At 36.8% G+C, this 144,179-nt stretch overlaps 3 protein-coding genes and 3 long non-coding RNA genes across 11 annotated transcripts; 3 read left to right on the forward strand and 3 right to left on the reverse strand.

Annotated features, from left to right (window-relative positions):
* The first annotated feature begins 3,520 nt into the window (after positions 1–3,520).
* LOC127831877 (uncharacterized) lies at positions 3,521–22,123 on the forward strand. 3 transcript variants are annotated; one of them, XM_052356951.1, is made up of 3 exons: positions 3,527–4,191; positions 4,252–4,768; positions 8,421–10,834. In XM_052356951.1, the coding sequence occupies exons 1-3, from the start codon at positions 4,008–4,010 to the stop codon at positions 8,980–8,982; spliced, it is 1,263 nt and encodes a 420-aa protein (XP_052212911.1). In that variant the 5' UTR covers positions 3,527–4,007; the 3' UTR covers positions 8,983–10,834. The 3 variants fall into 3 exon arrangements, with proteins under 3 accessions (XP_052212912.1, XP_052212911.1, XP_052212910.1); XM_052356952.1 differs by lacking the exon at positions 8,421–10,834 and adding an exon at positions 21,038–22,123 and having other exon boundaries at positions 3,521–4,768; XM_052356950.1 differs by having other exon boundaries at positions 3,527–4,768.
* A 4,977-nt stretch (positions 22,124–27,100) lies between these two features.
* Positions 27,101–29,583, forward strand: LOC127831809 (uncharacterized). The gene is made up of 4 exons (XR_008026505.1): positions 27,101–27,266; positions 27,783–27,887; positions 28,264–28,403; positions 29,133–29,583. It is a non-coding gene; the product is annotated as an uncharacterized LOC127831809 (long non-coding RNA).
* A 14,755-nt stretch (positions 29,584–44,338) lies between these two features.
* On the reverse strand, positions 44,339–50,808 carry LOC127881113 (uncharacterized). Of its 2 annotated transcripts, none has more exons than XR_008049907.1 (2): positions 47,155–50,808; positions 44,339–46,935 (listed from the first exon to the last, which is right to left on the reverse strand). It is a non-coding gene; the product is annotated as an uncharacterized LOC127881113 (long non-coding RNA). The 2 variants fall into 2 exon arrangements; XR_008049906.1 differs by having other exon boundaries at positions 44,339–46,988.
* On the forward strand, positions 46,941–47,481 carry LOC127881114 (uncharacterized). The gene is made up of 3 exons (XR_008049908.1): positions 46,941–47,030; positions 47,144–47,302; positions 47,356–47,481. It is a non-coding gene; the product is annotated as an uncharacterized LOC127881114 (long non-coding RNA).
* A 1,433-nt stretch (positions 50,809–52,241) lies between the features above and the next one.
* Positions 52,242–106,106, reverse strand: LOC127881115 (uncharacterized). 2 transcript variants are annotated; one of them, XM_052428805.1, is made up of 7 exons: positions 105,776–106,106; positions 88,326–88,370; positions 62,078–62,144; positions 60,051–60,170; positions 55,995–56,205; positions 55,387–55,540; positions 52,242–53,068 (listed from the first exon to the last, which is right to left on the reverse strand). In XM_052428805.1, exons 1-7 carry the CDS (start codon positions 105,959–105,961, stop codon positions 52,964–52,966), a joined length of 888 nt encoding a protein of 295 aa, XP_052284765.1. In that variant the 5' UTR covers positions 105,962–106,106; the 3' UTR covers positions 52,242–52,963. The 2 variants fall into 2 exon arrangements, with proteins under 2 accessions (XP_052284765.1, XP_052284766.1); XM_052428806.1 differs by lacking the exon at positions 60,051–60,170 and having other exon boundaries at positions 105,776–106,103.
* A 10,206-nt stretch (positions 106,107–116,312) lies between these two features.
* On the reverse strand, positions 116,313–143,274 carry LOC127882210 (xaa-Arg dipeptidase-like). Of its 2 annotated transcripts, none has more exons than XM_052430723.1 (8): positions 143,007–143,274; positions 128,988–129,206; positions 128,163–128,369; positions 125,336–125,484; positions 124,263–124,405; positions 122,665–122,819; positions 118,509–118,743; positions 116,313–117,526 (listed from the first exon to the last, which is right to left on the reverse strand). In XM_052430723.1, exons 2-8 carry the CDS (start codon positions 129,156–129,158, stop codon positions 117,378–117,380), a joined length of 1,209 nt encoding a protein of 402 aa, XP_052286683.1. In that variant the 5' UTR covers positions 129,159–129,206; positions 143,007–143,274; the 3' UTR covers positions 116,313–117,377. The 2 variants fall into 2 exon arrangements, with proteins under 2 accessions (XP_052286683.1, XP_052286682.1); XM_052430722.1 differs by having other exon boundaries at positions 143,023–143,271.
* Positions 143,275–144,179: the final 905 nt, after the last annotated feature.

Genomic DNA, 144,179 nt, shown 5'->3' on the forward strand with positions numbered 1-144,179 from the left:
CTTATTTTATAGATTTCACATTAAAAATGTGTTAGTCTCCATTAGCCCTTGAGACGAACGCAATGGCGAACACGAGTGCACCTACTGGCAGAGAGAGGCCTATGGATAAGAATGAACCAAATGTTCATTCCAATTAACACAAGATAAGTATTGATGCAAAGCATCAAAGGGCGTCGGGAATTTCAGTGTAAAAGACACTCAATAAAGTTACATGGAACAATTTTTTTCTACTGTAAATATTAATATATTGGCCGATTATTTTAAACAAAATAGAAAAAGATACTGGTATAACCATTATCTATAATTTTGTGTTATAACCCCCAAATAACCATTATCTATGATTTTTTTGTTGTAACCCCCAAATATTTCATAGTTCATTTTGTTTTCATTGGTTTCTTTTTTTACTAGCATCCGTGTGCAGTTTTCATTAATGGAACAGAAATGTGTAGGTTTTACAAATCTGCTTCATCTTGTAAGCGTAATTTCATATTTTTCTCAACTTCAATGGGAGATAATTCTGAACTTATTCTTACGTTGCTTATTTACGATAGGGGTTGAGTACTTATTGATATTAAAACACTGTAAAAGTTTGAAAAAAAGTTGAATAAAAACTGTAAATTGCATAAAGAAGCTGCATTTCACAATACTTTGAAATTCAGTAAAAGATCATAATAGATTTATTGCACCGATATTCATCATTTTCAATAGGAACGAGTAATACTGATATAAAAACACTTAACAAGTTTGAAAAGATTCAGACGAAAGTTGTGAAATCTTTTAAACAAGTGGAAATTGTTTATTTTGTCAAATTTAATAGAAAAATATTCTGGACTGATTGTCCCGATGTTTCTCATAATTTTAATGAGGTAAAATTCTCATTGATATGAAGACGCTGTAAGTTTGGAAATAATCTGAAGAAAAATGTTGACATAATCACCTAACCAAGCAGTTTTTCACTTTTATTTATGAATTCAAAGAGACATAATTCTGGACTTATGATCCGATATTAATCATATAGAGAGTTTGGGTTGGGTCCTCATTGATAAAAAAAACTGTGCAAGTTTGGGAACAATCGGTGAAAAATTTTGGACTTCGAACAACGATTTCAAAATTTCTCAAATTCTAAGGAAGATAACTATGGTCGGATAATGCTAAAGGGCCCATACCACCTGGATATTAATACGTGTCGCGCTTCGCGCTCTATATGTGGTTCTGAAAAAAAAAACTCCGAGGAGTGCTTGACTCTAGGGAAACGGGTAACTGGGGCACAGCTCCTCCTTGATAAGCGGCTGCTTCCTTTATCGCAACTCATTGTAACAATCAATAATACGTGTCGCGCTTCGCGCTCTATATGTGGTAGGGATAGTACTTAGGTCCTATGATTGACAACCATAAAAATACATGGATAATAGATATGTTGTTTGCATTTTTTTGTTAATATAAAAACACGTGTATTTTTTTATAAGATATTTAATTAACGTTGTCACCACGCGGCATCCATTAATTTTAATAAAAATGTCCGATTGTATTAAAATGGATTTTAAAATGTCTACATAAAATAAAGCTTTATTATATTTATTAACCTGATTGAAAAAAATGTCAGCCGCCGAACTGTTCCGTTCGTGCCTTAACCCGGGATTGAACCGGGGGCCTTTAGGTGATTGTTGCGTAAACAACTTCAGTCTAACGCTCTCCAAACTGAGCTATTCCGGCTGACATCATTTATGTACTGCTATTTGGTGAAGTTGTGTATAGCGATCGTTATTAATTATATGTCTATTAATAAACTAATACATTGTACGTTTTCGTAACACTTCGCCTTCCAATAAACTTGCTTGCGCGATAGGTCGTCAAATATCGTACTACATTGATTCTCCACTAAATAAGCAAATTAGAAAAAAACACAAAATAAATATATTTTGATTATGTTTTGTTTTTATACAAAACCAGAAAGTTGCGCGTATTTGCCCAGTCCCTGTGATCTTTCCCCTGTGATCAGTTGTGGATCAGTTATTAATTAAAACATTAGCTTTGCATTATTGGCAATAAATGTTGTTATAAATGTAATTGGCACAAATGCAGTACTTATTTACACTAATTTACACAAAAAATCACCACTATGCAAGATATTCTTAAAACAAAAATATATACATTGATCCGTAAAATAACTTCTCCTCCCATAAGCGAAAAAAAATGCATTACATACTAGTCGCCGCTCTCCAGAGCGACGCCAATAATATTTGTAAAAACAAATAAAGGGAGATAATTCATTATGCTCCGGACAAAAATTTACTTTGAAATTAAATAAAGGGATATAATTCAAACACTAAGGTAGATAGAGTTGTGGTTCTTAGTCACTGCACTTCTCCTACTTGCCATCTGTTTAAGTTTCAAGTTTCAAGTAAATCCCTTCAGTGGATTAAGCGGTATGCTTCGGACAAAAATTTACTTTAAAAATATATAAAAGGGGAGATAATTAAAAAAAAGGGTATATAGAGTTATGGTTCTTGGTCACTGCACTTCTCCTACTTGCCATCTGTTTATATTTCAAGTTTCAAGTAAATCCCTTCAGTAGATTTAGAGTTATGCTCCGGACAAAGATTTACTTTAAAATCATATAAAAGGGGAGATAATTCCAAAACTAAGGTAGTTAGAGTTGTGGTTCTTGGTCACTGCACTTCTCCTAGTTGCCATCTGTTTATATTTCAAGTTTCAAGTAAATCCCTTTGGTATATTAAGAGTTGTGCTCCGGACAAAAATATACTTTAAAGTAATATAAAAGGGGAGATAATTCAAAAACTTAGGTAGATAGAGTTATGGTTCTTGGTCACTGCTCTTCTCCTTGTTGCCATCTGTTTATATTCTAAGTTTAAAGTAAATCCATTTCATAGATTTGGAGTTATGCTCCGGACAACGTTTCAGCCGGACGGACAGACGGACGAACAGACGGACAAACGGACGGACAGGACCAATGACTATATCCCCTCCGATTTTTTTTTCGTCGGGGATAAAAAAAATACAAGTCTTAACAATTTATAAAAAATTGACTGTCACGACCGTGGTTTCAAATTTTAAATACAAATAGGAGCAGGCCCATACAGTGGAAAGTGATCCAAAAGAAAACGTTAAAAATGCTTACGTTTGTGTTATGGTTTTTACATAAGAACTATTATAAATGAATGAATGAATGCTTTTCATGCTGTGATGTCTGTGTACTAAAACACCGCCACCACAATGCACCGTCCCCGTCCCCTACCCGGAGCGACATGTGCCCCCCCCCCCACCCACCCCACCCCCTCGATGACAGGAACGTCTTGATCGGGCTTGCCGTTTCCGTTTCTATGATATGAACAATGTATTTTGTGTATCATCGTCGATTTGTTCTTGATATAGCAATCGTAGCGAGAAAACGAGTGTGTATTGTTTATAAGTTGATATAGTATAGCAGCAGCAGGTATATGTCTGACAAATACTTGTATATATGTATGCATATCGAAACCATTTTCTAATGTAGATACCAAATTTCAATATGAATGCTTGATATAAATTGTAAATAATTGTAAAAGTAAAGTTAACACCAAGCCTACAACAGTTACTCCCACGTGCATGTTCGCGCCTGTAGGTCAAATATCGGTGTTCGAGTTTCCAATTTAGAAAGATTATAGTCACACGCGCACATATTTGTACGGAGTGATCCGCAATGAAATGCCATCTGCTGGCATTTTAAAACCTCTATCATTGTATTATTGTTTCATTGCAGATAATGTCTTCTACGAAGTACAATGGCAATGTTACTTTTGTTTCTTCTGTTGGTGTTCTTTTGCGTTATGAACGAGGAATAGAATTTATCTTAAATTTTTAATTAAGGAAATCTAATAGTAAAAAATACGAGTTGTATCCGTTTTCAATTATTTAGTTTCTCAGAATAGATTTCAATTGTATTGAGTGTAAAAGATTGCAGAACTAAAACGCATTAATTATTCCATCATTCAGAAGGATCATTCAGTATGACCAATGTAACTAACTGCCTACACAGCACAGCCATCATGGCCAATACCGAATCCGGTCATCCAGTATACTGTGTCCTAGAGGACATGATGCAGAGCTGTGAACAACAGATTGCAGAATGTTCAGAGATACTGGATACTTTAGACAGGAAACATGACCACCGCGAGGTTATTACCAGGCAACCTGACCACCGCGAGACTATTACTAGGCAACCCGACCACAGCGAAGTTATTACCAGGCAACCCGACGACCGCGAGGGTATTACCAGGCAACCCGACCACCACGAGGGTATTGTTGCCAAGGAGTGTGCAAACCGTCAGTGTACAGCGCCTTCCAGAGAAGAGTCGAGGCGGTCAACTGATGTTAGAAATAGTTGCTGCGGACATGAACGCCTCTATGATTCCGCAACACTTTCCACTAATGGCGTACAACGAATTGATTCATTACATGCGCCGTATCTTGATAGCCGGACAACAGACATTCCCTCACTGGCTGTAGCGACCCACCTATTCTCAAACAAGTCATGTTTACTGGTAAATGGTGCTCCATTTGCAATAGATAACGAGGGTAACTGTAAAGAACAATTAACTATAAACTCGGATATTATGTCTGTGAATGTACTCTCAGATGGTGGTCCTTTCAAAACACCGCCCCAGACAGGACTGGTCAGTGCGGGGTCACGCGGGTGCAGACAGACGCAGTGTCACGGACAGAGACCTGAATCGGCCATAGAACTCGTGCGGAACAGGAAGTTTGACAGGTAACATTTTGGGAAACCTCAAAATGCCAACAAATAACTATTTTTTTTTTCTGAATCCTAAGCATCAAAACGTTAATATTATTTGCATCCGATACACATATTAAATAAGAAAGAATGTCTGAATTCACTCTAAGAAAAAGATGGGCAATTGTTTCTTTACAATTAAGACAAAACAACAACAACAACAAACGCACTTCATTGTATGACATTTGTACATGAGAGAGTTTGTATCATATATTGTGTGACTCAACACCACAGTGTATACTTGTACAGATAGCACCTTTCCGCCCACCATTTGTCTTAAAACAATTATCTATCTTAAATATGGTGTAAATCTCATTCTTTTTTAAACAAAGACAATGAGCGAATATATAAGCTAGTGCTAAAACACTGGAACCAGGGATGCAGGTTCGAACCTCCGCTCAACCCTAAACTACTGAGTCTTTCGCATAAAACGAGATGTCGCTGTACTAGATGCCTCACTCCGAACACTTTAAGACCAAGGGTCGTCTCTAAAACGGGGTTGTATCCTGTATCTCGCACTATCCCCCATATCCCAATTAACAAGTCATCTGGGGGGACGATGCATCATATTTGCAAAATGGTGATATAGAATGCATTTTAACGATAATACCATGATCACTCTCATAATTTAGTAGTAACTATATTAGTTATATGTATACCTTTTTATATAAAAAAATAACTACTTTTCAGTGTTATTTCAGAATATGTCCAGATGGGTATAGCTAATCTATAAAAGCAATAAAGTGCTAATTTGATCACGGAGCCTATATTGACAGGAGTTGAAACGAGTATTTGACCTTTACTGTAGTCAATTAAAATTTATGCAAAAACTAATCATCCGATTTTATTGGTTTACACGTTATCTTGTTGCTTATTAATTCCTCTTAAAAAAAAATATAACTTTTAGTATATTTCCGTTGTTATTAATGGATGTATAGCGAGTTAAACACGAGAAATACACATTTTATGTTTTACCCACGCGCGTTTAACCCTGTCGATACTTTGTTACGTAATCAGTAGCTATCGATTAGCGTACATCGAAGCGCCGAGGTTCTACATTTTGATGTACCCACTCACGTCTTTTTACTAATTTTACTTTTATTTCTCGGCCGATTTTGACAAATTATATATCATTCGAAAGCCTACGTTTCGTAGTTTTCAGATATGTAAATCTGTATGAAGTTTTACTTCTAATTTGGGCAGCCCGGCGAGTTATAACTTTAACTTTTGCAAATATCACCGTTTTAAAAACTATATTTACGGTAAACATGGTCGTACTTTATACAGATTTGTAACGTTTATATTAGGAGTTCAGTTTTTAAAACTACATCTTGCTTATGAGAATAGAATTCTGTATACGATAGAAAAAAAATGTTTAAAAAATGTAAGTTAATAAGGTATGACTTTGTACGAAAGTAGCTCGCGGTCATAACGCTCCGAACTGATGCTACGGTCTTGGGGATTATGCTTTTTGTTTAGATACCGACCATTAAATTTCCGTTGTCATGATTATTATATTTTTTATCGAATATATTGTTCACGAAACATATCAATAAATCTTATTATTAATGAAGCTTAATAAATTTACGATTTCAGCTCTTGTTTATAACACTGAAAGGGTGACAATTTTATATGAGACGTCGTATATAGCCAGGGACCTATTTGTTTGTATAGGTCCCTGATATAGCGGACCCTCTTGATATTTTCGCCTTTGCACACTTCAAATTAAATGGGTGTGAAAATATTCGTTTGTTGTTTATTATCAAAGAGGTTATTATGTATAATTATATGAAAGGTGATGTACCTTTAATTATCAATTACTAGTAATTAAACTTATTTAGGGATTCTTGAAAATCACGGTCGGTGTTACGCAGATCATTTCGTATTTTGACATCAGTGCATCATGTCCAACTATTGAAAATAGGATTTTTTCACTGGGATAATGACGATTTAGATTTAGACGAATTGTTATGTGATTACACATTTAGCAGTGATGATTCTGAGAATGTTAAACCGTGTAAGAAAGTAAAAGTGGCAAAAGCAATCGAACCAGTGGGTGTCTACCAGTGTACAGAGTGCCCAAATACTTACAAGACAGTGTCTCGTTTGCGGGGTCATATGATTTCCAAGCACGGATACGAGTGAATGGTAAATATTGCATTTGTTTCATACTGCTTATTTCATCGATTGCATCTGAAGCGGGGGGCATTATTGCTAGAGGTAAAGAGTAACAGATCTTGTTCGATTTGACAAAGGTAGATTGTTTGTACTCCATTACATGTTTGTTATAATCATTCTTGATTTTATAGTTGTCTTTCACTTGGAATTAATACAAAAATAGAGAGGTCATTGTTTGAAGCTTTGATACCTTGATCAAGCCTCATCCGGGGTGTGAGTGCTTGATTGTAATACCCATTAATGGCACGCTCCCAACCAGCTCTTGTTTATAACACAGACAGGGTGTTAATTTTATTACGAGACAGTGTATATAGCGGACCCTCTTGATATTTTTCGGCTTTGCATACTTCAAATAAAATGGTGTCAAAACATTCATCGTTTGTTGCTATTTTCAAAGAGGTTATTATGTTTAATTATATAAAAGGTTATTTACCTTAAATTATCAATTAATTAAGATTATTTAAAGATTCTTGAAAATCCCGGCCGAAAAATATCAAGAGGGTCCGCTATATACGCTGTCTCGTAATAAAATTAACACCCTTTCTGTGTTATAAACAAGAGCTGCAATCGTTAATTTAGTAAGCTTCATTAATAATTAGCTTTATTGATATGTTTCATGAACAAAATATTTCAATATATTCCATAAAAAATGTAATAATCATGACAAAGGAATTTAAATGGCCGGTATCTAAACAAAAGCATAATCGCCAATACCGTAGCATCAGTTCTATGCGTTAGGACGCGCGATACTTTCGTACAAAGTCATTCCTTACTTATTTTAATTTTTTAAACCATTTTTTATCGTATACAGAATTCTATTCTCCTAAGCAAGATGTAATTTTTAAAACTGAACTCCAAATATAAACGCTACAAATTGGTAAAAAGTACGAACATGTCAACCGTAAATCTAGACTCTAAAACGGTGTGATATTTACAAAAGTTGAAGTTATAACTCGCCGGGCTGCCCAAATTAGAAGAAAAACATAATATATATTTATATATCGGAAAACTACGTAACGTAGGCTTTCTAATGATATATAATTTGTCAAACTCGGCCGAGAAATGAAAGTATAATTTAAAAAAGGACGTGAGTGAGTACATCAAAATGTATAACCTCGGCGCTTCGATGTACGCTAATCGATAGCTACTGGTTACGTAACAAAGTATCGACAAGCTATTTGCCGATACGGTCCCGTTTCATATCCGTCTCATCTACAGTCCGTGATTTGATACAGAATATATTGTGAAGCCAATAATAAGCCTCGATATTTGTTTATCGATTAGCAATACTCAATCTTGAACATCTCATATTTTACGTTATCTATGGCATTTATATTTAAAGTCTGAAGTTGTATTTCTGTCAATAGTTCACACGAATAATGCTTCAAAATAAAATCTAGATTATCAAGCATAACAACAACAACAAAGTTTATTTTCATTTTTATTTCAGATCCTCGAAATGCTTACTACCGTTGTTTATTTTCGTCGCCATTGTCAACCCATTGGTACTTCCGATCCTCGTTCTCTACTACATCCGGTCATTACATCACTGGCGGCGCGGTCAAGTGACCCGGGCGCTGTGGTGCCTAAATAGGGCGACCCTCGCGGCGCTCGTTGGTATGCTGCTGAGTACTTGTGCCGTCGGCATCGGCGCCTTCATCTTCCTCAGTCCTTATCACACCGGAAGTGACTCAGGCATTGCTACGCGCACACCCGATATGACCGTTATCAAGAACACAATTTTGAAGAAGTTCGAATGGTACGAGCGCCAGGTCTCCTCCGGTGTTCCGCAAACGGAAGGGTCACCGACAGCGGTCCGTAATGATGCAGAAGATCTTCATCGAAATGGGAATGTAACCATAACGACAACTGTTGCAGCTCAACTATCTGCTTTGTTAAACTCAATGGAGAAAAACAAAACAGTATACACGCATAACATTACTAGATATAATGATACTTCACTTATACACTGCAATCCAGATTGTAAAGAAATACACTTGCCGTCCGGCTAAAATATCAGTAGCACGTTCCGTCGTTTCCATGGTAGTGATAACGTCACACGCTCTTAGATCCATCACACACACTGATATATCATCTATTCCGTTTAAAACAAATTACGAAAAACGAGCGTTTTCGTTTCGGTCACGAACCATATGGAATTAAATTCCAATAAGCATCCGACAATTGTCTTCGAATACTACATTCAAAATAACAGTTAAAGAATACCTACAAACAAATCATTGATATATATGTATGCTCATATTTTTTTTTTTTTTCTATGTTAATACTTTGTTGTGATGTGTCTGATGTGATTTTTTTTTTTTGAATGATTGATTTTTGAAAGATTGATTTTTGTATCATATTTTGCATATTTTGTATTATCATAATCATCATCGTCATCATTATCATCGTCGTCGTCGTCGGAATTGATAAGGAAGTTATTATAAAATTTAACTGTATAGTTCATTTTCTTTTTTCCCTTGTATGTCCGTATGCATGTTTCAAAATATATACTTGTGTTTTGTTACTGAAGACCACATTGTAAAAAAGACATTCTTCATGAAATAAAGTTATTATTATTATTATTATTATTATTATTATTATTATTATTATTATTATTATTATACACTGGGGCGGAGATTTGTGGTATCAAGAGGATTAACTAAGCGATAAAGTTTTGGGAAGATAATGATGTATATGTTGTTAAAAATGACGGATTTGATATACATTCATTAAACAAGCACTCTTTTAACGTTTAGGTGAGTGTTTTATTGTGAAAAATATATTTTAGCCAATGACTTCGATTACTGCATTATTTCGTTAAATTTTGACGCCAACTGTCCAGAGGACACCGTAATGAGAAATACTTATTGAACGGAAAGTTGGTAAGAATGCGGTCAAGTATTTTGTTCGCCTGGTAGAAAAGCATACAATTTTCACAAAAACTCGTTTCACCGAAGCTCTTTTTTCGATTTGCCGAAGAAGCATTATGTTCACATACTAAATAAAACGTTTGATTGCTATACGCAGAATTCACGTCCAATTTTAATAGTTTACGAGTAAGTCGTTTCAGATGCATCGATCGTATTTTTTTATAACTCTTTCAGTGCTGGAACCGAATTTTGAAGGCCCTTGCAAACAGTTTGGATCCAGATGACACGCCACAGAACGTGGCGTCTCATCAGGATCCAAACTGTTTGCTATTCTGATAGTATTCTTTGAAGAAAAAAATTCAAGAAAATACTTATTTTAGAAATTCAGCAGACGACATTTTAGCAGACGACAAATTTCCCAGCATGCACAGGGTAAAGTCGATTAAATGGACTTGTAAAATTGCAACAGATAATGCAGGACAGTAGAATGAGTTATATAAGTAGCTGACTAGCTATAGCGTTCATTCAGGCTACGTCTAGTTTGTGTGGACAATTAAATAAGTGTTGTAGGAATTTCGTAACATCATTGGAGAAATATAATTTTCCCAGTTTGAGCGCAGCGAATTAGAGGAAAATTATTTTCCTTTTCATACGAAAGTCTCCTGTAGGGGTCGCTCAGTGCATTGTATTGGCGGGTAAATATGCTCGTGGAATAGCCATTCGGCTTTGCGATACGAACCAAAGAACACGTTAACTTTCCTAATATTTTATTGGATATAAAATGTTGACAAGTTTTCTCATAAAAATGATTATCTGCAGGAATATAGTCAGTTGTTTTTTGTGTGTAAACTATATGAGCGTTAGTTCATGTATGAGTTATGAAATCTATATAAAAATGTGAATTGTTCACACTTGTTTATTGTCATACGTCATAAATGTGTTATCTGGTCGTAAGCATAGATACCAAAATACAAGCTGTATTTTCAAATTATATCGTTGTGTTTGTTGTTTATTTAGGAGACGTACACGGTATAAGTAATTTTAGTTGTTGCAGTTTTTTAAAGAATAAAACAACAGGCAGCTATATGCACTTAAACAGATAGGACTTAACGAGAAACATGGAGCAAAAATTACGCTAGCGAAAGATATTCTTGTGAAGCTGCTTTCAAAAGGAATACACAATATTTCTAATTAACAGTGACCTTGAAACCTAAAATTTAGTTTTCTTGAAGCATATTGTTTTCATTAAATACTGCGTAAATAAAACGAACGGCTGTTCGTGCAAAAACATAATTGTGTATACCATCTACCGTGTCAGTTTACTTCTACGTATATTTTTAATTACTATGTACTGCGTTTTCTACTACACATACGGGAACAAGAAATACGACAACCAAAAGAACATTTCATCACAGCGTACATAGCACATTGGTGTGCACACAATACGGACATCACAGCGTACAGAGCACATTGGTGTGCACACAATACGGACATCACAACGAACAGAGCACATTGGTGTGCACACAATACGGACATCACAGCGTACAGAGCACATTGGTGTGCACACAATACGGACATCACAGCGTACAGAGCACATTGGCGTGCAAACAATACGGACATCACAGCGTATAGAGCACATTGGCGTGCACACAATGCGGACATTACAGCGTACAGAGCACATTGGCGTGCACTTAATACGGACATCACAGCGTACAGAGCACATTGGTGTGCACACAATACGGACATCACAGCGTACAGAGCACATTGGTGCGCACACAGTACGGACATCACATCGTACAGATCACATTGGCGTGCACACAATACGGACATCACAGCGTACAGAGCACATTGGTGTGCACACAATACGGACATCAAAACGTACAAAGCACATTGCTGTGCACACAATACGGACATCTCAGCGTACAGAGAACATTGGTGTGCACACAATACGGACAACACAGCGTACAGAGCACATTGGTGTGCATACAATACGCACCCTGTTCATAATATTGAATGTATTGAACAACATTAAAAAATCGGATGCTCATGTATGTACATGTGGTTTTGTTCATAATACGAATCTTTAATCATTAAATACGTAGAAACGAATTGTACTGTTATGTCGTTAATAAAATTTATCATACCACCACATTGATATCTGCTTGATATCCTGTTGCCTGATATCTTTTTTTATATCACGGTCAACAGGAAGTTCATATATCAGTCATGTGTGGAGGCTACTAAGACTTAAGTACAATGATTTGTTTTATTGTAAAACTGAATCAGATTTATCAAAACAAACAATTTGATACCAATATGTATTACATTTAATCCACAAACAACAACAAAAACAGAAAAAAGGTATTTTACAAATATTAAGAATGAATAAGTACATGCTGATGACGTCATGTAACAAACGGACTACTTTTTTTTGACACGCCTTCATATGCAAACATCAAAGGTCAAAGGTTATGTCAAAAGTTCAGCACTTAATATAAACAGACCAAACAAATAAAACTAACAATAAAAAAGCAGTAAAAATAGTAAAAACTAAAACAGTAACACACTTTACAATAAAACCCAATGTAATTTGCATTTAATAATGAAATAATTTTAAATAATAAATTATTGTTAAAGGCTCTATAAAGGTGACAAATCCAATTATTATGCATATCAACTGGTCTGATTTTTACCGGATTTCAGTTACTCTTGCATAAATACTGCTAATAAAACAGCCTAGGTACAACGTTGTCAAGAATTATGGAAGATAAACCCGTTTCATAATTGAAAGAAATGTTTACATTTTTGCAACTAACGTGATGTGTAGCCTCAGAGCGGTGACATATGCTAAAAATAGCCGAAAGAAAATTCAATTTTTATTCTATTTTAAACAACTTATAACCAGCGGAAAGTAACTTATTAGATCACTACAAACGTTTTAACCATTTAGAAGAGACCTACTTTGTGGGTGATACCGGAAAACGTTAAAAATCATCGTTATAATTTTGGTGACCTGAGTCACTTTCACTTTCTCTTTTCCGAGTAAACAGCGATGTAAATAAACTGATTGTTTGTAAACACAATTGACTTGAAGGACACTTTATTTTTAGCTCAAAACAAGTTGTTTTGCTTATTTTTTATTGTTTTGTCCAATAGCATATATATATTGTATTTTGATAACCTTTATAAATAAAATATGAAAAAAATATTTAAAAATCGGTAAATAATTACGGATCTTCACCTTTATAGAGCCTTTAATGTTAAATTTGTCGTCTTCTACAGTTTGCCAATTTTGACACATGAATTGTGTTTGATAAGGCTCGTTAAAAGCTAATTTCTTTTAGAAATAAGGACTTAAACATAAAAAAACATATATAAATACAATAAATAAACATTACCATGTCAGACTTTGGGGATGGAGGTAAGTTTGACATTGTTTGGGACGGTTTAATGGAGGAAGTTGTTATGTCTGAGGAAGACTTTGCCAATCAGTTTGGAATAAATCCGTGTGTGTTTAATGAACCATTTGATGAAATCACGAATGCAAATGTCAATTGAAATAAAAGTTATTTAGAATCCCTAACTTAAAAGTTGCCAGGGCCGGATCCAGAGAGGACCCAGTTGGGGGGGGGGGGGCACAAGATTTGTTGCGCACATCTAGGGGGGTCCAAGGGCATGTCCCCCCGGAAAATTTTTGGTTCTTATATCGTCTGTGGTGCGTTTTTGGGCTATTTCCTGAGCAAAATAAAGACTATTTTTGTACTTTATAATGGTGCTTTCAACATAAAGAAGTAAAAGAAAATGCTGTGTATAAATAATGTTATTTTTTTATTTTCAATTGTGATTGGCATTCAATTGTTCAACAAGTAACAAATACAAACAAACAAACAAATCACAATTTTCAAACTGTCATCAGGAAAATGTACAAGCTATCACTCTCTTTAATTTAAGACAAGCCATTGTCATCATTGCTTAAATCAGACTCCAAAATACAAGGCAGTTTCATTTTTCTTGGATTCTGTCTTGCAAATTGCTTGACAATGTCACTAACATTCACATGAATGTCCCTGTGCACTGACATCAGACACAGACCAGTGAGTCTTTCTTCCCCCATTGTTGAACGACAGCTTGTTTTCACATTCCCTAACGTTGAAATGCTCCTTTCGCATTCACAGCTTGTCACTGGAAATGTTGCTGCAATTTTTAGTATCGTATAAATTTTTGGGAAAATCTGTCTATTGCATGCTTTTAATGCAGCACTTAATGTTGAAGGGGGGTTGGGATCATTTATCCACTTACACCTCCAGCACTCAATGTCTGCCTGAAGTGTTCCTGGTGAAGGGAGGTCATCAAAGTAGTACTGCAGACTGGTGTTGTCCAGGTCCTGTCTTACTGATGGAATAACCACTGTTTATATTAAGCGTGATAAAATATGTTTGTTATTAATTGAAAATTCAAATGCTGAAAAAAGTGCATAAAATATTCAATAAAGTTTAATTACTGTCATTAAATTAATTTCTACAATGCTTATATAGAGCAGAACATGCATATTTTATTGAATTGTCTTATGTATCATACTATCAGTATCAAGAAAGTTGTTAATAAATTTAAACTAAATCTTTTTGTTCTTTCATTGCAATATTTTAGAGTTAAAAATTTAACAAACTGAATAAACTTAACGCAATTAACGGATTATAATACCAAAATATTTATTAATAAATTCTCACCTTAGGCTCAATAACTTTGGCTCCGAGTCTGTCTCTGTGTTTTTTGGTTTTTTGGATGGACCAAAAATCGATCCAGCGTTGTTGCCTTTCGCTTCATTGTGATGAAGAAAATGCTGTGAAACGCTGTATTATATACCGCTAGAAACGTCCCCATATATAACGTCCCCATGGTTATGACAATACACTGTTAATTGGTATACTTGCCTTCAAAACAGCGTTCAAGATCAACCAGACGCTTATTGAATGTAAATGACAGACGCTCACTGTTATCTAGACGCTTTAAATCTACGGCCGCAAATAGTTTTTGCTACGGTGATAATTGAGTGTTAACGTCTAAAAGGTGCCCCCGGTGGATAGTAGACTGTAAGGTTGTTAAGATAAAAAGCAGGGAGGAGAGGCACTTCCTTTGTCGGAAATCGGGGAAATCAGAACATCTGGCCAAGTTGGTTTCACAAACACACACAAATAAATTTTTTGTATTCAGCCGCTGGGGGGGGGGGGGGCACGTGCCCCTCGTGCCCCACCCAGTAAATCCGTGCCTGGTTCAAACAAAATCAAAAACTGAGAACAGTGAAAACATATCAGACGCCATAGAAATAACAACCGAAGATGTACAAAAATTAATTGAAGCCGAAGATAACAAAAACACTATCCGGAAAACACTGGCAGATGTCAGTCGATTTCAAAAATATCTTTCCAAGAAAGGCGAAACGAAGGCAATACACACTTTATCAGTCGACCATTTAGATGAATATCTTGCCACATATCTGCTCTCAATTCGCAAGAATGATGATGATGAATACGAGCCTGTCACATTGCGTAGCATCGTGGGAAGCAGTGACGAAAACTTCAAAGAGCAAAGTACCCATACTCTATCTTCCGGAGCAGTGGTCCAGATTTTCCCTCACACGTGACTGCCTGAAAGCAAAGCAGAACAATCTATAAAAAAAAAACAAGGAAAATGTATTTTTAATCACGGCAGAAACTTGGTGAAAAAAAAATTGCCAAGATGTTGAAAACTATTGCAATCGAGACCGGTTTTGATAAAAACAAAAACATAAGTAATCATTCTGCTAGAAAACACCTTGTTCAAAAACTAAGGGATTCCAATATCGCACCCACCGAAATCATGCAAATAACAGGACACAAAAACGTACAGTCAATAACCAATTACAGTGAAATTTCCGAACAAACACAAAAAAGATGTTCAAACCTTTTGGCAACATGTTCTACTGCAACTCCATCTGTTTCATGCACTTCTGTCAACACTTCCGAAATGAACATTTCTCTCCCCACCCACCCGGCAGTTTCACAAGCACAGTTTCCTGGCCAAAATCCAATAAATGACATGTTTTTTGGAGCTGTACTTAACGTGCAGAACCTCAATATCTACGAACAACCACCACAGTAAACCAAACGCGCAGTATATGTTCCAAATTCTAATAAAAACATCATTCAATTCTTTACGCGTATAAACAGTTGATTTTTCACACATGTAAGCAAGTGTGTACCGTTATTAATTAATATAATAATCAATTAGTGAAAGTTACTGGCTTTTGTTACAAACATTCGACGTTTGTAGAACTGGTTAGTTAAATTTATTTTGTCGAGTGTATATAATACATACATCTACAATAAAATATAACTATTTAGTTGTTCAGTTCGCGAAAACAGTTAATTTACCGAAAACATTTAGATTTCCCACCTTTACATCGTGATAGTTGCGTTAAACGTATGTTAATTTCAGTACGTATTTATATACCTTTACATCGTGATATATTTGCGTTAAACTACGATTTAATTAATTTAATGTTAATTTCAGAACGTATTTAAAAGAAACTAAGTATTAATATTTCTTGCATGCATTTTCATGACCTGATTAAAGTTATAAAACCTGGCAAGTTTATTATTTATTCCCCTTAAAGCAATGGCCCATTACATTTGCGTAATTGAGTTAATCAAAGCGCTGAAGGCACTGAAGATGTTCGCTATTGCATAATTCAACACGCAATTCATTTTTGAAAATCAATCGCAAGTTTGAAATGAACACACGCCATTCAACTTTATAAAGTGTGTGTCATAGCGCACGGGTCGAGTTTTGTGTGCACTTTTTATCATCCTTATTATTTCATTGAAATAACTAAGACAAAATAAAAACAACATGCTTTTTGGAAGTTCTGAAAGCATAGAAAGTATGATGAAAATGGTAATGATAACTTAATATAAAGAAAATTTGCAGTCACCATATTAAAGGAATATTTTTTTCTTATATCAAATGACTATCTCACCAAGAATATAAATTCATAATGAAAGTTCCGTGTACAAAACTTTTGATTTTTGACACCATATACAATTCAAAATATACAACAATCTTCGTATCTTGTATATGGAGGAATAAAAGTATATAAACATTGCTGTTTATGCTTTACTTATTACCCGAGCAGTTCACACGGTGTCAACAACGCTAACATAAACATAGGTATAGTGCACTCATGCGCTTTTAGGCGTAGCTGTTTCAGTTTTCATCTTAGTGACTTTTACATAACGCCAACAGAAACGCATGAATATTTTCGAATATATAATAAGCTGATTCGAGATACAACCTCTGAATTTTTGCTACATCACTGCGTATGTGCTCAATTCAAAGGATGTAGCACTGTTCAGTGTAAGGAATTCCGGACTACTCTCTGTATGCTCAAACGACACAAATTGTGGCCCTGTTACAATTACGCGTTACAATCCATCTCGCAGAAATTCACTTTCGCCTCCAAGATGAGAAAACAATCATTACCGAAATAGTATAGTGTCACGATAAGAGAAAATCGTTTAATTATCATACCACAATGTTTGCCGTACTTGGTCAGCACGTCTGGAAATCATTCCTTAATGTGTGGATAGGCTGCCATTATTAACAAGTTTGCTATTTTCAATTCAATTTTGTATCAAAAAGCATTGTTCTTAAATGTGGCATTTTCAATTCGCAATGAGATTTGTAATGACCCTCGTCATGTGAAAATGGGTCTTATTCCATATGCGCCCATCATATAAATAGCCCACTCAGCTATCACTCCTTCTGGTAAGGAGAAACATAACATATTGAGTGATTTTAAAGCGAACAGCATCGCCTATGGCCTGACTGCGCAAAAGCACATGTTGGGTTTAACAAACGCTTGCCGAAACGCATAAGACCCATTTTCGCATGACGGCGCTATTGACGTGTGATTTAAATGTGTCGAAAGAAAACTGCGTATAAATCAAATATAAACATACGATATATTTCGATAGTGAAGAAAGATACTCATAACAAGGCATATGAGGACACATATGAAGTGCTCTCCCGTAGTATATTTTTTATTTTACTCACACTAATGTGTGGTTTGACAATGCTAACACACATTTCATGTGGTGAATATGCAGCTTTCAAGTGAAAAACACAACACAACAGTTACACTTTTGTTTAATTGTATTTAATTATTTAGAAAAGTAAATTGCTAATTTTATTTCAAAGTCAGCGTATACGCCGACTACATTTTTAAAAGACACTTATTGTTATAAATATATTTAATATAATATATTAGGTTGTTTTCGGTTTTAGCGATTAAAAAGCATTTTTGAGGTTGCCTATAGTATGCCTGTAGTTATTCATGAACTCATATCCAACTGTCTATGTATTGAGAACTGTGAATATAAACAAGCTTAACCTTCTACTAACCTTCTGCGATTGCATTCGTATTATTATTATAAATTGTTTGTTATATTCGGGTTTAGCAATTATGAAACTTTTTTTTGTCTATCGTATCGCTGAAGTTATTGTTGAACTTATGTTCAACGTTTTATAAATTGAGAATATAAACAAAGACCTATAGATAATATGGGTCTTTGATATAAATAAGCGTCAACTTTTTCCCGAATCTCTCATTTTACGACCTGTACTACGTCATTGAGTTGTATGCGAGAGCGTAACCTATTGCGTTGTTATAACCCGTAAACTTTCCTTTGTTTATCGACAGACGCATCTATTAATAGCCTCATATATCATGCATGCCAAAACAACCGGGAAAAAGAACCACGTGACCAAATAGGACGCAAAACGCAAATACCATGCGACTACGACTTTTATTATGTAAGAAAGCTCCGCAATTCCTTTGAAGTCGGAGCCTTGTGATTGCTATTACTTAAATAATTGACCTCTAACTGAAGTAAGCAAAGGAAACGCAGCACCTAATTGACCCATTCCTTCTATGTGCGAAGGCAGATTGAATTTTACTAATGTATGGTTTGCCTATTATAACACACATTATAATGCGGTAAATATGCGACTAACAAGTAAAAACACTATAATTAAACTTTTGTTTTGAATTAAGTTATTTAGAAAACAAAATTCCAAACCTTATTTCAAAACAGCAAGACTACATTTTTTAGAGAATATTATTGTTATATTTAAATGTTTTTTTAACAGTTTCAGCGATAATGAAACATATTTTTATGTTGTCTATCGTATCCCTGTAATAATTGTTGAACTCGTGGTCAACGTATTATTAATTGAGACCTGTGAATATAAACAAGCGTAACCTTATACTACTGCGTTATTCTCACACGGACTCCCCTTTGTTTATCGCCAGCCTCAGATTTATGAATGAGCTGAGCGAAAATACTACGTCACGCACACGCAGCAGAAAGTGGACTATTTTAATCATTCATAAACAATCTCCTCCGCGACACGTACAATACGATCATTGTTCATTGATTCTTTTCTATAAAACACCGTTCGAAAATATTGAATGTAACACGATATTAATATAATGTTGCCATTTGTGAATACACATAATTGGAGAACTCAAACCTCTTGCATAAATTTTACAACTCTTTCTTGCGCGGATACGCAAGCGGGTATTGGGTTAATCATACCTAGTCGTATCGACCTGAATTTCACACTAAGCACTTTAGACGGGCGCTAAAGCGCCCATCTAAAAACCATATATGCCGGTTTTTAACAATGGTTTCACACCTATGACAAATACTTTACACTCCAAAAAACGTAATGCACGCCTATTGTTATACAAACAATTGAAGGTGTTAGACAACGACTGACGAACAAACAAAGAATTCATAGGTTGCATATTTTGTTTATTTAATAGTAACTTTCTATACAAAAATAAATCATGTGCAATTATTTCTAATAAAATGCAACTATATATAAAATAAAGAAATACGTTAATCAAATATTGCCGACTTTGGAAACTTATATATTAAAGCGATCAATCATGACACCCATTTAATTTGCTATGCTCTTTTTGGTATCTGTTTTCGGTAGTATTTATTTGTTACATAGTTTGAATAAGGGTTCTTGAATTAATAGACTTCTATAAAAATTAATAAAATAAAATTGGTTATATATTGTCGATATCTATTTGTTACTTACAAATTGAATACATACTGTTTTCGTATATTCATATTATCATCATCATTAAATCTCAATAAAAACATCATCAATAATCATTTAATATAAATGATCAACTTGCAATAATTCCAGCGTGCATTGCGCTGTGTGAAGTAGCACCTGGCCTTTATTGATCGTTGTCGATTCTCGTAAAATAAACTGTTTCAAATATTTGAACAATTTGAATTTCCAGTATCCCAAAAAGTTAAACTATTCGACATATTAGTTGGACCTATACTGCATTACTTCGCTGAAATATGGGGCTCAAACCAGGGCACTGACGTTGAATCTATACATACCAAATTTCTAAGATATATTTTAGGAGTAAAAAAATCGACTACTACAGCAGCGCTCTACGGAGAGTTAGGAAGAGTGCCATTATCAGTCCACCGTAAATATATTATGATAAAAATATTGGAAAAAATATATACATTTGCCAGAAAGCAGTCCTGTAAAAAAGATATTAATTCAATGCATTACATGTATTTGGCAATTCCGTCAATTCTATTTTCATTGCATATGAGCGGATGAATCACGCAGAGACTGGGGCATATGTTATACACGTGTCACTCATAAATCCATAACTAACATAAACCTGCAAATTATCTCCCGAGGTTGACAGCCGCTGGAAAACAATAGAAATAGATATTCAATAGTACCGGTAATTGTATTCGTAAAAAGTAAGTTTTCTGTATCTTCAATTGAGTTTTATGTGGCTCAATTAGCATCTTTCGAAGTAACCAGATGCCGAAGTGACTAGATACCGTGAATTATCCCAGTATATAAAATGGAGCTTAAACATCTGATTCTATTACCCGGTCAGCAGCTGGGGCGTGCGCGTCGCGACTGAGGCGAATTGTAAATGAAACGTAATGTTTTAAAATATATAAATAAAGTTCTGTTTTATGGATTTTCATTTTTTTATGATTTCATCGTTAAAGTATTGTTGCTCAGGATTTTCTAAAATTGGCCTTTATATATAGGGAATACCATCTGAAAGCATTACCGGTATTTATTTTTGTTATAGGTCAAGCAGCGTATCAAGGAACAGCCTCATGCCCGGGATATTGTGGCTGATGTCATGTCGGGCATTCCTAACGATGAGCGGTTTCTGGCCCCGAAGCAGAAGCTGCTGAAGCGCACTGCCAACAAGTTTCGGGCGAAGCATAGGCCATCTGAACCGACAGACTTGAATTTTGATGTAAGTAAACAAAGGTGAAACTTCGGCTGCCCAAACAGCACAGTAAGCATAAATGTAACCATGTACAAACGCAACCTTGTATGTATTATTCCAAACTTTTTATTCACGTTTGTGACAAAGGTCTAGGTTTACATGTTTTTGTTTCAGGTCGATATGGACTACCTGAAGTGTCATGATTTCTTGATAGCTGAAAATTGCATGGGTTTTGTGTGTAAGATTTAGCGCGAAAGCGCACGAGTTTTTCGTTTTGGGGTATATGTGATTTGCAAATCTATCGAGTCGCCATTCGAGAGTGTATTTGACAATCTCCACGCAGAGTTGTCGTTCCTTGCTCTCACATACAACTCTGCGAAAGGCTCAGCCCTCCATTTTGTCTATAAAATAGATAAAACCGAACAAACGCATTCAACAAAGATTTGATTGGATATTTAAGATCGCATGCATTAAATTAAGGAATATGACTTTTAAATGTACGATAAATCGTGCAAAAATTTGCGAGTTTTAATGCAACTCTTTGGAACTAATTTATTGCCCATTTACGCAGATGGAATCATTCCACGCACTTCACAAAATTGAACATATTTTTTTTGAGTGACGTTAGGAATTGCTTCGACGTGTGTATGTATGTTGGTTTCTTAACATAAACAAACCATATCAATTTATAATAATGAATTAAGACTGATATAAGATATCATGGTATGAGATGGTTTTCTTTAATGCAGTGAATGCAATGTAACCGTCGTGCAAGAGATTGTTTAGTATTCTGTAACCTCAATGATGAACGCTTGGAATGATCATGACATAAATGAGACGCTTTCATAACAATAGTCCGTTCTGAGCCCAACACAGAGGTGAATGTAACGTCGTGCAAGAGATTGTGTATTTGACAGGCAATAGTAATGGAAAAGGAAAACAAAGGGTGATAACCCCGCCCACCCGCCCTTAATGGACATTTGTATGTCTAAATAATTGGTTAAATTATTTTTACGTTCATTATTTTGCAATAATAAAGTCGATATTAAGTTTATTTTCAGTTCGAATTTTAGTCCATGTGAAATGGCATCTAAACACGAACCGATTCCATTACCGAGAAAGTCGATGGGTGTATTTACATTTAAGTCTGAAGCAGCTAAGTTTTCTTGATTATTTTGTTTCATCTAATACTTCTTATTGTGTTTTAAGTTATGTGTTTCATATTTGAGACTCTCACTTCCTGGAGATAGTACGTAATAAATGAATCTTGCAGATAATAGCAGCTTCTTTGAACAAATTAATGTTTCACATTGTAAATTTATCATTTAAGCAACTTGACGTGATTGATGGGCGTTGGGGCGTCCTGTGTGCACTTTGGGCGTCGAATTGTTATGAATAAATTTGCACTTTTCACATGCCCTTCATTATTTAAATAGTATCGTTTCAGTTCTTTACACATCTGAACAAGGATGTTACACCGTTTACAGTCGTCTAGAGACTCATCAACTGAGCTTTGCCATTGAGGTCGATTTCCGTTGCACATGGAACACATACGGGCGTCAGAAGAATTGTGTTTTTTTGTGATAATTGTATTATACTTTATTCTTTATTGTACTGTACACCGTATTTGTATCATGTACATATTTGTATGATTTATATGCATGTTTTGATTAATGTAAAGGTGTTATGTGCTCATTGTATGATACTTCATATATATATATATATTCTTTGTTGATTTGTTCCATGTACATCTTTCTATTATTTATATGTATGTATATATTATATATATCTATATGTTTACATAAATAAATGGTGAAGGTAACAATAAACTGTTGAAATGATAACAATTTTCGTTATATTTATTGCTTCCCTGCTTTGATAATAAAATTTAGGGCGAACGGACCCAGGGCGAACAGGAATTAGGGCGAACGGGCATAAGGGCGAACTGAAATTAGGGCGAACGGACCCGGACTGCGAAGACGTGAGCGACTGCACTGGCCTTGACATGTTACAACGGTTATCAAGTTTTGCCTTTAAAATGTATAATATATGCTTTCATTTTGTGTAATAAAGTATTGCTGCTTAAAGTTTTGTTGCAGAATTAAAGAAGAAAGAGAATGAAACAGCGTTATTAAATTACATTAAATGGCGCTCCTTTTCGTGTTGAGGAACAATGCTCTTTTAAGAAAGATTCATACGCGATAAACGAATGCAGCGGCTCCAGGGCGTAGCGATTATTTTTCATTATTTCTTGAAAAACGGGGTGAGTGGAGTCAGTGGTATGATAAACAGAAAAACAGGTTACTGCCTGATCGTTTTGTAATATATCAGGCTCGGCACGAATAAAATAACGGCTCGGCAAGCCTCGCCGTTATTTTATTCTAAGCCTCGCCTGATATATTACAAAACGATCAGGAAGTAACATGTTATTCTCTAAATGTATGCATGACATAAAGTGTTTTTCGGAAACTTGTTACCGCCCACGAATATGTTCTTAAATATTCGGAGATGATGCGGCAACTCAAACAAATCAATATTTGTGAAGTCATGCGATGCGACCGCTGTCTATCATAACTTTGGTTGCAACTTTGGTTGCAGTGTTTCCTCCAATAAGTCCGTATTATCGTCACCTTGTATGACCACGTTATTCTTGCATCTTTTTTTTAAACAGTATGTATTTATTGAGCCCTATTTTAAGGCAGATAATTACGCGTACGGTTAAAATATGATGACTTACTCTTTGACATGGCTCATTAAACAATTCAAGAAACCCGCGCTTTTAAGCAATGGTCATTATTGAATAGTCCTTTCCTCAGCATTACTTCCGGATTCTCGAATGCCTCTTTAACATGAACTGTTGACAATAATATTGAGTCGCGTTCTGAGAAAACTGGGCTTAATTCATGTGCGTAAAGTGTAAACACTTGCCGCTTTTATGGTATTTTTAGTTTCAAGGAAACAGTTTTCCCTACTTACCGAAAATCAAGTTTAGGCGGAAAGTGTCGTCCCTGATTAGCCTAGGCGGACTGCACATGCTAATCTGGGATGACACTTTACGCACATGCATTAAGCCCAGTTTTCTCAGAGTAAGGCTCATATTGTTAAATTAAATAAGATTTCCAAGAATACGTTATGTAGAAGAAAAGAACAGCCTAAAGATTGAATTGTGACCTTGGACTTTGACCGACTGACATGGAATTGTTTATGACATATCGTCTGGGCATAGGGTGTAGATATCTGACGTCATTTAAATCCATCCAAGCGTTGGGAAGTAACAGAGTGGATGCCAAACTACTACAATACCAAACTATAAGCTACAACGTAACATAGTGGACGCCAAACTACTAAATACCAAACTATAAGCTACAAAGTAACAGAGTGGACGCCTAACTACTACAATACCAAACTAATATGATTATAGGTGCTACCTAATTTACGGGCAAAAGCTTTTAAAGTTTTTTTGATAACCATGTATTTTTAATAAATATATGGACATGATTGTGTTCAAAATATTATAATTGTTGCAATAATAAAGTAACGCATCCGAAAAAAATAATCTTTAAACGAGTTACATGTTCTTAGCTTAAAGATCTAGCATCTTATTTTTTTTATTTTTTTTAGCCACAGGAATTTAAAGCTGGTTCGGTGGCTGTGGTATAGTGGATGGGGTGTCTGCTAACTGGCTTAGTCACTGGGACTGGGAGGTCTCTGTATTGATCCTTTAAGTGGGAGCATTCTTAAGATAACCCTTAAAACATACTATGGCGTACAATTTGTGTTGAAAGTCAAGAAGACCTACAAGGTAAAAAGAGAAATGTACGTCGAAGTACAATAATTGTACGTCGACATACAAATATAAAGTACACTTCGAAGTATATATTTGTACGTCAAAGCACAATTTGTACTTCTACATACATGTTTGTACTTCGACATACACATTTTCTGAACAGACAATCAAAACATTTGTCTCTTGAGCCGCTTTTTCTTCAGATTTATTCATAATAAATGTTTAAAATCTCTTTTAATTGAGGACAAAATGAATAAAAATATCAGAATGGCAAAAAAACTACATAGAAGTTTCAAGTATTTAATGCCTTGAAATAGATTACATACACATTTTAAGAAGATTAAACTGTTTCCTTTTTAAAATAAAAATTATTTAGCATATTGTGAGTATTTATTGATCATGCGGGGCGGAGTATCACGACTGTCCAGCGCATTACGGGCTAAGCTAAGCATTGTGGGAAACGGACTTTTTTCCATCATGGCGTTGGTAAACATAATAAACACGGAAGTGAAAAATGGTAATTAATTATTATCAAAAACAGGCCCCATCAAACCGGGCCAGCTGTAATATATAGTTGGATGCAGTTTGTGCTTCAAAAGGAGCCACTTTTCATGTCAGTCTATTGTTTGTAAGAATCACTAAACACGTAACTTAGACTAACTAAACATGTTGCAAGACTGTATCTTCGAAATAGTTAATAAATCTAAATCATAAATAAATATTTATAATTAAATACCTGCTGAAATTTGAGAACGTAAACGATTTAAAATAAACGCTGTGAACATTGCAAGGAATCTTACATGTAGGCCTAATGTGTGAGAGGATTAGTCAGGAATAAAATAAAATGGAGTTCGAAGGATCTAACATTTTGAGGAAGACGTCATGGTATCTTGGACATTTGGCACTTTCATATATTTATTTAGTAGATACTGAAAATGCTGAATGTGCTAATTGCAACATCAAAGACAAGCAGGTGAGATTTTTACAGCTTTTTTTTCTTGACATAATATTGTATGTGTTCCATTTAATTTATATGCCAGTGTTTTTTTTCACCATTTTGGGAATGGTTTCCGGTCATTTCCCCCCCCCCCCAGACGTTTCCTCCCCAAGACGTTTCCCCGCAAAGACAATTCCTCCCCAGACGTTTCCTCCCCATTTTAGTTTTAGTGCATATGTTCCCCCCCCCCCCCCCAAATAAATTTATAATTGTTCGGTTGAAGTACAATCTTTGTTTATTATCAAAATTATTATTTTGTTCATGAAGTCTTTAATTAACTTTTAATATTTATGAAGCAGCTTGTATGGTTTTTTGGTTTTAGAATTGTTTTTTGGAGGGGTTAACTGTGTAATGATTGCATGTAAATCATTAGTAAGTGCATGTTGGTGTACTAGTGGAATACATGGAATATCCTCAAAATCTTACTGAGTATCTTATACATGTTGCTCAACACAAATGCAACCAAGAATAATGTGTAATCAAGACCCGTTTTGAATACACAATTAACACCTTATTTCAGTTTGAGTGAACCTGGGCAGGGTTGTGCAAATGCAGTGTTTGTTGTTTTTTATCCAATTAAATATGGTCAATTGGTGAAATGAAAATGGTAAAATCAAATTAAAATTAATTTCGACACTGTTTTCCTTGTAACAGATAAATATGATAAATAAATATTTACTTTGTAACTGTCAACATTTTTTTCATGCATTCATATGTTTATTATCAAATTATTGGATGTCACTGATATTTTATTTTTTACTAATAACTCATTTAGACTAAATAAAACAGAATTGAACTTTCCGTGCACATTATTTCATTATTAATAATATAATTTATTAGCAAATGTAATAAAAACTTATTGATATAAGAAACACAAAACACAATTACCCGTTTTTATTAAATGAATTTGTGGAATTTAAGGAAAAATTAATAACTTATGAATTAAAAAAAAGGTAAATTTAAAGCAATTTATTAATAATAATTAAAACAGTGATAAACTACATAAAAATGTTTTTGTATGATAATGTACTAATCTCATCTTATGAATGACTATCCCCCTTCAAAGATGTCACCTAATCTCATCAATGATGATTAATGGGCCTGTATATTGCACCATAAGTACCCCTTTATACAATAGCTGTTATCTTGTTATACACCCTTTCAGTTATTCGCTTTTACTAGTGTTAGAGTTGTGTCCCTTAGCCGGATGTGACGTCAACGGGGGATAGAAATTCGCCAGAGAAAATAAAATTTTACTGTGTCGCTGAAGAAATCAACGTCTTTAGCACAATATATGCGTAAGTTGCACACATGTTTTATTTTTATTATTTTATTGACGCATATTAAAGCTATCGCTTGTTGTATATTTACTTTTAAGTACGATGAAGTGAGAAAAAATGCATTAAACATTCCGTTTTGTCAAGACACATTTCATGTTCGTACATATACCATTAGGCATTACACCTGGATTGGAACCTAAAAGTAAATATTGTATAAAAATGCCAAATTTTGAAAGCAAAGCGTATTACGAGTTATTTTCAGAAAGTTTATATTTGTAATCATGATTTTCTCATAGGAATTATATGATTTCGGGGCTTTTTTTATTCTTAAATAGAACTAGAAAGTAGAAGAATGTGAATGAAAACCAATCAGGAGAACGGGTCATTTAACTTTCATGTTTTTTACACCAAAATCTCTATATTTATAAACTTTCAAAACCGAAACTATCCTTTGTTTCTTTGAGTGTTTGACTGAAGTGTTGAAATAATATAAAAATCAGCTGCAAAAAAGCATTATATGTGGGTTTTTTTCAGGAATCATCCCAAATGCTATGTTCAGAAACAGTGAAGTACCATGGCTGAACCAGATCCTGTAACAGAAAAGAAAGTACAACAGTACACGACTGTGATTGTCATAAGGTTTGTTTTTTTGTTTAAAATGTGAATTCACTATAATAAATACTCCTAAGTTTATTATTAATATAATTATGCAAATACATACACATTGGTGGCATGAATATATCCGGACATAGTCATGTACCATAAATACACTCTAATAAATATTGACTCGGTACAGAGACCCAACATGAAAGCATACAAGTTCAGCTGTCAGGTTTTAAGCATTATTGCCACTTAAAAAAAAACATGTAACTTACACTACATTCAGTATCGATCATATTTATTTCAAACCATTTTCTAAAAAAATAATATGATGAATTTTGTATGTTGTATAAGTAACATGATTTTTTTCTAAAGAAGCAATAATGCTTAAAACCTGCCTTTTTATTTTTTGTAGCTGTATGCCAAGGATGTCCCTGGCGCTGTTTTACCGCAACTTCAACCAGAAAGATGCAAAGTTACAGAGTTGCGAATATGGTTGAAATGCCGGGGACAAGCTGTGAAATCGAATGAGACAAAAGCCGAACTTTGCTTGAGGTACTTATTTTATATCGCCTTTTCAGGCCTTTTCCTGGTGTATCTACGGGTCAGTTAAACGGACCCATTCCCTAACCTAAATTGTAATTTGAAAAAAATAATTCCCAATAAAAAAAGAAAGAAGAGGTTATGATTATTTTAACTCAATTATATGTAAATGACATCTAACAAAGTACATTACCATGAATAATATGATTTTTCATCTAATTTGAATGATTGTGAAGGGTTATTTTATATTAGTTTTTCCCAAATCAGTTGATTTTTGGCACGAAAAATTCACAATCCTGCAATTGCTTTTTTCCCAAAATGGCCAGGAAAAAGCCTGCTTTTTATATTAAAAACGCACATTCATGTTGTGAATTTTTTTCTATGTTTCTGTCAACCAGTCTGTTAAAAATAAGTTTTATCTGTTTAGTCAGCCTGACTCGACCACACAGCATATAGTACTTTACAATGTATATAACATGCATAGTGGCACACAGCTTTCTGCTTCAATTAAAATCCCTGACATAATAAGTTACATTACTCTCTTAAGTCTGCATTAGAAATTGGTTGCCACTAGTTAAATTGTCTTTATACATTTTTTGGTCACAAAGAAGGTAGGGGTGGCGTTTATTAGGTGGAAAACAAGTATCTGAAAACAGACTCTGGAGTAGTGCTTTTTTGTAACACCTTAAATCTTAATGTTCTGTTACAAAGTTTAAATCTTTACTTTTATATATTTTCCAGGGTAAAGAAATTCAGTGACAACCAGGATAACATCCTAATTGTGCATCCTTATCCAGACCAACCATTTGCAGCTAAGCAGAAGTCGTCCTGTATGAACTGTCAAGGACAATCAACAGTGTCAACAGCGGAAGAACATCTTAATTTGGAAGAATGCACATGGACCCAAAGCACCAGACCGATCTTCAAAGACTTTTCGTACATGAACATTCTGGAATGGACCAAAAGTTCTGGTAAAGGTTCAAAACTGGGTGTTGAAAAGCCTATTCAACGAGGCTATGTGTTTTTTCATGACGGTTATGTAATCGACACATGGACATCTGAACGTAACAGTTCAACAATTGTTAGATGCAAGTGTTTCCGCTCCATGAAAAACCGGTAATCAGAAATAAAGAGTATTGAAATAATCTAAATTATATTTGAAAGTATTCAATTTTGTGTTATTTTAGTGTCAGTATTTAAGAGATTCACCTCAAATCACATTTATTCATTCAATATAATCATAGGATCTCAGCTCATTTTGGTGCAATACCTGTATCTGAATGTTTGTAATTTTCAGATTGTGTTTCCTTAAATTAGTTTATGATTTCTAGCTTTCACATGTTGTCTTTCATCATTAATCTTACAATTAATGATACTTCATACTGTTTTGTGATGAACTATGCTACTCAAATGTGCTTATCTTGCATTATTTCTGTTGTAATAAAGCTTATATCATTGATTACAAAGTGTTTTTACTCAAAGGATTACGCAAATCTGTAGCAGAGTCTTAGTGAAATAGTTGCTATGGTGTCTGCTAAGCAATCTGGAGCAACCAGTTTCGATCCCCATTGAGAATCAGTAATGGTTCTTCCCAGGAAACGAACTTAAGTACTGATTTGTCTCAATATGCATTGGACTTTCTTAGTTTTACCTAATATTTCCCAAAAAAAACTAAAATTTCTATTAACAAAATTATTTATTCAGTAGTCATACAATCAAAACAAATTAACAAACATGATTAAAAAGATGTATATACAATTTTTATGTAAAGGCCACACACCTTATTTGGCATAGTAAATTTAAGTATGAGTGACATATTTTATCTATGCCAATTAGAATATATCTGGTGGTTACAAGGTAGAAATCCATCTTTTTTGCACTTTACAACTTAAAAATAATCGCGTTTGTCGAAATGGATGTGTACGTCTGGAAATCCTACTTTCGGTTTTAAAAGCAGGACTGTTTGAAAAAAAAAATAACTTGCTATTAAACTAGGCTATAGATTTAATTTTATTATGCCAACTAGAATATATCTGGTAGTAACAAGGTAGAAAGCCATCTTTTTTTGCGCTTTAAAAAGTTAAAAATAATCGTGTTTAATATAGAAATCCTTCTTTCAGTTTTAAAAGCAGTTATTCCTGTTTGAAAAATAATAAATTACTTGCTAACTAGACTATAGATTTAATGAAAATTTTGCACACTTTCAAATTGCATCTATATGAACATGTACTTTATTTCAAGGTGTGTAGCTTTAAGTACTCTTTAAGCATTAATCTGTAACTAAATCAATGCTTATATCAAGATAATTATCAAAAACTTTATACAAAGCCAAAAAATGTACAAATATTACATGAACAGCCAATGGTTTTTCATTAGCCTACATGTAGTATGATGTACACGAACAACAAATGTTCATATAAATGGTATGTATGTTAAACACCAGGACATGGTATAATTGGGTCTTGGAAAAGAGTGAGCAATGAGCAAACTGTCCAAATTTGATTAATTATCCCAAACAGAGAAACCAGAATGACCTGATCAAATATGTGAAAACTTTTAATCTTGTTAATTGCATGTTCCACTTGAATTCGCTTCAACAGATGTGGTTTGTCCTTCCAGCAGTCGAATAGTGTAGGGATGGCTCCTGGTTTTAGATACCTCCGCTTAGCAAATCCAGATTCATCAAGACAGTCACGTTCAAAATGGAGAAAACAGACAACCGTATTGTGACTTATCTGAAAGAAAAAAAAAGAATAAATAAATATGTGTGCTTTTTTTTGAATCACATCAACACTATTTTTCTGACATGAAAATGTATAGTACTTTACATGTTTTATTTTTCTTTATACAAAATCATTTAAAGTTTTACTGAAACCACTAACAACTGACCTTAAAATGTCTGTCTTCATCTCTTCGTATTTTATTCAACCAAACAGCTTGAACTGGATCATCTTCAGCTGGAAATGCATGATAGCTGGGCTTTCCATGGCCTTCTAACAATCCTTAGCCAGTGGTGTGACATTTGGGCACACAGCAGATCCTGTTAGACTGAAATTTTATGAAGATCAACTAATAATATAAAAAAAAATCAAGTGAATAACAACTTTACCAATTATTTTGGATCATTAAAATCAGTATAACAAAGTCCACAAACGTGGTTAACAAATAATAAGATGTGTTTTTATCCTATTGGTTAAGAATTTCATTTTATTTGTATTGATATTAATTATTATATGTCTATAAATGTTTTATTCCCAAATGTTATTTAAACAAATCAATTGACTAAACAATTTAATTTACCTTCAACTTCTTCTCGAGTGATACAGTAATGTCTTGAATCTGTTTTCCATCCGGTTTTGAGTCGAATACTGGTGTTGCTGTGTAAAACTGGACAGCATAGTCGTGGTCATTAATCTGTTGAACAAAATTCTGTTTCATAACATTCATGATAACTGATTCATTGTACTTTACACATTAATACACATTAGGCCGGGTATAGCTTAGTACAAGCTCTAATCAAACAAATAGCTTTTTAACAAACCATATGTTGCATTGGATGCCGTTGGCTTTCAATTTAAAAAATGGTCAATTGGTACAAAAGCACTGTAGTGGAAAGTAGATTTCCACTAATAGTTGGTGCGTTGTAACCCCACAGTTGGATTGGCTCGTACTTTATCCCAGGATTGATGTTATTCTGGGTAGTCAAGCTGTTGTCCTCGCAGAGGTTGGACGTGCCTACTAACGAAGAGTAATTCGTGTCGTATTTATGGTAAGGGCCTATTGTAATGAAGAATTAGGTTAGGGAAATACTTTATTGGTGGCAGCGGTGATTTTTTAAACCCATTCCAAAACAGAATTTACCAGAATTTGAGTATTTTCTGTGGGTAATTTTTCCCGCCGTTTTTGATAACCACCTATTTCTGGAATTTTGTTTGGCCAAACCATACGACTAGTTGGTGTGTTTTGCCTCTAGTAGGTCACAGTTTTTTTGTGTTGGTAGTGGTTCTTTATGAATTCAGACCAACAGAGGTTATTCTTCCTGTTTATACATTATTTAAGCCCAATTACAGCAATATCGGAACTTGGACGAGTCCATTGTTGACAGTGGGCGGGGAAGTATAAAAGAAAGTGTGACCTACGCAGCTTGGCTACCGTCCCTTGTTGTAAGTATATTTCAAATGTATTTATAAAAAATACTCTTGATTATGACAACTAGTGCAGCCCATATCTTGTGTATTTAAATTTACACATATTGGAGGAAACATCTTCATATTTATTTTAGTTGTATTTGTCATCGAATACTTCTGGATTAAATAGTTTCTTGCCAACATGGCCTGTATAAAGCAGCCTGTTAATTGTTTGACAGAAGAAGAATTAAGATCAATCCCGGGTATTAGCAGTAGACTGGCATCGACTATTGTTGATGTCAGAAACAGGTTTGGGAACTTAACGGCAGAATCGTTCCAAACATTGACGCGTCAATCACTTTCAGAAAGTCTGACACAGTTGTTAGATTTTACACCCAACAGGCAGCTGGGGAAAGATCGATCCCAACAATCGCCTAATATAACGTTAGGCGCTATTCCTAAGAAAATTATGGGCCACATACCAGAATCACCTAAAGTCGAGAAACAAGCGGATGGTGATGCCTCAGAGAAGTTGGTTTCAGAAATAGCACAGTGGGAAGACGTCCAGGAGGTCCTATCGACTGCTAAAAAACTAGTTGCAGCCAAAAAACAAGGTGACTGCAGCGCATTTAGCGAGTTTTTAACAAATGCGCAACAACAACTGCACTTTGTTAAAGACAATCTTCGCCGCCGTGAGGATAGCGACGATGATTTGGAATCCTCATCCGGAATTCCAAAGAGAAAGAATGCACGAGATAAGGTGTACAGGAAGAAGGTTACACATCACACTGTCACAGGAAGGGGTGTGTCATCAGAAGAGGAGGATCAACCGATTCTTCACAGAACGAGTAGTGCTATTGCCTACTCAAATAATCTGCCAGCTAGTAAGCTACCTCAACCAGTACTTGGCAGCGACGGGACTCCGTTTCAAAGAGGGCAGCCATTTTCGAGATCGGCTTTGCGGGATATTCCCAAGAATCTGGTGTATGATGGCAAATCACGGTGGCAATCATTTCACATGAAGTTCGAGCAGTACGCACGGTCTTTTGGGTGGACTGCAGAAGAATGCAAGATGTGCCTATTGCACTGTCTGTCAGGGACAGCACTGGATTATTGCGCCCGAATAATGAAAAGAAATCCTGAAGTGCCATATAGAATTTTGTTAAATAAGCTGGAAGGGAGGTTTGGCGCTGAGCTTGCGGAATCTGCTCAAGCTAAATTTGCCACAGAGATACAAAAGAAAGGCGAAACAATGGAGGACTGGGGAGATCGAATACAAGCCCTTGCTTCTGAAGCTTTCCGTGACTTACCGGAATCCTTCTGTAATCAGCAAGCCATTGATAGATTTTGTCAAGGCTTAATAGATATTGATGCTGGACATAACACTTTTATGAAAAGACATCATACTATTGAAGCCGCCATGAATGATATTAGGCTGTTTCAGCACTCTAAGGGTGCTATGTTAGGTTGTCGTACTAAAGTTACACAAACAGCTATAGACTATAATGACACAAATGCTTACATATGTTCTGTACAATCACATTCAGACAAAGAATCTATCACTGACTTAAGCACATTGCAGAAAGAATTAATTAAAATAAAAGAACAACTCAATGAATTAGCTGTAGGTCAAAAAAGAAGGCCATGGAGAAACAACAGGACACCATCTAGGTTGAATGAACGGAAATGCTTTGCATGTGATGAAACGGGTCATTTTGTTTCAAATTGTCCTTATAAACAGGAGATTTTAAACTTAAAAGGGTCCAGTTAGAGAGCCAAGGCTGGTCCCAGGTCGAAGTAGGCTCAAATAACTTGATAGATTACTGTAACCTGTATAGTACTGATGTGAAAGGCTGCAAAGCATTTTTGGTCAGTGCAAGTGGTAAACAGCCACGGCCCTTTAAGGAGGATGACGTGGGTTTACAAAGTAAACAGCCGCGGTCCTTTCAGGAGGATGACGTGGGTTTACAAAGTAAACAGCCGCGGTCTTTTAAGGAGGATGACGTGGGTTTCCAAAGTAAACAGCCACGGTCCTTAAAGGAGGATGACGTGGGTTTCCAGGGTAAACAGCCGCGGTCCTTTAAGGAGGATGACGTGGGTTTCCAAAGTAAACAGCCACGGTCCATAAAGGAGGATGACGTGGGTTTCCAAAGTAAACAGCCGCGGTCCTTGAGGGAGGATGACGTGGGTTTCCAAAGTAAACAGCCGCGGTCCTTTAAGCAGGATGACGTGGGTTTACGGGGTAAACAGCCGCGGTCCTTTAAGCAGGATGACGTGGGTTTGCGTGGTTGTGATTTGCACGGGAGATCAGCATCTTTGGAAGAGAAACCAGAGATAAAAAGGGAACAGCCGAGGTCCTCCCAGAGCGGGGAGGTTGACTTGGGTTCCAAGAGGGACAATTTGCAATACAGTCATAGTAAATCGCAGAGTCAAACAGACATGCAAGGTTCAAGGATTTGGGATCCAGGAGGAAATGATGCTTACACCAATTCAAGACGTGTACATAGCGTTAAGGTTTAGGGGCCGGCCTTCCTTCTTTTTGGGTGGGAAGGAGGATGTAGAAGAAGCAACATATTTTGATAGAATACACTACCCCAAAAGACTAGTTTAAAGAGATCAGTTAAGATCAGTTCTGCGTAATTTTAGTCTGATTTAACATTCTATCCAGAATAAGACAGGATGGGGACGAAACTTAATTGTTTTGACACTAGTTAAAAGAGATAACTTCAGATGTGAGTAATTTCAGTCTGAGTTAACGCTTATTCTGTCCAGATTAAGACAGGATCCACAACAATGAAAAGTCTTACTTATTCAGTCTAAGGCTGAAAAGGAAATTAGAAGGACATCAACGAATCCTTCAAGAGAAAGAGGGAGGGAGTGTAGTGGAAAGTAGATTTCCACTAATAGTTGGTGCGTTGTAACCCCACAGTTGGATTGGCTCGTACTTTATCCCAGGATTGATGTTATTCTGGGTAGTCAAGCTGTTGTCCTCGCAGAGGTTGGACGTGCCTACTAACGAAGAGTAATTCGTGTCGTATTTATGGTAAGGGCCTATTGTAATGAAGAATTAGGTTAGGGAAAATACTTTAGCACGGTATGACTAAGACCAGTACGAGCGTCCTTTAGTTGCTTCAAAATATAAATGCCAACGAGTGTTCATACTTTGACGAATACGAAATGTCCTTAGATAAAACAAGTCAATATTTCTACCTATTTAATCTATATCAACATTTCTGAACAGGATTTATTTCAGTAAAAAATCCTTCGTTTGAACGTTTCGTCCTCGCGAAAACATATAACAGACAAAAACAATACCGCTGCTTTATCAGCATTATAAACCGAATATCAAAATTGCATAAGAAAATAATAAATTATTTATAATAAGGTCAGTACAAACCTTTTCGTTCATATTTTAAGTCCATTTACACCGTTGAAAACACACATTGTCAAACAGACATCTCTTTGTTTGCTTACAGTCGATAATCGGGTATCCCCGGATGACGTCATTCAGGGGAGGTAATTATAATCAGTTAATAACTGAAAGGGTGTATATACACTTGCTAATCCAATTAACGCTTGTATATTGCACCATAAGTGCCTGATATATTGTTCAATGGTAGGTGTGTGTTGTTACTTTATATTAGTGAAAACATAACTTTCCTATTATTTGCCTGGTTCTGAAAATATTTTCATCGTTGAGTTTCCTTTAATTTTTAAAGAATATTTTTGAGAGGTAACACCTGAGTACTACAAATCAATGTAAAATGTTCATACTAGCTGTATTGGGACATTATAATTTAAATGTTACAAAACAATTTTATTTACTTGTCTCAAAATAAATATCCCAATATGATATTTATTTAGTCAAAATAATTTGTGTTTCAGTTAAAACTTGGATATAGTTATTATTCTTCATTAAAAATCACAACTATTCCACTTTAAATGACCATCAAAGCTGTGTTTTTACTCAATTTTTCAAGGATCTCAATAAATGAAAGAAACAATACAGGTACTTATAAAAACAATTCTAATTAGATCTATTTAATTGGTAAAATTTGTTTGAGGCTTCCCTAAAAACAACCATAATAAATCATTTCACTGATCTATTGATATATCTATTTAATAGGCAGAATGACAAACAGAACTAGTGTGGTTTCTAGGGTCATAAATCTGGTCCCTAAGCCTTAATTGGTAATAATATGCATGCAGTGTTATGTCTCTGAAAGTGACAATGAAGCAAATCTGCCCTTAGGCTATTTCATTTCACTCACACAAAAGGAGATAACTTGCTATTAATTTAATAGTTACTTCAAACTTGTCTCCTTTCTGTATTAAGAGGGTTTTCATATTTTAAAGTTCAATTGGTCTTCAAAAGAATAAGCAATCAAAGTTCTTGATTTTGCCAACAAATAATGTTTACCAATTGTGGGTCTACTCTACTTTCTTTTAATAATTATTTCTAATTATGTTTTTTTTAATTTTTATATCAATGGAAAATGAAATATTTTTTCACTATTTTGTTTAAAAAGTACTTTAAGAAATCCAGGCAAGAATACATGACATGAAGGGTTGTGTCAAGAAGGTGCCATTTAAGGCCCTATTATCAGTTTTGGATGCCCTAACCTGTATAGGTGAGAAGACTGTGAGAAGACTGGGGACGTGGGGCATGAGGAACAGCTAATACACAGTAATTGACAGGTTCGTGTTGAATCAAGCACAGAATTTTCTGAGCATTCATGATTCATTAGAATTGAAAAAAAATTCAATCAACCAGAAAAATCCAGTTGACCAACTTTGACTTATTTGCATGAACAGGTATAAAATAGTGGGTATTAATAGCTTAAGACATTATTGGCAACATGTCTGTTTAATTTATATTATCAATCTTGTTAATTAAGCATGGAATATTAATCAAAATTGGGGGTAAAGTTCAATCGACCAGTATTGACCAGTAATGACAAATTTGGGAGTATTGACCGGGGCGGTTTTAACCAGTAAAAACCGCCGGTTAAAACCGGGGGCGGTCGATTGGTGCCAACCCTGGGTGTACTAAAGGAATACTAGAGGAATACATGGGATATTCTCAAAGTCTTACACATGTTGTTTTTAATATAATTAAATAGGATCAATTGATGAATTAATTTAGTTTGTGTAAACTTGGGCTGGGTTGTGGAACTATAGTTATTTGTTGTTATACAATTAAATAGGGTACTATGTAACTGTCAAAAAAACATATGCATTCACACGCATATAATTCAATTATTGGATGTCACTGATAATTTCAATTTTACTAGTAGGTAATTAAGACTAATTAAAACAGAATGGGACTTTCCTCGCAAAGTATTTCATTATTCATAATATAATACTATAATTAGCTAATGTAATCAAAACATATTGATATTTTAATAATTTAACTCAATGATATTAATAATGTTAAAATTTTCCCCAAAAAACTAGGGCAGGAAGATAGGAAGGATTTTTTTTGGAAAATCAACAGTGTTGTCAGTGTAAAATATTTGCAAAGCTTCTTCTGAGTTTGAACTTCAGTTTTGCATTTTGTGACCTGCAACATATTCTATGCTACTTTATTTCACTATGGTAAGTCATTAAAGTGTTATTTATTTTTCAACTATATAATGTGCTAATCTCATATAATGAATTACTACCCCATTTAAAAATGACACCTAATCTAAATTCATTAATACAATAGTTATAATTGTTTTATTGTAATTTGTAACATACTATTCCACTAAAAATGACCATCATAGAACATCAATGCCGTGCTTTTACTAAATTTTCAATGATTTCAATTATTTAAAGAAATAAATTTATCAGGCACTTATAAAAAATATATAATAAGGGTGTCAAAATTTAACAAACTGAACAAGTCAATTTGAACTTCTCTTGCAATGCAAATGGAGCCACTTGAAATATCAAATTGTTCCCATACTAGTCGGCAATATAACTATGACATTGTGTCTTTTCAAAACATGCATCAGACACACCTTCTGAAACTTTTTAAGCGGTTTTGAAAACGCTATTTCATTGCAAACTTTCGTCAATAAAGGATACATGTTGTTATACAACCGAAAGTGAAAGTTCTGTTTTTAAAAAAATGAATAAAGAGCGAAATAGTTGAAAACTAACGAAAATTATAATTGATACTAACATAAGACCGTTAGACTGAACAAAATAATACTTAACTTTTAAATCATAACATGAATGTTTACTTATAAAGCAAATTCTTCATTCATCCGCGGACTTCTTTGTGTCGTAGTCATAAATGCCTCCAAATGGAGGTGCGTGATGCGTCTAAGTATAGAGGTGACAATAACGTAGTGACGTCACCATCTATGTATAGAATGCTCTTGCCTTGGCAAAACAGCTTCTAAAAACGGAAAACAACAAATATCTTAGAATTTGATCAATAATGCAGACAATTTATAAATGTCTTGTTTTTTGTTGATTTCGAATCTGGAAGATTTTTAACGTAAGATTGTGGTACGAAAATCCAACGGTATCGGATTTTGTGGTTTTAGGCCTAAACTTATTATAGTGATATGTAACCTTTCGGGATATCGGTAAAGTGCGAGCAGACGAGGTGTAAATACGTTAAAAATTAAAGCTAAAAGACTAAAAAGTTAGATCGGAATAACTTTAAATTTTGTGAATAAATGTGTTTCTGATGGATAACTACGACAACTTTCCAGAATATTTCTCATGATCACACGTAAAACTTCTTTCTGAGAGCGAATGGAAAATGCGTTACAAATTCTGACAAATAAACAGTAGGGTGTCGTTATTGGAATACCGCGAGAATACTGGAAGAATAGAGATGCCAACTATAATGTTTAAAACAAATAATTTTTTAACAAGCGTTTGTGATTTGTCAGGATAATAATAACAATAAGATATCGAAAATATCAAAGCAAATAAATTCGTCAAAAATCTGAGATTCGGCAATATATTTAAGACGGGTTATGTTCACGTAAATTGTGTTTGGTAAAGACTGTCACTATATGTAGTGAACCAGTCTTCGGCTTATACCCACTGAAGAGTATTCAGGGGAGATAATTGAGTAATGACTAAATTTTGGAACGGTTGCGAAGAAAAACAAATAATGCGAGAATATTTAGTGCGATTCGCTACACAATTATGATGTCATTGATATAATTTTTCCTGAGGTATGTATTTACATGTGATTTAGCAAATGTCAAAGTGTTTTTGATTTGTTCAAGGTCATAAATAGCATCGCGAAAATATATGTCGCGTGGCAAATTTTTTTTGAGACGCATCCATATGTGGTATTCTTATATAATTTTATGTCTAAATTTCCATATGTATGAACGGTCAACGCCCGCTTCGCGGGCTTTTGCCCGTATAAGCTACAATCACCACCAGCATGTCAACAGGCTATGTTCACCATCATGGCATTAACCTATGCACTGCGCAATAAACTTAATTAGAACTTAAATAAAGCAAAACAAGATTAACAATTCTTACAAGATTAGCAATTCTTAAATTCAAACTGTTGTAAAACGTAACAATAGGGCCTAAAAGGCCCAAAGTCGCTCACCTGAGATTCAAAGGAACTGACCTGTTCTGTGCAGCCCAAGATGTCAAGAGCAATTGTTCTAACCAACTTTCATGAATAGTGAACACCCTGGCGGCAACGTTTTTCAACAGACCTGATACATTTTCATACTTATCCAAAATATCATTGAAACAAATATTCTGACCAAAGTTCATGAAGATTGGATAATAAATGTGACATAAAGAGTGTTATTAAATTTTCACAATAGCCATATTAGAAAAAATGCCCTGCCCCCTGGTGGCCATGTTTATAAACCAACTGGAACAATTTTGAACTCGTCCAATATATCAATGGGACAATTCTTGTGACCAAGTTTCATGATGATCAGACAATAAATGTGGCCTCTAGAGTGTTAACACTTAGGTTTTACTACAGCCATATAAGGAAAAATGCACCGCTCCCTGGTGCCGGTGTTTTTCAACCAACCGGAACTATTTGTCAACCCATCTAAGATATCATTGGGACAAATCTGCTGACCAAATTTCATGATGATCCGAAAATAAATGTGGCCTCTAGAGCATAAACAAGGTTTTACTATAGCCATATAAGGAAAAATGCACCGCCATCTGGTGGCAATGTTTTTCAACCAACCCAAAACATTTTCAAACTTGTCCAAGACATAATTTGGATGAATCCTCTGACCAAATTTTATGAAGATCGAACAATCCAAGGTATTATTGGGACAAATCTTCTGACCAAGTTGCATGAAGATCGGACAATAAATGTGGCCTCTAGAGTGTTAACAAAGTTTTACTAAAGCCATATATAGACATATAAGGAATCAAAGTACTGACAGTACTGGTGTGACGATCCTTTTGGACAGGATTGATATAAAAGCATCTATTTAAGTTTATCTTCATCACCACAATTGTGTATGTGGGTTCGAAAATTTTAGGTAGGAAAAAAATGGGTACGAACATTTTGGGTACAAAAATTATGCCAAAAAAAAAATTAAGTACGTTAAAAGATTTGGTTACGAAAAAAAATTAGGTAGGAAAAAATTGGATACGAAAAAAAATTTGGTTACGAGCAAAAATTTGGGTACGAAAAAAAAATTGGGTACGAACAAAATTGGGTACGAAAAATGTAGGGTACGAAAAAAAATATGGGGTATGGGGAAGTAGTACCCGTGGGGAACTTGATCCTTTCAGCGAAACTGGGAGACAGGTTACATTCTCGATCAAATATAACAAGAAATATCTTTAAAAAGGTATTCGACATGTTTTTTCTGTACCACTTATCTTAAAAAACTGTCTGTTACATTAAAACGTTTGTGGGTTATAACATTACGTTTCAGTATATAAATTCAAAACTTGACATGCTCTTTAATTACACCATGCTCTTTAATTTCACATGTATATCATACCAAACTTTATATTTCGTTGTTTCCTGTCCTAAGTTAATGGTGCTATGTGGACGGACGTGATTTCACAATCCCATGTGCATGAACATATACTTTTTCTCTATTGATTATTGTTCTTTTTCTCTAATTCAATAAACTTAGGCATGTTTAAGTACGGCAATAATTTCATGATGATTCCCGATCGAAAGTGGGTATGAGCACATAGTCGTAAGATCACTTGAATACGTGAGTTCGCACATGAACACATGGTAAGGTTATCTAAATCTCCGCGATATGACCTAATATGTGTTTAAAAGAGCAAACAATATCCAACAAACGAATGAATTGTCAAACATAGTATGTGCACTGATGTGGCTCTGTAATTTATGTTTGAAAAGTTTATAAAATATGCAAAATGAGAAAGCACGCAGAAGAGCGAGTATCACAGATATGATACGGCTATTATGCTGTTTATATACCATAGTCGCTACAACGTTTACAAATGACAGGTTCGAAATAATTTGTTTTCTTTACACTCATGATCGCGTTGAAAGTTAATTATTAGCGTTTTAATTCGCAATTTATTTACTGAATCACGACAAATGTCAAATACAATACAGAAAATGCATAGTTGTTTCATTGATCAATAAACATATAATGGACTGAATATAACTGATTTAAAATTAACGTTTTCAAACTATTATTAAATCTTTTCCCAGAATATGCTGTCCTATTTATAGCTGAGCTTCCTATACCTTTATCAATGATAATCAGCGAGGTATGCCGATTAGAAAAATCGAGCTATCTCAATCGGACTGGCTCGGTCTTTTACATAGGTTGCCATTGTGAAGATTTTTTTCATGATATGATAACTTAGACGATGCTTCGCAGCATCGTCAAAAATTACCCACCCTCTGGTGGCCATGTTTTTAAAGTAACCGGAACCATTTACGATCTTGTCCAAGATATCATTGTGACAAATCTTCTGACCAAATTTTATGATGATTGAAATATAAATGTGGCCTCTAGAGTGTTAACAAGTATTTATTTTAGCCATATATAGCCATATCAGGAAAAATGCCCCGTCCCTTGTCAGCCATGTTTTTAAAGCAAACATAACCATTTTCAATCACATCCAATATATGATTTAGACCCATCTTCTGACCAAATTTCATGAAGATTGGATAATAAATGTGGCCTCTAAAGGCAAATGTTGACGCTGAACGACCCACAATGGACGACGGACAAAAGGCTATCACAAAAGCTCACCATGAGCACATTGTGCTCAGGTGAGCTAACAAGAGCTGTCAGAGGACAGCGCGCTCGACTAATCGAGTGCTCGACAGTATATCGTAAGCCATCATGGGGAAATTGTTCATATTCAATAATTTATTAGTCGATCTTTCAAAAATAAATAAAGGAAAAAAAAAGTTTTTTTTTTTTGGGGGGGGGTGGGGGGGGGGTGAGAGGGGAGTATAATGTGCGGTGTGGTTATTTATTAGATGATGTTTAAAAAAAAAAATTTGGGGGGGTGGGGTGTGTGAGTGGGGTATAATGTGTGGTGTGGTAATTTATTAGATGATGTTTAAAAAATATAAAAATTTGGGAGAGGGGGGGGGGTTGGGGGGGGGAGGGATTCTGGGTAGGGGCGTGGGGTATTGTTTGGGTGGAATCCATTGTGGTATTCAGGTAAGTGTTGTTTTGTCAAAGTAATAATAAAACGTGATCATGAAGCAAAATGTTCAATTATCTAAGTGTAAAAGGGACCATAATTATGTCAAAATGCTTGATACAGTGGTCTGCTCTTGTTTATAGGTTGGGGTCATGTTGGTAAACAAGTATGCAACATATAAAAGCAATATGTCAATAGATATAGGAAATATTTGGGGTAGTACGCAAACTTTAACATAGATTTATCAATAATATGCATATTCTAAGTATAAAAGGGGAAATAATTATGACAAAATGCTTGATAGAGTTGTCTGCTCTTGTTTATAGGTTGGGGTGATGTTGGTAAACAAGTATGCAAAATATAAAAGCAATATGTCAAGGGACAATGAAAATAAATGGGGTAGTACGAAAACTTTAACATTTGCTGCATATTCTAAGTGGAAAAGGGGCCATAATTATGACAAAATGCTTGATAGAGTTGTCTGCTCTTGTTTATAGGTTGGGGTCATGTTGGTAAACAAGTATGCAAAATATGAAAGCAATATGTCAAGGGACAAAGAAAATATTTGGGGTAGTACGAAAACTTTAACATTTGCACGCTAACACTAACGCAGACGCCGGGGTGAGTAGGATAGCCCCACTATATATATTTCATATATAATAGTCGAGCTTAAAGGGGCCTTTTCACAGATTTTGGCATATTTTGAAGTTTGTCATTAAATGCTTAATATTGATAAATGTAAACATTGGATCTTAAAAGCTCCAGTAAAAAATCAAAAATAAAATTTAAAAAATGAAAAAAAGTAGCCGGTACCAGGGCTCGAACCAGTGTCCCCCGCAGTCCTGGAGTTAGTCTGAAGTAAAAACGCACTAGCCCTCTCGGCTATTCCGCCGGGTTTACACGAGTGTAATATTTTATACATTATATAAGCAATCTTCGTAGTTTCGTAAATTTAAACGACAACAACAGAACTCTCCAAATTATTCAATCGTTTCGCGTTGCAACGCTTTATAATTTTTAGGTTTTCAAGTCGTCAAAAGATACATATAATGGCTATATTGGACTATGGTAAATGTTCAGTAATACTGTTTCCTCACAAATATCATAAGTAAAACGAAAATTTGCGAATCTGAATTTACCAAACCGTGAAAAGATCCCTTTAAAATAACAAATGTACTTTCTATTGCATATAAAAGAATAAGACACGCAACGTTAAATGGTAAAAGTTTATTTGTTTATTTATGACCAAATAAAGTATATTTTGTAACAATGCTTTAATATGTATTACATTGTTTATCATAATTCATCATATTTGTCAATCACATATTACAACAGTACACATATTAATATATAACTATACACAACTATATATATTATAAATATGTATGTAGCGAAAGAATAAAAACAGTTTGAAAATGCTGCGCTGACATACACACACATTGAATTGACCTTTAATAAGTCACCTTATTAAAATGTAGATAGTCTAAGGCACGTATACATGGAGCTTTAAGGTGAAATAAAATTTCATTTGAAAATATATGACACTGGCAAAGACTATGTTTCAAACAACCGGAAAGGCGGCATTGTTTAATGTGGTTGTTAATTGACTTTAATCTACTACGTCATTATTTCCCGCTGCGTAAGGGCAAAGGATAGTTGTTTACACATCTGAAGTCCAACATCGCTGAGTAAAAAATTAAAAGCAGACACCGGTCTTAATAACAATAACGCAGTGACGTCACCATCTATGTTTAGAACGCTTACACTGAAAACACGTGGCTTGTATCTAGTAACGGAAGTAGTAATGTTTAATTTGACGTTCATAGATCAAGTGTATTTCGGATAGTCTTTCGAACTTTTGCAATTAACGATGCGAAACAAGAAAAAAACGTACAAAAAATGCATATGTCTATAAATATCGCTACATTTTATACATGTCCCGGAAAATCGGCAAAAGTCCCGGACAATTTAACTCAATGTCCCGGAATTGGTCTGAAAAATTATGGCATGTATGATGTTTGGTTCATTTGAACTTTATTTTGTCCTTTAAATTTTTCTTTGGGAAAGAACCAATCAATGTTTTTTATTTAACCATAGTCAACGCCAAACATATTTAGTTTCACCAGAATGTTGAAAATAAATATTTTTCTGAATATAAATTTAAATTCAAATACCATATTAGCTGAGATTTTTATTGGCATCATTGTGGACAGATTTCTTGAACAAAGTTTTATAACAAAATAGAAGCAACGATAAGTGATTTTTTATCAATGTAAGGCATTGCAAAAGTCAGTTACCTGTGGCTTCATACAATATACATTATAATTCATAATTTTATAAGTAGCCTAATTTTAAATTCAAATACTCAGCTGCAGTGAATGTATGAATACTAACAGTACATTACATTCTAACCATTTATTCTATCAAGATTTAAGATAAGTTCTAAGTTTGTGATGAAAGAGAAAATTTACACAAATTATACACTTTCGATGTTGAGAATGCTTTCAAAGCACATCTTTTTTGGTAACTGTCAATCTCAAAACATGATACAGCACATTCTCAAAAAACGGTTTAAATGCCACAGTGCGATACAAAACCAAGCAACACAATTTTTAACACAGACCTGTTATGATATAAGAGGTATTCAGAAGTATCATGGAATTCTAACCCAAACATAATAAGAAAACCAATTCGTCATAAATAAATTTCCGTCACGTGAATGGATGATCAAGCATGAGGGAACAACTGGCAATCACTATAGCCATCAACACAACATCAACAGAGTTTTAACTACTAAACAGAACAGTTTAGATATTATAAGAACAAATGTTAGCAGAACGTTTCATGATGATTGGGCAAAAAATGCGAGTCGCAGTGTGCAAAAGAGGTTTGACAGAAGCAATTAAAGAAAATTTGCCTCACCATTTACAATCAGTTGATCTATAAGATTAGAAATACGCTTCAAATGATTATACAATGAATATGACAAACAGCTAGAAAGCATGCTATGTGGTTGCTAAAGAAGGCAGGTACAAAAAATTAAGTACAATACAATATTGAGCTAAAATGCTCCGGAACTATCCTGAGCAAAAATACACATACATCATCCTGCATGTGCCATAATGCGTGACCCTTTAGCACAAAATTCTCATGAAACAAACTAACAAACATGAGCCTCAGTCCTGTAAAGAAAGCCTTTTTGTGTATGATTAATTTGAGTCAAGCTCTTGGAAAACAGGACTTAACCCTTTGCATGCTGGGAATTTGCCGTCTGCTAAAATGTCGTCTGCTTGATTTCTAAAATTAGCATTTTTTTCGTTTTTTTTTCCAAGAATATTATCAGAATAGCAAACAGTTTGGATCCTGATGAGACGCCACGTTCTGTGGCTTCTCATCTGGATCCAAACTGTTTGCAAAGGCCTTCAAAATTCCGTTCCCGCACTGAAAGAGTTAATGTATGTGTGTAATGTATTGTCTCAGATTAGCCTGTGTTGGCCTTACAGGTTAATCTGGGAAAACACTTTCTGCCTAGACTGGATTTTCATTTAGAAGAGACTTCCTTTAAACACAAACATTCCGTTACATCTGAAACTGTCGTCTTCGATACTGCACAGGATAACCCGAGACAACACTTTAAGCAGGTACATTAAGTCCCATTTTCCCTGAGTCATGATCAAAGTAATCATACACAAATAGGCCTTCTTTTAATGCTTGTTAGAGAACGCAATATAATATCAATGCAGTTATAGCCACATTACTTACACCCAACACAATATACTACTAAAGTCCTGTATATAGGCAACAGGCACCTCCATATCAAATCATGCCATGTCTTGGTTATCTAGCTAGAGGTAACAGGCACCTCCATATCAAACCATGCCATGTCTTGGTTATCTAGCTAGAGGTAACATGCACCTCCATATCAAACCATGCCATGCCATACCTGGTTATCTAGCTAGAGGTAACATGCACTTCCATGATATCAAGCCATGCCATGTCTTGGTTATCTATCTAGAGGTAACATGCACCTCCATATCAAACCATGCCATGTCTTGGTTATCTAGCTAGAGGTAACATGCACTTCCATATCAAGCCATGCCATGTCTTGGTTATCTATCTAGAGGTAACATGCACCTCCATATCAAACCATGCCATGTCTTGGTTATCTAGCTAGAGGTAACATGAACCTCCATATCAAACCATGCCATGTCTTGGATATCTAGCTAGAGGTAGCAGGCACCCCCATATCAAACCATGCCATGTCTTGGTTATCGAACTAGAGGTAACAGACTCCTCCATATCGAACCATGCCATGGCTTTGTTATCAAGCAAACCAGATATCTTTGATTAAACCCATTAAAGTGTGACACTGATGGATCAACACTAAAAACAGTTAATGACCCATGCAAACCATGTCATACTTTATCAAATATTTCTCTGTTTAGATCGTTGTTAAAAGAGGAAAAACAAACTATATAATCTTATGTGCTATAATAGTCATTTTTTCATACAATTACTATTCAAATTAAGTAAATGTAACCATTTAAACTGAAAGATTTAGGGTTTTCTTGTTTGTTCTATGTAAAGAACACTGCATTTATGTGGCTAGCACAAACTGTCTTTACATGAATTCTGCAGTGTTTGTAAAATAAATTCAGAAAAGTTCTTGAAACATATTATAACTTTGTTAAAAAAAATTAACAAAACAATTATTATTTTAATTAACTACATTTTGATGATACATGTATGATATGTCAAGAACTTATCTAAATTGGCTAAGTAAATTGGTTTGAATAATTGGATTTTTGTCTTAGTTTACTGCATTTAATATTTATTATTTCATGCAATGTTGACATTATATTTATTCTAAATGTAAACCATCAACTACATTAAACTATACTTTTAAGGGAGATTCTCACAATTTTGGCATGTATTGAAGTTTGTCATTAAAGGCTTTAAATTGATAAACATAAAAATTGGAACTAAATAATAACAAGACCACTGCCAAGCGGGTGCAGACCGCTCATCTTTTTTTTCTTTTTAAAGGTGAAGGGACCTATCTCAATACTTCATTCAAAAAGGAGGGAGGGGTGGGGGTGGAGAGGGGTGTATAGTGTGGGGGGTGAGGTCATTTAATACATAATCTTCCAAAAATAAGAAAACAAGAGGGCCATGATGGCCCTGTATCGCTCCACTGTTTTTTTATGCGAAAAAAAAACGTGCAATGCGCATGGGTTGAAATGTTCTTAAGCATGTGACTTTCTCTTTCTATCCCTCGTCCCACTGGGCGCTTAAAAGTTGGACTAAACTAAACAGACTAAAAAGCCCGGGAATTGTTGCACAGGTCCTTTGCTTATAACGTAGGTACATTTATCTCTCCAAAGATATTGTCGTTCTTTCTATTTCACATATTTTTAGATGGTGAAGATCAAATCTATGCATTTGATTTGAAACAGATTCACAAGACCCATAGGAATCAAAATGCCTTAACCCTTTACCAAACGACACATTTTGGACTTTCTCAATTTGAAAGAGGTTGCAAAAAATGATCAGGTAGGGTAGAAATAATTGTGATAAAAGGAGAAATTGCTCATCTTGAGCAATTTCTCCTTTTATCACAATTATTTATAAAGTTGTCAGCTACAAACCCGTAAAATCCTGTTAGTGTTTGGTAAAGGGTTAATAATCTCTGGTTCCTTCTAAGAGCCTTTCACACATTTATAACAAATACAATAGTAGCATCTTTCTTTGTAAAGAATCATCTCAAAATATAATTAACAACCCACACATCCCTAAGACCAACAGGCCTGAGAATATTATGATAATCTAAAGATTATTTCTTTATATTTATAAATGTATTTAATTAAGTAATACATTTGACTTCTAAGATCAATTCATAACTTATTTTAAGAAAATTATAAAATGGTCAGAAATATATATGGATCGTTGAGCAATTGTCAATCATATCCACAATTCATGAGTCACGATTCACAAATGGAACAATGAATCATTAGTAATTAAAAAGCATCATATACGATAGTTAAGAACATTGCACTTCATTAATTCAAACACCTTCTCTTGGATACAAAGTTCGAGTTTACCATGCAGTATCGTATATTGACTTTTCATGAAATAATTATGTTCATGGAAGTTGTGTTTTTAAAATCAATAAGATATTATTAAACTGTTTTAAGCACTACAAAAAGACATGAAATTAACATGTCATCCGAAATATTTTTATCCGGATATATGTTCACTTTCGACATATTTAAATAAAACCCGACTTTCTACAGTTTATAAGAAAAAAAATCATAACACTTTTTCTTACTTCAATTCCTTTGTAAGCAGTCACAATCTGATCTAAAATGGAACTAAATGACAGGGTTTTATCTCATGTTTACAAGATGTTGTTGTTGTTGTTGGTCACAGCCACACAGCCGCAGTAATCTCCCCTGGTAAACGTCATATGTTCAGTTTTGTGACCCTCAGGGCAGGGTCAAATTTTAGCCCAGGGGAATAATTTGAACAAATTTGGTAGAGGCCTATTAGATATCACTACAAACCAAACTTAGTAGCCCTAGGCTCTATAATTATGAACAAGAAGATTTTTAAAGTTTGCACAAAATAGGCCTTATTTAAGCATATGTTCATTTTTGTGACCCCCCAGGGCAGGGTCAAATGTGTCCCCAGGGGCATAATTTGAACAAACTTAGTAGAGAACTATTAGATGTCACTAAATACCGAATTTGGTAGAAATAGGCCCAATGGTTATGGACAGGAAGATTTTTAAAGTTTGCACAAAATGGGCCCAATATAAGCAAATGTTCAACTTTGTGACCCCTGGGGAACGGTGAAATTTGATCTTAGGAACTTAATTTGAACAAACTTGGTAGAGGACTATTAGAAGTCATTACATACCAAATTTGGAAGCCCTATGCCATACGGTTATGGACAAGAAGATTTTTAAAGTTTGCACAAAATAGGCCTTATATAAGCAAATTTCAATTTTTTGACCCCCCCCCGGGCAGGGTCAAATTTTACCCCAGGGGCATAATTTGAAGAAACTTGGTAAAGGACTATAAGATGTCACTACATACCACATTTGGTAGCCTTAGGCCCAATGGTTATGGATGAGCAGATTTTTAAAGTTTTCACAAAATAGGCCTTATTTAAGCAAATTTTCTGACCCCCCAGGGCAGGGTCAAATTTGACCCCAGGGGCAACATTTGAAGAAACTTGGTAGAGGACTATAAGATGTCACTTCATACCAAATTTGGTAGCCCTAGGCCCAATGGTTATGGATGAGAATTTTTTTTCACAAAATAGGCCTTTATATAAGCAAATTTTCAATGTTTCGACCCCCCGGGGCAGGGTCAAATTTGACCCCAGGGAGATAATTTGAACAAATTTGAAAAAGGTTCACCCCAGGAACATTCCTGAGAAATTTCATCAGAATTGGACCAGTAGTTTAGGAGAAGAAGATGTTTAAAGAAAAAGTTAACGCACAGACGCACGCACGACAGACACAGGACCATGACATAAAACCCGCTGGCCTCTGGCCAGTGGAGCTAAAAATGAAAAAAACTAATTTGGAGGGGGGGATTCTTGGGTGGGATGATTGGATGGTCTTTCAAAATAAAATAAAAATCAATATTTGTATTTTTTTAACAATGTTTAAAAAAAAAAAAACATGGGGGGGGGGGGGGGGTCGAGGGAGTTGAGGGGGGTATAGTGTGAGGGTGTGGTAATTTATTAGATGATCTTTCAAAAATTAGAAAAAATGAAAATTTATTTGGCGGGGGATTTTGGGGTGAGGCGTGGGGTATGGTTTGCGTGGAGTCTATTGTGGTATGTCAGGTTAGTTTTGTTTTGTCAAAGTATGAATAAAATCTGATAATAAATAAAAAAGTTATGGCAAAATTTAATAATTTGACCTTGAGAGTCAAGGTCATTCAAAGGTCAAGGTCAAATTCAACTTGCCAGGTACAGTACCCTCATGATAGTATTTAAGTATTTGAAGTTTGATACTTAAGAAGTAAAGTGGATCTAAACACAAAATTTAACCAAATATTCAAAGTTACTAAGTCAAAAAAGGGCCATAATTCTGTCAAAATGCCAACCAGAAATATGCAACTTGTCCTGTACAGTCCCTTATGATAGTTAGAATGTTTTCCAAGTCTGAAAGCAATAGCTATGATACTTTAGGAGTAAAGTGGGCCAAAACACAAAATTTAACGAAATTTTCAATTGTCTAGAGCGGCCATAATTCTGTCAAAATGCCAGTCAGAGTTAAATATCTTTGCCTGCACATTCCCCTTTTGATAGTTAGTGTTGCTAGTATGAAAGCAATAGCTATGATTCTTTAGGAATAAAGTTGACCAAAACAAAAAACTTAACCAAATTTTCAATTTTGTAAGTATAAAAAGAGCACATAATTCTGTCAAAATGCCAGCCAGAGTTATCTTACTTTGCCTGCCCATTACCCTCATGATAGTAAGTAAGTGTACCAAGTTTGAATGCAACAGCTTTGATACTTTATGACAAAAGTGGACCTAAACACAAAACTTAACAGGATGCCGACGCAGACGCTCAGGTGATGACAATAGCTCATAATTTTTTGTTTAAATAGATGAGCTAAAAATAAACAAACAAATACAGTAATCCTCAAGTGGGCTCCAACCAAAGACCCTTGGCGTAAAATTCAAACACTTTCACCACTAGGCCATCAGTGCTCATACAGACAGTGTTGTATTTTATATTGTATATAAGCAATCCTCTTAATGTCACAAAATAGAACGCTAACAACAGACCTCGACAAATTATTCAATCGTTTTGGGTTTGTAAGGCTTTATAATTTTCAGATTTTTAAATCATCAAAATATGCATATAATGGATATTTATGTGCATGGTAAATGTTCAGTATTTACTGTTTTCTCACAAATATCATAACAACGAACATTTGCAATTCTAAAACAATTATTTTCAATTTCGTCAAATTTCCAAAAACATGAAAAGGTCCCATTAACAAAGCTTTATCAACATGTATAATATAAACTAATGGGCACAAATGTTTACTGGCAATAAAATCAGGGTGTGTGGCAATAACAACAACAAATATGGCATATGTATATATTGTAACAAGACAACAACAATATCTCTTAAACAGAACATAATAGTTTGGCAAAAAATAAACAACAACTACTTTATGTCAGAGATTGTGTATACAACAATTTTTACTTATTTTAAATAACTTAATATTAACATTTGCTATATATGTTATTATTATAATTGTTATTACAGCCTTGTCAAAGCTAAGCTGAAGTGTTTTAAAACTGTCAGTCTTTCCACAATTTCTGCCAACATAATCGCTTTTGACATGTGTGATTTTGCTGTTTATTTCTTTAACATAACAAAACACTTTCCTGTGAATTTACAATAACATGTCAAACATTGATGCTAAAAGCACTGGGATATTTTTCATCGCATTAAAGATGTGACAGTGTTCACTGGTCATCCTGTATAAAATTCAACTGTGAAGCACAAAACAGGCTGGAGTTAGCACTTAAAAACACAGACATGTTCTTGCCATTTATTCCCTATCCTTTGACAAATAAACCTTAAGGATGTTTTGTTTACATATCTCCTTTCAGTTACACCTTTGTTAATATAATCAAAGATTTAAAGACTAAACATTACATCTTTTGCTTATAAATATACAGATAAGACTGTGATATATAATGAAAAGTTAAAATCTTTTGATAAATACTATTCTGCAGATTACAGTCTCAGAACACATTTCTACTGTTGTATAACCCACCCATGCACAGCAAGATGGGATCACTTCACTGCTCCGTTAGATTTGGACTTGATCTTTGTGAACACTTTCTGGAACTCTGGCTGCTCATCTTTCACCTCTTCATTTATGGTCTTCATTTCATCCTCCTGTATAGACAAGTAAGTTAAATAGTAGTAAAGACATGATACATGTATCTATATCATAGTGGTAGATTTGATACCTATAAAATAGGGGTAGACTTGATATCTATGAAATACTGGTATTGGCGGAGATTTGATATCTATTCAACATTGGGGGAGACTTGGATTTGTTTGAAAAAATAGTGGAGAAGACATGATATCTATCAAATAGTGGTAGAGACTCAATATCTATGAAAGTTGTGAATGAAATAGTGATGGAGACTTGGTATCTATGAAATATTGGTAGAGACTTTATATCTTTAAAATATTGGTGGAGAATGATTTCTAGGAAATATTGGTGGAAACTTGATATCTATTAAATATTGGTGGATACTTGATATGTATGAAACAGTGGCGGAGACTTCTATGAACAATAAATTGATAATTTACGTGTATGTAATATTGGTGGAGGCTTAAAGAAGTAAAAAACAGTTGTGGAGACTTCATTTCTATGAAATTATTGAGAATTTATCTATGTAAAAGTAGTGAGGCATAATATTACTTTTTTTTTAGTGGAGACTTCATTTCTATCAAATATTTACTGAGAATGTTATATTGGTGGTCACTTAATATCTACTGAATAATGCACAGACTTGATGTCTACTTAATAGTGTTGGAAACATTGATATAAATAAAATAGGTATCTGAAAGTTTTTTTTACATTCTTAAGGATTCTTAAGGATTGAACAAATGGAGTTATTTACTCCACATTACATTATTTGGAAATATGAACTTCATGACATATTAAACAGTCCTCTTTTGATTGTACATCTTGTACATTTTTTAAAGACATTTTAATGACTGTACAAAATGTTGTAAAATTGAAAACACTTAATTTCAGATTGAGCATTTATTAATATGATTTATGGGTTCATGGCAAAAACAACAATAAGCTCTTAACTGAGTTGACATGAATAGGAGACTGGAAAGTTTGTGAATCTTTGCATGTATATCTTTACAAATCTCACATTTAAAAAGCTCACAATGAACTTAGTGCTGACATTTAGAGATGAAAACAATCTTTGCAAAAGTAAACGTGAACTTTATTCTGATCCAGCTGCCAAAAAATGCAGCAAGATAAAATCTGAACATGTATTTTGTATTGCTATTATGTGACAACGAAGTGATTAAAGTGTCTCTAGATCAAATACATGTACTCTTAATGGCAATGGTAAAATACTTATGCTATAAAGCAGGTAACCTACAATCATCCCTTGAGGTGGCATGGCTGCCAAATGCATACTGAACATTGCATCAGGTTTTATGAACATCCTTCAAACTGTATTGGGGATATGGAACAGACATAAAAATGTATCCAAAAGGAAAGGTCATGATGGTGCTTAAGCTCCCGTTGGAGTTCACAGACACCAAAAAATGACCTGATGATCTAGTTTTTGACCTCACTGTACCCAGATTCAATATGGTCTTCATATTGTCAAGATAAACATAGTGACCCTGTTTCATCACAACTGATTGGCAACTAGTTTTTTCTAAAATTTGATCTGCTGCTCTAGCTTTTGGATACACATGACCTGCATTGGAACTTGTTCTAGATATTGTCAAGATAAACATTCTGACCATGTTTCATCAAGAGTCATAAATGTGGCCTCTAGAGTGGTGACAATGTTTGTGAAAGATTTGGCCTGATGAGCTAGTTGTTGGACCCAGATTTAAAATCTGTCTAGATCATTGTCATGGTAAACTTTCTGACCAAGTTTCATCAAGATTGAGTCATAAAAGTGGCCTCTAGATTGATAACAAAGTTTTTCTAAGATTTGAACTGGTGACCAAGTTTTTGGACATGTGAACAAGATTGTAAATTTAAACTCCACATAGCTCTTGTCCAGATGAACAAGCTGACCAAGTTTCGCAATGGTTTGATAAAAATGTGGCCACTAGAGTGGTAAATGCTAAATCTTAACAACACCCACCGCATGTTGCAAATCACACCATGCCGGACAGAGGATGATCAGAATAGCTCACCTTTTGCACAGGTAAGCATGATCTCATTGAACTTAACATTTGAACAAAGTTTCCTGAAAATCCTTCAAAGGGTATATGGAGATATGGAATAGACATGAAAATATTACTGGTGGACAGTCAAAAAGCATTTCTATTAAAAATGAATTTTATATCCTGCGCCCAAAGCTGATTAAGGGGAAGACAAATATAATCCTAGAAATGACAATGGCACCCTTATACTATATTGTCATAATTATAAACAAGCAAAAATCTAATCCCGGAACAATTTCCAAAATGAGAAACTAGCCACCCAATTGCCCCACCTTCATTCTGTTTGCGCGTTCCTCCAATTTGAGTTCGAAGCTGGTGCGTTTGGTAGAGCCCTTGACCTGGTCGTCCCACTCCTTCCTGCGCTGGGTCTCACGCCGGTTTTGAAGGGCTTTCGTCAGCTCCGGCTTCTCCAGCACATTCACACCCCTGACAACAGCACACAGGACAATACATGGGCCAGGTGGGTAGGAATCAATGAGTTTTTAATAATACTATATAAAACTTTGTTTAACAAGAAATTCAATATAAGTACAACTTTCTATGGGATATTCAATATTAAATAGTGCTGTTAGTTAAATCAAATTTACATACAACCAATTGAAATAAATGAGTCTGAATAAAAAAAATCAACAAGTTATATACCAGATTTGGTTCAGAGTAGCCATGGTAACTCTATGTTAAATTACCTAATATCATTATGATTTATCCCTCGTAGAGATGAGATTTACAATAGAATTAGTTGAAAGTAATAACAATGTGTAGAAATATTACATGATCCCCACTTCTAGCACACTTACAGCAGTTTTCCTTTCATACAAATAAATATGAATCTATGTATATATTTTTGTTAATCTCTTCTTAAAGAGTGAGACAAAAGTACCTTTTATAGTTTAACAGCAGTTCCTTATGCAGGGCCATTCTTGTTGGTGACTCTACACACGGGTTGGGTATCTTCTTGGCTTGGATGAGCCCGTCCTCTGATGTCACCGATGGCGAACGCTCACTCCTCTGCAAGGCTGCTGGTTCATCGACTGGTTCTGCATCATCGTGATAGTCTGGTTCTGGCTCCTGTTGGTTTGTGTACATGTCCTCTACAAGAATTGTTGACAAACTGCTTATAGAATATTGAAATGCACCATGCATAGATAATTTATGAATATAAGTTGCCTTAAAATGTTCAGATACTATATGTTCAACAGTTACTTAGCTGATCTCATGCAATAAACCAAGCAATACAAACAGACCATAACCAGTTTTCAATGTTTGCAATGTGTTTTTGTTCAAGAATCATTACCAAAGTACGTGTATAATGAGTTTGTAAATCAAATATGGTTAACACCAAGGTGATTTAGACACTAAATAAAAACTTCAATTATTGCCAGTATACAAATTTTGACATAGTTTTCACAAAAAAAGAATCATGAGAACAAATAATCAGAGCAAGTTTCATGGTTGATTGGTTTATAATTGTGGCCTCAATATTATTAACAAACTTTTTCTTTGTAACCTTGTTTTTAATCCCAAATTTACCAGTTTTTAATTTAATCAAGATATCAATTGATTTCTTCCACTGACATGTTTCATGAAGATTGGACAATACATGTGCTCTCAGGCGGAGTCACAAGCTTTTATTGTCCTAGTGTCCTTATTTTTGACCCCGTGTGACCTAGTTTTGAACCAAGATATCACTGGGACAAATGTTCTCACCAAGTTTCATGATTGGGACAATAAATTTGGCCTCACGAGTGTTCATGTGTTTTTTCTTCTTCTTAAAGATCTTACATTTAGTTGTCTTCCCTGCACTAAGAAGTTTTAATTCAGATAAAAGATATCTTACAGTTAGTTGTCTCCCCTGCATTACAAAGTCTTTTCCAGCATTCAAATTTTCTCTTTTGAATTGAAAATAATGCTTTTCAATGACCCAGATTATTTGATTGTGCAATAGTAAAAATGCTATAATAATTTAGTTTACTTAATTTACTTGGTTTACTAGTTTACTTGGCTTCAAATATTTTTTCCCCATTTTGGCATAAAAACAGGGTGTGCATTATACATGAATGTACGCTATACATGGTACAATTTGGTGGTCAAATCTCAACATCTACTTTAATTAAATTTTGTTATTAAAGTTGAAATATCATCTATGACGGGAAATTATGTAATTACAGCACTCTCATCAAGTAGCATCTTCAGCATGATACGCTTAATTTCAGTTCATATGTCTAGTCACTACATTGATGCTAATTGAAATAATTATGCACTTATAATTGCAAATTACCCCCCAGTAAATTGATTTCTGTGTAAACCATGTACAGCTCAGAAAAACGGATGTCATTAAGTGCTATCAATTGAAATGTTTTGACAAAGTTTACATGTCACTATTGTACAGTTTGGTTACTGATATACCTCTTTTAAGTGTTCAGGAAACAGAAAATATACCATTTGAAAACTTGGACCTGTAATCACCACACAAGTCTTTGGCTTAAAATCAAAGATCAAGAACCTTCTTGAAACTTACATATGATATACATAATTAACCTTTTATCCCAACTTACTCCTTACCACCTCTGATTACATGTTTCTTTTCTTACAACAATTTTATGTTAGTAACTCTAGTAGGCTGTATATGCAAACTATGATAACTAAGTGGTTATCTTGGATCAAAGACTATTATATTCTAAGAATTGCTGAGAAATATTCTGGCATTGGTCTGTAAGATAACAAAGAGAAGGTAAAAAGTAATGTTTTGTGCAATATCTCAATGTAGAGTTACTTTTCTTTAAGGCAAAATTTAACAATAGTATAAAATAAAACAAGAAAGTAAGAGAAGTGTCAACTTTTTAAAGAAAAGCAGTCATAAGTGTTTTTATATCTAATAAATCAATAGCACCATATACATTATTTTCAATAAAAGAAATGAAGTGGAAAAAGCAAAATGTCGCTAAGGATGTGCAGATGCAGATGCAGAAAGATGTGCTGATAACATCTAACCTAGACAAGAGAAAACTTTGCCACAGACATTTAGGATGGGTTAGGATTTCTTTTTATGGTTAATTTTCTATATGACATGAGATGAAGTTAACATAAACTTGCACTTGCTGCAATACTTAAGGAAAAAATATCTCACATGCTCATTTCAATAATCACAAAATATGTTAACATAACAATTACAGCCAGTCATGCTGGATTGTGAACATCTGCTGGTCTGGATTCCTGCCATGTAGTTTAAATTTTCTCATTCATTTTGCTTTATTTTTCCTCTCCTACAAAGCATATCTGAATGAAAATTCATATGAGCTTCGTTAGACTTAATGCATTTGACTTGTCACATACTTTGTCTGTGTTGATGTAACTGATTATCTTGCAATATAACTATTCAAGCAGAATTATAGGAGAATGTGTTGCCTGCCCACCAACCAAGAAAATAGACTAAGTCTATGTTACCTAGAACTATAACTAAGTCTAACCTAGCAACACTGGAAGTCACTTCCTAATGTATACTTCCTTCATCTACTATATGTCAAAGAAATAAAAGGCGCGAAAGACAGAGACAGCATCTAAACGCGACACTAATATCCCAGTAAGATAAGTCTGTGTAGAAACCACGGCATGTTTACATTGTGCACGTCTACTGGTATACATGGTAAGCTAGGCCTGTGACAAAATTAAGTTACAGAAAACAATTAATACAAATATCTGTGCAAATGGAAATAAAAGGAAACAAGAGGGCCATGGTGGCCCTGGTCGCTCACCTGAGAAGTATTAATGATAAGTAAGGGTTGTAAAACATCTTTTTGTCAAATTCAATGGTTTTTTATGCCACACCCCCTTGCAGCCATGTTTTTTTTAACGGATCTCAACCATTTTTTGAACTCAGCCCAGATATCATTAGTACAAATATTCTGACCAGATTTCATGAGCATTGGACCAAAAATGTGACTTCTAGAGTGTTAACAAGGTTTTACTAAAGCCATATAAGGAAAACTGCCCCGCCCCCTGGCAGCCATGTTTTTCAACAGACCAGAACCATTTTCAAACTAATCCAAGATATCGTTAGAAAAAATGTTCTGACTAAGTTTCATGAAGATTGGACAATAAATGTGACTTCTAGAGTGTTAACAAGGTTTTACTATACACTAAAGCCATATAAGGTAAACTGCCACGCCCCCTGGCGGCCATGTTTTTCATTCAACTGGAACCATTTTCAAACTCTTCCAAGATATTATTGGGACACATGTTCTGACCAAGTTTCATGAAGATTGGACTAAAAATGTGACTTATAGATTGTTAACAAGGTTTTACTATAGCCATATTAGGAAACTGCCACGCCCCCTGGCAGCCATGTTTTTCAACCAACCAGAACCATTTTCGAACTCGTTCAAGATTTCATTATAACAAATTTTTGACTAAGTTTCATGAAGATTGGACAATGAATGTGACTTCTAGAGTGTAAACAAGGTTTTACTATAGCCCTATTAGGAAAACTGCCCCGCCCCCTGGTGGCCATGTTTTTCATCCAACCGGAACAATATATGAACTTGTCCAAGATTTTATTGGGACACATGATCCACCAAGTTTCATGCAGATTGGACTTAAAATGTGACTTCTAGAGTGTTAACAAGGTTTTACTATAGCCATATAAGGAAAACTGCCACGCCCCCTGGCAGCCATGTTTTTCAACCAACCGGAACCATTTTCGAACTCTTCCAAGATATTATTGAGACACATGTTCTAACCAAGGTTCATGAAGATTGGACAATAAATGTGACCTTTAGAGTGTTAACAAGGTAAATGTTGACGACGCACGACGCACAACGCACGACGGTCAAAAGGCGATCACAATAGCTCACCATGAGCACGTTGTGCTCAGGTGAGCTAAAAAAAACAAAAAACACACACTTAACAAAGTGCTCACTAAATTTAAGTGAACTTTTACCTATTTTCTGTATGTTTGTGATTACAGATTGAAATTTTTTGGCAAAATTGAAAATATTCTGATTCTCAGAGTTGGCACCATCTTCATAGTCGGGGATCGGGGTGTCAGGGATAATGTTATCTGAAAAAGGAACCAGTTCATCAACACACAGACATGGGTGTGTCTAGTGTCACACTCTTGTATGTTTGACACATGTCTATATCAGGGACGGGAGTGTCATCCTCAACTTATGCCAATCAAAGACACAGTGAGTCTAGTGTCACACTGTTGTATGTTTGACACATGACTACTATATCGGGTACAGGAGTGTCATCCTCAACCCTTGACATCCCCAGCTGCATGAGGAGTGGTAAGCCCTGGAGACCAATGAGAACCTGTACACTCTGACGACTATGAAGTCTGTTAATCATGCATGGCAGTATTCATGCAAAACTATAAATCTTCTCAATAATTCATAGAGAAAACAGCAACACACATAACAAAACTTCAACATTATGGTTTGATAAACACAATGCATTGGGAAATTATATATTAAACATTTATGGTACTGTTCAAAATGTTCATGTCAGACAATAAATTTGATAAATTCTTTCAAACAAAATCATACGTATTCATAGATTTTAGCAAAAGAAGTATTTAATTGACAGTTCCAGATTATCCATTTGGAAGAGTAGGCAACTGCCAATGGGCCCTGCGACTGTGACGAAAGATCTTTTTTATAACTTAATCTAATGACATGGCAAAGCCAATTATTTTACATCAATGTTATGTCTCAATTAAAGACTTGACATTGTCTTACCAAGTGAAACTCATTTATTATCTGCAAACCCGTATTGTTTGGCTGGTGATTTAGTAGTTAAGGTGATCATTAGGCATTCTTTTAGGTGCTAGGCCAACTAGGGGCCTGGGCCATAAAAGTTTCACTGCCCATGTTGCTCAGGCTTTCTGAAAAGGCCTGACCGCCGGTCTTGTCCGGCAAAATTCTTTACGGTCCTGCAAAGTTTCTTATATCGCTGGTCCTTGTGACAGGCCAAAAAAATTATGACTAAATACCGAAAAGTCTAATACTTACCAAAAGAATGATAACGCCCAATTGGAATCACTCTTTTCGTGAATTTCGAGCCTTTTTGTCATTAAGAACACTAACGCGTTACTAGTTCTTAAGAGTACTCTCCCTTTGTTGTTTTTTTCGGAAACGTAAATTACATTGTTCTGACATATACCCATCTATCCAATTACAAAGGTTGTAAAAAAACAATACACATGAAAAAAATGCTTATACAAATGATCGAAATCGTCAAATTTGAAGTTGTCATCATAAATAAGCAATATTTTGCTTTATGTATAGACTACGGAAATGTGTTTATATCAGTGTAATATCGCATTATCATTTTATTTATGATAATATAAAACAGATAGTTTTGAAAAGATTGATATTGTACGGAGAATATATAAGAGTATATTTTGTACAAGTTGACTACATAACTACATATTATTTTGAATGAATCGAATATTTTAAAATAACAGTGTGTTTCATTTGCAAAAGAACACATAATGGTTTGATGTTATATGTTCCAGATTTAATTACTTACTAATAGTTGTCCGATACTTATACACAGGCTGCACATTGCAATAAATATGAGTTAAACTTTACTAAATTCTTCAGTTATAAACTCACGCTGTTCGGTCAGGTGAATTTTTGTCCGGACAGGCTTACTTTTCCATCAGCCTGTCCGGTTGACAGGCACTTTTTGGGACTTTTCAGGAAGCCTGGGTGCTTAATCTACTTAAGCGTAATACAACAACAATGAGAGCTCTGAACATCTTGGCATGTGTTTCTCCTTGTTAGTCAGGAATGGCACACTTGTACTGCCCCTTGACATAGATACATGGGACACTTGTACTGACCCCTTACATATTAACATGGATATTTGGAACAATTTACTGACAAGCTCTTCAGCTAAATGCTCTTCATTTGACAAACAGAGTAAGCATGTGCATGTTTGTACAGTGTACAAAATCCATACCTGGTCTCCTGTGATTTGGGCTGTTTTGTATAGCAGTCAACTTCTGTAATGAGCTCTCTTTTTCACTCTGAAAATACACGCAATACAGAAGGATACAAGGTCATCTGTTCAACTAAGCAATATATAATACAATTCTCTTTACATCAGCTCCTAGTACCATTACCTAGGTCAGACAGTATGGCAATTCATTATTTTCTTAACTTGAGCTGAAAAAAGACCAAACAGATCAGGTGTACATCAGTTGGTTGACCTTTGACATCTCAGTATGAATTGAGCAATGTCAGACCAGGACTCAGCATTGCCTAGGTTATTGTATGGAATTGAAGTGAGAACATTGCCTAGGTCATTGTATGGATTTGAAGTGAGTATATTGCCTAGGTCATTGTATGGAATTGAAGTGAGTACATTGCCTAGGTCATAGTATGGATTTGAAGTGAGTACATTGCCTAGGTCATAGTATGGAATTAAAGTGAATACATTGCCTAGGTCATAGTATGGAATTGAAGAGAGTACATTGCCTAGGTCATTGTATGGAATTGAAGTGAGTACATTGCCTTGGTCATAGTATGGAATTGAAGTGAGTACATTGCCTTGGTCATAGTATGGAATTGAAGTGAGTACATTGCCTAGGTCATTGTATGGAATTGAAGTGAGTACATTGCCTTGGTCATAGTATGGAATTGAAGTGAGTACATTGCCTAGGTCATAGTATAGAATTGAAGTGAGTACATTGACTAGGTCATAGTATGGAATTGAAGTGAGTACATTGCCTAGGTCATAGTATGGAATTGAAGTGAGTACATTGCCTAGGTCATAGTATGGAATTGAAGTGAGTACATTGCCTAGGTCATAGTATGGAATTGAAGTGAGTACATTGCCCAGGTCATAGTATGGATTTGAAGTGAGTACATTGCCTAGGTCATAGTATGGAATTAAAGTGAGTACATTGCCTAGGTCATAGTATGGAATTGAAGAGAGTACATTGCCTAGGTCATTGTATAGAATTGAAGAGAGTACATTGCCTTGGTCATAGTATGGAATTGAAGTGAGTACATCGCCTTGGTCATAGTATGGAATTGAAGTGAGTACATTGCCTTGGTCATAGTATAGAATTGAAGTGAGTACATTGCCTAGGTCATTGTATGGAATTGAAGTGAGTACATTGCCTAGGTCATAGTATGGAATTGAAGTGAGTACATTGCGTAGGTCATAGCATGGAATTGAAGTGAGTACATTGCCTAGGTCATAGTATGGAATTGAAGTGAGTACATTGTCTAGGTCATAGTATGGAATTGAAGTGAGTACATTGCCTAGGTCATAGTATGGAATTGAAGTGAGTACATTGCCTAGGTCATAGTATGGAATTGAAGTGAGTACATTGCCTAGGTCATAGTATGGAATTGAAGTGAGTACATTGCCTAGGTCATAGTATGGAATTGAAGTGAGTACATTGCCTAGGTCATAGTATGGAATTGAAGTGAGTACATTTCCTAGGTCATTGTATGGAATTGAAGTGAGTACATTGCCTAGGTCATAGTATAGAATTGAAGTGAGTACATTGCCTAGGTCATAGTATGGAATTGAAGTGAGTACATTGCCTAGGTCATAGTATGGAATTGAAGTGAGTACATTGCCTAGGTCATAGTATGGAATTGAAGTGAGTACATTGCCTAAGTCATAGTATGGAATTGAAGTGAGTACATTGCCTAGGTCATAGTATGGAATTGAAGTGAGTACATTGCCTAGGTCATAGTATGGAATTGAAGTGAGTACATTGCCTAGGTCATAGTATGGAATTGAAGTGAGTACATTGCCTAGGTCATAGTATGGAATTGAAGTGAGTACATTGCCTAGGTCATTGTATGGAATTGTAGTGAGTACATTGCCTAGGTCATAGTATGGAATTGAGGTGAGTACATTGCCTAGGTCATAGTATGGAATTGAAGTGAGTACATTGCCTAGGTCATAGTATGGAATTGAAGTGAGTACATTGCCAAGGTCATAGTATGGAATTGAAGTGAGTACATTGCTAGGTCATAATTTGGAATTGAAGAGAGTACATTGCCTAGGTCATTGTATGGAATTGAAGTGAGTACATTGCCTAGGTCATAGTATGGAATTTGAGTGAGTACATTGCCTAGGTCATAGTATGGAATTGAAGTGAGTACATTGCCTAGGTCATAGTATGGAATTGAAGTGAGTACATTGCCTAGGTCATAGTACGGAATTGAAGTGAGTACATTGCCTAGGTCATAGTATGGAATTGAAGTGAGTACATTGCCTTGGTCATAGTATGAAATTGAAGTGAGTACCCACCCAGTACTGTGACAACCTCAAAACCTATGCTACCCTTGAATTATTTGTCAAAAATACAATGCATGGTGCTGTAAAAGTCATTTACGTCAGTCTGTTGTGTACTTTTGTCGTTATCTATAAACGTTCGACCTCTTAAGCATCAAAACCTTCATATTCTCCTTTTCATATACACTCTAGAAAAAAAATGATTGGGTGCTACTTCACCATAAAGACGTTGGTTAAATAACATTGCCCTAGCACATCTTTTAAGAATAAACTCTGCTGATAAGAATGCTGCACAATCCAGCTTTTACAGCGATTATGATAATACTGCGGTTGCAGTGCAGCTAGTGTGCTAACACAACACTGTTAAACATTCAATATTTATACACCTCAAAAGGCTTGATTACAAGTGATTTCAAGTATTTTTGCATTCTAAATTGTCTACTTACTAAACTGCAAGTCCCAAATTACTCAGTGAGTAATGTAAAATACGAAAAGTAAAATCACTACATTTAAAAATGATGTATTCATTCATTTAAATTGCTTCTCAAACTGTTGAGATAATAGGGTGTTACCTATTCTGGAAAAATCAACATTGCCTCTATTATAAATATTTACAATCAGGATTTACATTGGCGGCCTGTGCTCATTATTCAAGTTAAATTTGTTATCCATATGTCAAACACATGCTGCAACATTTTCAAGTGGGGTTAATGAGCCAGCGACTTTCAATGGGGAGGAAATAAACTCTTCATGAACTTCAACCATCTGATTCCCAAATCATTATTAAAGAATTTAGCTTCCAAAGCATTTCAATGATCACCTGATAACATAGTAAACTTGGACAATTAGGAGCAAAACTTTGATTACAATTGTTTTGCTCAGGAGCTTTTCAGTTAATTGTGTTTGTATGTGTGTTGGGGGGGGGGGGTGGGTTAAAGTTATCAAAATTATTAACTGTGTAAATACTGTGATAGTTATGTTATAGATTTAAAGCCTACTTTCTCAATGCCACTAAAATACTAAATGGTATAAATGGCCTATAACATTATAAATTAAAATTCAATCTTCTTACAATAGAAATCAATTAACAACAACAATATAATGTATGCATGTAGCAAATTCACAGTAAAACAGACATCAAATTTTATTTATACAGAAACAATCTCTACTTTTAGTGTTTACCACTCTGAGAGGATTGCATGCAGATGAGCTGTGGAAAAGGCATGTGGTTTTCTGAAGTGCTTCCAATGAAGTCTCAATTGCTTGTGTCTTCAAGATTAAAGGGGTCATATGCTGCAGCAAGCTTTATATCTGCCTTTTACTCTGAACATGAAAGATTTACTGACTCCTCCACTAAACATTTATTTAGAGATCTGTTATAACACATTGTTTTACACTACATCTTCTTAACTAAAACTAGATCACTAGGTCAAATTTGAGAAAACAAGGGCTGTTTGTAAAACATGCATGCCCCCCATGTGGGCTGTCAGTTGTAGTGGCAGCCATTGTGTGAATACGTTTTTTGTCACTGTGACCTTGACCTTTGACCTAGTGACCTGAAAATCAATAGGGGTCATCTGCCAGTCATGATCAATGTACCTATGAAGTTTCATGATCCTAGGCCTAATTATTCTTGAGTTATCATCAGGAAACCATTTTACTTTTTCGAGTCACTGTGACCTTGACCTTTGACCTAGTGACCTGAAAATCAATTGGGGTCATCTGCCAGTAATGATCAATGTACCTATGAAGTTTCATGATCCTAGGCCTAAGCGTTCTTGAGTTATCATCCGGAAACCATCTGGTTGACGGACCGACGGACGGACCGACATGTGCAAAACAATATACCCCCTCTTCTTCAAAGGGGGCATAAAAATCTTGCTACCATTCAAGATGCCACATCTAAGGCTTAATCTTGCTGAAACTTGTTCATAATATTTATCTTCACAATATATAGGCAGCTTACAAATCTGGATAACCTGTGTCCAAAAACTAGGTCACCAGATCTGGTGTATAACAATTGGTGTACCTTAAACACAGGTTAGCCCTTTATGGACATTATGATTATGGTCATCTTGTTTGAAAACTTAATGCTTCTGATATGGAATAATCCATGTATTATTCAATTAAACAAGAGAGCCACAGTTGCTCACATGAGACTTCAGGAAACTTGGCTGCTCTCAAAAACGTTTGAGATGTTTCTGAAACCATTTTCAAACTTGGACAAAATATAAACTAGAGAATAACAAGGTTTTACTATAGCTATAATAGGAAAAATCCAAGCCACTTTGCAGCCATGTTTTTTAATGGATAGGTACCATCAGCAGAGATATAATTAGAACAAATGTTCTGACCAAGTTTTTTGAAGATTGGATTAAAAATGTGACTTCTAGTGTGTTAACAGGTGTTACTATAGCCTATAAGGAAAACTGCCCCACCTCCTGGCGGCAATATTTTTCGACAAAACATTACCATTTTTGAATTCAGCTGTGCTATTTTTAGAACAAATGTTCTGACCAAGTTTCATAAAGATTGCACCATTAATGTGACAAGGTTTTTCTAAAGCCATATAAGGAAAAATGCCCCACCCCCTGGCCACCATGTTTTACAACAGACCGGAAGCATTTTTGAACTCATCCAAAATATCAAAAGTACAAATGGTCTGACCATTAGTTTCAAGAAGATTGGACTATAAATGTGACTTTTAGAGTGTTATTGATCAAGGCTTTACTATAACTTAACATATAAATGTGTGACATTACAATTTATATATAATACAACAAACAAAACTCTACACAATAAAACAAACCTGAGTGAAACTGGTTTTTGTTTAAACTTTGGCTAATTTCCATCAAATTAAATATCTTAAATATTGTGTTAAATCACACATCAAAATTCATTTAACAATGCTAATGGCTTCCAACAAATGCAAATGTTTGGATAAAGATTGATTTCTTTCTAAGATAAATTATATAATTTCCTTACATTGCATCCTGACACAACTGCAGCTGCTGTTTTTAAAACATGAACATGGGCAATTTAGAGTGCTGTAGGCATATTAATATTTTAAACCAATCTCAAATGGCTGATTGATGTGATGTCAATAAAAAGGATGATTGGATGATGAACACCCAATCATGTTGGAAGTCCTGTTCACAATATACCATGATGTAAGGTGTTTGTCAAGATGTATGTGCATAAAGAAATTGGTATAATATACCAGCAATTATTTAGACACTTGCTAAGTAACTATTCATGTCATGAGGACATGTTTCATTGAATAGCACTTACAATGCCACAGGCATTTTTGTAATAAATTGTTTGACCTGTTAAACACATTACAGTCCAGTGAAACAGTTGGGAAAAATTATAGACATTTGTATTTTGTTGTACAGCTAAAACAGACTTGCAATTTCAGATTTTTTGAAAAACCCTATCAATCTTGAAGGTACAATCAAAGTAGACTAATTTTTAATATCTTCAAAATCAGACATGATCATCTATAATATTAAAATGAAACTGCCATTGCTTGTAAGTCATGGAGATCTGGATAAAAACAATTGATCACATTTCAGTGATATTTCAGTTTAGGTTCCCTACAGACATCAGTGAGATGGTACCCCTACAGTCAAACGTGAGATGGCGCCCTTACAGTCAAACTTGAGATGGTGCCTGAAGAGTCCAACGTTAGATGGGGCCCCTACAGTCCAACATAAGATGGTGCCCCTACAGTCATATGTCAGATGGCGCCCTGACAGTCAAACATGAGATGGCGCCCCTACAGTCAAACATTAGATGGTGCCTCTACAGTCAAATGTGAGATGACGCCCCTACAGTCCTATGTGAGATGGTGCCACTGTAACAGTCCAACGTGAAATGGTGCCTTTATAGTCCAATGTGAGATGGTGCCCCTACAGTCCCATGTGAGATTGTGCCCCTTCAGTCCAACATGAGATGGAGCCCCTACAGTCCACAGAGATGGGGCCCCTACGGTCAAACATAAGATGGTGCCCCTACAGTCCATTGTGAGATGGTGCCTCTACAGTCCAATGTGAGATGGCGCCCCTACAGTCCAATGTGAGATGGTGCCCCTTTAGTCCAATGTGAGATGGTGCCTGGCCTACTGTGAGTCAAATGAGATTGTGCCCCTACAGTCCGAAGGAGATGGCGCCCCTACAGTCCAAAGTGAGATGGCGCCCCTAAAGTCCAACATGAGATGGTGCCCCTACAGTCCAACATGAGATGGTGCCCCTACAGTCCGAAGGAGATGGCGCCCCTACAGTCCAACATGAGATTGTGCCCCTACAGTCCGAAGGAGATGGCGCCCCTACAGTCCAACATGAGATGGTGCCCCTACAGTCCAATGTGAGATGGTGCCCCTACAGTCAAACATTAGATGGTGCCCCTGAAGTCCAACATGAGATGGCGCCCCTACAGTCCAACATGAGATGGTGCCCCTACAGTCCAACATGAGATGGTGCCCCTACAGTCCGAAGGATATGGTGCCCCTACAGTCCAACATGAGATGGTGCCCCTACAGTCCAAAATGAGATGGCGCCCCTACAGTCCAACATGAGATGGCGCCCCTACAGTCCAACATGAGATGGTGTCCCTACAGTCCAACATGAGATGGTGCCCCTCAGTCCAACATGAGATTATGCCCCTACAGTCTGAAGGCGATGGCGTCCCTAAAGTCCAAAATGAGATTGTGCCCCTACAGTCCAAAGGAGGTGGCGCCCTACAGTCCATCATGAGATTGTGCCCCTTCAGTCCGATGGAGATTGCACCCCTACAGTCCAACATAAGATGGCGCCCCTACAGTCCAACATGAGATGGTGCCCCTACAGTCCAACATGAGATGGTGACCCTACAGTCCAACATGAGATGGCGCCCCTACAGTCCAATGTGAGATGGCGCCCCTACAGTCCAATGTGAGATGGTGCCCCTACAGTCCAATGTGAGATGGCGCCCCTTCAGTCCAATGTGAGATAGTGCCTCTACAGTCCAATGTGAGATGGTGCCCCTACAGTCCAATGTGAAATGGTGCCCCTACAGTCCACTCTGAGATGGTGCCCCTACAGTCGAATGTGAGATGGTGCCTCTACAGTTCAATGTGAGATGGCGCCCCTACAGTCCAACATCAGATGGCGCCCCTACAAACCAACATGAGATAGTGCCCCTTCAGTCCAACATGAGATGGCGCCCCGTAACAGTCCAATGTGAGATTTTGCTCCTACAGTCCAATGTGAGATGGTGCCCCTACAGTCCAATGTGAGATGTTGCTCCTACAGTACAATGATTATGACCTTGACTCCAGGTGGGTCACATGACCGTCCCAACCCCACCCCCTGTGTCCAGGCTAATTGTCCAGTACAGTCTAGTCATTTGATCTGATAACACAATCTGAGACAGTCTGAGCACAACTGGCTCCATGACTCTCTCATGACAACTTATATTTAGTGACATAGCATGTGCCGCCAAGTGTGTGGTTACACTTACTACCTATTGTAAAAAGTTTGACTGCTTACACTTGCTTAGGTCTTGCTCCCTGGTGACTTTTTTTGGTTTTATTTCCAAATACAACATTGTCAAGAAATATAGACAATATCATAAAATCACTAAGTTACAACTATTTTAATATAGTTTCCACTAAGTTAATTAACTCCTCATAAAGAAAAAAATAAATACATTCAAAAGTTTTGACTGAATACAAAGCATTAGTTTCTATATGATTGAAGTCCAAAATTAAAATGAATCAGGAAAAACATGCAAAAAATATCCATATTTCTTATATTACTGTGTTTACAAGAAAATAAAAAATAATCTTCAATCCCTTGACACAAACATTGTTTGACTACCACATGCACATGTGTCACAATAATATTCACATGTTGACAAAAGATTTGTTACCTGAAGCTGGTGTAATGGCTTGCATGTACAATAAATGTATATGGCTTCTGTCCTGTCTCACAATGCATGTTAATGGCTTGCATGTACAATAAATGTATATGGCATCTGTCCTGTCTGACAATGCATGTTAATGGCTTGCATGTACAATAAATGTATATGGCATCTGTCCTGTCTCACAATGGCTTGCATGTACAATAAATGTATATGGCATCTGTCCTGTCTCACAATGCATGTGTTATAGGGCTATAAAAAACCTATAAGTTAAATGTTTGTCAATATGAAACTATTTTCATGCTTTTTGACGATGCTGCTTCAGCGAAGTTATCATACCATAAAAAAATTCTTCACAATGGCGACCTATGTAAAAGACCAAGCCAGTCCGATTGAGTTTCCAATTTTTTTGTTTGTACAATTTTTTTCGTTCCCATATTTCTTTTTTGGCATAATGTTTTCGTACCTAAAATTTGTGTACCCAAATTTTTTTTCGTACCCAAAAGTTTCATACCCACATACACAATTGTTGTGATGTAGATAAACTTAAATTGATGGTTTTATATCCATCCTCTTCAAAAGCATCATCACACCAGTACTGTCAGTACTTTGATTCAAAAGTTTGTCAGGGTAGGAAACAACAGGGAATGGAAATAATTACATAACATATATAAGTGCACATGTTTAAATATGAAAATAATTTTTAGATAAAGAATCACAGCTTTTAGGCATTATGACACACTCTGGGTTATATAAAGAAACAAACACACAATAAATTTTTTTGGTAAATGTAGGGAATTCCAATAATTTTCAATTTGGCCACTGCAGGAGTAAAATTTTATTCACTCCCGTCTACTGGCAGAAATTCTGTAATAAACAGCTACTAGAAAACTGGAAAAACTGAGCAAATGCTAATACAGATGGAAAGGGGCATAATTACAACATGTATCATTGCTTATTAACATGTACTGAAGGGGCATAATTACAACATGTTTACTGTATCACTGCTTATAAACATGTACTGAAGGGGCATAAATACAACATGTTTACTGTATCACTGCTTATTAACATGTACTGAGGTTCTATTGCAAGTCATCAGGATGCTCACGGCACCAGCCCCATTCCAATACATAACTCAGGAGTGTACCTACATTGGTTATCCATTGTTGATTGGGCAAGTCCCCCCTCACAAACACCAGCCCCATAATCCTATATAACTCAGGAGACTAGTATACTAACATTGATGATCCCTTACTGTACAATGACTGCCCCCCCCCCCTCACAAACACCAGCCCCATATCCCTATATAACTCAGGAGACTAGTGTACTTACATTGGTGATCCCTTACTGTACAATGCCTGCCCCCCCTCACAAACACCAGCCCCATACCCCTATATAACTCAGGAGACAAGTGTACTTACATTGGTGATCCCTTTCTGTACAATGCCTCCCCCCCTCACAAACACCAGCCCCATATCCCTATATAACTCAGGAGACTAGTGTACTTACATTGGTGATCCCTTACTGTACAATGCCTGCCCCCCTCACAAACACCAGCCCCATATCCCTATATAACTCAGGAGTGTACTAACATTGATGATCCCTCACTGTACAATGACTGCCCCCCCCCTACCAAACACCAGCCCCATATCCCTTTATAACTCAGGAGTGTACTTACATTGGTGATCCCTTACTGTACAATGTCCCCCCCCCCTCACAAACTCCAGCCCCATATCCCTATATAACTCAGGAGACTAGTGTACTTACATTGGTGATCCCTTACTGTATAATGCCTGCCCCCCCCCCCCCTCAAAAACACCAGCCCCATAATCCTATATAACTCAGGAGACTAGTGTACTTACATTGGTGATACCTTACTGAACAATGCCTGCCCCCATCAAACACCAGCCCCATATCCCTATATAACTCAGGAGTGTACTAACATTGATGATCCCTTACTGTACAATGACTGCCCCACACCCCCCCCCCCTCACAAACACCAGCCCCATATCCTTTTATAACTCAGGAGTGTACTTACATTGGTGATCCCTTACTGTACAATGCCTCCCCCCTCACAAACACTAGCCCCATATCCCTATATAACTCAGGAGTGTACTAACATTGATGATCCCTTACTGTACAATGACTGCCCCCCCCCCCTCACAAACACCAGCCCCATATCCCTTTATAACTCAGGAGTGTACTTATATTGGTGATCCCTTACTGTACAATGCCTGCCCCCCCCCCTCACAAACACCAGCCCCATAATCCTATATAACTCAGGAGTGTAGTTACATTGGTGATCCCTTACTGTACAATGCCTGCCTCCACCCTCACAAACACCAGCCCCATAATCCTATATAACTCAGGAGACTAGTGTACTTACATTGGTGATCCGTTACTGTACAATGCCTGCCCCCCTCACAAACACCAGCCCCAAATCCCTATATAACTCAGCAGTGTACTTACATTGGTGATCCCTTACTGTACAATGCCTGCCGCCCCTCACAAACACCAGCCCTATATCCCTTTATAACTCAGGAGTGTACTTACATTGGTGATCCGTTACTGTACAAAGCCTGCCCCCCCTCACAAACACCAGCCCCATAATCCTATATAACTCAGGAGTGTACTTACATTGGTGATCCCTAACTGTACAATGCCTGCCCCCCCTCACAAACACCAGTCCCATAATCCTATATAACTCAGGAGACTAGTGTACTTACATTGGTGATCCCTTACTGTACAATGCCTGCCCCCCCCCCCCCCTCACAAACACCAGCCCCATAGCCCTATATAACTCAGGAGTGTACTAACATTGATGATCCCTTACTGTACAATGACTGCCCCCCCCCCCCTCACAAACACCAGCCCCATATCCCTTTATAACTCAGGAGTGTACTTACATTGGTGATCCCTTACTGTACAATGCCTCCCCCCTCACAAACACCAGCCCAATATCACTATATAACTCAGGAGTGTACTTACATTGGTGATTCCTTACTGTACAACGTCTTCCATCCAACTCACAAACACCAGCCCCATATCCCTATATAACTCAAGAGTGTACCTATATTGGTGATCCCTTACTTTACAATGCCTGCCCAACCCCCCCCCCCCCCTTACAAACACCAGCCCCATATCACTATAACTCAGGAGTGTACTTACATCGGCTGACCGCTTACTGACAATGCCTGCCCCCCCCCCCCCCCCCCCCCCAAACACCAGCCACATATCCCTATATAACTCAGGAGTGTACTTACATTAGTGATCCATTACTGTACAGTGCCTGCCCCCGAACACCAGCCCAATATCCCTATATAACTCAGGAGTGTACTTACATTGATGATCCCTTACTGTACAATGTCTGCCTCCCCCGCTCACAAACACCAGCCCCATATCACTATATAACTCAGGAGTGTACTTACATCGGTGATCCCTTACTGTACAATGCCTGCCTCCACCATCACTAACACCAGCCCATTATCACTATATAACTCAGGAGTGTACTTACATTGGTGATCCCTTGCTGTACAATGCCTGCCTCCTCCCTCACAAACACCAGCCCCATATCACTATATAACTCAGGAGTGTACTTGCATTGGTGATCCCTTACTGTACAATGCCCATCCCCCTCACAAACACCAGCCCCATATCCCTATATAACTCAGGAGTGTACCTACATTGGTGATCCTTTACTGTACAATGCCTGCCCCCTCCCCTCACAAACAACAGCCCCATATCTCTATATAACTCAATAGTGTACTACATTGGCAATCCTTTACTGTACAATGCCAGCCCCCTCCCCTCACAAACACCAGCCCCATATCTCTATATAACTAAAGAATGTACTTACATTGGCAATCCTTTACTGTACAATGCCTGCCCCCTCTCCTCACAAACAACAGCCCCATATCCCTATATAACTCAAGAGTGTACTTACATTGGTGATCCCTTACTGTACAATGCCTCCCCCCCCCCTCACAAACACCAGCCCAATTCCAATACATAACTCAGGAGTGTACCTACATTGGTGATCCCTTGTTGATTGGGCCAGCCCCCCCCCCCCTCATAAACACCAGCCCCATATCCCTAAATAACTCAAGAGTGTACTTAAATTGGTGATCCCTTACTGTACAATGCCTGCCCCCCCCCCCTTACAAACACCAGCCCCATATCCATATATAACTCAAGAGTGTACTTACATTGGTGATCCTTTACTGTACAATGCTTGCCCCCTCCCCTCACAAACACAAGCCCCATATCACTATATAACTCAGGAGTGTACTAACATTGGTGATCCCTTACTGTACAATGCCTGCCCACCCTAACAAACACCAGCCCCATATCCATATATAACTCAAGAGTGTACTAACATTGGTGATCCCTTACTGAACAATGCTTGCCCCCCCCCCCCCCCCCCCCACAAACACAAGCCCCATATCCATATACAGTGGAAACCCTCTAAACCGGATCCTCTCTATACCGGAATCCTCTCTAAACCGGACAAATTGTCTGGTCCCATTTTTTTCCCTATAAAACCATGCGTAAAATATCTCCTCAAGACCGGAATCCCATCAATTCCGAATACTGGTCATTCTTTGGATCAAAATTGGGTCATTCCATACGTAATTGTACCCCTCTAAACCGCTCAGGGCCGGTTTATCGCACCTCAGACCTAGTGTCGAAAAGTGGTGAATAGCGGATTAAAGACGCGTGAAATTATTAAAGGTTGTCGAAAATTAGTAAACTGTAAAAATCGCAAACCAATTTAAAGATACTTGTCTTGTGATGTACATATCGATCAATAGAGGTGATAATACTGATTTTAATTACTGATAACAAACATAGAGTTCTTTAGTGTGTTTTGTTGTTGATGTAGGAAGCTGTGTTAAATTTTAATAATCTTAATGCTTTATATTTTGTGTAGTTTACTACAAATGCTAATTTAGTGTCATATAAAATGGTGATTTGCAGAGTTCTTGAAGCAGTTGCATTTAGATATTCATATAGATTTTCCAATCGGTAATTAAGATAACTAAGACTAAAAATACTCTTCACCAAACAAAAGTAGGTTTAACAATGAAATGAAATTTAGAAACATCAACAAACTTGTATGGGAATGGTTCTGTATTGTAAGGGCTAAGTCATTGCCGATCTCTGGTCCAATCATACAGGAAAATGCACGGAGCTTTGCTAAGGAACTAGGAATTAGTGACTTTAAAGTGTCTTATTGGTGGCTGTGTTGTTTAAAGATGTTTTTCAGTGTAAAAAGGAACTAAATTCACCTAAAAAATGCATACACGTGTGAAATTGTTTGTTTTTCAGGGTGCACTGTTAGTTTTATGTTGTGAATGATTTCAAATCAATCGATTAAGTGACATAAGTTGTTCTTATGTGATGCAGTATCAATAAATGTTATATGTAAATAAACTATTAAATTTTGCTGAAAGTGTTTTTTTCCACATCAGCTATGTAATTGAGCTTCTGAAAGTAAAATAGCCAATGTCCCCTCTAAACCGGAATCCTCTCTAAACCGGAATTTCCTCTTGGTCCCGGGGATGTCCAGTTTAGAGGGGTTCCATTGTATATCTCAAGAGTGTACTTACATTGGTGATCCCTTACTGTACAATGCTTTCCCCCCCCCCCCTTACAAACACAAGCCCCATATCCATATATAACTCAGGAGTGTACTTACATTGGTGATCCCTTACTGTACAATGCCTGCCCCGCCCCCTCACAAACACCAGCCCCATATCCCTATATAACTCAAGAGTGATCTTACATTGGTGATCCCTTATTGTACAATGCCTGCCTCCACCCTCACAAACACCAGCCCCATATCCCTATATAACTCAAGAGTGTACTTACATTGGTGATCCCTTACTGTACAATGCTTGCCCCCTCCCCTCACAAACACCAGCCCCATATCCCTATATAGCTCAGGAGTGTACTTACATTAGCGATCCCTTTCTGTACAATGCCTGCCCCCCCCCCCTCACAAACACCAGCCCCATTTCAATACATAACTCAGGAGTGTACCTACATTGGTGATCCCTTGTTGATTGGGCCAGTCCCCCCCTCACAAACACCAGCCCCAAATCCCTATATAACTCAAGAGTGTACTTACATTGGTGAGCCCTTACTGTACAATGCCTGCCCCCCCCCCCCCCCTCACAAACACCAGACCCATATCCCTATAAAACTCAAGAGTGTACTTACATTGGTGATCCCTTACTGTACAATGCCTGCCCCCCCCCCCCCTCATAAACACCAGCCCAATATCCCTATATAACTCAGGAGTGTACTAGCATTGGTGATCCCTTACTGTACAATGCCTGCCCCACCACAAACACCAGACCCATATCCCTTTATAACTCAAGAGTGTACTTACATTGGTGATCCAGTACTGTACAATGTCTAACCCCCCCCCCCCCCTCACAAACACCAGCTCCATATCATTATATAATTCAAGAGTGTACATACATTGGTGATCCCTTACTGTACAATGCCTGCCTCCCCCCTCACAAACACCAGCCCCATATCCCTATATAACTCAAGAGTGTACTTACATTGGTGATCCCTTACTGTACAATGCCTGCCCCCCCCCCTCACAAACACCAGCCCCATATCTCTATATAACTCAGGAGTGTACTTACATTGGTGATCCCTAACTGTACAATGCCTGCCCCCCCCCCCCCAAACACCAGCCCCATATCCCTATATAACTCAGGAGTGTACTTACATTGGTGATCCCTTACTGTACAATGCCTCCCCCCCTCACAAACACCAGCCCCATATCCCTATATAACTCAGGAGTGTACTTACATTGGTGATCCCTTATTGTACAATGCCTGCCCCCCCTCACAAACACCAGCCCCATATCACTATATAACTCAGGAGTGTACTTACATTGGTGATCCCTAACTGTACAATGCCTGCCCCCCCCCCAAACACCAGCTTCATATCCCTATATAACTCAAGAGTGTACTTACATTGGTGATCCTTTACTGTACAATGCCTGCCTCCTCCCCCCTTACAAACACCAGCCCCATATCACTATATAACTCAGGAGTGTACTAACATTGATGATCCCTTACTGTACAATGACTGCCCCCCCCCACCTCACAAACACCAGCCCCATATCCCTTTATAACTCAGGAGTGTACTTACATTGATGATCCCTTACTGTACAATGCCTCCCCCCCCCCTCACAAACACCAGCCCCATATCCCTATATAACTCTCGAGTGTACTTACATTTGTGATCCCTTATTGTACAATGCCTCCCCCCCCCTCACAAACACCAGCCCCATATCCCTATATAACTCTCGAGTGTACTTACATTGATGATCCCTTACTGTACAATGCCTCCCCCCCCCTCACAAACACCAGCCCCATATCCCTATATAACTCTCGAGTGTACTTACATTTGTGATCCCTTACTGAATGTGCCCCCCCTCCCCCCCTCAAATATCAGCCTTATTTCACTTTATAACCCAGCAGTGTACTTACATCGGTGATCCCTTTCTGACGATTCAAGCCCCTAGATGTGTAGATGTGATACATTCCTGTCAACAACTACACATAATTCACACATTCATTTGGAATCCATCATAAGTTCTCAAGATAGCACATTTACACATCCAACATGATATGAAGAATGAATTTGTACTAATTTACAGAATAATTTTTTTTCTTCGGTTATTTACAATACAATATAACATTGTTTGCTTCATAGGCCTATTTGAAAAAACAAAGTTAGCCTTGTGGACAACTGATATGCAATCACCCAAGCATTCTTCAACATGTTTACACTAATATTGACAAAATCATGTTCACTTTCATTACTTGTATTAAAAAAACAACTCAAAACACAATGTTTTCATGTAATGTCATGAATTGAGTATATATACTTTAATAAACCAAGTTATGTCCATGACTCAATCATTATAACTGTTTAATTTCTAAATTAATCTATCGTTTCAAGTAAATGTATGGTAATATCAATTTCATAACAAGATCCAACCTCTGAAACATAAACATAATTCACTATACACAAAGGAATATATTCTAGACTTCTCCAAATAGGGCATTTTGCAGTATCAGTTTCATTTTTGTTAGTAAGAAACAACAATGCCTTTGTCAGGGTGTAATAAACCACCTCCAAAATGTAACACCATTCAGAAAAGTTGAAGAAAATATTTAAGTCAATAACAAAGGCAATCTGAATTCTTTCCTAATGCAGGTTTTTTTTCCACTTTTTGGGAAGATAGCCCATGGCTTTGGAATTGGGAATTTTATCGGCATTTTCATGAAATTGGGAAAATAAATTCATTAGCCTTTTTTTTCACACGAAAAGTCCACTGATTAGGGAAATACTAAATTTGATACAACTCTTTATAATCATTCAAATTAAAAAAACAAAATCATATAATACTTTGTTAGATGTAATTGAATTAAAATTGAGATAAAATAAGCTTTAGACACTTCTTTATAATTTTTTTTTTTGTTTTTTGGGGGGGGGGAAATTGGGAATTATTTGCCACATTTTGGGAAAAAAGTATACTTTTTGGGATTGGGAACATAGCCAAATTTCGGCTATAAAATCGGGCCAAAAAGACATATTACAACTGGTGATGAAGATGCCACAGTACCCTTACCTCCGAATAAAGCATAACTGCACTCAAAGAAATCTGTAATTATGTACATCAAATAGAGAAATATAGAAAATAACAGTCAATTAAAGCCTATTATTTAAAGGGATCTTTTAACGTTTTGGTAAATTGACAAAATTAAAAAAAAATGTTTCAGATTCGCAAATTTTCGTTTTATCTATGATATTTGTGAGGAAACAGTAATACAGAACATTTACCATGGTCTGATATAGCCATCATATGCATCTTTTGACGATTTAAAAACCTGATAATTATAAAGCGTTTCAATGCGAAACAATTGAATAATTTGGAGAGTTCTGTTGTTGTCGTTTAATTTTGTGAAACTATGAAGATTGCTTATATAAAGTATAAAATACGTCTCCCATATATAATTGGCAGGATGGCCGACCGGTCTAATTGGTTTTTACTCCAGGATTCCGGGGGTCACTGGTTCGAGCCCTGCTGCGGGCTACTTTTTTTTCCTTTTTTAAATTTTATTCTTGATTTTTATTGGAGCTTTTTAGATCCAATGTTTACATTTATCAATATAAAGCATTTGATGACAAACTTCAAAACATGCCAAAATCTGTGAAAAGGCCCCTTTAAACACTTAAACCACAGAAAATCACATTGTGTAGTACTGTTTATTAAATTTGGTTGCGTTTGTATTTTCCAATCATTTGGTTTAAATAACAAACTAACACTTGCATTGTAAGCAATTCAATACTGTAACATAACAGTTTCAATAAATAGATGAGTTCATTTAACTTTGATAACAATTACTATTAACATCTAAGGGTTCAATTGACACAATGTTAGCAAACCATATCCTAGTAGAATAAGAGGAACACAAACGCATCTTAAATGATAAAGTTGCTTTATCCCTGAAGACTATTAAATCTTTCTGGTGTGTTTCATATTTTGTTAGAACATGAACATAATGCTCAATCAATTCTCTGTTAACTGCACTTGACATCATCGTTTTACTGTAATGTTTGAATTTCATAAATAAAACACTTCTGCTTAATATACAAAATTGTGCATGCAATTAACATGTGTAAGTACCCATTTACAAGCATATTTGCCAAGGTTCAAAATAATCAAATTTACACAAGATATTCCAAGATGTGGAAGGTCATTCTAATTAATCTATTCAATGTTTAATTCAATCCCACACTCAGCAACACCAAAGGGCTTATCACAATGCAAACTTGCTAAACAAACACAAAACATTTTGTAAATGGGTCGACTCTGTTCAGTTAGCACCATATTAAAGACACAGCATTCAGAAATCTGCAAGTGAATTGTGGCACATTTCAACTCTGGTCTTTTGACCACAAAGTCAAAAAGCTAAATCATCAATATTTTGAGAATGGATAACAATGAAGGCATTTCTGTTAGTTTTTTGTGTTTTAGTAATAAAGAATTTTTTCGATTAAAACTAGATGCCTGTCAGCAACATGTGGAACCACTTGAAAAAATACTGTTAACAAGCTGCATCATGCATATGTTTGTTTTTTTGACATTTAGTGCGACATTGAACATTGACCAATGTGTGACACACTTCCTTTACATGGTCTAAATTCTTGGTTAATTATTTCAAAATTGCATGATGAATGATGAAGTTACAGTCTGGACAAGCTGTTCAATGGCCAACTTTAACCTTTGACCTTTATGTGTGACCTTGATATTGAAGTTGGGAGATGGTTGCTACACAAGACACACAGCCTCAGCATGGTGAACATTTGTGGGTAATAATTTTAAAATTACATGATGAACATTACAGTCAAGACAAGCTGTTGAATGGCAACTTTAAGTTTGACCTTGACCTTAGAGGTAAGAAAACAGATTTTAGACATGACACATTGTGGTCATTTGTGATAAAATTGCATGATGAATTACAAAGACACACTTAGACAAGCTTTATTGCCAAAATTGACCTCCTAACAGGGCTAGCGCTGGCCCAAAATTTTTCAGTTTTCGTTTTTCGGTGGGCGAAAACTAGTTTTGAAATAATTATATATACTATCAACTTGTTTATATTTCTTTAATTTATACAATGGCATATCACATATCATAATATAACATACAGTTTTCAATATAGAAATAATTAGTATGGTTCATGTCAAATTACAAACATAAGTTATTTTATAGATGCACATTTAATAGTGGTGTTGGTACCAAATTTGAAATCCTGAAAATTAGGCCGGGGGTCTTGGAATGGCAGCCGCAGGAACCCAACAGGAATAAAGGGCAGAGTCCCCCACCCCATCTAGAGCCCTTACTAATTGTTCTTTTTTATAGTCTTTCCAATTGTATTTTCAGGTGAATACAATAAAAATATTATAACCACACCGTCCGTATCACTGCATGTGTATTCGTCATTCTATTTCTTCAGTTCTATAAAGAACTTCGAAAATAAATTATAATCGACGAATAATAATGTATCCGAAAACGACAGTCTGAAAATTTGTATGCGTTTTTGCACATCAAATAAAATGTGCATTATGTTTGACTGCAGAAAATAACAAGAGCACCGCCTTGCGGGTGCAGACCGCTCATCTATTTTCTTTTCAAAGGTGAAGGGACTCTCATTTTCAATCACAAAGGAGGGAGGGGTGGAGTGAAGAGGGGTTTATAGTGTGGGGTTGTGGACATTTATTACATTATCTTCCAAAAAAGCGAAAAAAAAAAAAAAAAAAAATAGGGGGCGGGGGGAGGGGGGTGGGGTGGGGGGGTGGGGGGGCAATAGGGGGGGTATTTTTTGGGTGCGATGGTAGGACGGTATTTCAAACATAACCGTTTTAAAAAAAAAAATGGGTGGGGGGGTTATTTTGTGATGGGGGTGGTGGTAATTTGTGAGATGAGATTTAAAAAAAAAAAAAAAAAAAAAAAATCAAAAAAAAAAATTGGGGGGGGGGGGGGGGTGGGGTGGGGGGGGTGGGGTGGGGGTATAGTGTGAGGGTGTGGTGGTCATTTGTGAGATGATCTTAAAAAAAAAAAAAAAAAAAAAATTAGGGGGGGGGTGAGGGCGGAGGGGGGGAGGGGGGGAGGGCACGGGGGATGGTTTGGGTGGAGTCTATTGTGGTATGTCAGGTAAGAGTAGTTTCGTCAAAGTATCAATCAAATCTAATCATAAATAAAGAAGTTATGGCAATTTTAGCAAAATTTAATAATTTGACCTTGAGAGTCAAGGTCATTCAAAGGTCAAGGTAAAATTCAACTTGCCAGGTACAGTAACCTCATGATAGCATGAAAGTATTTGAAGTTTGAAAGCAATAGCCTTGATACTTAAGAAGTAAAGTGGATCGAAACACAAAATTTAACCATATATTAAAAGTTACTAAGTCAAAAAAGGGCCATAATTCTGTAACAATGACAACCAGAGTTATGCAACTTGTCCTTTTACTGTACCCTTAGTTTGTGAGTGTTCCAAGTATGAAAGCAATATCTATGATACTTTAGGGGTAGAGTGGACCAAAACATAAATCTTAACCAAATTTTCAATTTTCTAAGTATAAAGGGCCCATAATTCCGTCCAAATGCCAGTCAGAGTTACATAACTTTGCCTGCACGGTCCCCTTATGATAGTTCATAAGTGTTGAAGTATGAAAGCAATAGCTTTGATACTGTAGGAATAAACTGGACCTAAACACAAAACTTAATCAAATTTTCAATTTTCTAAGTATAAAAAGGGCACATAATTCTGTCAAAATGCCAGTCAGAGTTACATTACTTTGCCTGCACAGTCCCCTTATGATAGTTAGTAAGTGTTGCAAGTATGAAAGCAATAGCTTTGATGCTTAAGGAATAAAATGGACCTAAACACAAAACTTAACCAAAATTTTCAATTTTCTAAGTATAAAAAGGGCACATAATTCTGTCAAAATGCACGCCAGAGTTATCTAACTTTGCCTGCCCAGTCCCCTCATGATAGTAAGTAAGTGTACCAAGTTTGAATGCAATAGCATTGATACTTACTGAGAAAAGTGGACCTAAACGCAAAACTTAACCAAAATTTTCAATTTTCTAAGTATAAAAAGGGCACATAATTCTGTCAAAATGCACGCCAGAGTTATCTAACTTTGCCTGCCCAGTCCCCTCATGATAGTAAGTAAGTGTACCAAGTTTGAATGCAATAGCATTGATACTTTCTGAGAAAAGTGGACCTAAACGCAAAACTTAACCGGACGCCAACGCCAACGCCGACGCCAAGGTGATGACTATAGCTCATATTTTTTTTTCAAAAAATAGATGAGCTAAAAACCAGTAGCCTATCAAATATACAATTTGGTTGACATATTGCTTTACAATAGCATATTTTGTCGTCGAAAAACAGCTTAATTATCAACTTTTAATTTCAAACAATAATCGGCAGAAAGGTGCAACATCATCGACATAGGTCAGCCTGTCACATGAAGTGTTGACATGAGGTCAGCCTGTCACATGAGGTGTTGACATTAGGTCAGCCTGTCACATGAAGTGTTGACATTAGCTTAGCTTGTCACATTAAGTGTTGACATTAGGTTAATCTGTCACATGTAGTGTTGACATTAGGTAAGCCTGTCACATGAAGTGTTGAAATGAGGTCAGCCAGTCACATGTAGTGTTGAAATGAGGTCAGCCAGTCACATGAAGTGTTGACATTAGGTCAGCCTGTCACATGTAGTGTTGACATTATGTCAGCCTGTCACATGAAGTGTTGAAATTAGGTCAGCCTGTCATATGAAGTGTTGAAATTAGGTCAGCCTGTCACATGAAGTGTTGAAATTATGTCAGCCTGTCACATGAAGTGTTGCCATTAGGTCAGCCTGTCACATGAAGTGTTGACATTAGGTCAGCCTGTCACATTTAGTGTTGAAATGAGGTCAGCCTGTCACATGAAGTGTTGACATGAGGTCAGCCTGTCACATGAAGTGTTGACATAACGTCAGCCTGCCACATGAAGTGTTGACATTAGGTCAGCCTGTCACATGAAGTGTTGACATTAAATCAGCCTGTCACATGTAGTGTTGACATTAGGTCAGCCTGTCACATGAAGTGTTGACATTAGGTCAGCCTGTCACATGTAGTGTTGACATTAGGTTAGTCTGTCACATGAAGTGTTGACATTAGCTTAGCTTGTCACATTAAGTGTTGACATAAGGTTAGTCTGTCACATGTAGTGTTGACATTAGGTAAGCCTGTCACATGAAGTGTTGACATTAGGTTAGTCTGTCACATAAAGTGTTGAAATGAGGTCAGCCAGTCACATGAACTGTTGAAATGAGGTCAGCCTGTCACATGAAGTGTTGACATTAGGTCAGCCTGTCACATGAAGTGTTGACATTAGGTCAGCCTGTCACATGTAGTGTTGACATTAGGTCAGCCTGTCACATGAAGTGTTGAAATTAGGTCAGCCTGTCACATGAAGTGTTGAAATTAGGTCAGCCTTTCACATGAAGTGTTGACATGATGTCAGTCTGTCACATGAAGTGTTGACATTAGGTCAGCCTGTCACATGTAGTGTTGAAATGAGGTCAGCCTGTCACATGAAGTATTGACATTAGGTCAGCCTGGCACATGAAGTGTTGACATTAAATCAGCCTGTCACATGAAGTGTTGACATTAGGTCAGCCTGTCACATGAAGTGTTGACATTAGGTCAGCCTGTCACATGTAGTGTTGACATTAGGTTAGTCTGTCATATAAATTGTTGACATTAGGTCAGTCTGTCACATGAAGTGTTGAAATGAGGTCAGCCTGTCACATGAAGTGTTGAAATTAGGTCAGCCTGTCACACGAAATGTCGCTTTATCAGGACGCGGTGGTGTAATGGATATGGCGTCTGCCTAGCGACTGAGAGGTCATGGGTTTGATCACCACTGTGGGAGCGTTCTTTAGATCTCTCTCAAAGTCACCAAGTACTGGTTCTAGGCCCAGGAAACGGACTCGCGAGCGTTTCAATAAGCCTGAGGCTTTTGATGCAATCAAGCTAAAAATAAATAGGTTTAAACATGAAATGTTGAAATGAGGTACAGCAAAGGGTTGGTAAAGGTCTGTAGTTATATATATTCACAACAGCTTACATAAGCTACAGTCTGCCCCATAATGGTTTACATTTTTACTTTGTTCTTTCACGCACATGGTTTAAGACTGATATTGACATATTGTCCAATACATTAAGTAATTGACTGCTGCCAAAGCCTTAAGAGTTCTTCAGGACCTCCCATGTTGAAAATCAAACACCAGAGGGGGTAGAAATGCAGCATTTCCAGACAAGCAGCTCCATTTCACACATCATTTAACTGATGCAATTAAGGAGTTATTCTTGTTAACAGTGAACCACAGAAAAGGATCATTATCTCCACGCTTTTTGAAAAGCGTGGGTATCTTGTGGTTATCTCCGCCGTCTGTCTGTCTGTCTGTCTGTCCGTCCTGGCCACTATCTCCTCCTACACTATTAGCACTAGAACCTTGAAACTTACACACATGGTAGCTATGGGCATATGAGCGACACTGCACTATTTAGAATTTTGATCTAACCCCTGGGTCAAAAGTTATGGGGGTTGGGGTGGAGCCGGGTCAGAGATTTTTACTCATCTTTTAAGGTTATTTTACTATAATTTCTTCATTTCTACACAGATTGTCGTCAAATTGATACTGAACCTCTCTTATGACAATACGGTCAATCTAAAATATGCATGGTCCATGATTACCAACCCTGGGGGGCCCCGCCCACATAGGCCATGCCCACCCAAAATTGCATTTTTACTATAATTTCTTCAATTCTACACTGATTCACTTCAAATTGATACTGATCTTCTCTTATGACAATATGGTCAATCTCAGCTATTCATGGCCCCATTACAAACCCTGGGGCACCCCACCCACATAGGCAATGCCCACCTAAAATTGCCTTTTACTATAATTTCTTCATTTCTACACCGATTCACTTCAAATTGATACTGAACCTCTCTTATGACAATACGGTTAATCTCAACTATGCATGGCCCCATTACCAACCCTGGGGCACCCTGCCCACATAGGCCACGCCCACCCAAAATTGCCTTTTACTATAATTTCTTCATTTCTACACTGATTCACTTCAAATTGATACTGAACCTCTCTTAATTATGACAATACAGTCAATCTCAACTATGCATTGCCCCATTACCAACCCTGGGGCGACCCGCCCACATAGGCCACGCCCACCCAAAATTGCCTTTTACTATAATTTCTTCATTTCTACACCCATTTACTTCAAATCCATACTGAACCTCTCTTATGACAATAAGGTCAATCTCAACTATGTATGGCCCCATTACCAACACTGGGGCGCCCAGCCCACATAGGCCACACACCCACCCAAAATTGCCTTTTACTATAATTTCTTCATTTTTACACCGATTCACTTCTAATTGATACTGAACTTCTCTTATGACAATACCGTCAATCTTAACTATGCATGGACCCATTACCAACCCGGGGGCGCCTCGGGTCAAACATGCGGCGTGGGGATAAGCGTCGGCCTCTGCCGCGCCATTTCTAGTTTCAAATGTTTTAAGGCTTCAGTTTTATCCTTAGTTATTTAGCACTTTGGCAACAGAATAGACAAACACAAAATATCTATTAGATTTTATTTTTAGTTCATATCATGCCATTTTCCTGTATGTCAATTAGTGTTTGTCAATTATGCATGGCTCTGCCTAATGCTGGTCATCTTAATGCCTTTTAATACTGCTCTTCCAGCTCACTTGGTGTCCAGGGCCCTCAATCTATCAAATCTGCCGCCGAAATTGTGTCCCCCACCTGAAAAGTATATTTTTTTTCCCCAAAAACTGATTTTTTTCCCCTTCAGAAAATGAGAAAAAAAATCGCTGATTTATAGTTGAAAATTGACTCCAATATATCACTCTCGTTATATTGCGTTGTCCAATGTATCACAAATCGGCCATAGTTATGGCTCCCAAAAATGTGACGAGCATAATCCCCAAATAACATGTTTTAATCTGAGAATTTGCGCAGATAAAATGAGGTAAAAGCTAGTATTTTACCCTTTTTTCACCCACTTTAATTTTCTGTTTAATCCGACATTCATAATCCAGTTTTGACCAGATTGTTTGGTTTCATTGTACATCACTGTAACACCTGTGTACTGCGATAAACAATAACTCCTCTTGCCAAACATCAGGTCATTTTGGTGTAAACATTCTCTCTTGAAATTGCTTTGAACTGCCAAAAATCCCACCAGTGCACTCATGAAGGTGTATACAATTTTAACTGTAAATGTCACAAGTCAATACTGACCTATCTCAAAAATCTTTGCGCGTTAGATACAGTGTAAACTACTTACTTTTTATTGAGAGGCAAAGCTCCCTCAGTTTGTCAAAATGCACCATGCTTTCCATGAGGATAAGATGACGTCATTGTTGTTATTTTGTACATGGGGTCTAATTTGTGCATGCTTTCTTAAACAATAAAACTTGGCAATTGTTTTCGGATTACAAATTTAATTATACGCATTTGAAAATACTTACATGGAATAATGTTTTGTTTTATACCAATGAATAACATATGGATATAACACATACTTCAATAAGGTAAGAAAATAGCAAGTTTTGAGATTACCAAATTATGCTAATGCATACTTAAACATGCAATAATAACCTGAAAATTTATATTGCGCGCCGGATATATCAAGGTCGCGATCTTTGGACCCCTTCAACCGCAATATATTTGGACTTTTAAATAAGATTACTGTTATATAGATCGAGTAAAAGTCCACCTTTCTGTCATATAGACAGTCACATATATAGAAATATATGTTTATAACAGTTCAACACAGTTGTTGTGTTTTGTTATAAAAATTCCCCCATTTACAAAAAAATCCCCCTCCTAAGGACTGCAGACCCCTTCCCCCAAAGTAGTGTGAGGGCGCTGGGTGTCCCACTTGGTACTGCATATACTAACATTTGCACTACATATTCAAACTACAAGTCTCTTTACAAAACTGGCTTTAAAAAAAACAACACCAGATATAAACGGGCATTTGTGTTAAGTTTCTGGTTGGAACAAAGAAAGTGCCTAACCAAAAAAGACATGAACATGTTAAACCTTTACCACTTAGATATGTATGTTTACACATTTGTTGTCCCTAAGAAAGTTTAATTAAATTTAAGACATTTCTTACTAAAATTCAAGTTTTTAAGGCTTCATTTCCAACCCTTAGGTAATGATGAGAAGCAAACAGCATAAAACCTGAACAGACTGCATGTCACCCAGACAGACATTTTCAGAAACCATGCAAATGAATTTTTATTGGTCATGACTTGCAGACAAGCAAGGTCATGACTGCTGAACAGACAATATCACACATAATGCAACAACAGGGTCAATATTTCTGAATTACCTGGTAGTTGGTGGGAAGTAACTTTCCTACTCTTCTTTCTTCATACTGCAAAAAAAGAGAACATCATTGTAGAAATGAGATAAGTAAGTATTAAAGAAATGTAAAAGATATGTTAAATTTACGAGATAACTGGATTTGAGCAGAAAATCTTAGAAAATGAGTTTTCAATTATCTTATTGTGAGGCAAGTTTTGGTTTAAAACACTGTATTATGTAAACTTGGAATAAGACATCAAACTGGGAATGGACATCATTTTGGTGATTTTCTCAAAAAAAACTATTCATTTCATGATCTGAAATAATTTTTATAATGTTTTATCTGTACTGAAAGCTTAATAAGCAATTTTTCATTACTTTTTCATTAACAGTGATTGTATTTTCATCATTTTTACTGTATTTTTAAACAGTTTCGTTTTATGAGGATTTAAAAAAAAATCAATAAACAATCCAGTTTTGCAGTAAAATTAATTTAAATGATGATGTTATATATGCAAGTATCTGTTTTAATTATAATTTGTCAAACTAAATAAATACAACATATAAAACTTTTGAAAAAACATAATTTATTCCCGAATCGATGTCTTATTCCAACTTCACATAATACTGTGTTTTTAATATTAACCGACAGCATATGTTTGATTTGTATTTTCCAGAATGGATAAATGTAATAAACTCCTTATTTTATATGCTAAATTGCCTGAATTTAATTTTCTACAGTACTGAAAAGGCTGTGACAGTTACTTTATCTTAAAAGAAATTGTGCTCAGCAACATCATTATTTGACCATAAATTATAAAAAAGACTACTAGACATGTACATTATTTTACAGTCATTTTATTATAAACATATCAGTATGTTACAGTCTGTAGAAATGCAAGTGGAAACTGATATAAACATGACATTGTATTACATGATAAAAGTCCATACAATTAATATATGCAGACAATGAACAGAAAACAATGCTTACCCATAATTTTCAGTATTAAAATGAGAGTACGTAACTGACTGCTTAGTCTTGATCTGTTATTACATGATACCTCTTATCACTTACTTTCAGTTAGTTAATGTCCTAAAAAAATGTCTTTGTAACTATTACCAGAGCTCCAGATAAGGATTTGTGAAATAAGTAAAGGTACTGCCACTGACTGAAAGAAAAGGAGTAACGCTGAAAATCAATTAGTAACTGTACAACCATATCCCAAAATACAGGTAGAACTGTACTACCCGTGTTCTTGGATATTGAAGGGTGTATAACTGACTTCACAGAATTAATTGCAGCAATTATAATAAATGCATTTAGCTTCTGAAACAGTAACACTTTATTAAGTTTTCCATTTTGCATTATGATGCAAATACAACTTAACATTAAATCTCTTGAATAATACTATTTCTACATTTTTATTGACAATAAAACACAAGCCAACTAGTTAGTTTGGTAAATGACCATTTTTGTCGCTGTCTCATCAGTTTTCCATCGTGTTTTCTAACGTATTTAGCCACCGATGCAATCAAATCGTTACATATTGGGGCGACAATGTCTTTTCTGGGATAACAGATTGAATGTCAGGATGGTTAGATGACACCGTATGTAGCCTTTATATGACAACAAAGTGTAGCTTTGAACAGCCTTCAGTTAATTAGCCGGCCTACCATTGCGCGCAGACATATTGTTTCTGACGGGTTTACGAGTTAAAAGAAATCACGCGGCAGAATGAACAATAATTCCGGAACCCAGTCTACAACTTTTCGGAAATTTAAATTAACGAAAAGCGCCGTTAGCTTAGAGACCAACAAATCACGCCGCGCGGACGTAGACGTATCAGTACGGCCAATTTTTTTTCGTAAATGCGTAAAAGGGATATTAAAGTCGTAATTGTACGTCCAGTTTTTAAAAAATAAATGCGTAATTCTTCATGAAAAAGCCGTATTTACAGCTGTACGGCCCTTATCTGGAGCTCTGCTATTACACAAAAATAGTATGAGTACCAATAACATTCACCTCACTCATCTGTTATAAACTGTTTAAAACATTTATAGACAAATATGCAATGCACTATAAACAACATTTCATTGATAAGGGAATAACAACTGAAAAAAACTAACAATATAACTTTGTATTTATTTAATTATTAAGAAATTTAATTTTTCACTTGTGTCTATAAAAATTTATATATTTCTTGTCTCAAAACCTATAAGACATCATGCAAGGCTTTCCTTTAATAAGTATCCATGGAAACCAACACTGTACTTTATCTATTAGAAAATAACACTCCTAAGGCTGAATACAGTATCTGGGCCAATACAGTATCTGGGCCATTATACATAGGCATAGTAATATTGCCTGTGTATGGTCATCTTTAAAGAAATCTTCAACAATTTACTAGCAAAACCTTCATGAACAGTTCATTACTTGTAGTGGATAACTAGTTTTTTATCTGTTTGTGAAAGCGTCACAAGCTGTTAAGTACAAATATTCTTAAATAGTTCATGATTGATATTAATAAACAAACGTTAATAGCTTTTCAAGAACTAATTCCAAATGTCTCATTTAGCAATTATGCATTTTTTTTATGAATTATGTATATGAACTATTCATGGGCATAAGCATGAATACATGTAATCAATTCCCTGTTATGATTCAAGTAGCTAAGGTAATAAAAGGTGCAACCAAAATTCTGACAGTGGGCATAACAATTATAATGGGCACAATTCAAATCTCATCCAAGGATTATCGTCTTTCACATAGAAATTGTATAGCAACAGGCCTTTTTCTGCCTATCTCACGGGTCCGATAGTCAGACCCATTCCCAATGCCAAATATGGATGTTTTTTCCCAATTATCAAAAAAAAATCCCAATTTCCGACCGAAATAATCGAAGCCGAAAGAATAACTTTGGGTAAAAAAATTATTGCAATCGCATAATTCGAAGAACTATCAAAGTAAAATACAAAAAAATGACTCAAAATGCACACACAAACTAAATATTCATAAAAACAAGATGTGTTTGTGAAACACTATGTCCCCGTATATGACGTTTGACCTTGGAAGATGACCTTGACCTTGACCCTTCACCACTCAAAATGTGCAGCTCCATGAGATACACATGTATGTCAAATATAAAATTGCTAGCTTCAATATTGCAGAAGTGACATTACATGAGCAATTTTGACCCATATATTTGACCTTGAAGGATGACCTTGACCTTTCACCACTTAAAATGTGCAGCTCCATGAGATACACATGCATGCCAAATATCAAGTTGCTATCTTCAATATTGCAAAAGTACTCATCAAATGAGCGATTTTGGCCACATATATTTGACCTCTGACCTTGAAGGATGACCTTGACCTTGATCTTTCACCACTCAAAATGTGCAGCTCCATGAGATACACATATGCATGCCAAATATCAAATTGCTATCTTGAATATTGAAATATTGCAAACGTGTACATTAAATGAGCGATTTTGACCCATATATTTGACCTTTGACCTTGAAGGATGACCTTGACCTTGACCTTTCACCACTCAAAATGTGCAGCTTCATGAGCATGCCAAATTTAAAGTTGCTAACTTGAATATTGAAATATTGCAAAAGTGTACATTAAATGAGCGATTGTGACCCATATATTTGACCTTTGACCTTGAAGGATGACCTTGACCTTGACCTTTCACCACTCAAAATGTGCAGCTCCATGAGATACATATGCATGCCAAATATCAAGTTGCTATCTTCAATATTGCAAAAGTTATTGCAAATGTTAAAGTTGGCGCAAACAAACCAACAGACCAACAGACAGGGCAAAAACAATATGTCCCCCACTACTATAGTGGGGGACATAAAAATCCTTAATGACTTATCGAGCTATGTATTTTATTTGAACTTCAAGCATAAAAAAGCCTGTTTTTTTATCAAACACACACTAACGTTAGCAGTGGACAATCGTTAATGACTGTTGCATGGTAAAAAAAACAGTTACATACGTTTTTTAGCATTTTTGGGCAATACCTGTGCATGAAAACATTAGATTTAATAAGAAAAAATCTGAAAAATAATTTCCCAAATAATGCTTTTGTCGATGAAAATTCTTCCCAATTTGGAAGATTTTGTGACTCAAAAAATCCCAATTTTGCTAGGTACTTTTTCCCAAAATAGACAGAAAAAGGCCTGAGCAACATGTATATATAAACATTCAAAAGCCATATTTGAACGAAGAAAATTGCTGTTTGTATGCTACCGCTTGCAGAGCAATGTTCATTGGCAAAGAATATCAGGCGCTATGTTTTCTACTTGTAGCTTACATGGACAGCTTACTTGTAATGAGATCTCTTTATTAGAATGTAATTAATTCCACTGAAATGACAAACATGGAAACATTCATGTCATTACTATGCATACATGATCAGCACTTACTGGATGTGATGTAGTGGAGAATTTAAAGGGACTTTCACAACAAAATAGTTTGTCATTTATTTTAGACAAAGAACATTACATGATGGGCGTCCGGTGATTTAGCATGTTAAGTTGGGATACCCCTGTCCTGATTGGATGTCTATATATCATTTAATCTTAAACCCTTTCCCTCTCAGACGCAAAGTGAAAATGGTTATGTGCAAACAGCATAAAACCAGAACAGCCTGTGTCAGTAACTCGCAGTCTGTTCAGGTTTTATGCTGTTAGCTGCTCATCAGTATCTAAGGGTTGGAAATGATGCCTTTAAAACTTAAATCTAGTAAGAAAGGTCTATAATTGGTCAACCCTACTAAATCAGAACACAAAATCATTTGATATACCTGTAGAACAGGTCAATCCCCGTTGTTATGAAAGGCTGATGTTATACTTATAACATCCTTACATAATCATTAATTGTTCGGATGCAAGAGGATGAATCTTTAATCAAAATAAGAGTTTTATTTCAATAAGAAATAACCAACCATGCTTTCATTCAGCAACAGCATTTAAAAGACCCAGTCGCCGTGGCGTAATGGATATGGTGTCCGCCTAGCGACCGGGAGGTCACGGGTTCGATCCCCACCGTGGGAGAATTCTTTGGATCGCCCCTAAACACACCAAGTACTGGTTCGAGGCCCAGGAAACAGACTCGAGAGCGTTTATATAAGCCTTAGGCTTTCGATGCAATCAAGCTAAAACAAGACTATTGCCAAGCAATATATGTCCCCGTAACCGGCTCCACCATTGTCAGATTAAAAAACAAGAGGGCCAAGATGGCCCTAGTTCGCTCACCTGATAGGAGTCGGTTCATTCAATCTTACCAAACGTCAAACTTGACCTAGATATTGTCCAGACAAACATCCTGGTCAAGTTTCATCATTATTGAACCAAAACTCTGGCATTATGGAGTGTTTTTGTTTTTGTAAGATTAGACCTGGTGACCTATATTTTGAGTTGACCACCCCTTACCAAACATCAAACTTTGCTTACAAAAATAAATATTATGACCAAGATTCATAAAATCTGAAACAAAAAAACTGTGACCTCTAGAGTGTTTACAAGGATTTTGCATAATATAATGAAAATTTGGACAATCTAAGGGCAATAATTATGGCATTAAATATGTGATATATATAAAACCAATCTTTGTACCAAGTTTCATGATGATTGGGCAAAAAATGTGATTTCTAGAGTGTTCACAAGCTCTTTTTACTATATAAATATAAGAAAACTGCCCCCCCCTCGGCAGCCATGTTATTCAACTGACTGGAACCATTTTCAAACTCAACTCTCATATCAAGGAAACAAATGTTCTGACCAAATTTCATGAAAATTGGGCCAAAAATGTGACTTCTAGAGTGTTCACATGTTTTCACTATATACATATAGAGAAAAATGCCCCGCCCACTGGTGGCCATGTTTTTTCACCGATCTGGACCATTTTCTAACTCGTCCGAGATATCAATAAAACCAATGTTTTGAATAACTTTCATGATGATTGGGCAAATATTGTGACTTCTAGAGTGTTTACAAGGTTTCTATATAGCCAAATAAGGAAAACTGCCCCCCCCCCCGGCAGCCATGTTATTTAACTGACTGGAACCATTTTCGAACTCAACTCTCATATCAAGGAAACAAAGGTTTTGACCAAATTTCATGAAAATTGGGCTAAAAATGTGACTTCTAGAGTGTTCACATGTTTTCACTATGTACATATAGAGAAAAATGCCCCGCCCACTGGCGGCCATGTTTTTTCACCTATCTGGACCATTTTTGAACTCGTCTGAGATATCAATAAAACCAATGTTTTGACCAACTTTCATGATGATTGGGCAAAAATTGTGACTTCTAGAGTGTTTACAAGGTTTCTCTATAGCCTAATAAGGAAAACTGCCCCGCCCACTGGCGGCCATGTTTTTCAACGGACCGGAACCACTTTTAAACTCAACCAACATATCATTAAGGCAAACATTTTGACAAAGTTACATGAAGATTGGGCATGAAATGTGACTTCTACAGTGTTTACAAGGTTTTTCTTTTTTTTGACCAAGTGACCTAGTTTTTGACCCAGCGTGACCCAAATTCGAACTTGATCGAGATATCATTGGGACAAATCTTCTGACCAAGTTTCATGAAGATCGGACATAAAATGTGGCCTCTAGAGTGTTTACAAACCAAATGTGGACGACGGACGGACGCACGGATGGACGGAAGACGGACAAAGACCGGTCACGAAAGCTCACCCGAGCAATCAGGTGAGCTAAAAAAATATTTGTTGCCATAACTTTTATAGTTATCGCAGGATCCAGAAAACCACCATTTTCAGCAGTATTTCTTGTCTATTTGTTGCCATAGCAACCAGAATTGTTGACGTAGGAACAAAATGAAATGACGTGCATAATGTCCATATTGCAATCTATCCATGTTTCAAGTTTCATGAAAAATATTAAGAACTTTTAAAGTTATCGCAGGATCCAGAAAAGTGTGACGGACAGACAGACAGAGCGCAAACCATAGGTCTCCTCTGGTGAAACCGGTAGGGGACAATAAATAGGCTTAAACTAAGACCCAAGTCTTGCATTTGCAGCCCTTTGTTTAACCAACTTGGTTTGTCTTAGTACTTCTATAATTTCATAGGAAAATTTTGTATTATGGTATTATAAAATTGATGTGATATCCATTTCATGTTAATATTTTATAGCATGACATGCTTTGTTCTGTTTGTAAAATTGTTGCTATTGTTTTTGTTTAGGTCTTTGTACATCATGGACTATATTGGTCTTCATCTGCAAATAAATTGATACATGCATGGACTTTGTTATTCATGCCCCCACCCCACCCCACACCATTACATTGACATTGGGTTTAACAAAATAAATAAACCCACTACAGCGAGTTGATGTCTGAAGAGCCTATTACTGACATGCAGTTCTGTTAGGAATATTTTAAGACAGAGTAAAAAGTGCCAACTAATATGGCAACAGATTTTAGACATGTAATGTAGAAACACTGAATCTAATTCATTATGAAAACAACCAAACCAGCATATACTTGATTCTTTGAATGTAAAGCATATGATTCTTATAAAGCTCTGCAAGGAGGATAAAAACTTAAACTACAAATAATAAATCTTAAATGACACAAGAGAAATACTCTAATATTAAGAGATATGGATGAACAGTTTTACAACCTTCAACAATGTGTCAAATGTGTAGCCTACTGGAACCAACCTTTTCAATAAATATTGGTTTGTAAATCAGATAGGCCAGTGTGACATTAGGTAGATATCAAATAGCATGTAAATACAATCTGCACAAATCTATGTTAACCACACATCTGTTTCAAATTTTCAATGTAAATTTTAAGCCAGCAATACTTTACAGAAAGGCTAACTTAAGGAACTTGTTTATATGATTTAATATTTTTGAATAATATAATCCAATTCATTTTATTTAAAATATTCTTAATCAACATTGAAAATATGTGTTTGTGTCTCAGGGTATTTGAACCCAGGTCCTTTGTTACCACTCAGCCTATTCAGGCTTTTTAGCATCACAGTGTATTTCAAACACTATGTAAACATGTTACTGTATGTTACTGCATTGTTTCAAGTTATCAATTAAAACAATCATTTTTGGAATCTTTGAAAATTATTTTTGAAAACTGTCATTGTGTCAATCTGTGAACAGATCTTCATAAAAGGGACCAATGCACAAGATAATAAATGACTTTGTATCTAATGTAATGCTAGACTCCCAAAACAGTTAGGACTGACACATTTCTATATGAAGAGGAAACAAATTAGTTCAATGAGGATAAAGTCATCATATTTAAAGACTATGTTATGGTGTGCAGTAGTGGACACTGGACCGTCAGCCTTGTAACCCACACATTCTGGCTTTTTATCCCACCCAATAACTTTCCAAAGATATCAAGTAGTGGTTTGTCCTAGGATATAAACTTGAGAGTGTCTTTGTCTAATACGCCAAACAATTTTTATGCAATTCAGTTAAAATACATTATTTATTTAAAGGCACTAAGAAGGCTTATAATGTTAATGTTAATATAAATAGCCATAATCACACCATATAGGGTCTGTAAGAAGTCGTGTTAGTATTGTTATCAAGTCTTAATTAAACAAGTGCTTACTAACAGTTGCTTTAAGCGGAGGAGTGTTTTGCCATGAATAGTACATAATCATGTTGCAGATGTATGACTCATATTTTTACAAACAACAATATTACTTTTACCTCTATTTGAGACAATAGACTAAACACAGCAGTATTGGTCTTGAAGAAATCTGGCCATTTTACAAAAATCACATCTGCTACAATTTCCTTTAATATTTGACTTTGATTGATAAAAATGTCTTCTTTATTTATTACCAGATTTTCAATTTTTGCCAACAAAATACTGCTCTGTTGAGGCCTCATATTATACAAAAAGCACAAGATAGAATGAACATTACAAAGGTATCAACCTATCAGTAGAAATTTGTATAAACCGGTATGCCAGCTATCTTATCTACAGTACAAAAGGCCAAATTTGTCCATTATTTTACCATGTTTTTCTACATTGCTGCTACCTTTAAGGAAAATGCAATCTAATGAAATGCTCTGTATAAAGTTCACTTTGACTGGATTATGTATATGATTAAAGCCAAGTTCCCTTGCTATGATATATTGACCAGCAGCTTCCCTTACTATGATATATTGACCAGCAGCTTCCCTTACTATGATATATTGACCAGAAACTTCCCCTGCTATGATATATTGACCAGCAGCTTCCCTTGCTATGATATATTGACCAGAAGCTTCCCTTACTTTGATATATTGACCAGAAGCTTCCCTTGCTATGATATATTGACCAGCAGCTTCCCTTGCTATGATATATTGACCAGCAGCTTCCCTTGCTAAGATATATTGACCAGCAGCTTCCCTTGCTATGATATATTGACCAGCAGCTTCCCTTGCTATGATACATTGACCAGAAGATTCCCTTGCTATGATTTATTGACCAGCAGCTTCCCTTACTATGATATATTGACCAGCAGCTTCCCTTGCTAAGATATATTTACCAGCAGCTTCCCTTGCTATGATACATTGACCAGCAGCTTCCCTTGCTATGAAACATTGACCAGCAGCTTCCCTTGCTAAGATATATTTACCACCAGCTTCCATTGCTATGATATATTGACCAGAAGCTTCCCTTGCTATGAAACATTGACCAGCAGCTTCCCTTGCTATGATATATTGACCAGAAGCTTCCCTTGCTAAAATATATTGACCAGAAGCTTCCCTTGCTATGATACTTTGACCAGCAGCTTCCCTTGCTATGATATATTGACCAGCAGCTTCCCTTGCTATCATATATTGACCAGCAGCTTCCCTTGCTATGATATATTGACCAGCAGCTTCCCTTGCTAAGATATATTTACCAGCAGCTTCCCTTGCTATGATACATTGACCAGAAGATTCCCTTACTATGATATATTGACCAGCAGCTTCCCTTACTATTATACATTGACCAGAAGATTCCCTTACTATGATATATTGACCAGCAGCTTCCCTTGCTATGATACATTGACCAGAAGATTCCCTTGCTATGATATATTGACCAGCAGCTTCCCTTGCTAAGATATATTTACCAGCAGCTTCCCTTGCTATGATACATTGACCAGAAGCTTCCCTTGCTATGATACATTGACCAGCAGCTTCCCTTACTATTATACATTGACCAGAAGCTTCCCTTGCTATGATACATTGACCAGCAGCTTCCCTTGCTATGATATATTGACCAGCAGCTTCCCTTGCTATCATATATTGACCAGCAGCTTCCCTTGCTATGATTTATTGACCAGCAGTTTCCCTTGCTATCATATATTGACCAGCAGCTTCCCTTGCTAAGATATATTTACCAGCAGTTTCCCTTGCTATCATATATTGACCAGCAGCTTCCCTTGCTATCATATATTGACCAGCAGCTTCCCTTGCTATCATATATTTACCAGCAGTTTCCCTTGCTATCATATATTGACCAGCAGCTTCCCTTGCTAAGATATATTTACCAGCAGTTTCCCTTGCTATCATATATTGACCAGCAGCTTCCCTTGCTATCATATATTGACCAGCAGCTTCCCTTGCTATCATATATTTACCAGCAGTTTCCCTTGCTATCATATATTGACCAGAAGCTTCCCTTGCTATGATATATTGACCAGCAGCTTCCCTTGCTATCATATATTTACCAGCAGTTTCCCTTGCTATCATATATTGACCAGCAGCTTCCCTTGCTAAGATATATTTACCAGCAGCTTCCCTTATATTCGACCACAGTCGCACATGCATGCACATTAGAATGAGAAGGGAGCTTACTGTGGGTTATTAACCCAATATACCAAGGGTTGTTTAAAGTGACGTCACTTTGATTGTCCGCGCACTGTTTACAAATGAAGACAACGTCATTTGATTTTCATTGTTGTGGTGACGTCACGTTTTCGCGGAAAAGTTGAGGACATTTGGTTAATATAATTTTCATATATAACCTTTAAACCGCGGATAACTTATTAATGAAATCGTGTTAGAATCAAAATAATCTACGGGCAACCATTGGTTATTGCGGTAATAACCAACGGTAATAAAATTTGACCCATTAATTTCATTCATTAACATCCATTGTTTCAAAACACATGCATCTTCAGGTCCCATCTTTTCAAATCCTAAAAATATTGATGATAAACCACCATGAAACTGTTCACAAACCTAAAAAGAGGTTTGTCTTCTTCTTGTTAGCTTAACACAAACAATTATCAAAGGAACATACATGTACCATAAAATGCAATGTCCGTTTTCATATGAACACAGCAAATTGCACAAAATAAAAAATAAATGTCACACTACATGAATATCACCTAGTTCCTGTCTCTCCCCACATTCAAACTTGTACAGTGGTCTGTCCATAGCCTATAAATTACTTCTTGTAAAAAAGGCTTGCTAATATGACAACTGCCTGTCATAAATACAGCCCAATATTGTAGTCCATCATTATCACAATATATATCACACTAAATATTGGCCATTCTAGCAATCAGGATCTGTGGCAAATGTGTCTCAATAGTAACGTACCATTTCTCTTACTGCAACTGACAGAAGTAGTCTAAAGTCATGAGCTGTTAAAGTGTGGCCAACTTAGAGGTAGCGGAAACGTGGCAATCCCAAGAAAAATTTTACAAACTTTATAAACCACACAAACTTTTAATGGAAACTCATGATGTGGTGTAATGGAATTGTGAAGTAACTTTGCAGTATTTAGTAATTAGCTATAATACGTTTCTCCAGTTTGTAAGTATCTCCTTTTTGCTGAGCAATTTTTTTCTTTAAGCAAACCAAAACATATTAAAGCAAAATGTCATCTTTTGCGCCAAAGATAAAAAACCTGTTCCTGAGAATATGTCTATATGTCTGTATGTCTATATGTACATCCCCCACGTGCCCTGTAACCCAAAATCCTGTATCCTAAATTGAGTACTTTGCATCTACATCATTTTCTCATACAACAGTACCACAATGTTGTATCAGCCTTTAGAAGAATTTGCTAGATGCAAACAAACAGACAGATGCTTTTGCTGATTTGGAATATTTGCAGTTAATAAACTTATATATGTTGGATGGTAAAATAATTAAAATGATTGTTAACAACATTTTTTGGCAACTTATACCGGTAAACCGATTCAGAATGTGTCAATTGCATGACTAAAATGTCATATCACATGACTAAGATGTCATATCACATGTCTAAGATGTCATATCACATGACTAAGTTGTCATATCACATGTCTAAGATGACATATCACATGTCTAAGATGTCATATCACATGCCTAAGATGTCATATCACATGCCTAAGATGTCATATCACATGTCTAAGATGTCATATCACATGGCTAAGAATGTCATATCATATGTCTAAGATGTCACATCACATGACTAAGATGTCATATCACATGTCTAAGATGTCATATCACATGCCTAAGATGAAATATCACATGCCTAAGATGTCATATCACATGGCTAAGATGTCATATCACATGACTAAGATGTCATATCACATGCCTAAGATGTCATATCACATGGCTAAGATGTCATATCACATGACTAAGATGTCATATCACATGTCATATCATATGCACACACTTTCATATCATACATGGATGTCTAAAATGTCATATCTCGTGGCTAAGATGTCATATCACATGTCTAAGATGTCATATCACATGGCTAAGATGTCATATTACATGACTAAGATGTCATATCACATGGCTAAGATGTCTTATCATATGCACACACTTTCATATCATACATGGATGTCTAAAATGTCATATCACATGACTAAGATGTCATATCACATGTCTAAGATGTCATATCACATGGCTGTCATATCACATGACTACGATGTCATATTACATGGCTAAGATGTCATATCATATGCACACACTTTCATATCATACATGGATGTCTAAAATGTTATATCTCAAGGCTAAGATGTCATATCACATGGCAATTGTGTCATATCACATGGCTAAGATGTCATATCACATGGCTAAGATGTCATATCACATGGCTAAGATGTCATATCACATGGCTAAGATGTCATATCACATGGCATCACATTGTTTAGCTTTCAGATCACATGGTGAAGTGGTCATATCACATGATTAAGACCTCATGGTTTACATGCCATATCAAATGGCTGACAGGTCAAATCACCTAGCTAAGATATCACATCACATATTGAGGTTTTCATATCACATGGTTAAAATGTTTATCACATGGCTAGGTTGTCATATCACATGGCTAGGTTGTCACATGGGTAAGATGTCATATCAAACGGGTAAGTTTTCATACCCCATGGCTACAATATCATATCAAAAAGCTAAGATGTAATATTACGTGTCTAAGATGTCATCTTACATGGCTATTATATTATAATTATCAAATGCATAAGAGGTCATATAGCAGGTCTAAGTTCTCATATAACATGGCTAAGAAGATGTCATATCAAATGGATAAGATGTCATATCACAATGCTAAGATGTCATATCAAATTTATAAGTTGCAATATCCAATGACTAAGTGGTCATATCACATGGCTAATATGTCATATCAAGTGGCTAAGATGTCATATCACATGTCATAAGGCATGAATGAGGCTTTACAAAATTAACCATGGCAACCTAGCTTTTGGACACGCCTAACCCAGATTAGAACCTGGCCTAGATATACCTAATATAAATCAGCGATTTTTTTTACCCGATTAAGAAAAGTACTAATCATTACAATTGGGACAATTTTAAATTAGCGCGAAAAACACTGAAATTGGAAAACTTTGCTTTGTGAAATCTTTAGATTGGGAATTATGGTTCTTTTGAATTGCTTGGTAAAAATTATACAAATCAATTCAATTATTTATTTACATGCATTTTGGCTGAAAATGTTCAGTTTCAGTGCTCATTTTATTTGTTTACTTGCAGGTAATGCACTTTTGGAAGAAAAATTGACAAAATGTTTCTTCCTTTTGGAAATGTTTCATACAGAAATTGGGAATTTTGTAGTTTTTCCTCAATCGGAAAAATTGCTGTAAATATTGCTTTCTAGACCAGTATCATCAAGATTGGATGGACAATTTGGCCTCTAAAGTCAGTAACAAAGAAATTGTTGATGACAGAGGACACACGACACACGCCGGACATATCATGGTGTCCACAAAACAGAAGGATTGTGATTTGAAGCCTAGTGCTTCAACAGCTGACACAACAATCAATGGATTGAACATTTTACTAAATCCACTTTTATTGTTTTACTCACATGCACAGAAATGTTATCCTTGTATTGCATGTTTAAGGGAGTTGTTGACATCATTTTGTAACGTTTACAATTTAAGCAAGATGGAAAAAATCTACTTAAATGAGACCCAAGAAACTAGCTGTTCTGAGCTGGTAGCGTTAAAGTAGACTAGTGCAATAAAAGGAAAACTGTCAACCAAACCCCAGCTTCTATTTACAAATGAAACTTAACAATTTGTTTGATAATTTGTACATGAATACTCTATTACTGACTATTTATTAGTCCCCTACCGGTGTCACCGGAGGGGACTTATGGTTTTCGCTCTGTGTGTCTGTCACAATTTTCTGGATCGTGCGATAACTTTAAAAGTTCTTAATATTTTTTCATGAAACTTGAAACAAGAATAGATGGCAATATGGACATTATGCACGTCATTTCATTGTGTTCCTATGTCAAAAATTCTGGTTGCTATGGCAACAAGTAGACTAGAAATACTGCTGAAAATGGTGTTTTTTTCTGGATCCTGCGATAACTTTAAAAGTTCTTAATATTTTTTCATGAAACTTTAAACATGGATAGATGGAAATATGGACATTATGCATGTCACTGCATTTTGTTTTTACGTCAAAAATTCTGGTTGCTATGGCAACAAATAGACTATAAATACTGCTGAAAATGGTGTCTTTTTCTGGATCCTACAATTTTAAAAGTTCTTCATATTTTTTCATTAAACTTGAAACATGGATAGATGGCAATATGGACATTATGCACGTCACTTCATTTTGTTCCTACGTCAAAAATTCTGGTTGCTATGGCAACAAATAGACTATAAATACTGCTGAAAATGGTGTTATTTTCTGGATCCTGCGATAACTTTAAAAGTTCTTCATATTTTTTAATGAAACTTGAAACATGGATAGATGGTAATATGGACATTATGCACGTCATTTCATTTTGTTCCTACGTCAAAAATTCTGTTTGCTATGGCAACAAATAGACTATAAATACTGCTGAAAATGGTGTTTCTTTCTGGATAACTATAAAAGTTTTTCAATTTTTTTCATGAAACTTGAAAAATGGATAGATGGCAATATGGACATTATGCACGTTTTTTCATTTTGTTCCTCCGTAAAAAATTATGGTTGCCATGGCAACAAATAGACTAGAACTACTGCTGAAAATTGTGTTTTTTTCTGGATCCTGCGATAACTTTAAAAGTTCTTCATATTATTAATGAAACTTCCAGCATGGATAGATGGCAATATGGACATTATGCACGTCATTTCATTTTGTTCCTACGTCAAAAATTCTGGTTGCTATGGCAACAAAAAAAATATTCTGATAATGGTGGAATTTCTGACAATGGTGGAGCTGGTAGGGGACTTTTATTGCTTGGCAATAGTCTTGTTTATTTATTGAATCTATAAAAAGAGATGGATTCTTGTCAATTCATCAAGTTAATAAAATAATTCATGATTAAATATTTGTTCTCAGATGTTCTTTATGAATAAATATACAAACAAACTATTTTTCAACATCTTGAGTATAAAGGCCAATAAATGTATAAGGACAACTGGTATTGTCTTATTAATTAATGATTATCCTTACAGTTATGGTTCTATGTATATTGACAATTTATATTTTCGTTACTTTATTAACTTAAGTACCATTCAAAAAAGAAAGCAAATGTTATATAAATATTTCACTTATCCAATACCCCTAAATGATAGGGCATGGAACTCTGCCCCAATGCCTCCTGTAGGACTAGGTCACAGGGCAGATAGTCAGATAGTGTGCTTGTTAAAAAGAAATCCAAATCATCATACATCTAAATTTCAAATGATACATGTATATTTATAATTTATCAAATGAACAGTGGTATATTAAGGTCAATAAATAGTAAACAAGATATAAAGACTAAAGTTGATCAGAAAACAATCCTCCCATTTGTCAAATTTCCCATCCAAGTCATCTTTCAAAAGTGAACAAAAAACACAGAAAAAATCATGGAAGCCTCTATTTTAATTTAATTTATGATGCAGTAGTTTTAGTTTTGGTTTAATGCATGTTCTTCATAAATTGTGCACATGGTACCTATTGTTAGAAAAAGGTATTGTTTCAGATAAATACTAATACTCTTGTCCAAAATAATGATCTTTACAAACATTTTCACTTTCTGGTTTCCACCCTATAAATGTTCTTTTTAAGATGAGATGTTCCGGAAAATGTATCAACAAATAAAAAGTTAGGTATAATTACTAATTTTGTGACGTATCATTATTTAGACTATCCCTTATTCTCATAGTTAAATATTGGTCCTCCCCATAGTATCGTGACTTTAACGAAAAACTCTCAAAAAGTGCTGGAAAGTTAATCATTAATGTGTTTCAATTGTTAAAAGTTTTAATTTAATGGTTATCCAGGACTATAACGACTATCATTATCATGATTTCAGGTGATCATCCAAAAGTAGGTCATGTTTATTACAGGGTCATGCTGTGATTTTAAATTACAAAGCACACAATTATGTTTGTTTATGGATTAATAGTAGCTTTATCAAATGTGTTGTATACCGTTTATTTTTTTTATATAATGTAAAAATATTTTAAGAACAACATGAGCAATTTTGTTTCGTTTTACCATTAAGATACTTTTTTAGAACAAGCACATGCGCATAGTTACAAATTTTAGCAATCAATCAGAAGGGCTGATATTATGAGAACCATTGTACATGATACAGATTACTACAGGGAGCTAAGTCTAGCCAGTATTTTGTCAAAACAATGCCAATTTTAATGCTTTTTTTGTTGTTATGTCCAAGAATACACATTTAACTATTGACATATAACAGATGCGTGTCTTTGTATTTGTTCACTTCAAAAGTTTGGATGTATTCATTAAGATGGCTGATACTATGGATAGACATGTTATTTGTTTTGCTTAATTTATAATTAAACTTTTAATTATAAACCATAAAATGTGTAAGAATTTGTTTCCTGAATTTTTCATATATGTATGATATTGTAATACATGTTTATATTTTTTATCATAAAATAAATAAATAGGTTACATAAACAAATGATTTGTAAATTAATAAAATCCCATGTTTGTGTTACTTAAAATTGAACACATTTCAGCTTGTTATATATGTGATCTCTACCTGCATGTATCTGGACGGAACATATCCTACAGTGTTCGTCTTTAGAGCCCTGGCCCCCCACCAGTCAGAATCCGTCTTGTGGCAGTCGAATATTTCAAACTTGTCCCCTTTCTCAAACTGAAGAATATTTTGCGAGCCGTCAACAACCGGGGGATTAAAATCCGAAATGGCCGCATATATCTCCATCTTATAATCAAGAAAACAGGAAAATAGCAATTATTGCAAACGGAAATATTTCACTTTCGTCATTGCGTTAATAATCCAGGTTGTAACCCCAAAAGTGTGTTTACTTCCTTATTTCTGTCAAAGTTGCGTCCCTTGTTACGACAGGTTTTAACCGAACGTGAATTATGTACCAACACGAACACTATTTTAGCTGTTTGTCGCCCAACAAGATTATTTTCCCAAAATTTCGCATTAGTTCTTTTTTACTTCTGAACACTGACGTATTTAAGGGGCGGGCGGAAATTTCTAGAAAGAAGTTATTTACTCGAAGAATTCGTTTTTATTAAATTAATAACATATTCACGTTTAACAAACAATTCTTCTTTGTGGTTCAGTCAAAGACCTATAGATAACATATATTATCTATAGGTCTTTGGTTCAGTGTAACATATCTTTAAACAAATAAGTGTTATTTAGATACACGATCTACTGTATGGTACCAAGCAAAGAATCGCATTGAATCAGGTTGCCATCGCAATCGATAAGATAACACAAACATAACAGTATTATTAGTCCGATTTTCTCAGGAAGCATCTTACCTTTGCCTCATGTTTTATTTGTGGCTAGTGCGATTTCATTTTAGAATAAACAAACATTGTTTTGAATGCTAATATCTTGGCGAGGCGATACTGGGAAGCAAAGGGAATGCACATGTCTACAATCAACGTTATTGTTTTATTAAATCAATGTCGGAATATTGATATAAATATAACCTTTGTCTTTATTATATCATATTGAATATGTTGAATATGCGAAACGACCTCATGATTTTTATCTCCGGCAAAACAGGTATTTTGTCAGTAAATTGTAGCCCACTTGTAGCAGTATCTACATTGCGTTTTAATAATAACTTTTTGTAACCAGACACCATCTAGCGTTAAAATTTGGCAATTGCTATAATGAACATTGATTTTTAGTTTTTCGCATCAACAACTAAGGTTATTGGTGGTGTTTTGAAAATCGGTACGCAGATCACTACCGTTCACCAAATCACTCAAAAATCGAGGATTGAAGGAAATCCGCACCGAGAAATAGTTCGCGGAGATATACTTTACGTTATTAAAAGTAGTGCATTATGCTAGTGGTTACGCATGCGCAATTAATTTCCTTCTATATTACATATACAATAGTTCAAGTTCGATATCAATTTTTACCATGATCATGCTGTACAGTTTTTGATGGCCTTTCACTTCAGCCGGACTTGTAAACCAATTGGACAACAGTTCAGGCAGAGCTATAGACCCATTACGACACCGCCTACAAATGCACACTTAGGTTTACGCATAATATTGAGGTCACTTAAATACAGATTCCCTGGTGTTTTTCACGCAGGGTCTATCACAACAACATTCTTCCAGGAAAGAAAGCATACTATTATTATCATTTTTGTGTTTTCAGCTGAATACTTAATTTAACTTGAACTCAGCAAGATATCCAAACAGGAAAAATTAGGCAAAGTAGTGTTATTCTGAGTAGATCTGCCTGACGGGGTTGAAGGCGAAGGCATATAGCAGTGTGGGTCCAAAATTGGCGGGCATTTTTAACAGTAAAAGGCTAAAAAAGTAAACAATAATAATAAATACTGATGAAATAAAGACATGCATTACGTTCATTATTGAGATTGATGCAAATTAATGTCAAAATGTCACTGAAAAACAATACCGAGTGTTTTAGTCTTAGAATATGTCTCCGGAACAGGTTTCGTTGTGATTTTCCAGCATTTACCCCCCTTATGACCCCAAGTGCAACAGCCCAATTGCAAACAGCCCTTATTTGGGTCAAAATGACATCTGGCAGTTATGTTTTGCAATACAGAGAGTTTTTGATGGTCAATTGTCAAAATTCTGGCAGACGACTAACTTGGTCGGATGTGCTTTAAGAGAACCCAACCCTTCAAATTTTAATAAAAGGCACTTTTCCCACAGGTATAATCTGTTTTGAGAAAGATCACAAAGTTCCGGTACAATGACACACAGATTTATTCATAAAAGTTGCCATTGAAAGCGCCATGCGTAACAGCGTTTCGCGTCAAGAATTAAGGTAGAAAAGCCAAACTTGGTTACATCATACATGCAGCACTTAGACTCCATACAAGGCATCACTTTCGATTCTAATAGGCAAAGCTGATATAACATATGAATTAATAAGTGAAAAAAAATCATCAATGCCAATATTTGTGCATCAAAGCAGTTTTTGAACCGGAGTCGAACAAACTTTTTGTATTTTTTTTTGGCACATTTTAGGTAAAATCCATGTAGAAGCAGCATTTCTGATGTCATTTGACCCAACAAAAGGACTTGCTTGCATGGAAAAACCACACACTTGACTTCCTGACTAAAAACAGTCATCGTCAGACATGAGCTTTAAGTATTTTGTCACACCTGGACCTATGATTCCTCGGCTCGAGTTCCGTCTCGGACAGGCTCCGGAAAGTGTCAGTCTGGCCCGGGTGCTCAATTCCGTGTAATCTGAGAAAACAAAAAGGTTTTGTGTGCACATTTACCCATTACGGTGCCAACTAATGTAAGTTAGATACAATTAGAGTAAGCTTTCAATAGTCTTTGTTGCTTCATTTGCTGCAAATGGTTAATTCACCATGCCGGCATCAAATTGTCGGGCACACTGGCAAAGTTATCGCCACAAAATGTGGTTTCAGAGCTGCAGTAAATGATAAACACCCAATTTTCCTAATTTTGGTGACAAAAGTGTGCCAGGATCAAAGAAATCATTTTACAATAGATTTAATTGAAAATAACGGCGTACTAGCCTGCAAAGACACCGTTCCTCTTGACACGACTGGGCGAGTGTTGAGGACCGTCTCCGAATCAGTCATGCTGTACAGTTTTTGATGGCCTGTCACTTCAGCCGGACTTGTAAACCAATTGGACGACAGTTCAGGCAGAGCTATAGACCCATTTCTACACCGCCTACAAATGCACAGTTCGGTATACGCATAAAATTGAGGTCACTTAAATACAGATTCCCTGGTGTTTTTCACGCAGGGTCTATCACAACAACATTCTTCCAGGAAAGAAAGCATACTATTATTATCATTTTTGTGTTTTCAGCTTAATACTTAATTTTACTTGAACTCAGCAAGATATCCAAACAGGAAAAATAAGGCAAAGTAGTGTTATTCTGAGTAGATCTTCCTGACGGGGTTGAAGGCGAAGGCATATAGCAGTGTGGGTCCAAAATTGGCGGGCATTTTTAACAGTAAAAGGCTAAAAAAGTAAACAATAATAATAAATACAGATGAAATAAAGACATGCATTACGTTCATTATTGAGATTGATGCAAATTAATGTCAAAATGTTACTGAAAAACAATACCGAGTGTTTTAGTAGTCTTAGAATATGTCTCCGGAACAGGTTTGCTTGTGATTTTCCATCATTTACCCCCCTTATGACCCCAAGTGCAACAGCCCAATTGCAAACAGTCCTAATTTGGGTCAAAATTACATCTGGCAGTTATGTTTTGCAATACAGAGAGTTTTTGATGGTCAATTGTCAAAATTCTGGCAGACGACTAACTTGGTCGGATGTGCTTAAAGGTTACGCATGCGCAATTAATTTCCTTCTATATTACATATAAAATAGTTCAAGTTCGATATCAAGTTTTACCATGATCAAGCAATGACCCACTATATCATCATACATCATTGGAAAGATAAATGCATATTCTTTTTAACAAATGTATGTCATTAAATTCTCTTCGTTGTAACTCAAAATATTCACCTTAGAATAGGCACACCGGTTTTGACAGCTGTGCAGGCGACCATTTTGGGCTCTAATAGTATGACCTACTTTCATAGCCGGGAACCATCAACAGAAAAAGTAGAGCACACAAATGGCTTTTTTTCTTATTGCTTACAAATATACCTTCAAATTGATACAAAAACATTCCATTTGCAATGTATTTTACAAATCCTATGCAGCATGCACTGAACAATGTGTGCTAAGTATCAAACTGACTGCATGTAATCCTGCAAACAGGAGTTCCGGTTTGGGGTTATGTGACCTTTAATAAAGGTTACGCATGCGCAATTAATTTCCTTCTATATTACATATAAAATAGTTCAAGTTCGATATCAAGTTTTACCATGATCAAGCAATGACCCACTATATCATCATACATCATTGGAAAGATAAATGCATATTCTTTTTAACAAATGGATGTCATTAAATTCTCTACGTTGTTACTCAAAATATTCACCTTAGAATAGGCACACCGGTTTTGACAGCTGTGCAGGCGACCATTTTGGGCTCTAATAGTATGACCTACTTTCATAGCCGGGAACCATCAACAGAAAAAGTAGAGCACACAAATGGCTTTTTTTCTTATTGCTTACAAATATACCTTCAAATTGATTCAAAAACATTCCATTTGCAATGTATTTTACAAATCCTATGCAGCATGCACTGAACAATGTGAACAATATCAAACTGACTGCATGTAATCCTGCAAACAGGAGTTCCGGTTTGGGGTTATGTGACCTGGTCACGTGAAGATAGAATTCGCGGCGCGGAAGAGTATACTTTACATAACCTGTTTGCCCTATAAAAATAGTCCACTGCGTGTTACGTTATTATCTCGTAACAAAGCTCCCATTAAAGGGCACAGGGGCAGGTCATCAAATAGACACAACAGACGCAACAGGACTTCTAAATGAACTCTGAAATACAGAAATATCAGAAGCAGTATTTTATATAAGTAACAATATCTGTTGTATGATGTTGTGTCAGTTAAAACTTTAAAATAATATAATTATGTAAATGGGCTTCTAAGTATCAACTACGAATTACACATTTTTCAGGCATATGTCTTCTTACTTATGATAAAATTGTACATATCATATTATCATTGAACTCTTGCTATGTTCTTATACATATATTATATAGAAGATGCTAACTTATTCATTGAACTAAGTATGTTGCTCAAATATTTCATTGTCTATTTGTATAATAATGATCACGTTATATTTTACACTGTTGTTAAGGTGACTTATAGGCCTATTAGGCCGGGTGTTCTTGTATGCATTGTATATATGTCTGTTAATCAACTGTACGTAAACACATGTCACTATAATAAAAGATTATCTTATCTTATCTTATCTTACACGCATACACGTGCGGAGATGAGGCTTTTAGTTACCAACCTTAATTTCAGCCGATTCTTTATCAGTTCAACGGGAGAAAAACGTAAAAATCCAATATTATATATTTTACTAAGTGATCAATAAAACCATTATTTGACTGTGTAAAGCAAAACAATATTAAAAGAAAAATATTTTATTTTAATTTGCTTATACATTCAAGTTCATTAATGTTTTATAATGATAAGTAAAAGGCAGTTCATAGGGAAAATTCGTGACAATCGGAAATAATTTATCTATATTCGCTAAAACTCAAAAGAAAACAACAAAACTGTTTGTTTTTATCATTTTCGAAATTATCGCGTGTGATATATATTTAAATAATACTTCGCATTTTGACTCGGTACTCGGCCACTAAATCGTCCGGGAAAGACATAATGGACTATCGATCAACGCTGATAACACAGTTTTGCTGTCAAGATAATGCAACAATAACTACCGAAATTATATAGTGTCATGATAAGACGGAAATCTTTTCATTATCAAACCACAAATGTTTGCCGTACGCGTTCAGTCGGTATGGAAATCGTTCTTGACAGATTGAATAGGCTACCGTAATTTGCCAGTTTGCTTTAAATAACACAGTTCGACTTCAATTTTCTAGTGAAAAGCATTGTGCTAAAATGTTCCACTTATAAGAAACAAATATATTTTTATAGACCCGCGTCATGCGAAAATGGGTCTTATGCAATATTCGGCTAGCGTAGCTATGGTCCAGCCAGCGCATCTCGCAGTAGGTCAGGAAATACCTTATGAGACAACAAAACCTTGCATGATCTATAGCGGACAGCGCAGCTCCTGACCAGACTGCGCAACTGCGCAAACAGAGCATTAGCTACGCTAGCCAACGCGCCATTAGACCCATTTTCGCATGGCGCGGCTCTAAAATTATTATTTGAATGTGTTGAAAGAAAACTGAGTTTTAATCAAATATTAAAATACCATATATTTCGATGGTGAAAAATACACTCATAATAAGCACTGTGAGGATACAAATGATGTGATCTCCCTTGGTATAATTGTTATTTACGAACATTTACGTGTGGTTTGAATACACGTGCAATTAATAACACACATTTCATGCTGTGAATATACGACGAACAAGTGACAAACAACAACAACAACAACAATTTAAACCTTTTTGTTTAATTTAATTATTTAAAAAGTATTTTTCTAACTTTATTTCAAAGTCAGGTTATTATATTTTAGCGTTTCCGATCGACACAATCGCCAATGGCGATTGAATCTGTCAGCTGGCGTTAAAGTTTAAAATGTAAAAGAAATGGGCGATTGTCAAAAAAATCAAGGTTACTCTAAAAATGTTACAGTTTTCGTTAGGTTAAAATAGTTCGGTCAGCAGCTGGAGCGTGAACATCGCGACCGGGGCGAGAGTCACCCGCAGAAGATTTTCTTGAAAACTCCGAAGAATCGCCAAGCGGAATGGTAATTGTCCGTAGGTGGATAGTGGTTTCACAACATCGTCTGAGGAGGGTCGAATAGGGGAACTTCTGCGGGCGGCACTGTTAATCAAACGAGTACCGTCATCCCTCGACGCGCACGTCCTCTTCCGCTGACTTCTCTGACTCCAAGAACGTGGAAGGATCGCCAATCGATATGGTAATTGTCCGTGGATAGTGTTTTCACTCCATCGCCGGAAGAGGGACGGGAGCAGTGGAGGTGGCAGCGTAAAGGACGGACTGGGCGGTCCTTGGGCAGGGATACAGCCCAGGATTTCGAGGGGGATAATGGAAGTGTCCCAGGACGGCGGTACTCAGTACGCTCAACGTACCGAGATACCGTTATGGGGTTGGATCGACGGCTTGTGGCGTCTAGAGAAGCCATAAAAGCGGCGCAGCGCGCGAAGAGCGGGAATAAGGTCTTTTTTCATTGTCAGCACTCCCTCGGCGGAGCAACTTTTCCCTTTAAAGTGCAACCAGACTTCAATTGTCTTTAATTATCCCCACGCTTTTAAAGCGTGGGGATATTGTATTGATCTCCGCCGTCTGTCCTAGGACCTTGAAACTTACACACATGGTAGCTATGAGCACATGTGCGACGGTGGGCTATTTGGAATGTTGATCTGACCCCTTGGTCAAAAGCACATGATAATAACTTTTGACCCAGGGGTCAGATCAAAATTCCAAATAGTGCACCGTCGCACATATGCTCATAGCTACCACGTACCATGTGTGCAAGTTTTAAGGTTCTAGTGCTAATAGTGAAGGAGGAGATAGTGCCCAATGGGTGTTGGGGTGGGGCCCAAAATTTGTTTTGCTATAACTTCTTAATTTATTCACCAATTGACTTCAAATTAATACTGAACATCTCTTATGACAACACGGTCTACTCGACCATCTATGTCCACATTACCTACCCCAGGGCCATTGATAAAGGTACAGGCAGCTTGGTTCCCGTCCTCTTTATCGAGAGGTCCACAGGTACTACTTCCCCGTACCTCCATTTTTTTTTCGTACCATTTTTTTTCCTACCCCAATTTCCTCGTACCCCCAAATTTCTTGTTCGTACCAATTTTTTTTTCGTACCAAATTTTTTTTCCTTTTCAATTTTGTTTCGTACCCATTTTTTTTCGTACCCAAATTTTGTTTCGTACCCAATTTTTTTTCGTACGCAACTATTTTTTCATACCCAATTTTTTTTTCGTACCCATTTTTTTCGTACCCAATTTTTTGGGGGCATACCTTTTTCGTACCCAAAGTTTTCGTACACAAAATTTGTTTCGTACCCAAAATTTACGTACCCTCAAACACAATTGTGATGATGTAGATAAATGTATTCTTTTATATCCATCCTCTTCAAAAGCATCGACTGCATCGTCACACCAGTACTGTCAGTACTTTGATTTTTATTTGTCATTGATTATCCCCACGCTCCAAATTGGAGCGGGGGATTATGTGGTTATCTCGGCCGTCTGTCCGTCCGTCCTGGCCACTATCGTCTCCTACACTCTTAGCATTAGAACCTTGAAACTTAAACACGTGGTTGCTATGAGCATGTGCGACAGTGCACTATTTGGAATTTTGATCTGACCCTGGGTCAAAAGTTATGGGGGTTGGGATGGGGCCGGGTCAGAGATTTTCACTCATTTTTTAGGTTATTTTACATTAACTTCTTCATTTCTACACCGATTCACTTCTAATTGATACTGAACTTCTCTTATGACAATACGGTCAATCTCAATTATGCATTACCCCATTACCAACCCTGAGGCGCCCCGCCCACTAGACCACGCCCACCCAAAATTTTGTTTTAACATAACTTCTTCATTTATTCACCAATCGAATTCAAATTAATACTGAACATCTCTTATGACAACACGGTCTATCTCGATCATCCATGTCCACATTACCCACCCCGGGGCCGCACCAACATAGGACTTGCTCACCCAAAATTGCCTTTTAATATAACATCTATCCGGCGTGGGGATACGCGTCAGCCTCTGACGCACCATTTCTAGTTGTCATTAATTTGTTCTTCCAGTGCACATTAAAGTCTTATTGGCCACCGTGCACTCGTCTATTTGGATCAATATTATTTCGTTGGCGAATACCCGGGCAGATGATGTAATTTTGACCTACTTTGACTCAAAATTAAATATTTTTCCCTGAAAAGTCACACAGGCAAGTCTGCATCCATTGAAGTTTCGAAGACTCAGCGATGACCTGGCAGATGATGACGATTTTACTTGCCAGGGATAAAACATGATGTAAAGATCTATGTTAGCGGTTGTGAAGTTTGTGCTTAACGCAAGGGTCCTGCTCGTTCAATAAAGACGACCATGTCGAAAACAAAGACTAGCCCCGGGACGAAAACTTTGTTCCAATATGCAAAAAGGATGTACCGGTTAATGTGAGCTTCAAAGAACAATGACGTGTACTTTGAAAAGAATTACTTTCAAAGGTTGTGGAGTGACATTCAAGAAGACCTTATGCCTAAAAATACATTTTGCTTGAACAGGGCGCGATAAAATCACTAAATCACTCAGGACGTTGACCAGGAGACTGCCAGTGCTTGTTGGGGTACGGTGAGTGATAATGATGAGAATGGTGATAGTGACTGAGATTCAGATCTCAAAGTCTGTGTGGAAGAGGAGGGGTGTTCCACAGATGGCGCTTCTAATGACCTTGAGCTAGGTAGATTCACCAGGAAGCGGACGGCTCCCAATCATGTTAAGGCGAAGGTGAAGCGGGCAAAAGTTTCGGAGTCCGAAGACACTGGAACCAGTAGTTGCGGCGTTCGGGCGGATGACTGTCGAGTCGACTGTGTCGTCCGAAGGGATCAGAGACCACAGGAGAAAGTTTATGAAGAGGGGACATAAACATCGAACACAGTGCCTGTCCTGAACGATTGCATGTGCAATAAATTGCACAAGTGTAATCACGGTGGGATCTTCTTCGAAGGCATGCCGATATTCTTTATTCACCATGGATCCCATACACACATGGGCAACCTTGGAGGTGCAGTGTTTGTTGACACCCATTCAACAACAAGCAGTCATTTTTCATTCATGTTATCATGCAACACATTGCTTAAATTATGATATCTTATTGTTTTATTTTCTGTTTATCGTTGACACTTAGGTAAAGTGCATATTGAACTGTTATAAAGTTGATGAATTATGCAACTGAATTATTAATTTTTGTTGTTCGTTTAAGACTGTTTTATTTGCCTTCTTTCTTAGTTTTTAAGAAATAACATAACAATGTATTAATAAGTACATACGCGGGACCTTAAGGATCTTAAGGAAAATTATATAAAGACCGAAGCTCGGTCGACCGAAATGTTGCACAAAGTAGACTTTTCAACGAAACACTTTACATCCGCAAATGAACAGCTTCACTGACGAAGTAGCGAACATTACAATTAACATGGTTATTCGGTTCCTAATCATCGACTTGTCATTCCACCAGGTGATGTATGTTCACGGATAACCCGCATTTCGTCCAAAATGAACCGCACAACTGTGTCGTTATCGCCCACAGCCTCACTCTTAAGACCAAGTTTAACATATCGTTACACGTACTCGAACCAGTACATTACTAATAACGCCATATTAAACGTGTGTTTGCACCCGGAAGTTGGAGATCTCGTAAAATCTCGGTGTTCACATGACAAGACTTGCATACCATCAAACCATACTAGCTGGACAATGTTTTAATGACGTCATTACAGAGCTATGTAACAAAACAATAATCAATTTCGAAAGTTGGAGCTAAGTGTAAGAGTCACTGAAAATGCAATCAGCAAATTCATTCAATGTGAATGTCATCTACAAAGTTTTCGAAAGTAGCAGAGTTTTAACCATCATTGAACGCAGCTTCATCCGACTGTTTACCTTGGACGTAATCCTCATAAATATTCATGTTTTCAGTTACAGCTTTGGTATACAAAATTGTTATGCCTTATCATCAACATATAAATAAAAGTTATTTGGCGTTACACAATATGACGGCACTATTTTGACAAATAAAACGGATTTTAATCCACAACAGTATATGGTCCATACAAACCAAATTTGTTAGTTCACATAATTACGGGATTGATTGCGTGACTGCTGACGTAAATGGCGTCTCGTTGCTCGTGCTATTTAGTTTCACCTTCGAAACTCCCTCATCTCGGCATATATGAGATTGACACTCGATTGATACAAAGAAATACTATTGGAACAATTTTTAACCCTATTATACAATATAACATTCTATATAAATCAAATCTGACCTTGCGCAATAAAACGTGATCTATTTGTGTTTGTATTGCGACAAATAAAACTGATACGTTTCAAATGCCATTCAGAAATAACGTCACAAGACAAAATATATGCATCGATTTAAATATATTTCAAATATATAGCAAAAATAAAGTTAAATTCAAATTCGAATCCCATATTCACCATACTTGATCAACCGCAACAAAAATGGCGATTTTAACTTTCAAAACGTGATCATGAAGGAAAAATCTTCGCAGAGATCAGTCTATAAATCTACCAAAACGAACACACGCCGTGCGTGCTATTTTTGCTGGTTAGCATGAAAGAAGTAACAATACATTTTTTGGCTCTAGATATTACAGTTTTGAATGAAATGAAAACGCCATGTCGTCTGGTTTGTGGATTCTGCCTAGTTGAATCGATAGTTCGCTACTAATACAAGCATATCAAATACATGTTGACATCAAAAATTGTGCTGTACCGATAGCACCTATTCATTATTTGGCGGTTTCTTGCTCTTCCTTTAGCCCCCGCCGGAAGTCCGCCGTAATGGCGTCCATGAGCGACGGATCAGTGAGGATATCCACTCCGGTCAGCGCTAGAGCTTTGGCCTGCGCGAGTGTGTACATCTGGGCACAGGCAGCACCTGAAAATTAGTTGTCACATATATCATCAGTTCATTAAAAATCAACTTTTCTGATAGTCAGAACTCGAGATTTTTGTCGTCAGAAGACGAGATAGTTGTCGACAGATCTGAGATATAGTCGTAAGAACTTTAGATCAGGGTGTCAGATATCAAGCTATAGGTCGTTATAACTAATGTTATGGGTAGTCAGAGCTTAAGATAAAAGACGTATTTTCTTGAGATAGAAGTCATAACTCAAAATAGAAGTCGTCAAAACTAGAGATATATGTCGTCACATCTCGGAGTAGATATCGTTCCTACTAGAGATTTAGGTAGAGGTTTTCGGAACTTCGTAGAAACTTCAAAAGTCTAGATATAGGCCTTCAGAATTAGAGATATAGTTCGTCAGTCGTCGATGAAGAGGTGTTAAGAATTCGAGAGATTGTCGAGACTCGTAAGATTATTCGTCAGAACTCGAGATAAGTTCGTAAGCACTCCAGATATAGGTCGTAAGAACTCGAGATAAAGGTCGTCGGAAGCGCTGATAACACTCTTAAGGTCATAATGTTTGCCAAGTGAATATGAAACTCGCTCAGAAAATGCTATCTTCTCCAAGTTATAAAATGGTCCTATTAAAAGCATGGCATGGCAGTTTCTTTATACTTTGATATGTTAGTGACAAGTTCGTACATCTCATCACTATTAAACATTTTAACATATAGGCTACAGCGGCAGCACGTTTCCTAACGAAATAGGCAGAAAATGCAAAGTTATTTTATGTATCCCTAAAATGGGATATTTCTAAGTGGATCTGTGTATAACGATATGTGTTATTTTTCTAACAAGTAGCCTTTATTACGCATGACTGCCACACACGAAAACATGGTTTCATGTAAGTTTACTTCACTCTGTACTTACTCTCATCTGAGACCGATGAGTCGATTTGTAAATGAATTGAAGCATAGAGTACCAAACGCAAACGTACTCTTCCACCATATCTCACCTGAGTCCGCGGTGAAGGCGCGTGTGTGATTGACGGCTGTGCCTCCAATGTAGAACATGGGGTGTATGGCAGGCAGTACGTGTGACACGTCGCCCATGTCGGTGGATCCCGGGGCTTCCTTGTAGGCTTCCGGTCCCCTCTCCGCCTGCACATCGGACAAGTTAGCCGAGTAGAGGTCCGCCAGCACGCCGTTATGGAGGACGGACGCGTATTTGGTAATCACGGAATGCTCGAACTAAAGATGGTTAAAGTCTGTGAGTGAACTGCCTTAATAAATATTATAACAAAACAGTTCGTAGTTTATCATGAATAATAATCAGCTTTCTGCCCCCGTGTAACTAAAACATATCTAAACCCACATACATTAATCATCAATGTTCATTTCTTATCCAACATCCATTTTACGCCAGCATCAGTCCGCGCACCGCAATCAGTTCTACTAGCATCCATTTGTAAACCCTCGTCCATTTTTGACACCGGATTTAGTTCTTATCAATCTCATATTAATTTCTCACACCATATACAGCCTTATTAGTGTGCCTTCCCACAACATTATTTCTTCAGCGATGATTTCTAGCCCAACAATAAATCCTCATTCCACAAGAGGTTTGCTCACAACATTCAGTTCTAACAACACATTTCACATGCCAAATTAACTTCTCACCCACATTCAGAATTCATACCTCATGCACAGTCAGTTCTAACCCCACATTCAATATTCTCACCCACATTCAGAGTTCATACCTCATTCACAGTCAGTTCTAACCCCACATTCAATATTCTCACCCACATTCAGAGTTCATACCTCATTCACAGTCAGTTCTAACCCCACATTCAATATTCTCACCCACATTCAATTCTCACCACACATCCAGTTTTTACAGCACATTCATACATTGCCCATAATCTGTTAAAAAAAAATAACAACATTAGGTAAAAAAAAGTTTATAATGAGACGTTTATTATTTGAAATAGCACGATAGTTGTTAACCTATCATTCGCAAAACTGTATCTGTATTTGATGTATTGATGTGTATCCGTGTTTGCAAATATTTTATTTGCATACGTGTACGTTAAAATGATGTAACGCGACAAAATGCATGTTAGAAAATGATATCTTCAAATGATGTGCTATGCACAAATCTTCATAAACTGTCTTGTTTTGTGAACGAATAGTTAATTTAATCATTTATGATTTCATAAATACACGAAAAATGATGGTCATATTTTTGTGTTACAGTTTGTTACATTTAAAGAAATGGACATTATTTAGGCTTTGTACAGTATGGTTATTGTGCTGTCATTTGTTACTTTACGAAATGTATTTCTTTATTCGGCTTGAATGAGGAATCAGAAAAGGACCCTTTATCACCAACCCAACTTAGACTTAAGAATGAAAAAATAGACTTAGAACCAAACAAATACGTCCATCATGTGAATATAACAGGTTCCTACTGGTGAATACCCCGGCATGTCATCAACAAATGAACCATTATGTACACACCGTGTGTACTAACGCGAAAGGAATTGTGGGTAGCACTTCTTTTACGAGTGAAAAGTGAAAGCGAAAGTAGCTCAGGTAATCGTGCTTTTGATAATCGCTATCAGTCTTAATAAAGATTCAAACTCGCATTTAAACATATTTGAACAACATTTCTTTAAACAATTTTCCGTTTTAAACACACAATAAAAAGCCTCTTTTCTTTCATTATTAACATTTTCATTCCTACGCAGAACTACTTTGGCGGAAGCATAACTCCCCAAACCAGGGGAATGTGATGCGTCTTAGTATAGAGGTGACAATAACGTAGTGACGTCACCATCTATGTATAGAATGACATATGAACGACATGATTAATGCTGAAGATAGAGGTGGTTAATGTAAAGTTTAACTCAAAATTAAAGTTATTCTTAAATATTCCAATGTAAAGAATATTCGTTATTCTTAGACTTAGATCTAAGAATTGTTTGGTGATTTAAGTCCCATGTTCCGTATTCAGTCGGGAGAATGGAATTGAAGTAGCAATACGCACAATTAGGTAGTCATGTTAAACAAATGTTGATATCATAAATATATGAACAATGATTTCCTTATAGTAATGTGGTACTTGATTGCACATTTAAAGTTTTAACTGCAGTTTTAGACTGCCAGTTAATTTTGGTTGAATAAGTAATAAGGAACTGAATTCCTGTGCCTTAATAATCCGCGAAAAAGGAACTAGCTGATTAATGAATAAATCTAATTAGGTAAGCGTTATCTTTATTGTCCCCTACCGGTTTCACCGGAGGGGACTTATGGTTTGCGCTTTGTGAGTCTGTCTGTCTGTCACACTTTTCTGGATCCTGCGATAACTTTAAAAGTTTTTAATATTTTTTCATGAAACTTGCAACATGGATAGATGGCAATATGGACATTATGCACGTCAATTCATTTTGTTCCTACGTCAAAAATTGTGGTTGCTATGGCAACCCCCCCAAAAAAATCGAAAAATGGTGGAATTTCTGACAATGGTGGAGCCGGTAGGGGACCATATTGCTTGACAATAGCCTTGTTAATAATCTATTGAACATTTTGATGCAGAATATAACACCGATTCTCCAGTATGTTCACGTGAAGCTTTTGAATCTAACAACTTATTACAACTTCTTTTTATGTCCATATTATTTTATGATGCGTACTTAATGAATTGTCAATATTTTAAGAAAAAAAGCAACAGACGCAGTCATATATTGTTGTTTTATTTCTAGTCATTGCATCAACAATCATTAATCCTTAGTGTGTGTGTATTTAGAAGGTTATGAAGTCCGTCTGTGCCTGTTGCTACATTATGTAAGTTGAGCTGACTTACGGAAGTTGAGACGAATTTTTAATGATAGCTGCAATTTCCAGCTGCTGAGTTTTTATTGAACTTTGCACTTATTAAAATGTGTGTGTTCTTGTGCTGTGGGGAGCAAGCAGAAAACATCAGGTGGAACTCCACCTGTCCTATATATCGACCATCAACAAAACTCATATGCGCCGGTAGCGGGGATTGAACCTGGGTAGCCTAGTTGAGAAGCGCGTGTACCAACCAATGTGCTTAATTGACAGCTCATTGAGCCTTAATTATTCTAACACTTGTTCACTGTTATTCTCACATATTTTTATGGCTAGCAAAAGGTTGTACTCACAACTCTGTCATTCATGTAAATCTAAGACGACGAAGCCTTTAAGAATCTATTTTGTTTCGATATTTTTCTAATACTTATTGTATCGTGCATGTTTGATATACATTGCATTTGCAAACATATTTAAATGTGATTTAACTAACCAAGACTGAATTTTATTTAAGGAATGCCAAAGTACGCCCCCATGTATAAACAAAAATAGCTTAGTGTACTTCTTTCAATCACACGTTTTAAATAACATTCTCATTCAAATCAAACGATGCTTACATGTGTGAAACTTTCAGTATACTTTAACTTAGCTATTTTCGCAAAGAAGAAACAGCGCGAATTAATGATCGACTTAAAGATGGGCATAATTGACCTTGGCATTATATCGTATCATATCATGCTATTTTGCAGAATTCAAATTGAATTCACCCGATACATAACCCATAATGTGATGTAGTTTTTCGTTGACTGGTTTTTCTGTTAATATGATTATAACAATAATAACAACAAATACATATTTTGCAATACGTTGTATCTGTTCACTTCAAATGTCATTTGTATCGCTCATGTAAGTGTAAATTTGAAAACGAAGTGGTTAAGAAGAGTGCCCGTTTCTGCTCAAGCAAATAGTTTTCAATGCAATCCATTGTTAATTCTCGCAAACAGATTTAATTCATCCACTTTCAATATTACACAGCTGAACAATTTCCTTATAAATGCACAGAAGGACCGAAAATATCATGTGTTTTTTGAAGACAAAATCCCCGCTGTACATAGCACACTGAGTCTTTACAATAACCGATATTTTCATAGTTGCAATTATGTTGATACCTTTTATTCAAACGAATGCCACATTCCCCTGGCAATAGAGTGTGTTTTAAATAATCGTGTAAACAATTATATGATTCAAATATATTTCATACGAGAGTGGTTTTTAGAGTATGGCCGATGTGCAAGCGGTAATTCTGTGCACTTGCACCACCGCGCGCTCTGTTCTGACCTGACACTCGGTAGCCTTGGCTGCGGCCTCTATGACGTTCATTGCTTTCTCCTTGAGGCGGGCTAGCTGCGCGTCTGTCGGCGCCCGGATGCCCACGTGCAGCCGCGTCTTAGCCGGAATCACGTTCACTTTTACACCGCCTTCCAGAATTATACCTGAGTACAGAATTGCAATGAAGAAAAATATGCGATGTACCATGCAATTTAATACAGTGCTACTCAAAGTACTAGATATATAAAACTCTCAGTGCGTGAAACCTGTGTTTTCAATAGTTCTGATGTGATTTATATGACGAAATTCAACGTAAACTCAGGTAGGTACATTATTGAAAAACTAAGCACAAAACGTGATGGCAGTGTATATATTTTTAAATTCGCATTGAAACGTATCTCACGTGTGTGTATTTGGTCGTATTGCATGGGTGCAATTATCGTTATACATTTTACGTTTTTCAATTTGTGGTTTAATTTGTGGTTTGCCGACAAATCATACTGCGGTGTTACGCCATTACTGCCTGGCTAATGGCAGTTTGAGGCGTGATCGGTTGGTGTGATTTTCAGAAGGTTACACGTGCTCACATAAATTGTTGCTTTGTTCTTTATGCAGTTTGAAAAATAAATTTACCCATGATCAAGTGATTTTCCAGTGACCATATATGGTCGACAATATAATACCATACGCTTTTTGAAAACGCAACGTTAAACAGATCATATTTTTTTTTTATAAAGCGGTATGGATGCCTCCATTTTTAGCATGAAAACATTCCACAAGAGGTGGAGTGATATATGAGGCTGAAAGCCACAATAACGGCGAAGGGAAAAGAAATATATTGTTTTCTTATTATTATCATGTATACCTTCAAATTGAGTGATACCGAAATTTATAATTTAAAGTGTATTTAAAAAAAAAAACCATGGGCGCTCTTTATCAAACTGACAAAATGTAAACGTGCTGTCAGGATTTCTGGTTTTGAGCCTTATCTTAAATTCGAGAACGCTTTTCATTTAACTTTTTATTTATCTTGATATATGTTTGGCAAAGTGGTTTATTTATTACCTTGGACGTGTTCTATTGTCTACAAATAATAAGTGTCCGCATGACTAAACTATTTTAAACATAAATATAGGATCTGGCACGAGTTGTCATATCATACCATATTTTATTAAACCAGTTCAGGGATTTTGTTAGTAAGCGAGCCTATGGTATGATATGACAACGAGTGTCAGATCTTTTTTATCACATGGTTTTAAATGAGCAAATTAAATAAATATTTACGCAAACATAATGAAGTTCCCGAATGTTGTTTACATGTCGTGACGTCATTTGACGTTGCAAAGTCATTTCAGCAAATTGTCAAATGTGATTGGTCAATCGAACGAAAACTAAGCCAATGAAAACGCTTAAAAAGTATATTACACATGTGTAAGATAAAAATATTCGTAATGGTTATATTGCATGGGAAACAGAGTATGGCCTGTGATAAAAAACTTTACATTAATGTATACAAAAATATTTGTATAGCAAATACCCTCACGCAAGTTTGGTGAAGGTCGCAATTATCTTAAGAAACTTTGTGCCTACGATCACACGCTACTTACAGTGTATCCTCCAGTCCGGCATGCATTGCTGTCGCAGGCAGGCAAGTCCCTGGTAGCACATCACGGCCGCGTCCAGAGCGTTCACGCCTTTCCAAGGATATCCGGCAGCGTGAGACTCCTGTCCGCGGTATACAACCTCAAATCTGAAACCGCAGACCTTTTCATGAGCTTAGCTTAAAGGGGCCTTTTCACAGATTTTGGCATTTTTTTAACTTATTCATTAAATGCTTTATATCGATAAATGTAAACATTCGATCGTAAAAGCTCCAGTAAAAAATCAAGAATAAAATTAAAAAAAGGAAAAGAACATAGCCCGGACCAGGTTTCGAACCAGTTACCCCTGGAGTCCTGCCACAGTCCTGAAGTAAAAACGCTTTAGCCTACTGAGCTATTCCGCCGAGTACACGTGCTGAACGTATTTTATACGTTATATAAGCAATCTTCGTAGTTTCACAAAATTTAACGACAAAAACAAAACTCTCCAAATTATTCAATCGTTTCGCGTTGCAACGCTTTATAATTTTTAGGTTTTAAAATCGTCAAAAGATGCATATAATGGCTCTATTAGACCATGGTAAATGTTCAGTATTACTGTTTCCTCACAAATATCATAACTTAAACGAAAATTCGCGAATCTGAAACAACTTTTTTCAATTTTGTCAATTTACCAAAGCGTGAAAAGATCCCTTTAAAGAGATTATTTTCTGCATCGAAACCTAGCTTAAAGGGCATATCTTCAGCGTAAACCTAGCAATTCGCTTTGTTAGCTTAAAGAGCATATCTTCTGCTTCAAAGCCAAGATCTCCGCATGAGGTTAGCTTGAAGGGCTTCAACGTGAAATCTTCTACATGAAAAATAGCCCAGCTATTAGGTAAGCTTAAAGTAAGTTCTCCTGCCTGAAGACGGACAGAAGGCGACCACAAAATCTCATTCTAAACAAGTTCTGCTTAGGTAAGGTACAAATGAAATATGAAAATAAAAAATGTTCAAAGTAATCCAGATTAATTAACTTACGAACATAACCGGTAAATTAAACGAATATACACCCAATTCATGTACTATAGTGTATATACATTTCAATAGCTAGTGCTCGCGGTTTTGCGTCATTGGCCGGAAAAGGGTGTGACATCATGGCGACATCGACGTCATCAAATGCGCCGTGTTCTATGAGTTTGCCTTTGCCACCACCCCCTTCCTCTGCCGGTGTTCCCACCACAGTCACCTGTTACAAATGTAATAACGCGATATGTACCGAAAAGAAAAACATGTCGTTTGATCAGAAAATCATGATATCTGATAATGACATAAACAACCACTGTCGTTGCGCCAAACCACACACAACTGCTATATCAAACGGATATTTAATATAATTTTTTCATTCAGATAACTAATGTGGATACTCTGGTAGGATAGGATGATTCCAAACTACTTTTAGTTTTATTTAATCTACTTTTGCAAAATATAAGGTCACAAATAACATTTATTTGGAATTATTATGGATTGGCGTTTAAGGTATCAGTTTTATTTTTAGTTTTCTTTATAGCCATATAATCGGAAAACTGCACTGCCCTTCTGTTTTCGTGTGATGAAAGGTATTATAAAATATTTCAAGAATTGTAAAAGACGGTCACCAAAGGATTTTTTTTTATATTATTTTGAAATCAGATAGATCATCGGTCCGTAAATCTTTTAGGTTGTCTATATAGTCATATTAAATATAAAAATTCACTATGTCCTTAATTGCCAGGTTTTCTACACAGGTGGTTAGCGTGTGGCTATGGTATTAATTTGTACTTACATCATTTTGAATAAAAATAATCAAAGTATAACGAAAAAATCAACTTCTCTTTGAATGAATATGTGAATATAATCAAATAGTATACATACACGTGTATATACATAAACACAGTTCACAAATATAATACACAGATGAGATGAATTAAAAAAAATACAAATGAGAACTGAATTCAACAAAATCTAAAGCAAGTACATACTTGTACATTATTTCGCAGTTGTGTTATCAGGTGTGTTTTATTCTATTTTTAATAATATGAAAATTAGTTAGTATTGATATAAAAAGGAGGTTTCTTAAAAAATGGGAGATAATATTTTGCATTAAAAATTGTAAACAAGCAATAAAAAGCCCACGTCTGACCGTCCATTACAATTCGATATTTTGCATAAAATCGTTCTTGAAAGTGTATCAATGTTTAGGAGTTATTTTGTGTTCAATTTCAAAATTGTTCTGTAAATGAAAAAAATTGATGTCTTAAGGAAAATAAATCTTTTTAAATCGGGATAACGATTCCGGCATTTCACATCGAACATAAACTTTTTCATTAGACAGATAAATTGAGCCGCGTTCTGAGAAAACTGGGCTTAATGCATGTGCGTAAAGTGTCGTCCCAGATTAGCCTGTGCTAACACTTTCCGCTTTTATGGTATTTTTAGTTTCAATGAAGTCCCTCCTTACCGAAAATCAGGTTTAGGCGGAAAGTGTCGTCCCTGATTACGCACATGCATTAAACCCAGTTTTCTCAGAACATGACTTAATTGACTGCCCATGCGTGGCGTCAGCGCGCCAGTTTTGACAACTTTCAGCGGAGATACGCTAATCTTATTTATTCGTTGCATACGGTATTTACATTATTTTAAAGCTAAAAGTATGCGCAAATATGTTGAAAGGAATATAAATGCCTCGCAACCGAAAAAAGGCTCCACAGTGAAATTTCAAATACCGACGCGAAAGAGACAGACTACTCCTCATTCAGAGGGCAAGATAGCGGACAACCAGAGCGATGCAAATATGACAAGGACAGCCAAATAACTCTTGTAATGCGGATACTTTGATAACAGATGGAACCTCGATAACAGAGAACAACAAAAGCCACGCTCGAGAGGTAAGTTGCTCAGTTTTTTTTAAGTTATATCATCAAGATTAGTTTTTTAGACATGGCACATGGTCGAGTTTATAAATGGTGTATCATTTTCTATTGGGAAAAAAATAGAACATTCAGTCAGAAAACAGCATGAACTGGATGCACAGTAAACATTTCAACAAAATAAAACTACTTAGAAATATTGCACGAAATTGTTTGATATTCCAGCATGTAGAGTAATCACTGGGCTCCAAATACTGAAATTTTGATAGTATTCAATGAACATAAACGATGATAGGGTATGTTTTAGTAGGTAGTATTCATGAAGTTTGATTCCCGATAAAGGAGACTTCGAATAACAGAGACTTTCAACAAAGTGGGTTACTCTGATAACCGAGTTTTACCTTCTACCTGAAATGCATTTATGTATAAGTTGACTAGTCTTACCAAACATTTTGAAGTAAGAAATCAATGTACATAGTGAAGCGCGACATTGGAAATCTAAGCATAACTTAATTACAAACACATCTGAAATACATCTATAACCAAATGCCGTTGTTCGTGTTCAAAAATATACATTTAATTATTGTTAACTTAAAAACGTATGTTAACTTATTTTACTTATTTTACTTATTGATAAATAAATATAATAAATTACACATACAAACGTAAATTATTCAGTATTTTTTAAAATGATGCAACGATATCGCTGAATAGGTCGGGTGATAATTTGCTCTTCGCGCATCACTATCGATTTGGTTTTGTCAAATTCCACAATGTCATAACATATATAGCTTCTGATGTTTTAAGATGCATTATGTTGGCGTGTTCAAAATCCTTTGCGGATGAATTAATCCGAACACATAACAGTAACCCATGCCCTAAAAGTGTTGTCTTTAGAAAAACGTCTTGTAATAGCGCCACATTTATACATACAGACTCATCCATATAACCATCCCTAAAAACAGGTGCCGCCAGAAAGTACATGTCTTGCGAGAAGGCTATGTGGAAATAACGCTACCTGACCCAGTGGCTTCCCTGAAGCTTCTATCGCCGCCTTAAGTCCGAGCCCCGCCGCGACCCCCAGCTCTGCAATAAGGTTGTGTCCGCATGCATGGCCTATTTCCGGCAGCGCGTCGTATTCACAAATAAATGTGACATTAGGGCCGTGCGCACGTGACCCGTGAGACGCCCTGAACGCCGTCTCCAGTTTGTACGAGCGCTGCGTCTGAAGTATAATACGTGACCATACCGTTGATTTTTTCCTTAAATTTTACATACATTAAGTCTAGTGCGATTTCTGCTTTCCGCCACTCATCACCGTGACAAAAACTTTCGTCCGCGCGAAACACCGGGGAACACCTTGGAACGCAGTGATATCCCCGTGGCGAATCGCGGTGACAGGCTCAATCAAATACATGTAGCGACTTAGTTCATGGACGCATGTTACCCAGCTTTGAAAACAGACTAGATATTTTCTAGATACCTTCTACCCAAGTTGTTTAAATATGTGGCCGCTCAAAATACGTCTTGTATTCATACTTTGTTGTGTTCGTTAACATGTTTTACGAAATAAATGACAACATAACAGGAAGTAAATAGACAAATAGTAATGTACATTTTGCCTAATACCAGCACGAAACTTATGTTCATCCTAACGGGCCAATAACATATTCATGTATAAAGGTCGGTGGCAGATTAATTCTATACAGATGAACAAAATATATGTTAGCAAACTGTAATATATTCTGGACTGTCAAATATATGCGATTGAAAGACAGCGTTTACACACCGAACCAAAAGCATGCACATCATTCGTAATAATGTTTCTGCAAGTCGTAATTACCTCGAAACCGTGTCGCTCTAGAAAATCAGCCAACACTTTGTGCGCATGGTGTTCCTCGAAGTTGAGTTCCGGATGTTCCCAGATGCCAGCGCTCAGAGCCGCCAGGTCGTCCGCGGCCGCGTCTATGGTGGCACACGCCACTTTCTTGAGTCGCTCCCTCTCGGCCTCCATGGCGGCGGTCGGTGACTGGTAGAACGGGTAGAGGAGTCGCAGTACGTTCTGCAAGAGGTACGACATTTGCTTCATAACACAATATTTGTTTACTTTTGAATTTTCTAACATGAATCAATATATTCATAAATATATAACACTTATCATACACTTCTCATAAAGGCGATTTAAAAAAAATACAGTAAATTGACTGAACAAATGTTTTAAAGTAAATAATTGAACATCAAAATGTATATAATACACACAACGGCTTATTAATCATCAAAACATTATATCATACATGGGCTATTTTGAGAACCGTCGCTACAAACCTTTTTCGAGATGAATTTAATACTTAATATGACACATATTTCGCCACTGTTTACGGGTTGTACTAATTTATGTAGACACGCGCGTTCTCTGAACACATATGTTAATACAGGAATTTGCCGTACACCAAAATTTGACTCGTGTTTATACATTCGATGTTGAGTTAGTGCGATGATGCTAAATAAATCGCTTTAATTTTATTAAATAATTCAATAAAAGGTACAAACACTTTTGAAGCGTGTTTTCATAAAGAATTTCTTAAATATGTGTATTCGTATATAACTGTAAACCAGGCACATTAAATTTTATTATTCAATGTGAATTGTGCGTGGTTATATAATTATGTTTGTATGTCACCTTGCTTTAAACACATTTATTGTAACTGTTTATCCGCCTTTTGGCATTATAGCAGAAACCTAATATCTTTGTTAACAAACATCTTCTTAGAACTTAATCATCACGTATATTGCCTCATATAGGCATGATATTATTAAAGGATAGACACTCAAAAATTAACGGCCTTCAAACACTTCAGAGTAAATGAAAGTAGTTAACAAATGCAGTGAATAAATCAAAGTGCTAAAGCAATATTTCCGGGAATTACAAAATCTAAAAATCGCTGTTTCACGATTAACACAACTTATTCGAGTGAGGATCAGCGCAAATGTTGACACTGTCTATGAGTACACACTGATCGGCACGCAATGTTGACACTGTCTATGCGTGCACACTGATCGGCACGCAATGTTGACACTGTCTATGAGTGCACACTGAACGGCACGCAATGTTAACACTGTCTATGCGTGCACACTGATCGGCACGCAATGTTGACACTGTCTATGAGTGCAAACTGATCGGCACGCAATGTTGACACTGTCTTTGCGTACACACTGATCGGCACGCAATGTTGACACTGTCTATAAGTTCACACTGAACGGCACGCATTGTTGACACTGCCTATGAGTACACACTGAACGGCACGCAATGTTGACACTGTCTATGAGTTCACACTGAACGGCACGCAATGTTGACACTATCTATGAGTACACACTGATCGGCACGCAATGTTGACACTGTCTATGAGTGCACACTGAACGGCACACAATGTTGACACTGCCTATGAGTACACACTGAACGGCACGCAATGTTGACACTGTCTATGAGTTCACACTGAACGGCACGCAATGTTGACACTGCCTATGAGTTCACACTGAACGGCACGCAATGTTGACACTGTCTATGAGTTCACACTGAACGACACGCAATGTTGACACTGTCTATGAGTACACACTGATCGGCACGCAATGTTGACACTGTCTATGAGTGCACACTGAACGGCACGCAATGTTGACACTGCCTATGAGTACACACTGAACGGCACGCAATGTTGACACTGTCTATGAGTTCACACTGAACGGCACGCAATGTTGACACTGTCTATGCGTGCACACTGATCGGCACGCAATGTTGACACTGTCTATGAGTGCACACTGATCGGCACGCAATGTTGACACTGTCTATGAGTTCACACTGAACGGCACGCAATGTTGACACTGCCTATGAGTACACACTGAACGGCACGCAATGTTGACACTGTCTATGAGTTCACACTGAACGGCACGCAATGTTGACACTGTCTATGAGTGCACACTGATCGGCACGCAATGTTGACACTGTCTATGCGTGCACACTGAACGGCACGCAATGTTGACACTGTCTATGAGTGCACACTGAACGGCACGCAATGTTAACACTGTCTATGCGTGCACACTGATCGGCACGCAATGTTGACACTGTCTATGAGTGCACACTGAACGGCACGCAATGTTGACACTGTCTATGCGTGCACACTGATCGGCACGAAATGTTGACACTGTCTATGCGTGCACACTGATCGGCACGCAATTTTGACACTGTCTATGAGTGCACACTGAACGGCACGCAATGTTGACACTGTCTATGCGTGCACACTGAACGGCACGCAATGTTGACACTGTCTATGCGTGCACACTGAACGGCACGCAATGTTGACACTGTCTATGAGTGCACACTGAACGGCACGCAATGTTGACACTGTCTATGCGTGCACACTGAACGGCACGCCTTGTTGACACTGTCTATGAGTGCACACTGAACGGCACGCAATGTTGACACTGTCTATGCGTACACACTGAACGGCACGCAATGTTGACACTGTCTATGCGTGCACACTGAACGGCACGCAATGTTGACACTGTCTATGCGTGCACACTGATCGGCACGCAATGTTGACATTGTCTATGCGTGCACACTGAACGGCACGCAATGTTGACACTGTCTATGAGTGCACACTGAACGGCACGCAATGTTGACACTGTCTATGCGTGCACACTGAACGGCACGCCTTGTTGACACTGTCTATGAGTGCACACTGAACGGCACGCAATGTTGACACTGTCTATGCGTGCACACTGAACGGCACGCAATGTTGACACTGTCTATGAGTGCACACTGAACGGCACGCAATGTTAACACTGTCTATGCGTGCACACTGATCGGCACGCAATGTTGACACTGTCTATGAGTGCACACTGAACGGCACGCAATGTTGACACTGTCTATGCGTGCACACTGATCGGCACGCAATGTTGACACTGTCTATGCGTGCACACTGATCGGCACGCAATTTTGACACTGTCTATGAGTGCACACTGAACGGCACGCAATGTTAACACTGTCTATGCGTGCACACTGATCGGCACGCAATGTTGAAACTGTCTATGAGTGCACACTGAACGGAACGCAATGATAACACCGTCTATGAGTTCACACTGAACGGCATGCAATGTTGACACTGTCTATGAGTGCACACTGAACGGCAAGCAATGTTGACACTGTCTATGAGTGCGCACTGAACGGCACGCAATGTTAACACTGTCTATGCGTGCACACTAATCGGCACGCAATGTTGACACTGTCTATGAGTGCACATTGATCGGCACGCAATGTTGACACTGTCTATGCGTGCACACTGATCGGCACGCAATTTTGACACTGTCTATGAGTGCACACTGAACGGCACGCAATTTTAACACTGTCTATGAGTGCACACTGATCGGCACGCAATGTTGACACTTTCTATGAGTGCACACTGAACGGCATGCAATGTTGACACGGTCTATGAGTGCACACTGATCGGCACGCAATGTTGACACTGTCTATGAGTGCACACTGAACGGCACGCAATGTTGACACTGTCTATGATTGCACACTGATCGGCACGCAATTTTGACACTGTCTATGAGTGCACACTGAACGGCACGCAATTTTAACACTGTCTATGAGTGCACACTGATCGGCACGCAATGTTGACACTGTCTATGAGTGCACACTGAACGGCATGCAATGTTGACACGGTCTATGAGTGCACACTGATCGGCACGCAATGTTGACACTGTCTATGAGTGCACACTGAACGGCACGCAATGTTGACACTGTCTATGAGTGCACACTGAACGGCATGCAATGTTGACACTGTCTATGAGTGCAAAATGAACGGCACGCAATGCGCAATGTTCACACTGTCTATGAGTACACACTGAACGGCATCCTAATGTTGACACTGTCTATGTGTGCACACTGAACGGCATGCTAATTTTGACACTGTCTATAAGTACACACTGAACGGAATGCTAATGTTGACACTGTCTATGAGTGCACACTGAACGGCACGCAATGTTGACACTGTCTATGAGTACACACTGATCGGCACGCAATGTTGACACTGTCTATGAGTGCACACTGAACGGCACGCAATGTTGACACTGCCTATGAGTACACACTGAACGGCACGAAATGTTGACACTGTCTATGAGTTCACACTGAACGGCACGCAATGTTGACACTGTCTATGAGTACACACTGAACGGCACGCAATGTTGACACTGCCTATGAGTACACACTGAACGGCACGCAATGTTGACACTGTCTATGAGTTCACACTGAACGGCACGCAATGTTGACACTGCCTATGAGTACACACTGAACGGCACGCAATGTTGACACTGTCTATGAGTGCACTCTGAACGGCACGCAATGTTGACACTGTCTATGAGTACACACTGATCGGCACGCAATGTTGACACTGTCTATGAGTGCACACTGAACGGCACGCAATGTTGACACTGCCTATGAGTACACACTGAACGGCACTCAATGTTGACACTGTCTCTGAGTGCACACTGACCGGCACGCAATGTTGACACTGCCTATGAGTACACACTGAACGGCACGCAATGTTAACACTGTCTATGAGTGCACACTGAACGGCACGCAATGTTGACACTGTCTATGAGTTCACACTGAACGGCACGCAATGTTGACACTGTCTATGAGTTCACACTGAACGGCACGCAATGTTGACACTGTCTATAAGTACACACTGAACGGAATGCTAATGTTGACACTGTCTATGAGTGCACACTGAACGGCACGCAATGTTGACACTGTCTATGAGTACACATTGAACGGTATCAATTGTTGACACTGTCTATGAGTACACACTGAACCGCACGCAATGTTGACACTGTCTATGAGTGCACATTAAACGGTATCAAATGTTAACACTGTCTATGAGTGCACACTGAACGGCACGCAATGTTGACACTGCCTATGAGTACACACTGAACGGCACTCAATGTTGACACTGTCTATGAGTTCACACTGAACGGCACGCAATGTTTACACTGTCTATGAGTTCACACTGAACGGCACGCAATGTTGACACTGTCTATGAGTTCACACTGAACGACACGCTATGTTGACACTGTCTATGAGTTCACACTGAACGGCACGCAATGTTGACACTGTCTATAAGTACACACTGAACGGAATGCTAATGTTGACACTGTCTATGAGTGCACACTGAACGGCACGCAATGTTGACACTGTCTATGAGTTCACACTGAACGGCACGCTATGTTGACACTGTCTATGAGTTCACACTGAACGGCACGCAATGTTGACACTGTCTATAAGTACACACTGAACGGAATGCTAATGTTGACACTGTCTATGAGTGCACACTGAACGGCACGCAATGTTGACACTGTCTATGAGTACACATTGAACGGTATCAATTGTTGACACTTTCTATGAGTACACACTGAACGGCACGCAATGTTGACACTGTCTATGAGTGCACATTGAACGGTATCAAATGTTAACACTGTCTATGAGAGCACACTGAACGGCACGCAATAATGACACTGCCTATGAGTACACACTGAACGGCACTCAATGTTGACACTGTCTATGAGTTCACACTGAACGGCACGCAATGTTGACACTGTCTATGAGTTCACACTGAACGGCACGCAATGTATACACTGTCTATGAGTTCACACTGAACGACACGCAATGTTGACACTGCCTATGAGTGCACACTGAAAGGCACGCAATGTTGACCCTGCCTATGAGTACACACTGAACGGCACGCAATGTTGACACTGTCTTATGTGTTCACACTGAACGGCACGCAATTTTGACACTGTCTATGAGTTCACACTGAACGGCACGCAATGTTGACACTGTCTATGATTTCACACTGAACGGCAAGAAATGTTGACACTGCCTATGAGTTCACATTGAACGGCACGCAATGTTGACACTGTCTGTGAGTTCACACTGAACGGCACGCAATGTTGACACTCTATATGAGTACACACTGAACGGCACGCAATGTTGACACTGTCTATGAGTGCACACTGAACGGAACGCAATGTTGACACTGTCTATGAGTGCACACTGAACGGCACGCAATGTTGACACTGTCTATGAGTGCACACTGAACGGAACGCAATGTTGACACTGTCTATGAGTGCACACTGAACGGCACGCAATGTTGACACTGTCTATGAGTGCACACTGAACGGAATAAAATGTTGTTTATTTTGCAAAGTTGGATGACATAACTTACAATATGTTTCGTAAATTTGAATTTCAACCTTATAAAATCACGTCAGAATTATACGTTTTTATTTTATCTTTGTAAATTAAGAGTTTCTTCAAACAGGCAATGAGTGAAATCATATACCTGGCATAACTTGGACAACTGCCCTTCATTTAAAGAAAATGTCACAATGTGTATCTTGGTTGCACAGTTAACCTAACGTTATGTGAAGTGAATTCGCTATCTTGGTTACACAGATAACCTTACGTTATGTGGACTGACTTTGCTATCTTGGTTACACAGATAACATAACGTTATGTGAAGTGACTTCGCTATCTTGGTTACACAGATAACCTTAGTTTATATGGACTGACTTCGCTATCTTGGTTACACAGATAACCTAACGTTATGTGGACTGACTTCGCTATCTTGGTTACACAGATAACATAACGTTATTTGAACTGACTTCGCTATATTGGTTACACATATAACCTAACGTTATGTGGACTGACTTCGCTATCTTGGTTACACAGATAACATAACGTTATGTGGACTGACTTCGCTCTCTTGTTTACACAGATAGCATAACGTTATGTGGACTGACTTCGCTATCTTGGTTACTTCGCTATCTTGGTTACACAGATAACCTAACGGTATGTGGACTGACTTCACTATCTTGGTTACACAGATAACCTAACGTTATGTGGACTGACTTCGCTATATTGGTTACACAGATAACCTAACGTTATGTGGACTGACCTCGCTATCTTGGTTACACAGATAACCTAACGTTGTGTGGACTGACTTTGATATCGGTTACACAGATAACCTAACGTTATGTGGACTGACCTCGCTATCTTGGTTACACAGATAACCTAACGTTGTGTGGACTGACTTTGATATCGGTTACACAGATAACCTAACGTTATGTGGACTGACCTCGCTATCTTGGTTACACAGATAACCTAACGTTGTGTGGACTGACTTTGATATCGGTTACACAGATAACCTTACGTTATGTCGACTTACTTCGCTATATTGGTTACACAGATAACCTTACGTTATGTGGACTTACTTCGCTATATTGGTTACACAGATAACCTTACGTTATGTGGACTTACTTCGCTATATTGGTTACACAGATAACCTTACGTTATGTGGACTTACTTCGCTATATTGGTTACACAGATAACCTTACGTTATGTGGACTTACTTCGCTATATTGGTTACACAGATAACCTTACGTTATGTGGACTGACCTCGCTATCTTGGTTACACAGATAACCTTACGTTATGTCGACTTACTTCGCTATATTGGTTACACAGATAACCTTACGTTATGTGGACTTACTTCGCTATATTGGTTACACAGATAACCTTACGTTATGTGGACTTACTTCGCTATATTGGTTACACAGATAACCTTACGTTATGTGGACTTACTTCGCTATCTTGGTTACACAGATAACCTAACGTTGTGTGGACTGACTTTGATATCGGTTACACAGATAACCTTACGTTATGTGGACTGTCCTGGCTATCTTGGTTACACAGATAACCTAACGTTGTGTGGACTGACTTTGATATCGGTTACACAGATAACCTTACGTTATGTGGACTGACCTCGCTATCTTGGTTACACAGATAACCTTACGTTATGTGGACTGACCTCGCTATCTTGGTTACACAGATAACCTTACGTTATGTGGACTGACCTCGCTATCTTGGTTACACAGATAACCTTACGTTATGTGGACTGACCTCGCTATCTTGGTTACACAGATAACCTAACGTTATGTGGACTTACTTCGCTATCTTGGTTACACAGATAACCTAACGTTATGTGGACTTACTTCGCTATCTTGGTTACACAGATAACCTTACGTTATGTGGACTGTCCTCGCTATATTGGTTACACAGATAACCTTACGTTATGTGGACTTACTTCGCTATATTGGTTACACAGATAACCTAACGTTATGTGGACTTACTTCGCTATCTTGGTTACACAGATAACCTAACGTTATGTGGACTTACTTCGCTATCTTGGTTACACAGATAACCTTACGTTATGTGGACTTACTTCGCTATCTTGGTTACACAGATAACCTTACGTTATGTGGACTTACTTCGCTATATTGGTTACACAGATAACCTTACGTTATGTGGACTTACTTCGCTATCTTGGTTACACAGATAACCTTACGTTATGTGGACTTACTTCGCTATCTTGGTTACACAGATTACCTTACGTTATGTGGACTTACTTCGCTATATTGGTTACACAGATAACCTTACGTTATGTGGACTTACTTCGCTATCTTGGTTACACAGATAACCTTACGTTATGTGGACTTACTTCGCTATCTTGGTTACACAGATAACCTTACGTTATGTGGACTGACCTCGCTATCTTGGTTACACAGATAACCTTACGTTATGTGGACTGACCTCGCTATCTTGGTTACACAGATAACCTTACGTTATGTGGACTGACCTCGCTATCTTGGTTACACAGATAACCTTACGTTATGTGGACTGTCCTCGCTATCTTGGTTACACAGATAACCTTACGTTATGTGGACTGTCCTCGCTATCTTGGTTACACAGATAACCTTACGTTATGTGGACTGTCCTCGCTATCTTGGTTACACAGATAACCTTACGTTATGTGGACTTACTTCGCTATCTTGGTTACACAGATAACCTTACGTTATGTGGACTGACCTCGCTATCTTGGTTACACAGATAACCTAACGTTATGTGGATTGACTTCGCTATATTGGTTACACAGATAACCTTACGTTATGTGGACTGTCCTCGCTATCTTGGTTACACAGATAACCTAACGTTATGTGGACTGACCTCGCTATCTTGGTTACACAGATAACCTAACGTTATGTGGACTGTCCTCGCTATCTTGGTTACACAGATAACCTAACGTTATGTGGACTGTCCTCGCTATCTTGGTTACACAGATAACCTAACGTTATGTGGACTGTCCTCGCTATCTTGGTTACACAGATAACCTTACGTTATGTGGACTGACCTCGCTATCTTGGTTACACAGATAACCTAACGTTATGTGGACTGACCTCGCTATCTTGGTTACACAGATAACCTTACGTTATGTGGACTGACCTCGCTATCTTGGTTACACAGATAACCTTACGTTATGTGGACTGACCTCGCTATATTGGTTACACAGATAACCTTACGTTATGTCGACTGACCTCGCTATCTTGGTTACACAGATAACCTTACGTTATGTCGACTGACCTCGCTATCTTGGTTACACAGATAACCTTACGTTATGTCGACTGACCTCGCTATCTTGGTTACACAGATAACCTTACGTTATGTGGACTGTCCTCGCTATCTTGGTTACACAGATAACCTTACGTTATGTGGACTGTCCTCGCTATCTTGGTTACACAGATAACCTTACGTTATGTGGACTGACCTCGCTATCTTGGTTACACAGATAACCTTACGTTATGTGGACTTACTTCGCTATCTTGGTTACACAGATAACCTTACGTTATGTGGACTGACCTCGCTATCTTGGTTACACAGATAACCTAACGTTATGTGGACTGACTTCGCTATATTGGTTACACAGATAACCTTACGTTATGTGGACTGTCCTCGCTATCTTGGTTACACAGGTAACCTAACGTTATGTGGACTGACCTCGCTATCTTGGTTACACAGATAACCTAACGTTATGTGGACTGTCCTCGCTATCTTGGTTACACAGATAACCTAACGTTATGTGGACTGTCCTCGCTATCTTGGTTACACAGATAACCTAACGTTATGTGGACTGTCCTCGCTATCTTGGTTACACAGATAACCTTACGTTATGTGGACTGACCTCGCTATCTTGGTTACACAGATAACCTAACGTTATGTGGACTGACCTCGCTATCTTGGTTACACAGATAACCTTACGTTATGTGGACTGACCTCGCTATCTTGGTTACACAGATAACCTTACGTTATGTGGACTGACCTCGCTATATTGGTTACACAGATAACCTTACGTTATGTCGACTGACCTCGCTATCTTGGTTACACAGATAACCTTACGTTATGTCGACTGACCTCGCTATCTTGGTTACACAGATAACCTTACGTTATGTCGACTGACCTCGTTATCTTGGTTACACAGATAACCTTACGTTATGTGGACTGTCCTCGCTATCTTGGTTACACAGATAACCTTACGTTATGTGGACTGTCCTCGCTATCTTGGTTACACAGATAACCTTACGTTATGTGGACTGACCTCGCTATCTTGGTTACACAGATAACCTTACGTTATGTGGACTGACCTCGCTATCTTGGTTACACAGATAACCTTACGTTATGTGGACTTACTTCGCTATCTTGGTTACACAGATAACCTTACGTTATGTGGACTTACTTCGCTATCTTGGTTACACAGATAACCTAACGTTATGTGGACTGACTTCGCTATATTGGTTACACAGATAACCTTACGTTATGTGGACTGACCTCGCTATCTTGGTTACACAGATAACCTTACGTTATGTGGACTGACCTCGCTATCTTGGTTACACAGATAACCTTACGTTATGTCGACTGACCTCGCTATCTTGGTTACACAGATAACCTTACGTTATGTCGACTGACCTCGCTATCTTGGTTACACAGATAACCTTACGTTATGTCGACTGACCTCGCTATCTTGGTTACACAGATAACCTTACGTTATGTGGACTGTCCTCGCTATCTTGGTTACACAGATAACCTTACGTTATGTGGACTGTCCTCGCTATCTTGGTTACACAGATAACCTTACGTTATGTGGACTGACCTCGCTATCTTGGTTACACAGATAACCTTACGTTATGTGGACTGACCTCGCTATCTTGGTTACACAGATAACCTTACGTTATGTGGACTTACTTCGCTATCTTGGTTACACAGATAACCTTACGTTATGTGGACTTACTTCGCTATCTTGGTTACACAGATAACCTAACGTTATGTGGACTGACTTCGCTATATTGGTTACACAGATAACCTTACGTTATGTGGACTGACCTCGCTATCTTGGTTACACAGATAACCTTACGTTATGTGGACTGACCTCGCTATCTTGGTTACACAGATAACCTTACGTTATGTGGACTGACCTCGCTATCTTGGTTACACAGATAACCTTACGTTATGTGGACTGACCTCGCTATCTTGGTTACACAGATAACCTTACGTTATGTGGACTGTCCTCGCTATCTTGGTTACACAGATAACCTTACGTTATGTGGACTGTCCTCGCTATCTTGGTTACACAGATAACCTAACGTTATGTGGACTGACCTCGCTATCTTGGTTACACAGATAACCTTACGTTATGTGGACTGTCCTCGCTATATTGGTTACACAGATAACCTAACGTTATGTGGACTGACCTCGCTATCTTGGTTACACAGATAACCTTACGTTATGTGGACTGTCCTCGCTATATTGGTTACACAGATAACCTTACGTTATGTGGACTGTCCTCGCTATATTGGTTACACAGATAACCTTACGTTATGTGGACTGACTTTGATATCGGTTACACAGATAACCTTACGTTTTGTGGACTGACTTTGATATCGGTTACACAGATAACCTAACGTTATGTGGACTGACTTTGATATCGGTTACACAGATAACCTTACGTTATGTGGACTGTCCTCGCTATCTTGGTTACACAGATAACCTTACGTTATGTGGACTGTCCTCGCTATCTTGTTTTCACAGATAACCTAACGTTATGTGGACTGACTTCGCTATCTTGGTTACACAGATAACCTAACGTTATGTGGACTGTCCTCGCTATCTTGGTTACACAGATAACCTAACGTTATGTGGACTGACTTCGCTATCTTGGTTACACAGATAACCTAACGTTATGTGGACTGTCCTCGCTATCTTGGTTACACAGATAACCTAACGTTGTGTGGACTGACCTCGCTATCTTGGTTACACAGATAACCTTACGTTATGTGGACTGACTTCGCTATCTTGGTTACACAGATAACCTTACGTTATGTGGACTGTCCTCGCTATCTTGGTTACACAGATAACCTTACGTTATGTGGACTGTCCTCGCTATCTTGGTTACACAGATAACCTTACGTTATGTGGACTGTCCTCGCTATATTGGTTACACAGATAACCTTACGTTATGTGGACTGTCCTCGCTATATTGGTTACACAGATAACCTTACGTTATGTGGACTGTCCTCGCTATATTGGTTACACAGATAACCTTACGTTATGTGGACTGTCCTCGCTATCTTGGTTACACAGATAACCTTACGTTATGTGGACTGTCCTCGCTATATTGGTTACACAGATAACCTTACGTTATGTGGACTGTCCTCGCTATATTGGTTACACAGATAACCTTACGTTATGTGGACTGTCCTCGCTATATTGGTTACACAGATAACCTTACGTTATGTGGACTGTTCTCGCTATATTGGTTACACAGATAACCTTACGTTATGTGGACTGTTCTCGCTATCTTGGTCTCGCGTGTTGGTGGGTCTAAAGGCCCAACAACAAAAATGCTTGAACGACAAATAAACGCACCAAGTCTGAAAAGTGTCGTTCTTTCGAATTTGCGAGTCGTCGGGTGTGAAATCCGACAGCACATTTAAACGACAAATATACGCGCAGACATAACTAATTATGTCTTGCTTTCGTGTTTGGACACTTTTAGGGCGCCAAAACGACAACACATCAGAGCGACAATTATGACATACGTCGTACTTTAGTGTTGGTGCGTTTTCGGGTTAGAATGGCACACAAACGACAAATTTGCGGTACGGCAAATATGCCAGTTCTCGTTCGTTCGTGTTGACGTGTTGACCGGTTTGAATGGCACCGAAACAACATCCCGCAAACAAGAAAGAAATGCTTGTGTCAAAGTACACGTTCTGTTATGTTGTCATGTATGCATGTAATAATATGAACTGCATAATATTCACTTAAAGTTAAAACTATATTTTAATGATTATGAATGAAATACCCCACTGCTTTCGATTATGCATATGCTTTATGTAATTGACCATTTACACATTCAACTAAAAAGGCTTTTCGATGCATTACGATTATCAGGAAATGTCAATCAGGGATTAACTGGTCTTAACTGGTCCATGTATTAACTTAACTTCATCATGTCCCAAAAAGTTGTTCATCTGTTGCTTTGATAAATTGTATACCACAGAGTGAACATTGCAATTAAATCGATGTTATTTTCTAATTGATGGCGTTTTATATTAAATTGCGATAACATAATACTAACACTTATGTCCGCGTGTATTTTATAGTTTCTTCTTCTTGTATTTGGCATATCTGGGTATTACCGCGAGTTATTGTTCTCAGTCAAGGGAAAAAAACAACAACACTGTATCACTCTTACAAGCGCTCGTACAAATATTTAGTTTCTACGTTCACGTAGCAAAATAAGTTTATGTTATTAAATCGAAGGTCAACAGTTATCCTCTGTATATTTGATTAACATACATTTTAAATATGCAAGCTGATGTAACAAGAATATAATTAAAATACACAGTTTGACATACAAGAGTTTTAACTCACCGATAGCGCCGCCTTCTAATCCACAGATAATGACGTTTTCAATAAATAGGGACAGTTATAACAACACATAATGAGCCAGCATAAAAGCTGTGCGTTCAGTTATATAGGTGCATAGATAAATACAGATTAACATTTAATTCATCAGTATTATCAAGTTCATTTGATGACTTTTCATTTAACATATGCGATTACAAGTTAACTGGGTGTAGGGAAGTATATAAGCGCCCCTTCGCTTTAAGCGAGCACACGTTCATGTTGAACGAGATATGACAATATTGAGTTTAGAGGAAACATCTGAACATTATTACAATGCAGTGGCATAAGCCGTCATATGTATCCACCGGTATCAGCCGTTATAAATCTTCTCAAGTGAATTGTATTCACGGGTATGCATCTTCACGTGTGTATTCGGCCTAGTTATCTTAGATAAGTTTATAACTAGATTTCTCGCGAAAATTTATATTACTATGTCGCGGGAACATGGACTTCCAACAGAATATGCGCGAATGTACAAATTAAAGGGACCGTCAACAAGATTGACGAAAAAAAGAAAAGTTCTATAATTCCGTATTTTTTTTTACAATTATTAGTTTATATTGATTACAATATCACGACTGGTATATTACATAACTTGAAAAAATTCATATTTTCAGTATATTCGGTAATAAAATTTCGCGATGTGAAATCGAAAGAACATCGCGAAAATAGGTGACATAACGATATACACACTATAAAAAATGCAAGTAGATTTATCATTTTTTAAATAAAATATATACAATTCACAACGCATGCACGACTTTCATTCCTGTGTTTACCACGTGACGACGATGATCAATCTACTTGCGTTATTTATAGTTAACTGGTATTACCTGGTACACATACCCAATAAAATTTTATTACCGAATATACTGAAAATATGAAAACTTAACAACTTTTTCAAGTATTGTTATATACCAGTCGTGATATTTTAATCAATATAAACTAATAATTGTAAAAAAAAATACGGTATTTTAGAACTTTTATTTTTTTCGTCAATCTGGTTGACGGTCCCTTTAATGGCTAGAATAGTTATTTATACCGAGCGAAAAATACGGTGCGAGAAGATACGTAACCAACCATCGTTTGTATGTTTAGGACAAACATGTCATCTATATATA

Source organism: Dreissena polymorpha, chromosome 5 (assembly GCF_020536995.1).
Source record: "Dreissena polymorpha isolate Duluth1 chromosome 5, UMN_Dpol_1.0, whole genome shotgun sequence".
NCBI classification, from domain to species: domain Eukaryota; kingdom Metazoa; phylum Mollusca; class Bivalvia; order Myida; family Dreissenidae; genus Dreissena; species Dreissena polymorpha.

What these genes read in the sequence shown, in the direction of transcription:
- LOC127882210 (XM_052430723.1), bottom strand. Translation starts at nt 129,158, where the DNA reads ATGGAGGCCGAGAGGGAGCGACTCAAGAAAGTGGCGTGTGCCACCATA. An exon ending in TAGAGCGACACGGTTTCGAG is followed by an intron (nt 128,370 to 128,987) that starts GTAATTACGACT and finishes ATTATACTTCAG; the next exon opens with ACGCAGCGCTCGTACAAACT. An exon ending in CGCCTTCACCGCGGACTCAG is followed by an intron (nt 117,527 to 118,508) that starts GTGAGATATGGT and finishes ACTAATTTTCAG; the next exon opens with GTGCTGCCTGTGCCCAGATG.
- LOC127831877 (XM_052356950.1), top strand. Translation starts at nt 4,008, where the DNA reads ATGACCAATGTAACTAACTGCCTACACAGCACAGCCATCATGGCCAAT. An exon ending in CGGAACAGGAAGTTTGACAG is followed by an intron (nt 4,769 to 8,420) that starts GTAACATTTTGG and finishes TTTTTATTTCAG; the next exon opens with ATCCTCGAAATGCTTACTAC.
- LOC127881115 (XM_052428805.1), bottom strand. Translation starts at nt 105,961, where the DNA reads ATGGAGATATATGCGGCCATTTCGGATTTTAATCCCCCGGTTGTTGAC. An exon ending in TTCCGTCCAGATACATGCAG is followed by an intron (nt 88,371 to 105,775) that starts GTAGAGATCACA and finishes CTTTTTTTGCAG; the next exon opens with TATGAAGAAAGAAGAGTAGG. An exon ending in CTGCTGTTAAACTATAAAAG is followed by an intron (nt 55,541 to 55,994) that starts GTACTTTTGTCT and finishes TGCTGTTGTCAG; the next exon opens with GGGTGTGAATGTGCTGGAGA.